The sequence below is a fragment of the Lemur catta genome, chromosome 1, assembly GCF_020740605.2.
Source record: "Lemur catta isolate mLemCat1 chromosome 1, mLemCat1.pri, whole genome shotgun sequence".
In the NCBI taxonomy this organism is placed as follows: domain Eukaryota; kingdom Metazoa; phylum Chordata; class Mammalia; order Primates; family Lemuridae; genus Lemur; species Lemur catta.
In genome coordinates this window covers 223,974,664-224,107,097 of record NC_059128.1, presented here as the reverse complement: position 1 = coordinate 224,107,097, position 132,434 = coordinate 223,974,664, and the positions used below count along the sequence as shown (strand labels likewise).

Genomic DNA, 132,434 nt, shown 5'->3' with positions numbered 1-132,434 from the left:
ATAGAATGTCTTTTGTTCTTTTGGGTAGATGCCCAATAATGGGATTGCTGGATCAAATGGTAGGTCTACTTGTACCTATTTAAGGTCCATATTGCTTTCCACAGAGGTTGCACTAGTTTGCAATCCCACCAGCAGTGTATGAGTGTGCTCCCATCTCTCCGCATCCACGCCAACATTTATCGTTATGGGACTTTTTGATAAAGGCCATTCTCACTGGAGTTAATTCAAATCTCATTGTGGTTTTGATTTGCATTTCCCTAATGATTAGAGATGTTGAGCATTTTTTCATATGTTTGTTGGCCATTCTTCCGTCTTCTTTTGAAAAATTTCTGTTCATGTCCTTTGCCCACTTTTTGATAGGATTGATTTTTTCTTGCTGATTTTCCTGAGTTCTAAATAGATTCTAGTTATCAGTCCTTTATCAGATATGTAACATGCAAAAATTTTTTCCCATTCTGTAGGTTGTCTGTTTGCTCTTGTGACAGTTTCTTCGGCTGTGCAGAAGCTTTTTAATTTAATCAGGTCCCATTTATTTGTTGTTGCTGTGATTGCCCTTGGAGTCTTCTTCATAAATTCTTTGCCTAGGCCAACGTCTATAAGAGTCTTTCCCACATTTTCTTTTAGAATTCTAATAGTTTCACTCCTAAGGTTTAAGTCTGTTATCCACCGTGACTTGATTTTTGTGAGAGGTGAAAGCTGTGGGTCCTGTTTCAGTCTTCCACATGTGGCTATCCACTTTTCCCAGCACCATTTATTGAATAAGGATTCTTTTCCCCAGTGTATGTTTTTGTCTGCTTTGTCAAAGATTAGATGGCTATATGAGGATGGTTTTATATCTGGATTCTCGATTCTGTTCCACTGGTCTGTGTCCCTGTTCTTGTGCCAATACCAAGCTGTTTTAATAACCACAGTCTTGTAGTATAGTTTGAAGTCTGGTAAATTAATACCTCCCATTTTGTTATTGTTTAAAATAGCTTTTGCTAAACGGGATCTTCTCTGGTTCCATACAAAGTGTAAAATTATTTTTTCTATATCTGTGAAAAATGATGTTGGTAATTTAATAGGGATTGCATTGAATCTGTAGATCACTTTGGGTAGTATAGACATTTTAACAATGTTGATTCTTCCAATCCATGAGCATGGTATGGTTTTCCACCTGTTTATGTGCTCTGCGATTTCCTTCCTCAGTGTTTCATAGTTTTCCCTGTAGAGGTCTTTCACCTCCTTAGTTAGATGTATTCCTAGGTACTTTATTGTCTTTGTTGCGATTGTGAAGGTATTGAGTTTTTGATTTGGTTCTCAGTTTGACTGTTATTGGCATATATGAATGCCTCTGATTTATGTGTATTGATTTTGTATCCTGACACTCTACTGAATTCATTTATCAAACTTTTTTAAAAATGTGTTTTAATTGCTAAAATAATACTTGAATGCATATTTGTAATAGCCGTATAGTAAATTTAGACAAGAGAAAGTGAGTGTTTCCCTTGTTCACCTTCTACCCGTATCTAAATTAACCAGTTAATAGTTTATTGTTTTTCCTTCCAAACATTTTTTCTATGCTGCAACTTGCTTATACCTACTATGTCTTAGATATTCTTCCATGTCAGTACTTAAATTCATTCTTTTTAACTCACATTATTTCACAGAGCTAATAAATCAAAATTTGTTACCATTCCTCTACTAGTAAATGTTTAGATATTTTCCAGTCTCTTGATATTACAGATAAGAATGCAGTGAACATTTGCATGTTTTCATATGTGCAAGTGTTTCTCTAGGGAAGATGTTAAATGGAATTGCTGAATCAAAGGGCATGCTCATTTAAACCTTTTAAATATATGTTGCTAATTAAAGTATTTTTCCACCAGTATACAAGAATTAGTCTCTTCTCATCTTTGTCTATTCTCAAATATTAATCTTTCTTTTTTACAATATGAAAGATGGAAATGGCATCTTGTTTGGTTGAAATTTTTCTGAATAATAGTGGAACTGATACCCTTAGACACTCTTATATTTCTCTTCTATGACTTGTCTGTTTGTAATTTTTGACTATTTTTGTCTTCCTGAATAGTTGTATGTGGCCACAATACAGAAGCAGGCGGGAACCACCTTCTCCCTCAAAATTTGGTTTTGGATATTGAGACTGATGACATCACACACACCCCAACAGGATATGAAAAGGTTTATTATTATTCACATAATGAGTCTTTCTAGAGACAGCAGGGCAACTTGAGAGGACAAGGAAGTGAGACTGGCTTGGGATTTTTTTTTTTTTTATTTCAGCTTATTATGGGAGTACAAAAGCCTAGGTTATGTATATTTCCCATGCTCCCCCCCCCCCCCGCCAAGTCAGAGCTTCAAGCGTGTCCATTCCCCAGACAGTGCGCATCGCACTCATTATGTAGGTATACACCCATCCCCTCCCCCCACCCACCACATCTGTCTGACACCCAATTGGTGTTATTTCTAAATGTGCACTTAGGTGATGATCAGGGAAACTAATTTGCTGGTGAGTACATGTGGTGTTTATTTTTCCATTCTTGGGATACTTCACTTAGTAGAATGGGTTCCAGCTCTCAAGGAGAACAAAAGTGATTCTATATCACCGTTATTTCTTATAGCTGAGTAATACTCCATGGTATACATATACCACATTTTACTAATCCACTCATGTATTGCTGGGCATTTGGGTTGTTTCCACGTCTTTGCAATTGTGAACTGTGCTACTATAAACATTCGGGTGCAGATGTCTTTGTCATAGAATGACTTTTGTTCTTTTGGGTAGATGCCTAATAATGGGATTACTGGATCAAATGGTAGGTCTACTTGTATCTATTTAAGGTATCTCCATATTGCTTTCCACAGGGGCTGGCTTGGGGTTTTTATTGTGGCTGGTGGGGGCAGGGTTTGCAGAAGGGGCTTGAGTGATCTGAAAGTCCTGCTGGTACCAAAGAAGGAGTATCCAGGCTTTCTTCTCAGCCCACCCAGATGTGAGGCAGGAGAGGAATTGGGAAGAGTGAGGCTTAAAACTTGTCAGCAAACATCAAAAGATGGAGTCAGCCTCTTTACTACAGGTCATTTGTCTATTATTGATTTTTATTATAAGTCTGAAAATTAATGTAGCTTATTTTGTATGACTGATTTTCCCTTGCTTTTGAGTCTTCCTAATAGTTGTATAGATATTCTCCCCCTCTTCCTCCTTGCAAGATTGGCTTCTCGGTTTAGAGGAAGGCTTGTATGACCTCATGGAAGGGGAAGAGGTGGGTGCTGGCCTTGTCTTCCCTCTGAGTCCTCTGTGACTCCCTCTATAATAGTGACTCTGTTCTGATCCTTGAGCACCTTGCACTGATATGTGGTGAAGTATAGTTGGTGAATGTGTGGTTTGCTGTGTTTTGGGAAGGGCTTTGTGGCCCTCACTTGCTAACTCAGCCTTACCTAGGCTACAGATTCCTTTTGGATTTGCTATTGTGCTTTGGCCCCTATGTTAGACTGTTCAATGTCTTTCATGATTTAACTTTATTGATGTCAATTTTCCATACTGTGGATTTTTCTTTTTAATGTAATCAATTTTTTCTTAAAAAATCTTTTACACCTTTAAAATTTTTGACCTTTCTTTCAAAGAAGGCTTTTACTTCTGTAAAGTTATGTTCTCATATCTTCTTCTTTACTTTCATAGTTTTAAAAATATTTAGGCATTTAAATTCATCTGGAGTTTTTTGTAAACATTTGAGATAAGGATCTAACTTGATATTTTTACACATGGACCACCTATCACTATATCCCTATTTATGACACTTTAATCATTTCCCATGTGTCTAAGTCTGTTTTCTAAATTCTTCAGTCTGTTCTAGTACTCTGTTTGCCATTTCTGTGCCTTTATCAAACTGTTAAATTATTCTTTCTTTATAATATGTCTGAATATCTGATAAACATCTTTATGTTTCAAGTTTGATAGGTATTTTTTTCTATAGGTAAGAAAATTATCTAAAAATAGATTTGAGACTTTGATTGGAATTACTATAATTTATAGATTAAATTTTTTTACTGGCATCACTTCCTCTGGGACATCTTTATCCTTTTTGTTACAATTATTTTCCTCATGGATGTCAATAATTTTGCCTTCACTGTTTTTCAGGTTGCGTATCTAGAGTATCTCAAACAGCATCAGTGTCAGCATTCCCACAGTCAGCTAGTTCTTCCATAATTGCATCTACGTTCAATTTGAATTTCACTTCCAGTGTTGTCATTTTTCATTTCTCTCGTGCACATTCATCTTTATTAGCCAATTTCCATTTTTGTTTATCCATTTTTGCAAAATGTGGATTTACCACTGGAGATGAGGAGTTGGTACAACTGCACACCTTACCATCGTGTGTAAAGTGAGTAACAGATGTGCAGTGACCAATCATGGACAGACTGTGAAAGAAGTGATATAATCGGTCACTCATCATGATACATGTATTAATTTCCTATTATTGTTATAACCCATTACTGCAAACTTAGTGGCTGAAAATAACACAAATTATTGTCTTACAGTTCTGAAGGTCAGAAGTCCAAAATGGTCTTAACTGGGCTAAAATTGAGATATTGGGAGGGCTATAGCTCTTCTGGAGGCTCAAGGGGAGAATCCATTTCCCTGCCTTTCCTTTTTAGAGGCTTCCTGCATTTCATGGCTCACAGTCCCTTCTTCCACCTTTTTAAAGCCAGAAATGTAGTATCTTCAAGTCTCTCTGACTATGTTTCTGTTGTTACATCTCCTCTGACTCTGACCATCTGCTTCCCTCTTATAAAGACCCTGGTGATTACACTGGAATCACCCAGCTCATCCAGCATAATCTCCTATCACAAGATCACTAACTTAATCACATCAGCCATGTCACTTTTGCCATGTAATATAATAGTTCACAGATTTTAGGAATTGGGATGTGGACTTTAGACAGGGGGCATTATTCTGCCTAACACAATGCCCATCTGTTATTTACATAGTGATTTGTGGACTGAAGAGCCACCAGGGAAGTTTGAATTTTATGCAATTACTCACAGTTAATATGCTTTGGTAGCTTAAATTTCGATTGTGTTGTAGGAGAACTTTTGTGTTATTTTAAATAAACCATAGTGACTGGAATATATCCATATCTGAATCATGCAAAGCGGACTGCCTGTTTTAAGGCCAACTGATAGGTCAAAAAGGATGAGAAAATGCATGTGAGTACGCATACAGGGCCATAGCTCCAGAAAATGAGGAAGACGTGACTTATGTTTGCCCTCACATTTGAAGAACACTCACAGGTAAATAGAATAAGCTTTCTCTTATGCTGGATCTCAAACCCACCAGAATATGGACAGCACTAAAGCTTTTTCTTTGAGAAACATGGTATAGGTGAATATGGAAAAAACTCAAGATATAATGATATACGTTCCTTCTTACTCTGTGATCTCCTGCCCACTTCCCTTCCTCTGTAAAAACAACAACAAAACTATGTCTGAGTCTCTTGTGCATTAATACCCTAGAGTGAGCAAGCCAAGATGGCCAACTAGAGACACAGCTTGTTGAACCTTCCTGGCAGAAGAGTGTAGGGTTGAACTGAGGAGAGCAGAGAGAGATTGTTGCTCAGAAGTGGAGTCCGGGGACACCACCAGGAGAAATTGAGCAGTTGAGAGAGAGGAGGATAGATGGGAGAAATCGGCCATGAACAAAATCCAGAGAGTTCCAGAGCCCAGGGAAAGGGTAAGCGGCTTTTCCCACTCCCCATCTGGGTGCCTCAGGGCAGCAACAGGACACAGGGCTCTCCTCCCTCAGGGGAATACCATGAGGGACCAGAGAGCCGGCATCCCTGATTCTGGATGTCTCCTCCTCTGCACCACTTCCACTCCTGGCATCACAGAAAGTAATTTTGGCTCAAGCCACTCATAGCCACATGGTGGCATCCACCGCATAGCAACTGCCAAAGGGCTTTGCACTGAGTGACTGGGCTCCCTGCAACAGGGCACATTCCTTGGACAGGGTAGCCACTGGGGTGGCTCAAAAAGGAGGGTAGTCTGGGGTCAAGGCTGTAGCTTGGAAAGGAGGGCAGACCGGTGCCCCCTTAACACAACAATGGTTCAGATAGACCACAGCCCCTTCCCCACACCACAGCAGCCACTAGAGTTCTCTGTGCTGAGTGTGACCTGCTTTCAGTGCCTGGGGTGTGTTTGCACCCCAAGCCTGCAGGGCAGCCGCTGCAGTTTGCAATCTTCCTGCCCACAGGTGTCTGGCATGTTCACCTGCTGATGGCACAGACAGCAGGGTTGGGTGGCAAGAGAGAGCATGTGCCCACTGGGAGGGTGTGGAACAGCACAGGAGGGCAGGGGGGCTATAAGTGCACCCTCTCCATCCCTCCCCAGAAGAACTGCCATATTGGAGTAGGCTATAGGCACTGTGACTCAATTTGCATAAGTAAGTACTGGTACCCATGGCAACCGAATGCCTCCAGGGCAGGCTGAAATGGAGCAGCTGCCCCTATCACCACTTTATTAGGGAGTTCAGCTTGATCCAAGAGTTTCCTGAGCTGCCACTATTCCCCTGGTGGGAGTGTTCCCATAGTGGAGACTTCTGGTGATAGGCCCACCCAGCTTGCCTTGGGATCTAGTGTCAGAAAAGACGGCACAATTGGAGATCCCCCTATCCGCCAGCATCACATGGAGTCACAAGCCAGCAGGCCAGACACACGAACTGTGGGTAAGTTCGAGAATTCATCATCGGTGGAGAGGAAACACAAGTGGACCAATTGGAGGGAAAAGTGCCTAGGCTTATGGAGAGGGACAAAAAAAGCCTGGTTACAAGCCTCAGCAATCACACAAGTAGGAGCAGTCCTCCAAGCTTGGATAGCCCTAAACTCTGTATCAGTGGCTCCCCCTACTCACCAGATAAGCAACATCTGAGCCCCATAGAGGCTCACACAACCAGGCTCTTATATCCCAGCTACGATCTATTTTGCTCCTCCCACTATCCCAGCGGGGAGCAGGGTCCAAGGAATCCCTGGAAGCTGCATGGCCCCTCCCAAAGCTTAGGCATTCGTATACCTCACCTGGGGGACTAGAGCCTACCATGGGCACAATAGATTACCTTGATAACTGGCTCCTCCACACAAACTACAATAAACGACAGCAGGAATAAACACATAGCTAAACATAGTGTCTTCCATCTCAAGCTATTAGGGGGCAGTGTATTTGTACCCACAAGTACCATATACCAGCTTGGAGCTTCTTAATGGTGGTCCAAACTCACTACACTCTATTGGGATGAAGTGACCCAAGAGGTTCATCAAACCTGCTAAAATACCCAAAAGACAATTAAGGATCAGCACTCTTCTCCCCAGCATGGTCAGGGGATGAATTTGGGGACACAGAGACAGGACCCAAACCCGCCCCAGCTCTTGACCAAGAGGGCAGATGACAAAGAATCAACTAAAGTACTCTGGAAACATGAAAAATCACAGCAAAAGTCACCCCCAAAAGAAATCAAGAGCTCATTAGCAATGGATATCAACTTAAATGAAACAGTTAAATGACAGATGAAGAACTTTGAATATGGATTGTAAGAAAGTGCAAGAAAATTCAACAGAAAATAGAAACCCAATACAAAGAAACCACAAAAACAATACAAGAAATCAATGACAAATTCTCTAAAGAAAGTGAAGTATTAAAGAAAAAACAAACAGAAATTCTGGAAATGAAAAATGCATTCAAGGAATTACAAAACACAGTGGAAAGCCTTAAGAATAGGCTGGATCACGCAGAAGAAAGAATCTCAGACCTTTAAGATAACATCTATGAGCTAAACAAATCAGTGGAAAGGAACACAGAAACAAGAGACATGAACAAAGCATACAAGACATGGGATTATTTAAAGAGGCCAAACATAAGAATCATAGGCACCTCAGAGGGCAAAGAAGAAAATACACAAGGGTTGGATAATATACTTGAGGGAATAATTGAACAAAATTTCCCTGGTGAAGCTGTAAATCTAGATATCCAAGTACAAGAAGCACACAGGACTCCTGGGAGATGCAATGTGAAAAAAGGCAATCACTGGGTCACATATTTATTAGGCTGGCTAAAGTAAATATGAAAGAGGCACTCCTATGTGCAGTAAGGTGAAAACAGCAGGTAACCTACAATGGAAAACCCATCAGACTAAATGTAGACTTACCAACTGAAGCCTTACAGGTCAGAAGGGACTGGGGACCCATCCTCAGTCTTCTAAAACAGAATGATTGATAGCCACCCTAGAAGTCTATATCCTGCAAAACTAAGCTGCTTATATGAGGGAAAAATTAAAGATTTTCCCAGATAAGCAATCACTGAAGGAATTTGCAAAGACCAGACCTGCCCTGCAGGAAGTACTAGAACCTGCAGTAAGTACCGGCCAGTGCAATAGACACCAGTGTAAAATCACCAAAAAGCTAAACTCCAGAACCCAGATTCCAAAATGGCCTGAGAAGTAAAACAAAGCAATAAGGTTCTACCTAACAGGATGAACAGAAATCCATGCCAAATATCAATTCTCTCAATAAATGTAAATGGCTTAAACTGCTCACTGAAGAGACAGGCTGGCTGAATGGATAAAAAAAAAAAAAAAATACAAGCCAAATATCTGCAGTCTCCAGGAAACCTATCTAACCCACAAGGACTCATTCACACTCAAGGTGAAGGAATGGAAAACAATATTGCAGACAAATGAAAACCAAAAGAAAGCTGGAGTAGCCATTCTTATATCAGATAACAGAAACTGTAATAAATAAAAGTAAAGAAAGACAAAGACAGTCACTATATAGTGGTGAAGGGAAAAGTTCAACAAGAAGACTTAACAATCCTAAACATTTATGCACCCAACACAGGAGTACCCACATACATAAAGCAAATGCTTCTTGATCTAAACAAAATGATAAACAGCAATGCCATAATGGCCATGGACTTCAACACCCCACTGACAAAAATAGACAGGTCCTCCAAACAGAAAACAAGCAAACAAACAATGGACATAAACAGAACAGTAGAATAAATGTGACTAACAGACATCTACAGAACATTCTACCCAAATAACACTGAATATATGTTCTTCTCTTCAGCTCAGGGAACTTTCTCTAAAATTGAACACATCCTAGGACACAAAACAGTGCTCAACATATTTAAAAAAATAGAAATTATACCATGTATCTTCTCAGACCAAAGTGGAATAAAATTAGAAACCAATTCCAACAGAAACACTGATCTCTACACAAAGTCATGGAAATTAAACAACCTATTGCTGAATCATTATTGGGTCAAGGAGGACATATAGATGGAAATCAAAAGATTCTTTGAACTAAATGATAATGGAGACACAAGTTATCAAAATCTATAGGATACAGCAAAAGCAGTCCTGAGAGGAAAACTCATAGCCTTAAATGGCAAATCTAAAAGACAGAAAGATCACATGAATCAACAATCTAATGAATTATCTCAAGAAATGGGAAAAGGAAAAGCAAACCAATCCTAAACCCAGCAGAAGAAAAGAAATAAACAAGATCAGAGCAAAACTAAATGAAATCGAGAATAAAAGAATTATACAGAAGATTAATGAAACAAAAACTTGTTTCTTTGAAAAGATAAGCAAAATTGACAGGCCTCTTGCTAGATTGACCAGAAGCAGAAAGGAAAGGACTTTAATGAACTCAATTAGAAATGAAAAAGGAGCAGTCACAACTGATATCACGGAAATACAAAACATCATCTTTGAATACTATAAAAATCTCTAAGCCCCAAAACTTGAAAATGTGGAGGAAATGGACAAATTCTTAGAATCACAAAACCTCCCTAGGCTCAATTAGGAAGAAACAGAATTCCTGAACAGACAAATATCAAGCACCGAAACTGAAGCAGCAATAAAAAAATCTTCCAACAAAAAAAAGTCCCAGACTAGACAGGTTCACACCCAAATTTTATCAAAGCTATAAAAAAGAACTCGTACGTATACTGCAGAAATTATTCTACAACATTAAAAAGGATGGAATCCTCCCCCCTCATTTTATGAAGCCAATATTACCTTGATACCAAAGCCAGGAAAGCACAACAAAAAAAGAAAACTACAGACCAATATCCCTATGAATATAGACACCAAAATTCTCAGTAAAATCTTAGTAAACCAAATTCAACTGCACATCAATAAAATAATTCATCATGACCAGGTGGGCTTCATCCCAGAGATACAAGAATGGTTCAACATACACAAACCTATAAATGTAGTTCATATACATAAAAGCAAAAACTAAGACCATATAATCCTCTCAACAGATGCAGAAAATGCATTTCACAAAACCCAGCACCCTTTTATGATAAGAACTCTTAACAAAATAAACGTAGATGAGATGTTACCTCAACATTATTAAAGCCATGTATGACAAACCCACAGCCAACATCATACTGAACAGGAAAAAACTGAAACCATTCCCACTTAGAACTGGAACCAGACAAGGTTGCACACTATCTCCACTTCTATTGAACATAGTACTAGAAGTCCTTACCAGAGCAATCAGACAAGAGAAGGAAAATCAAGGGCATTGAAATGGGGGCAGAAGAGGTCAAACTATCGCTCTCTGCTAACAATATGATCTTATATCTAGAAAAGTCCAAACATTAAGCCAAGAAACTCCTGAAATTGATAAATGAATTCAGCAGAGTCTCAGGATACAAAATCAATGCACACAAATCAGTAGCTTTCATATACACCAATAACATTCAAGCTGAGAATCAAATCACAGATGCAATATCTTTCACAATAGCATTAAAGAGAATAAAATATTTAGGAATATATTTATCTAAGGAGGTGAGAGACCTATATAAGGAGAACTATAAAACACTGAGAATAGAAATTGCAAAGGATGTAAACAGATGGAAAAACCACACCATGCTCATGGATTGGCAGAATCAATATTTTAAAATGTCTATACTACCCAAAGTGATCTACAGATTCAATTCAATCCCTATTAAAATACCAACATCATTTTTTGCAGATCTAGAAAAAATAATTCTATGCTTTGTATAGAACCAGAGAAGATCCTGTATAGCCATAGCAACCTTAAGCAAAAAGACCAAATTGGGAGGCATCAATCTACCAGAGTTCAAATTATACTATAAGGCTATAGTAACAAAAACAGCATGGTCCTGGCACAAGAACAGAGACACAGACCAATGGAACAGGACTGAGAACCCAGATATAAAACCATCCTCATATTGTCACCTGCTCTTTAACAAAGCAGACAAGAATATACACTGGGGAAAAGAATCCCATTCAATACATGGTGCTGGGAAAATTGGATAGCCACATGTAGCAGACTGAAACAGGATCCACAACTCTCACCTCTCTCAAAAAATCAACTCACAATAGCTAACAGACTTAAACCTAAGGCATGAAACTATAAGAATTGTAGAAGAAAATGTTGGAAAAACTCTTATAGACTTCAGCCTAGACAAAGAATTTATGAAGAAACCCCAAAAGCAATCATAGCAACAACAAAAATAAATAAATGGGACCTGATCAAATTAAAAAGGCTTCTGCACAACTAAGGAAACTGTCATTACAGCGAAAAGACTACAGAATGGGTGAAAATATTTGCATACTATACATCCAATAAAGGGTTGATAACAAGTATCTATATAGAACTCAGGAAAATCAGCAAGAAAAAATCAAATAATCCCATTAAAAAGTGGGCCAAGGACATGAACAGAAACTTCTCAAAGGATAGACTAATGGCCAATAAACATATGAAAAATTGCTCAACATCTCTAATCATCAGGGAAATGCAAATCAAAACTACAATGAGATATTGTTTAATTCCAATGAGATTGTCTTGTTTCAAAAAGTCTCAAAACAGCAAATGTTGGTGTGGATGCAGAGAGATAGGAACACTCATACACTGCAGGTGGGAATACAAGTTAGAACAACCTCTACGGAAAGTAGTATGGAGACATCTCAAAGAACTAAAAGTAGAACTACCTTTTGATCCAGCAATCCCACTACTGGGTATTTATCCAAAGGAAAAAGACATTCTATAAAAAAAGACACCTGCACTCAAATGTTTATAGCAACACAATTCACAATTGCAAAGATGTGGAAACAACCCAAGTACCCATCAATATATGAGTGGATTAATAAAATATGGTATATGTATACCATGGAGTACTATTCAGCCATAAAAAAATGGTGAATACCTCATATCATCCTGAATGGAGCTGGAGCCCATTCTTTGAAGTGAAGTATCACAAGAATGGAAAAACAATTACCACATGTACTCACTATTAAATTGGTACTACTTAATCAACACTTATGTGCACACATGGAAATAACATTCATCGGTTGTCAGGCAGGAGGGAGAGGGGAGGAGGGATGAGTAAATTCACACCTACTAGTTGTAGGGCACACTGTCTGGGGGATGGGTACACTTGTAGCTTTGACTCATGCAGTGCAAAGGCAATACATGTAACCAAAGCGTTTGTACCTCCATAATATTCTGAAATAAAAAAAGAAAAAAAAGAATTATAGAGGAGAATCATACCACTGCTATAATATTAAAAGTTATTCCACCAAGGGGAAAAAAAGAATCTAATAAACACTTCCTATGTGCACAGACATTATGAACAAGCTATGGAATAAGTAAATAAGGCACATAGCTTTCTGATACTTAGACCAAATACAATTTTTTAAAAAACAGAACTGTTGCTATAAAGTTTCTCATAAATTCATTTTATTTTAACAGCAAAAATTCAGTTCCACACCACTGACTGGGATTACAAAGTACAATTTTTTCAACATGAGTATTTGCACCATGCCACAAACAGAAAGGGGCACTAAGGGACTGATAAGGGGGTATTTTCTTTTTCTGGCAGTATTATATTTAACTGCAATAAAAACATCTGATCTTACGGAACAAGATACCTCTTAAAGAGGTATAGCTTATTTTATAATACATAAGTATTCCAAATACATTCATTGTATGAATTGGGGAGGGAAAAGGAATAAGAAATAACATTTCCTAGACTCCATCCATACCAAGTCCTTCCACTTTATAGAATTTATAATTTATTAGCTCATGCTATTTTAAAATACTATTTCAGTAGTCTTAAATTAGACAAAAAAAATCACACATAATACCTAACCCTGGTGCTGTACGTGAAACCACATCCTTATCTGCCTCTGGCTCCTGCTGGAGTCTGTGTCCTGGGTGTCTGGATCCTGGACAGGCCTGCAAAAGCCCCTGGGGCAACAGCTCGGTTCTCTTCATGCTCATCCTAGACAGGTAAGGGCCCAAAGTGCTAAGTGCATATTTCAAGCATCTGTTCTGAACATGTTTAAAGCCACAGTAAATTATAAAAGCTACTCTCTGAGAGTGATTATAATCATCAAACTTGGTATTTCACTTCCCCCATCCACCAAAAAAGTTTTTTGACACTACAGAGAACAGACTCTGATGTACATTTTGAAACTCTCACTACAAAATTACTATCCTAAGTCTATCAAAACTTGAGAGTTTGTTTTCCTGAAGTAGGTGAAAGGGAATCTCCATTCTTTCCAGGTGATTTTATCTACACCAGGCCTCCCTGGGAGGACTTCATAAGGCACAGTTATACATCAAAGTCCTTCAGCTCCCCCCAGCTGGTACCTATTTTCACTTTCACTTTCAGTTTCACAGAAAGTTTTATAGCATTTTCCATCTCATTCTTGACAATTTGAGCTACCTACAAAAAAAAAAAAAAAAAAAAAAGAGGTTAACAAACTCTCTGCCCAATCAAAGAATGTTTCCCAACCCACCCACTGAGAAGGTGATAAGCCAGACTAGGGCTCTTCATCCAATGGTGCTTAAAATGCTAAATTAGAAAAAATCCAGGTATCTCAAAGTGCTCTTCACTGATGAGCAGGAGCTTCTGACAGTTGTGCTAGAGTGCTTGGAGCTTGGATACCTTCAGGCAAGACTCCAAATTCATGTCTAATTTCTCCCAGACAAAAACATCCCTGCATCAAGAATTTCCTTAAGAATAAGTATAAAACAGCACTCTTAGCTCCTGTTCTATCTGTAAGTACTCAACATTTCCGTAGCCATCCTGGGGCTAGGATAGGGTACCAAAATCCTCATGCATAGGGGAAAAAGAAGCTGTCAGCCTGACCTACAGTGTCTTAGCTTCCCAGAGAGTGAACACAAGCCCTGAAAAGATACCTGAACAACATCCTCTTCTGCCACTTCATATAAGAGTTCATCGTGGAGTTGAAGGATGAAGAAACCGCCTCTGATTGGGCAGAACATCCCTTGCAGTTTTCTCTTTGGTAACAATCCTACCCATGAAAAAGTAGCAAAACTGATCAGCATGTCACTGTGCCATAGGAGAATGTTTTTAGAGATTTTGAGAAACTGGGAAATTTTAATTAAGAGGTTAAAACACGTAAAACTTAGAACTATCAGGAAAATAACTCCTTGCCGGTTGCTACCTGGCCTACCTATTAGGTAAACTCAAATCCTTATCAACTTCCTCCCAGAAAGAAGGAGTCTAACAAAGAAGTCAGTAGATGGGGTATGAAGAACTCTGCTCCAAACTCTGGTCTAACTTATTTCTCATAACAACCAACATTTTCTCTGTCTATGGAGTCCCCTATTACCATCTGAGCAAGAGCACCAGAGTGGCATGGGGCCTGATTCCTGCCCCAGGAAAGTGAACTAGTATTGTTAGGCAGTGTTTTATAAGGGGACACTCCCTGATGTCTTTTTATGGCTAAAAGTGTCACTATGGTAGAACTGGTGCTTCCACAATTGGACCCGTACACTCTGGACAAGTAATTCTAAACCAAGGGTCCAAATGTGGACCTCAGAGAATGTAAGAGTCTATGTCTGTGTGTTTTTCTATGGAGAAGATCCATACCTTTTAGCAACTCTCAAAAGAACCCGTGACTCCAAAATGTACTAGATTTAGTTACCATTTCCTAACTAGCTGGCCTAATGGTACAGATTGTGTCCCTCTGATCACTAAGATAAGGCGCAGCATGACAGCTTTAGAGTAGTTGCCTTTACTTGTTTGTCCCTTCCTCACAGCAGTCTTTGCTTTCTGCCATTCAAATTCCCTACTTATCTTTCAGGGCCAGCACAGGTACCACCTCCCTCAACATCTGGTGCTTTCCTCAGAGAGAGTTCTTTAATTGTCACTATCTGCAGCCCACATTTGCGCAGAGGTGGCCCTCACAGGGTAAGGGAACAAAGGCAGTTGAGGCTATAGCAAACTGCTTCCGCACAGAGCTACAAAACTGTCCATCTGTTTGCCAGTTCAGCTGAAATCTGATCTGCCCCACTAAAGCCCCACCTTAGCTCACATCATCAACTGGATGCTTTAGTTTTTCTGCTTTCCGGTTACCATACTTTGTCCTCTTGATTTCCCCTGGTTGTCTAGCTTCTGACCCAGAATGCCGCAATCCTCTTGCTCCAGGTGGTCTGTATCCTTAGGCTCCCTTGGATCCCACTGACCTACTACCTTTAACCCAGCACAACACCATGAAGTCATGCTCAGTGACATCTCCATGCTGCCTTCCACTCACTCTTGAAGTTGTCATTGTCTATATCCTCATTTTGACACTTACCACTCTGCTTTGAGGAGCTAATGTAAATATTTCAGTCAGGAATATATTTCTCACCTTTCTTAAGTAGATTTTAAATTCAAACATAGGTTAATAACTTTTACTTCTAAATCCCCCAAAGCACACAGCACAGTGTTATTTCCCAAATACATTTGATTGTACATTCTCTCTATAAATATAAATGTGTGTGTTTATACACACACATATCCCCATATACAAAATGTTGAATGAACAGCCCCAGATATTTTGAAGGGGACTGAAGACAAAAAAATTAATAGTCCTCATTTAATGAGAAAATAAACTTTTGTATCTATGTATTTTTGCATGTAAGTGAACAACTTTGTGTAACTAGCTTTATTATTCTCTAAAATCTACATGTATGTCTCTCCTGGAAATAGCAACTCCCATCCTCAACAGCTGATCTCTACCTTTCTGCCCCCTCTCCAGAAGCTTGTTCTTCCTGTGTGTGCCCCAAGCTTTCTTAGCTTCTTCCCAGGGAAATTTAAAATATGGCTGTCGTCATAGTTTGACAATCTCAGTGACAGTGAAATGGTATTTAAAGCAGAAGTATGGACATGTGACAGAAGAGAAGAAGGGAAAGTTCTCTATACTCATTAGAACAAAAAATTGTTTATCCAAGCAATAAGGAGATAAGGAAAATATTTAAAAAATAAGAATAAGAAAAGATGGCAATATCAGCAAAGGAACATATGTGATAAGGTGAAATCAGAATATATTCCCAGACTTCAGAGAACACTGATAGTAATAAATAGGAAAATCAACATGTTCTTAAAGCACAGTCAGAGGATCAAATCTGCAAAGTTAAAATTACTTTCACAATAACAGTATGAGGTTATTTGCCTTTTCCAGCCTCATTCTCATAAGTGTACAGCAAGGCGGCCAACTGGTTTTAGAACTGAAATTCCCACATCCTGGGAAACCTATCAGTCTCCTACAAACTGGGACATGTATCATCCTAGACTGTACAAAGGGTTTTCCAGAGCTTATAGGACATGTGCTGTTGTAACAGATTGAATGCAGAAGCAGATAAGAGAATCCGGCTGTTTTTTCTTTAAGAGATTTGCAGAAATGTAAAATAAAGCCACCTATCACTAATTTTCTTTTGTCCTGAAAAGATGTAGATGTTTTCATAAAAATGTTTTCATGTTAAATATAGGTTTATTGTTATTTTAAATGTTAATAAATGTTGTAAAATTCCCTGTTTTAATTTCTAACATAGTAAATACAGTAGATATAACCCACACAAACAAAAGCTCTTTGGGATCCTTAATAATTTCTAAGAGTATAAAGACATCATGATACCAAAACATTTGAGAACAGCTGAGAAATAAAATATAAAATACTTTGCCTTTTCTTTTCTGAAACAATTATCCTCACCATGTTATAGTAGGGGCTTCATCTACGAACAAACCTGTTCTGTCACTTTGGAGCATGCCCTCTCGATGACCGTGGGACTTGAAGGTTGAGTGGAGGGCCTCTAATTGCTTCTGAATGTTAACTGTGGCTATTTTGACAATATCAGCCGCCGATCCCTGGACTGTTGTATTGATAGCCTGACGCTCGGCCTATAAAAAACAAGAACAGGCGCTCCATCAGATATAGGAATGTGGTTTCATACTTGCCTTTGGTGTCTACAGATCAGTGCTCACGTTTGCAGCCAGACTGGAAATCTGTCCTGAGATGTGACCCAGGACATCAACTATTAGGCTGCATCCTAAGAATAACAACTATAATGATCCAGGGCTCTAGATTCTAGGCTATTTACATGAGGATGACTAAATATAAGGTCACATTGCTTTAGTTTAGAAGTCTTCAATATTCATTAGGACACAAAAACTGCATTGCACTTAGAGTGTATTTGGTAGCTCAAAACTATTTTATTTTATAAACATATATTATCAGCGTTCTAGTTGTTCTAAATATCACTCTAAAGGATGTATTCCTCAAAATACCCTTAATCCTAAACTGATATAAGTAGAATATCATTCATTGTGATGTGGGTTGGAATGTCCTAAGCACATCCTCCATACCAATGGCCTCTTGTTCCTAAGTAGAGTTTGGCCCCAGCAGGTTTGGTACCCTCTGGATCAGAGCTTGTCATGAGCTGCTGAGGCTAATCATTAGCTGCTAGTGATAGTGCAGATCCGGGATCCCTGGGTATTAAGGTGGAAATTCCCTGAAACAACTGCTGCCAAGTGCTTCTTGGCCAACAACCATGCCTGCTAAAAATAATCAGCTTGGGAGGGTAGAAGAGGGGGTCTGGGTTAATATTGTGAGGTAAGCTATCCATGATATCACTCGTGGTACCTCAAAATGTCTCAGAAAGTGGGAAGGGTCTACTCAAGGGAGGGGAGTCGACATAACTTGAGGGCTCTTCTCTGAACTACACCCAAGTTCTTGTATATTAATATCTTTTAAAGAGATGGACATTTTTTAAAAAGTAACTTTTTTGTCAAATGCTGATGAGTCTATTATAAAGTCACTAAGTTGTCGCGACTTAAAGAGTGACTGAATTTCAGCATTATACTGACTCCTCTTCCTTCTTGACAGTGCACGTCTCTGTGTAGCAGATTGTATAATTGTTGCTATTACTTGCTGCTTTTTTCTGTAACATTACACAGCCCCACCGACTGCCATGTGATTTGAGGTGTTGCTCCATGTAAAAGGATAGCCTTGACTTGTTTTGGACAATGAAATGTGAGTAAGACTGACATATAGGACATCTAAGAAATTTTAAGAGCTATCCAACACTGCCACAAAAAAAGGGGCATATACCAGATAAGAACTTTTCTTTCATTATAAACTCCAGAATGAAGAAAATATGGCGCAGAGCCACAGTCAACCAGAGCCAAACTGTAATATTAATGAGAGATAGTTTCTTGTTATAAGCTACTGAAATTTGGGGGCTATTTTTACTGTAACATAAGCAAGCAAATATATGACTAATATATATTTCACTCTCAAGATTTTGTACTTCTCTGATGTTCTTCCAAATTAGGAAAACTTGGCAGTCTTGGTTTTGTGTTTCAAAAGCTCAGGTCCTTCTTCACCAGGCCTATTCATCTACATGAAAAATATAGGCTTCTGGTAATGGAAGATTAGGCCTTTAGGAGGAACCCTCCCACTGATAATATCTCAACTGGAAAAGCTGGATGGAAACTGCCTCTTTGAATAAATCAGACAGCTAAAAAGGAAATGAAGAATTATAGAAATTAGAGATCTAGGAAAGAAAGGAGACCAAGAGGAAGTGATCCTGGCATTAAAGGCCACCATTTCGCCCAAGGGAATCAACAGAGTCCAGAAGGGGCAGCTGAGAGACTAAAAAGCTGAGCAGATCTTCTGAAAGGCTTAAGGGGGTTGGGGAGTAAACATCTGGGTTCAGGGCCCAAAAAGTAGATGGGAGCCTGGCAAACCATCAAGTTGCAACCTAAAACTAACACCTTAGGAAAAAAGATAAACTCGAAATAGTCTGGCTCTAACAGTCTTGCTTCAAATCATCTCTACCTCTGAAGTAGGATCAAAGTAATCCCATGATGTTAGTCATTCTAGTTTTCTGCAAGAAGCGAAGGTAAATTCTCTCTGAATAAAATTAGTATCATCATATAAGCTTCAAATTACTTCCATAATCTTTCATATACAAAGTTTGACACTCAGAAAAAAAATAACCAGAACAAGGAAATGAGACAATATAACCATTTTTATAGAAAACTGAGAAAAACTAAAGGCAAAAAGAAGAACAGACTACAGGGATACAAGAAGGAAATTCCTCAGACTATAGACTATTATCAAACCTAGACTTGAATAATCATGCTTCATATAGTTAAGAAACTAGAAGACAAAATTGAATATATCAGCAGAGAACCAGATATCATAAAATAAAACAAAATAGAAACTCTAGAACTGAAAAATAAAAGTAACAGAACTTAAACACTCATGGGTTAAAACAGCAAATTTTGAAAGGCAGACCAATAAATTGGAAAATAAGTTGAAAGAAATATTCAGACTAAAGCACAATGAAACATGAGGGATTAAAGAAACACCCTTAAAGTTTACAATAGGAGTTCCAGAAAAAGAGGGAAGAATATGATGAAGCAATGACTGAAGAAGTAACAGGTAAGAATTTTCCAAAATCAACAAAAGATATCAAGCCACAGATTCAGGAAGTTCTAATATCTTCAAGAAGGATCGATTTAACACACCCTCACACACAGGCACATCAATTAGAAAAACACACACACTTAGACACATCACAGAAAATCTGCTAGAAACCAGACAGAAAGAAAAATACTGTATTAAAAACAACTAGAGAAAAGAGGCAGATTGCAATTAAAGGAGCAACAATTAGACCTGAGGTTGCAGACTGCAATTAAAGAGCAACAATTAGACCAGAGGTTGGCAAACTACAGCCTCCAGGCCAAATCTGGCCCACTTCCTGTTTCTGTAAAATAAAGCTTTATTGTTAAACAACCACATTCACTCATTCATGAATTGTCATGACTGCTTTTGCACTACAACTGTTGAGTGGAATAGTTGTAACAGAGACTCTGTGGCCTACAAGCACTTCCTTTATCTGATATAGACACTATTAAAAACCTAAAGGAAAATTCTACTTATTGATAAAATGTTTAAAATTTTCCTTCTGAGATCTGAAAAGAGGCAATGCTGCCTCTTTTCAACATTGTTCTACTTCTATTCAATGTTGTCCTAGCAAGTAAATCAAACAAAAGTAACGATAGAAATAGGTTTAGAAAGGCAGTTATAAAACTATACTTTCTTGTAGATAACTGTGTAGGTAGAATACTTAAAAGCATCTAGAGGCTGGGCATGGTGTCTCACACGTGTAATCCTAGCATTCGGGGAGGCCGAGGTGGGAGGATTGCTTGAAGTCAGGCATTTGAGACCAGCCTGAGCAAGAGTGAGACCCCATCTCTACAAAAATTAGGAAAAATTAGCTGGCCATGGTGGTGTGCATCTGTAGTCCCAGCTACTCAGGAGGCTGAGGCAGGAGGATCGCTTGAGCCTAGGAGTTAGATAGAGGTTGCAGTGAGGTATGATGACACCACTATGCTCTAGCCTAGGCCACAGAACAAGACTCTGTCTCAAAAAAAAAAAAAAAAAAAAAGCATCTGTAGATAAATTACTGCAATTAGTAAATATTACTTGCAAGGTTTCTAGACAAAAGAACAACAATGAAAACAATTGTATTTCCATGTAACAGCAGCATATGGTTAGAAAATGAAAAGAAAAATTTTTAAACACACCATTTACGATAGCATCAAAACTTTTCAAATACATAACTACAAATATATTTTAAAAAAGCATAAGATCATAGTTTCCCCAGAGCTATTCAAGGTTATTGAGAGAACTTAAGACCTAAAGACCTAACTAAATGGACAAATACATCATGTTCATGGATTAGAAAACTCAAATTTATAAATATGTCCACTAATCCTATCTTGATCTATAAACTCTAGGTAATTTGAATTAAAAATCCCATCAGAATTTTGTGTTTGTGTAGAAATTGACAGGCTGATTCTACATTTTATATGGAAATGCAAAGAACTAAGAATAGCCAAATATTCAAAAAAAAGAGAAAGAAAACAACAAAGTAGGAAAACTTACTCTACTATATCAAGACTTCTTACAAAGCTGCCTAACTAAGGGAGTATGGTACTATCACAGATCTAAATTTGAACAAAAAAGCCAGACCCAAGAGTACATATGGTATGACTGTATTTAAATAAAATTCAAGTTCATACAAAACTAACCTACAGTTTTGTGTATGTGCACACAGTGGGGACACTACTGATTTGGAGGGAGCAGAGAGAAGCCTGTGGGCTGCTGGAGAAGTTCTATATCATCTTAACTCGGTGGTTATATGGGTACATACACATGTAAAACTTCAAACTTTGTACTTAAGATTTGTGCCCTTTACTGCATGTATGTTACTTCTCAATAAAAATTTCAAGAATATACAAAATTAATACTCTTTCCTCAAAACCCAGACACAATGTGGGAGAGAATATTTTCCACACAAGTAACCAGTAACAGCCTTCTACAAATCAATATGAAAAAGGTAGACAACAGAAAAATGAACAACAAAACCTAAACAGCCATTTTCCAATGCAAAAATAACTAAATGGCTAATACACATTTATAAGGTTGCTCTACCTCACTAATATTCAAGGAAATGCAAATTAAAACTTCAGGATACTACTTTATACCCACCAACATAGCTAAAATATTAGCTTAATAGCAAGTATTGGCAAGAATACAGAGCAATGAGAACTCATACATCCTTCTAATGGGAGAACAAACTGCTACAACTACAACAAAAAACAATTTGGCTTTATCTACTAAAGTTGAAAATATGCAGCTATCCTACGACTTTGTCTTTACCAAACATAAATGCAAGCACATGTGCAAGAATGGACAAGAATGTTCAACTCAACAAGATGTACAACAGCTTCAAACTGGAAACCCAAATGTCCATCAATAGAAAAATAGATAAATTATGGCATATTCATATAATAGAGTACTATATAGCTTGAAGGACTTGCCTACATAATTTTGAATAAAAGAAGCTACATACAAAAGAATATCCATATATGATGTATATAGAGCTCAAATATATGCACAAGAAAACTATAAGGTTAGAAGTCATGATAGTGGTTATTTCTGGGAAGGCAGGGGGTGGTGGTTAGGAGGCTCTCGGGGCACTGACAATATTTCTATTTCTTAACCTGGGTGGTAATTATACAGGTGTAGCTCTATGATAATTTACTGAAATTTACATGTTTTCTGTGCTTTCTCTAGATGCATGTTTTTCAACACAACAAAAGTTTAAATGAAAACCAAAACCAAAAAACAATCTGGCTGCATTTACTCCCAATTCAGAGGAATGAAATATTTATTTCTCAGCAACATAATTAATCAGACAGAAATTTTATTCCTAAGCGTTTGGCATGAAAAAGCCTTACTTTCACACCTTTAGGTACAAAAATATTAGTTTTCATGAACTTACATGATTCATTTACATTAATAACGCTATACTCCATTTTTCAACATGTAAATCCCAAGAAACATAATCAATTCCTGTTAGATCGAGTCCAAATTTCTAAGCCTGCCATTAGAAACCTTCTAGCTTTTATCTGGCTCCATCTATCCAGTAGAAAATTATCTACCCCTCAGTGACAACTCAAACTCTCCATTCCTATCAGGTTGGCTTCTAGCACTCCTCACTCAGTTATCCTTCTGTGATTGTCTTTTTTCTCATTCCCAACAATCTAAATTTTAAATAGCCTTCAAGAATCTGTTCAAGTCCTACCTCATCCCTAAAGCTTAATAACTGAGTAAATAAATGATGTTTTTATATATTTTCTGTTTGTGTTATCTCTTCCAGGACTTAAAACTTCTGTTTCCTAGTGCATCAACTACAGTGCCTAGTTCACTTAGAGATATGGTAAAAGCCTGAGGAATATCTGATGCCTGCTTGTTGCTATGTCGGAGGCTAGAGAGTGAAGAAGCCAATTATTCCTCCATGGTCCCTAAAAGCACTAGTGCTCTGAAGGTTTAGAGCTTCAGACAGAAGTTTAGCTGCGTACTTTCACTGCATACAATGTGTAGTGAGCACCAACACAAAATTATGGGGGAAAGGCAAAATAAAACCAGTTAAAATAAGAATATTTGGACTATAATAGAAGCTTAAGTACTCAGATACACAAGAATACCTTTATGAATCCCAATGATTTTAGAAAGAAATTTTAATCATAAGTTGAGCAAATATCATCAATAAATCTTTAAAATGTTAAAAATAGCCTATTTCAATATTTTGGGTATACTAATAACCTCTGCTGAGACAGTACTTTTAAAATAATTCAGTAGAAGGAAGCAAAAATATCACAATTTAGTGACTAGCTAATTTCTGAGTAGCATTAGCAATCTGGTGTGATATGATGAATTAGTATATGGTATCTGAAACAAAGAACAATTAGCAAACATTAGAATTAAGTTTATTTACTTATTAGCAAAGCTAATAAATAATTGGCTTACTGAAAACAGAACATCCTTAATTGAAGCATTAAGTGAACCCACGTTTAGATTTGTCTCCCAAAGACTGTGTTTAGCAAATATTGGCATGTGCCATCACTTCTTCCTTAATGAAACTGATAGTTGACCTTGTACATACAGAAGATCCAATTAATATACTAGTGATCCTTAAAAGGGATATTAGTAGTGTTCAGTCTTTGTTGAAAAAGTACATGTCATTAAAATGTTAAGTTAAAAATCCAGAGAAACTTCAACATACATGAGCTTTGTGATAAGGGTTGTTGTCTTTGATTCCCGGCAAATATCTACGCCTTCCCAAAATGGTCTGAACAAACCCATCTCTTTTACAATTCTTCACTGTCTCTCTCATGAAATGATTAATCCCTATAAAGAAAATATAGAAATATTTAATTACAACCAAATTCTATCCTTCATTTCATTCACTGGTTTCAATACAGTGAAATATACCAAAACTCCACCATGATTCTTAACACTAATATATCATCAAAACTATGCATACAAACTTTCATTCACTTTTTCTAGATTCAAAAAGTTACAAAGGGGACTTCAGAAATGACATAATCTAACCCTATCTGTTTTTGAGCAACAACAATAACACCACAACCACAATATGAAATTAAATTCCAGAATAGAGCAGGTAACAAGGGGTTTTTAATCTAAGACATTAAGATTATTGCATACCACATTTATTTCTGTTCTTTGACTATGTAATTCCTCTTTTACTCCTTGATCTTAACATTTCCAGGCTTAAAATATCCGAATAGGTCCTTGTTACCAATTATGCTATGACCCAAAGCAGGACCTTAATGAAATCAGTGCATGAGTTATAATATAATAAACATTTTAGTAGGAACATATATGACCCACTTCTTAAAATTCAAGAAGACTACATACAGTACAGTATTCAAACACATTTCAATTTCCTAGACCAACAGTCCTTTGCAACCTAGGACAGACAGTTATTATGTCTTATGGATCTCCAGGATGAATTTCTTGCTGTTGGTGATATCTGACCACTAGCATAGGAATTTCAGAAAGCAATCAGGCTCTCATCTTTTTCCCTTTAAAAATTGCTATGATACTGTTGGGTAAAGAACAAAGAAAAGGATGAAATATAAGAGGCTGCACCTCTACAAATTCTTTTACCTAACTCCTATAGGAGGTCTCCAAATATTGAAATTGTAAGACCTTTAAAAAACAATCAGTTTGAAGGTATAATGTACATACAACAAAAGGCATCCACTTTTATAGTCTGATGTACTTTACCAAATGTACATACCTTTACAACTACTGCTGCAAGATGCGAAACACTTTCATCTCCGTTTATAGTAAGCCCCTATTATTAGACTCACTCACTGATCTGCTTTATGAAAATATATCTTAGTTTTTCATGTTCTTGAATTTCATACTAATTATACTGTGTATTCTCATTTGTGTCAGCCTTCTTTTACTAAGAAAAATATTTAAGAATCAATATAGTACTGAGTATCAATATTTAATTCCTTTTCCTTGATCTATATAGTATTCCATTGTAAAAATATACCAAAATTTGTTTATCTGTTTTCCTGATGATTTGACCTGTTTTCAATACTTGGCTGTTATGAATAAAGCTGCTATAACATTCATGTAAAAGTCTTTCTTTGGATATATGTTTTCATTTTTCTTGGGCAAATATCTCATAGTAGAATTGCAGGGTCAATGTTTAGCTTCATATGAAAGAGCCATATTGTTTTCCAAAGTGGTTTCACCATTCTACAATTCTACCAGCAAAGTAAAACAGATGTTTTTAATTTTACCCATTCTGGTGTTTTTGTAAAGGCAGCTCCTTGTAGTTTTAATTTGTGTTTCCTAACAGATAATAATGACAACATTTAATGTAGTCATTCATATATTTAGTAAAGTATCTGTTTAAGTCATTAGATTTTTATTTTATTGGACTGCTTGCCTTCTGGGCACTGAGTTATAAGAGTTCTTTATATATTCTGGATGCAAGTCCATTGTTAGATGATAACTAATGCAAATATTTTCTCCCAGTCTGTAGCTTGCTTTTATATTTTCTTAATGGAAGAAATCTTTGCTAACCTCAATGTCACAGAGATTTCTCTCTTTTTCTTCTGGAAGATTTATGGCTTTAGCTATATACTTTTTCAAAAAAAATTTCAGAACATTATGTAGGTACAAACACTTAGGTTACATAAATTGCCTTTGCACTGCCCAAGTCAGAGCTTCAAGTGTACCCATCCCCCAGACAGTGCAAACCTCATCCATTAGGTGTGAAATTACCCCTCACCTCCTCTTCCCCCACCTACCTGGTACGCTATATTATGTCCCATATGTGCACATAAGTGTTGATCAATTAGTACAAACTTAATGGTGAGTACATGTGCTGTTTGTTTTTCCATTCTTGTGGTATTTCACTTTGAAGAATGGTCTCCAGCTACATCCAGGATAATACAAGAGGCATTCACCATTTTTTTATGCCTGAGTACCATGGTATACATATACCACATTTCATTAATCTACTCATATATTGATAGGCACTTGAGTTGTTTCCACATTGTTGTAATTGTGAATTGTGCTGCTATAAACATTTGAGTGCAGATATCCTTTTTATGGAATGTCTTTTTTTCTTTTGGGTAGATGCCTAGTAATGGAATTGCTAGATCAAGTAATATAGTTTTAGCTTTTTTAGGTATCTCCATATTACTTTCCACAGAGGATGTACTAGTTTGCAGTCCCACAAGCAGTGTATGAGTGTTCCTATCTCTCTCACATCAACACCAACATTTATTATTTTGCGACTTTTTGAAACAAGCCATTCTCACTGAAGTTAAATGATATCTTATTATAGTTTTGATTTGCATTTCCCTGATGATTAGAGATGTTGAGCATTTTTTTCATAGGTTTATTGGCCATTAGTCTATCTTCTTTTCAAAAGTTTCTGTTCATGTCCTTTGCCCACTTTTTAATGGGGTGGTTTGATTTTTTTCTTGCTGATTTTCGTGAGTTCTGTATAGATTCTAGTTATCAACCCTGTATCGGATGTGTAGCATGCAAATATTATCTCCCATTCTGTAGGTTGCTTATTGACTCTAATGATAGTTTCCTTGGTTGTGCAGAATCTTTTTCATTTGATCAGGTCCCATTTATTTATTTTTATTGCGGCTGTGATTGCTTTGGGGATCTTCTTCATAAATTCCTTGCCTAGGCCAATGTCTGTAAGAGTCTTTCCAAGCCTTTCAGGACTTAATCCCCACCAATGCCTTTCTCCTCTCAGTTCTGCTCCGCAACCTCTTCCTGTGGAGTCTCCTGTTCAGGCACCCTTCCTTCAGATCCCCATCTGATCTATGTTTGTCTGTCTGCTTGGATTTTCTCTTTCATCTAAAACGTCTCCTTCTTACAGAGACACTCTGGCTGTCGGTGTCTTTGGTCCTCCATCTTGCTCCTCGCCCAGGTGTGGCAATTTTTCTACCTATATACTTTTAAAGTCTATGTTTCACATCATAGGTGTGAGATAAAAGTTGAGGTTCATTTTTTCCCATGCTGGTATCCATTTGTTCTAGCACCAATTTCTGAAAGACCATCCTTGCATCCACTGAATAAGCATGCCAACTTTGGTGAAAATCAACTAACCATAGATGCCTAGGCCTATTTCTGGACCTTCTATTTGTTCCACTGTTTTGTCTACCCTTAATCTTGATTATTGTTGCTTTATAATAAGTTTTGAAATCAGGGAGTATAAATCCTCAACATTGCACATTTCCCAAAAACATTATTCTCGTTATTCCAGGCCCTTTGGGTTTCCATGTAAATTTAATCAGCTCATCAAATTCTATGCAAAAGTATAATATAATTTTGATTGGAATCACATTGAATCTATAAAATAATTTATAGAGAACTGTCATCATAACAATGTTGTGGCTTCCCATAAATTAACATGGCATATGTCACATTTATTTAAGTATTCATCAATTTCTCTCAGACTGCTTTGGCATTTTCAATATATACAAGTCTTGCACATATTCTTAAATTTATGCCAAGTATTTCATGTTTTTTGATGTTATTATAAATGATATAAAAATATTTATTTTAGACTTCATTTACTAATTATTTGTTGCTAGTATGTAGAAATGCAATTGATTTTTACAGATAGCCATTGTATGGTGGAATCTTGCTAAATTTAGTTATTTTTCTAGTTGTTTTTGTAGAATTCACATGATTTTCTATGTACAAGATCATGCCATGTGTGAATAAAAAGTTTTCTTTTTCCTTTCAAATCTGTATACTTTTTTCCCCTTGCAGTATTGCATTGGTTGCTTTAGGACCAGTGGGCATAAGGGACAGGGTTGATTACAAAACGTCATGAGAGAACTGTTTCGGATATTGGAGTACTGGTTCCGTACCTTGGTTGTGGTGTAGACTATATGACCAGATGCATCTGTCAAAATTCATGGAACTATACACCTTTTGCAGGGTGAATTTTATTGTTTGTAAATATTACCTCAAAAAACTGCCAAAAGAGGAGATAATTTAAGATGATGATACTTAAACTGCTCTATAACAGCAATTCTTACAGTTGCTGCTGGCACATTTAATTAGTGGTTTACTGTTTCAAACTAAAGCTACCTAAACTCAAAGCACAAATCAATTGCCAGATTCTCTGGGATATTTACAATGACACGGTAGCATGTATTAATACATCAACTGCACTTTGTTATTCTGTTTCTACTTTTATGAAAAAAAGTTATTTTTTTCAAAAGATATCAAGTAAGATTATAGTCTAGTAAATAATCATAGGTAAGGTTAATATTATTTGCCATTAATAACGCCTGATGAAAACTTATGATTAACAGATATTTCAATGGAAAATTCCATAACACAAATTTTTGGAAATTAATGTAATATGGTAAGATGGTTGAAAAGAATAGTATCTGAAATAGAATTACCTGTGTATCGGGATTTGAAGGAGTCAATATAGCAAGCAGCATCATTTTCGTTAATGCCCATCTGCTCTCCCAAAGCCTTAGCTCCCATTCCATAAATGATTCCATAGCAAATCTGAAAGGGAGTCATCATACTCAGTAAATAAATTAAAGGTCATAACCACATAAAATGCAAATATAAAGACTTCTTCAGGGTTGAAATTTTAGCAAACTTTTTACTTCACAGTGAGTCAGAAATGATTAGATCTGATTTTGGTGGGTTAGATCCCCGGCAAACACCTTTTCTGCCTTTTAGTATTACTTTTTGAGAGAGACAGAGAGAGAGAAGAAGAAAGGGAGAGAGGGAGAGAATATTAATGAATATAAGGGTGCATGTGTGTGTTTTAAGAAAATAACCCCGTGATCTAAAAGGAAACGTTTATTTCTGACTATTGATCCTTTATCTAGCACTTGTTAGAGTAGCTTCTTATTTCTTGTAGTACTTCACTAATTTCCACTTAAAGAAGTACCAAGAGTCAGGCAAGAGAAGCATTATAAACATTCCTCTCCTCGCCCTTGTATACGACTAAAGAGTAGGAAGAGTAGGCTTTGTCATTGAATAATAGAAAAAAAGAGTTCACAGAAAATAAATATCTTCTTCACCACATGGCCACCTGAAGTCCCACATCTGCAGAATTCATTTCACTTAAATACAAACAAAAACTTTGAAGGAAATTCTGGGAACAGCAGAGGGAAATGGTATAAATAGGCTACTAACGAAACTGATTTAATTATAAGTATTCCCTGGGTTCAAAGCTTTGTTCTACCATTCCCAAGATGTTTGACATTGTATAAGATACCTAACCTCTTTGTATCTTAATTTCTTCATTCATAAAATGAGGATAGTAGTATCTATGTCATGGGATTATTAGGATTACATGAGTTATTAATTGTTTAGGAAACTTCCTGACATAATGCTTCCTGACATAATGTTGTTAAATAAAATATAAAAAGATATCTTGCATAAGATGATTATCAGAATTACAAAAAACCTTTAATGTGATAAACTAAGTAGAGAGGATCCCTCCCCTTTTTAATACATTAAGAGAGGGGGATTTCCTCCTTTTTTCTTTCCTTTTGGTTTTTTTATGTTTTACTTTGTTGTGGCTCCTACTGTTGTTTTTTAAACTCATATTACTTAGTGTTGTCTGAGATCTCAGCAAGACTCAGGGATTAGGTGCTTCCGTGCATGGTGTTACAAGGGACAAACTGGTATAGCATAAACATTATTAAATTATGCAAGAACTTATTAAATAGAGGCAGCTATCACCAGTGGATAAATGTGTAGGTTAGGGAGTCAAAGTGCCCAAGTTCTGGCATTCTGAACTTGTCCTAGCTCCACTACTTATAGGTGTACGTACAACTTTAAGGAAATTATTAACTTTCTGTGCCACAGTTTCCTCCTCTATAAAATGGGAATAGTAATAATCATACTTATCTCATGGTTTGTTTATGAGAATTAAACATGAGCATATTATCTATTTTACCTAGGGTCTGATTCTTGCTAAATGCAGGACCCTAGAGGAGATTAAATAAACAGAAAAGACAGAGCTGGCTTGCTTTCTACATACTAGGAGAAACAAGTGTTGGTGCTAAAGAGGCAGTGGTGAGAGGAAATGTTTCATGCTCAGTGAGCCCGTCAAGAATTACAGGCCGGGCGTGGTGGCTCACACCTGTAATTCTAGCCCTCTGGGAGGCCAAGGCGGGTGGATCGCTCGAGGTCAGGAGTTCGAGACCAGCCTGAGCAAGACCCCGTCTCTACTAAAAATAGAAATAAATTATCTGGACAACTAAAAGTATATATAAAAAAAATTAGACGGGCATGGTGGCGCATGCCTGTAGTCCCAGCTACTTGGGAGGCTGAGGCGGTAGGATCGCTTGAGCCCAGGAGTTTGAGGTTGCTGTGAGCTAGGCTGACGCCACAGAACTCACTCTAGCCTAGGCAACAAAGTGAGACTCTGTCTCAAAAAAAAAAAAAAAAAAAAGAATTACAGCTGTGAGTAACTAGAATGGCAGACTAATAAAGCAAGATCTCAGGGTGGGGTGGTGTGCCTTTACCTCAGCTAACAATCCTGCTCTCTTGCAAATGGCATAGATTTCCCACAGATCATGTGGTAAGGAAGTATCACTGTTAATCTAGGACAGGAAACGGTGTAAATGTGGCCTTTGGCCTTCTCTGTGCCTAATACTTATCCAGAAGTAGGAACTAATAACATGGATCCATTTCAAAGGTACAAGGGCAACATGAAGGTTTCACAGGTTGATTAACTAATCAATAGCCTCAAAAGCTAAAAAGCTATCAGTTATTAACCATAACCCACAGCTCTGCAATATTTTTTCAACAAACATTTAGAGCGCACTTTCTATACAAAGTACTGTGGCTTGATGCTGTGGGAAAATATAAAAAGGAAAATATGGAACTTTACCTCAGGACACTTAGAGACTAGAAAGAGATTAAAAAAAAAAAAATATATATATATATATATATGTATGTACACACAAACACACACAATGACCTCCACTACAACAATGACATCTACCATTCTTAAATAATTATCTACTGAGTACCAGGCACTGTGACTAGTCATACTATGGTTTTAAATGCATATGGCTTTCCTGGCACTAAGTGTCCTCAGATTTCAGTTTTCCTGGTTCTTTCTATTGCCTTTACAAAAGTAAGTATAATGAATACCATGAGGTAGGCTCAGATGAAATGTGGTTTGAAAGATCCAAAGACAAAGACATTGTTCCTTACCTACAAACAATTGAGATAATTTTTAACTTTTTCTAATCATTCAATTCTTCTCATTTATATTAATCATGTTTACTAAGATCACCTGCTTTGCTTGTCGCCTCAGATCATCCCCAACAGAATCTGGTTCAATCATCTTCCATTCTGCTGCTATACTCCTAAAAACATCAGCTCCAGTGTTTAATACTTGAATGAGACGACAATCACAGGATAAATGAGCCAAGATCCTCAGTTCAAGCTGAGAGTAATCAGCAGCCAATATTAAACCACCTGAAACAAAAATGATTTTAGAAAAGCTAGTACAAAGTTCTATATAATATAATCCAATTTCTACATAATTGAGCAGGATGACAGCAATTTAGTTCTAATTTAGAATTTTGAAATATGTTCAAATGTCAAAACCTTGCTCTTAATATGATGTAATTTAGTTCTGTATCTTAGATCACTTTTTTTTCCATTTAGTTTCTAAGTATGTGTAATATGGGTAAAGCCACCCCTGACCTCTTCCCCTAACACTGTGGAGTGCTTCCCCTCAGTGTACCCACAGCACCTGGCACATAATCTAAAATGGTTCTTTCAAGCCTCTCCAAAGTGGCACTGAGTCCTTCGGGATAGGAGGAGACCATTTTCCTTTTCTTTCCACAGAAAATCTTACACAATCCTGGTACAAAACAGGCCCTTAACAAATGGTTGTTGAATGAATAAACTAATTAAAGGAGAAACTGGTGTCTAATGTCTGCACATGTTAAATGGGCTGGAGAGAAACATGTGCTTTGCTTCAACAATAACAAAGACATTTAATGAAAAAATCAAGTGGTAAACAAGTGAGAGTTATTAAGAGAATTAAGATAATTTAGCTATAGATTAGAAATGAGTGGATTAGATATGCATGGCAAAAACAAAATATTTTAAAAATAAAAGTGGGGTCATAGAAAAAGTAAAGACAAATTTGCAAATGATCCAAAAGGACCAGCAATTAGACACTATAGAAGAAAAGATTAGTGCACATTAAAACAGTCAATAGAAATTATCCATTAAAACAGAAAGCAAAAAGTTTTAGGACTTTAACAGAACAATTCCTATAAGATTTCTCGATAAAATGCAATAACATATAAAAATACATTTTACTTATATATATATGTGTGTATATATATATATACACACACACACATACACACACATACACAAAACTCCTTCAAAAGGAAATACCTAGACACCAGAACAAAAGATGGACCTCAAAAACTCAAAATTAGACCAATATGTGTATGAGATGATATCAAAGACGACTATGGGGCACTGTATTCAAACATAGGTCCTAGTGGCCATAGACTGGTTTTCTTTTTTAATTATTATGGGTACATAATAGTTGTATATCTTCGAAATGTTAGACAAAAAGCCAATTTAGGCCGGGCGCGGTGGCTCACGCCTGTAATCCTAGCTCTGGGAGGCCGAGGCGGGTGGATCGCTCGAGGTCAGGAGTTCGAGACCAGCCTGAGCAAGAGTGAGACCCCGTCTCTACTAAAAATAGAAAGAAATTATCTGGCCAACTAAAAATATATATACAAAAAAATTAGCCGGGCATGGTGGCTCATGCCTGTAGTCCCAGCTACTCGGGAGGCTGAGGCAGGAGGATCGCTTAAGCCCAGGAGTCTGAGGTTGCTGTGAGCTAGGCTGATGCCACGGCACTCACTCTAGCCGGGGCAACAAAGTGAGACTCTGTCTCAAAAAAAAAAAAAAAAAAAAAAGCCAATTTAAGCGATTTTCTTATTTGAGTACAAAATGGGTCATAAAGCAGCAGAGACAACTGGCAACATCAACAACACATTTGGCCCGGGAACTGCTAACAAATGTACAGTGTGGGGATGGTTCAAGAAGTTTTACAAAGGAAAGGGAGAGCCTTGAAGATGAGCACAGTGGCTGGCCATCGGAAGTTGACAACAACCAATTGAGGCAATCATTGAAGCTGATCCTCTTACAACTACATGAGAAGTTGCCAAAGAACTCAACGTTGACCATTCTATGGCAATTGAAGCAAGTAGGAAAGGTGAAAAAGCTCGATAAGTGGGTGCCTCATGAGCTGACCAAAAATAAAAAAAATCATTTTGAAGTGTCATCTTCTCTTATTGTACACCACAAAAAACGATTGTGATGTGTGAAGAATAGTGGCTTGTATATGACAACTGGTGATGACCAGCTCAGTGGCTGCACCAAGAAGCTCCAAAGCACTTCCCAAAGCAAAACGTGCACCAAAAAAAGGTCATGGGCACTGTTGGGTGGTCTGCTGCCAGTCTGATCTACTATAGCTTTCTGAATCCCGGCGAAACCATGACATCTGAGAACTATGCTCAGCAAACTGATGGGATGCACCGAAAACTGCAATGCCTGGTCAACAGAAAGGGCCCAATTCTTATCCAGGACAACACCTGACCTTATGTCACACAACCAACACTTCAAAATTTGAATGAGTTGGGCTACAAAGTTTTGCCTCATCTGCCATATTCACCTGACCTCTCGCCAACTGACTACCACTTCTTAAAGCATCTTGACAACTTTTTCCAGGGAAAACATTTCCACAACCAGCAGGATGCAGAAAATGCTTTCCAACAGTTTGTTGAATCCTGAAGCACAGTTACATTACAGGAATGAACAAACTTACTTCTCATTGGCAAAAATGTGTTGATTGTAATGGTTCCTATATTTGAGCTTAGTTATAATGATTTAAAATTCACAGTCCAAAACCACAATTACTTTTGTACCAACCTTAATATTTAGCTCCAACATATGAGTGAGAACATGCAAGATTTATCTTTCTGTGCTTGGCTTATTTCACTTAACATAATGTCATCTAGTTCTCTCCATGTTGTTGCAAATGGCAGGATTTCATTCTTTTGTGTGGCCATATTATATTGCATTGTGTATATGTATCACAATTTCTTTATCCATTCATCTGTTCATAGACACTTACATTGCTTCCAAATCATGGCTACTGTGAATAGTGCTACAGTAAACATGGGAGTGCAGACATATTTTGCATATATTGATTTCCCCTCCTTTGCATATATGTTCCCAGCAGTCTCACTGGGTCATATGGTTGTTCTATTTTCAGTTTTTTTGAGGAACCTCCATACTGTTCTCCATAGTGGTTGCACTAATTTACATTCCCACCAACCGTGTATAAGAGTTCTCCTTTCTCCGCATTCTTACCAGTATTTGTTATTGCCTGTCTTTTTGATGAAAGCCATTTAACTAAGCCGAGATAGCTCATTGCAGTTTTGATTTGCATTTCTCTAATGACTGATGTGCATTTTTTCATATACCTGTTGGCCATTTGTATGTCTTCTTTCGAGAAATGTCTATTCAGATCCTTTGCCCATTTTTTAATCAAATTATTTTTTTCCTATAGAGTTTTGGAACTCTTTATATGTTCTAGTTATTAATCCCTTGTCAGGTAGTTTGCAAATATTTTCTCCCATCTCTCTCTTCCCTTTGTTGATTATTTCCTTTGCTGTGCAGAAGCTTTTTAGCTTGATATTACCCCATTTGTTCAATTTTGCTTTGGTTCCCTGTGCTTTGAGGTATTACTCAAAAATTCCTTGCCCAGACCAATGTACTGAAGAGACATTGTTTTCTTTTAGTAGTTTCAGATCTTAGATTTAAGCATTTAATCCATTGTGATTTGATTTTTATATATGGCAAGAGAGAAGGGTCTAGTTTCATTCTTCTGCATATGGATATCCAGTTTTCCCAGCATCATTTACTGAAGAGACTGTCCTTTCCCCACTGTATGGTCTTGGCACCTCTGTCAAAGTGAGTTTACTATAGATGTGTGGATTTATTTCTGGATACTCTATTTTGTTCCATTGCTCTATGTGTTTGTTTTTATGCCAGTACCACGCTGATTTTGTAACTACAGCTCTGTAGTATAATGTGAAGTCAGGTAACGTGATTCCTCCAGTTTTGTTCTCTTTGCTTCGGATGGCTTTGGCTCTTCTTGGTCTTTCGTGGTTCCATATAAATTTGGTGATTTTTTTTTTTCTGAAGAATGTCATTGTATTTTGATGGGAATTGCATTAAATCTGTAGATTGTTTTGGGTAATATGGACACTAACAATACTGAATCTTCCAATCTACAGGCATGGAATATATTTCCATTTTTTTGTGTCCTCTTCAATTTCTTTCATCAATGTTTTAAACTTTTCATTATAGAGATTTTTTACTTTTTCGGTAAAGTTTATCCCTAGGTATTTTATTTTATTTGTAGCTACTGTAAATTGGATTACTTCCTTGGTTCTTTTTCAGATTGTTTACTCTTGGCATATAGGAATGTTACTAGTTTTTGCATATTGATTTTGTATCTTGCAACTTTACTGAATTTGTTTATCATTTCTAACAGTTTTGTTGTTGCTTTTGTTTTTTGGTGAGGTCTTGAGGTTTCTCTAGATGTAAGATCGTATTGTCTGCAGATAATGATAATTTGACTTCTTCCTTTCCAATTTGGATGCCCTTTATTTGTTTCTCTTCTGTTCTTTCTAGAACTTCCAGTACTATGTTGATAACAGTAGTGAAAGTGGGCATCCTTGTCTTGTTCCAGATCTTAGAAGAAAGGCTTTCAGTCTTTCCCCATTTGGTATGATACTTGCTGTAAGTCTGTCATGTATGGCTTTTGTCAGGTTGAGGTAAGTTCCTTCTATACCTAGTTTTTAGAGAGTTTTTATCGTGAAGGGATGTTGAATTTTATCAAATACCTTTTCACCATTAATTGAAATGGTCATATGGTTTTTGTCCTTTGTTCTATTAATATGATGTATCACATTGATTTGCATGTGTTGAACCATCCTTGCATCCCTGGAGTGAATCCTGCTTGATCACGATGAATAATTTTTTTAACGTGTTGTTGAATTTGGTTTGCTAGCATTTTGTTGAGGATTTTCACATCTATATTTATCAGAGATATTGGTCTGTAGTTTTCTTATTTTGTTGTGTCTTTTCTGATTTGGGTATCATGGTGATACAGGCCTCATAAAATGGGTTTGGGAGTATTCCTTCCTCCTTGCTTTTTTGGAATAGTTTACGTAGGATTGGTATTAATTCTTCTCTGAATTATAGGTAGAATCCAGCAGTGAAGTCATTAGGTCCTGGGCTTTTATCTGATGGGAGACTTTTTATTACTGTTTCTGTCTCATTAGTTGTTATTGGTGTATTCAGGTTTTGGACTTCTTCCTGGTTCAATCTTGATAAGTTGTATGTGTCTGGAATTTATCCATTTCTTCTAGGTTTTACAATTTGCTGGCATATAGTTGTTCATAGCAGTATCTATCAATCCTTTGGATTTCTGCAGTATCAGTTGTAATGTCTTCTTTTTCATCTCTTATTTTATTTATTTGGGTCTTCTCTCTTATTTTCTTAGTCTGGCTAAAGGTGTGTCAATTTTAAAACAACTTTTTGTTTTGTTGATCTTTTGTATTTTTTTGTTTCGATTTATTTCTGCACTGATCTTTATTATTTCCTTTCTTCTAATTCTGGATTTGGTTTGCTCTTGTTTTTCTAATTCCTTGAGATGCATCATTAGGTTATTTATTTTGAAGGTTTTCTACTATTTTGATGTAGGTAGGCACTTATAGCTATAAACTTTTATTATTGCTTTTGCTATATCCCATGGGTTTTGATATATTGTGCTTTCATTCTTATTTGTTTCAAGAAATTTTTATTTTTATTTTAGCTTACTATGGGGGTACAAAAGTTCAGGTTACATATATTGCCCATGTCCCGCCCATCCCCCCGAGACAGAACATTCAAGCGTGTCCATTCCCCAGACAGTGCGCAATGCACTCATCATGTAGGTATACACCCATCCCATTCCCCCCCCCCACCTCAGTCTGAAACCAATTGGTATTATTCCCAAATGTGCACTTAGGTGATGATCAGGGAAACCAATTTGCTGGTGAGTACACGTGGTGCCTATTTTTCCATTCTTGAGATATTTCACTTAATGGAATGGGTTCCAACTCTCTCCAGGAGAACAAAAGGGATTCTATATCACCATTATTTCTTATAGATGAGTAATACTCCATCGTGTACATATACCACATTTTACTAGTCCACTCATGTATTGATGCGCATTTGGGTTGTTTCCACATCTTTGCAATTGTGAATTGTGCTACTATAAACATTCCGGTACAGGTGTCTTTTTCATAGAATGACTTTTGTTCCTTTGGGTAGATGCCCAATAATGGGATTGCAGGATCAAATAGTAGGTCTACCTGAATCTGTTTAAGGTATCCCCATAATGCTTTCCATAGGGGTTGCACTAGTTTGCAGTCCCACCAGCAGTGTATGAGTGTTCCTGTCTCTTCGCATCCACGCCAACATGTGTTGTTTTGGGACTTTTTGATAAAGGCCATTCTCACTGGAGTTAAGTGATATCTCATTGTGGTTTTGATTTGCATTTCCCTGATGATTAGAGATGTTGAGCATTTTTTCATATGTTTGTTAGCCATTCTTATATCTTCTTCTGAAAAATTTCTATTCATGTCCTTTGCCCACTTTTTGATAGGGTTGTTTGATTTTTTCTTGCTGATTTTCCTGAGTTCTAAATAGATTCTTGTTATCAGTCCTTTATCTGATGTGTAGTATGCAAAAATCTTTTTCCAATTTTGTAGGTTGTCTGTTTACTCTTGAAGCAATTTTAAGCAATAAAAACAAAATGGGAGGTATTAATTTGCCAGACTTCAAACTATACTACAAGGCTGTGGTTATTAAAACTGCTTGGTATTGGCACAAGTGCAGGGACACAGACCAGTGGAACAGAACAGAAAATCCAAATATAAAACCATCCTCATATAGCCATCTAATCTTTGACAAAGCAGACAAAAACAAACTCTGGGGAAAAGAATCCTTATTCAATAAATGGTGCTGGGAAAATTGGATAGCCACATGTAGAAGCCTGAAACAGGACCCACAGCTTTCACCTCTCACGAAAATCAAATTACAGTGGATAACAAACTTAAACCTTAGGTGCAAAACTATTAGAATTCTAGAAGAAAATGTAGGAAAGACTCTTATAGACATTGGCCTAGGCAAAGAATTTATGAAGAAGACCCCTAAGGCAATCACAGCAACAACAAAAATAAATGAATGGGACCTGACTAAATTAAAAAGCTTCTGCACAGCCAAGAAACTTTTTAATTTCTGTCTTAATCTTTTCATTGACCCACTGGCCATTCAGAAGCATATTGTTTAATTTCCATGTGTTTGTATATTTTTCCAATGCTCTTCTTGTTATTGATTTCTAGTTTTATTCCATTGTGATCAGAGAAAATACCTGGTATGATTTCAATGCTTTTGAATTTTTAAAGACTTGTTTTGTGTCGTAACATTGGAAATCTATCCTTGAGAATGATCCATGAGCTGAAGAGAAGGAGAAGAAAGTGTATTCTACAGCTATTGGATGAAACATTCTGTAAATATCTATTAGGTACATTTTGTTCTATATTACAGGTTAAGTCTAATGTTTGTTTCTTTGTTGATTTTCTATCTAGATGATCTGTCTAATGCTGAAAGTGGAGTGCTGAGGTCTCCAACCCTTATCGTATTGGGGTCAATTTCTCTCTTTTGCTCTGATGATCTTTACTTTATATATCTGTGTCTTCCAGTATTGGGAGCACATATACTTAGAATTATTATATCCTCTTGGTGATTTGACCCTTGTATCATTATATAATGACCTTCTTTGTCTCTTTTTACAGTTTTTGTCTTGAAATTTATTTTATCTGATATAAACATAGCTATTCTTGCTCTTTTTCAGTTTCTGTTGTGCATGGAATATTTTTTCCATCCCTTTATTTTCAGTCTAAGTGTGTCTTCATAGGTGAAGTGTGTTCTCTTGCAAACAACATATGGTGGGCTCATTTTCTTTTCTTGGTTTTGTTTTATTTTGTTTTTATCCATTCAGCCACTCTGTCTTTTGATTGGAGAGTTTAGTGCATTCACATTCAATATTATTACTGATAGGTAAGTACTTCCTACTGCCATAATATTATTTGATTTCTGGTTGTTTTGTGGTCTTCTCTTTTTTCTTTCCTCCTGTCACCCTTAGTTAAAAGTAATTTTCTCTGGTAGTGTGTTTTAATTTCTTGCTTTTTATTTTGTGTGTGTCTGTTGTAGGTTTTTTGACTTGAGGTAACCAAGAGGCTTGCTAAAAACATTTTATAAGCAATTATTTTAAGCATATGACACAACTCTGCTTACAAAGAGAAATCTAACAGAAATTCTATCCTTTAACTCCATCTATCCTCACTTTTTAACTTTTTGTTGTTTCCATCCATATTTTTTTAATAGTATCTATCTTTCAAAAAGTTATAGTTATTTTGATAGGTTTGTCTTTTAGACTTTCCACTGAAGACATAAGTGGTTTATACACTGCAATTATAGGAATGGAGTGTTCTATTTTTGTGCAGTTACTGTTACCTCTTAGTTGTATACCTTCAAATGATTTATTATTGTTCAGTAATGTCCTGTTCAGTAATGCCCTTTTCTTTCTGAAGAATTTCTTTTAGCATTTCTTGTAGGACAGGTCTGGTGTTGATGACATTCCACAGCTTTTGTTTGTCTGGGAAAGTCTTTATTCCTCCTTCATGTTTGCAGGGTATAATATTCTAGAGTTAAGGTTTTGTGCCTTTAGCACTTTGAATATGTCACGCTACTCTCTCCTGACCTGTACGGTTTCCACTGAGAAGTCTGCTGCCAGACGTATCAAAGCTCCTGTGTTTTTTTATTTTATCCTTTCTTTTTTTTTCTTGCTTCCTTTAAGATCTTTTCTTCATCAGTGATCTTTGGGAGCTTCATTATTAAATGCCTTGAGGTAGTCTTGTTTGGGTTAAATCTGCTTGGTATTCTATGATCTTCTTATACCTGAATATTGGTATCTTCTTCTAGGTTTGCAAAGTTCTCTGTATTCTTCTAATAAACTTTCTACCCCAATCTCTTTTGCTACTTCCTCTTTAAGGTCAATAACTCTTAGATCTGCCCTTTTGAGGTTATTTTCTAGATCTTGTAGGCATGATTTATTCTTTTTTTTCCTTTTTTTTCTTCTGACTTCACATTTTCAAACAGCCTGTCTTCAGCCTACTAATTCTTTGTTCTGCTTGGTCAGTTCTGCTGTTTAGAGACTCTGATACATTTCTCAGTGTGTCAATTGAATTCTTAAGCTGCAGAATTTCTGCTTGATTTTTTCTATTGTTTCAATCTCATTGTTAAATTTCTGTGAATGGCTTCTGAATTGCTTCTCTGTGTTTTCTTGAAGTTCACTGAACTTCTTCAGGACACCTACTTTGAATTTTTTTGTCTGGTCACATATCTCCATTGCTCCAGGATTAGTCACTGGTACCTTATTTAGTTCACTTGGGAAGGTCATGTTTTCCTGGGTGTTCTTGATGCTTGTGGATGCACATTTGATGTCTGAGCACTGAAGAGTTAAGAGTGACATTAGCACTCCCTCGTGGCCTCTAGCACCACATCACCCCTGAAGCCAGTCCAGTCGCACTCAAAGCCTGTGGAAACTGTTACCTGGATACCTCTGATGTTTATTCAAAGGGCTCCTTCGTCAGCAGATGGTGAATCCTGCCAGGAAGCTCCAAGAAAGGGAAACACTTATTTGTGACCTAGCCAGGCAGGTGTGAGAATTTATTTGGAAACGGAAACTTTTCATAAAACAAATCAATAATAATTATCTTACACATTTTTCAAACATGATCAATATGCAGTAGAGTTTAATCGTAATCAACAGTGTTACTTAAGCTACAAATGTAAAAAAATTATGAAGAATGATCTGATGTGGATAAATTTAAAGGTGCTTTTTGATTTAAGTAATAGTCATTTCAATTTGTTATAATACAGGTTGAGTATCCCTAATGTGAAAATTTGAAATTCAAAATGCTCCAAAATCTGAAACTTTTTGAGTGCCAACATGATGCCACAAGTGAAAATTTTCACATCTAACTTCATGTAACAGGTCAAAGTCAAAACTTTGCTTCATACACAAATTAAAAATATTATATGAAATTACCTTCAGGCTATGTGTATAAGGTATACATAAAACATAAATGAATTTCATGTTCAGACTTGGGTCCCATCCCCAAGATATCTCACTCATGATGTGTATGTAAATATTCCAAAATCTGAAGAAATACAAAATCCAAAATACTTTTGGTCCCAAGGATTTCAGATAAGGGTCACTCTGTAATGATGAATTAGCATGAGAGTTAGTGAATTTACTTAAACTGGATATAGTTTTGAAATGGATGTTTTTGCTTCTAAGTTAAATCAATATTTCTAAAAAAAATGAACTAGTCAGACAAGACCATAGGAGAAAAAATAAATAAATAAACCACCTTTGTCAATGTAGATGTGGATAATTTTCTTTTAATGAGTCTTTGGTACTCAATTTAGTTACTAGAAAATTTCAAAGTATGTTTGAAACAACTTTGGCATGTGAACCTACCTTTTCAGCTACAATTTTTTTTTTTTTTTTTGGAGACCTCTATCGCCCAGGCTAAAGTACTGTGGCATCTACCTAGCTCACAGCAACCTCAAACTCCTGGGCTTAAGCTATCCTCCTGCCTCAGCATTCTGAGTAGCTGGGACTATAGGCACGTACCACCATGCCTGGCTAATTTTTTCTGTTTTTAGCCACTTAGCTAATTTTTTTTTTTTCTATTTTCAGTAGAGATGGAGTCTCACTTTTGCTCAGATTAGTCTCAAACTCCTGACCTCAAGCAATCCTCCCTCCCCGGCCTCTCAGAGTGCTAGGATTACAGATGTCAGTCACCGTGCCCGGCCCTCAACTATAAATTTTATAAAATATGGGTATACCTCATTTTATTGTGTATCGCTTTAGTGTGCTTGGCAGATACTGTATGTGTGTTTTAACAAATTGAAGATTTGTGGCAACCGTACATTGAACAAGTCTGCTGGTGCCATTTTTCCAACAGCATGTGCTCACTTTGAGTCTCTGTGTCGCATTTTCGTAATTCTTGCATTATTTCAAACTTTTTCATTATTATTATACCCGTTATGGTCATCTGTAATCAGTGATCTTTGATATTACCATTGTCACTGTGTGTACCATGAACCACACCCATAGAAGATGGTGAACTCAACAGATAAATGTTTCAACTGTTCCACTGACCGAGCATTTCCCCATCTCCCTCCCTCTCCTCAGGCCTCCCTGTTTCCTGAGACATAATGATATTGAAATTAAGCCAATTAATAATCCTACAATGGCCACTAAGTGTTCGAGTGAAAGTAAGAGTAGCATGTCTCTCACATTAAATCAAAAATTAGAAATGACTAAGCTTAGTGAGGAAGGCATGTGGATAGATAGGCCAGAAGCTAGGCCTCTTGCAAGTTAGCCAAGTTGTGAATGTAAAGGAAAAGTTCTTGAACGAAATTAAAACTGCTGCTCCAGTGAACACATGAATGATAAGAAAGGGAAACAGCCTTATGCTTGATATGGAGAAAGTTTGAGTGGTCTAGATAGAAGATCAAACCAGCTACACATCATTCCTTTAGGCCAAAGACTAATCCAGACCAAGGCCCTAATTCTCTTCAATTCTATGAAGGCCAAGAGATGTGATGAAGTTGCAGAAAAAAGTTTGCAGGTAGCAGAGGTTGGCTTATTAGGTTTAAGGAAAGAAGCCATCTCCATAAAACAAAAGTATAAGGTGAAGCAGTAAGTGCCGATGGAGAAGCTGCAACAAGTTATCCAGAAGATCTAGCTAAGATCACCAATGAAGGTGGCTACACTAAACAACACATTTTCAGTGGAGATAAAATAGTCTTATATTGAAAGAATATGCCATCTAGGACTTTTATCATAGTTTGAGAGAACTCAATGCCTGGCTTGAAAGCTTCAAAGGATAGGCTGACTCTCATTAGGGGCTAATGTGACTGGTCACTCTAAGTGGAAGCCAATGCTTATTTACCATTCCTAAAATCCTAGGGCCCTTAAGAATTATGCTAAATTTACTCTGCCTGTGCTCTATAAATGGAACAGCAAATCCTGGATGAGAGCACATCTGTTTACAACATAGTTTACTGAATATTTAAGCCCACTATTCAGACCTACTGCTCAGAAAAAAGATTCTTTTCAAAATATTACTGCTCACTGACAATGCACCTGATCAGCCAAGAACTCTGATGGAGATGTCCAGGAAGATAAATGTTATATTCATGCCCGTCTGTGCAACATTCATTTTGTAACCTATGGATTAAGGAGTAATTTCAACTTTCAAGTCCTATTTAAGAAATACATTTTGTAAGGCTAGCTGCCATAGACAGTGATTCCTCTGATGGATCTGGGCAAAGTCAATTGAAAATCTTCTGGAAAAGGTTCACCATTCTAGATGCCATTAAGAACATTCGTGATTCATGGGAGATCAAAATATCAACATTAACAGGAATTTAGAAGAAGTTGATTCCTACCCTCTAGGATGACTTTGAGTGGTTCAAGATTTCAGTGAAGGAAGTAACTGCAGATGTGGTGGAAAAAGCAAGAGAACCAGAAGTGAAGCCTCAAGATGTGACTGAATTGCTGCAATCTCAAGCTCAAACTTGAGCAAATGAAGAGTCACTTCTTGTGAATGAGCAAAGAAACTGGTTTCTTGAGATGGAAACTACTTCTGATAAAGATGCTGTGAATATTGTTGAAATGACAAGAAAGGATTTAGGATATTACATAAACTTAGTTAATAAAGCAGCAACAGGGTTTGAGAAGATTGACTCCAATTTTGAAAGAAGTTCTACTGTGGGTGAAATGCTGTCAAATAGTAACACCTGCTACAGAGAAGTCTTTCTCGAAAGGAAGAGTCAATGCTGCAAACATCACGGTTGTCTTATTTTAAGAAATTGTCACAGCCACTCCAACCTTCAGCAATCACCACCACCCTGATCAGTCTGCAGCCATCAATACTGAGGCAAGATTTACCACCAACAAAAAGATTATGACTCACTGAAGGCTCAAATGATCGTTAGCACTTCTTAGCAATAAAGTATTTTTTAGTTAAGGTATATACATCTTTTTAGACATAATGCTATACACTTAACAGACTACAGTATAGTGTAAACATAACTTTTCTATGCACTGGGAAAACAAAAAATTTCTGTGACTCACTTGATTGAGATATGCACTTTATTGTGATGGTCTGGGACCAAGCCTGTACAATCTCTGAAGTATGCCTATATAAATACAGACCAAGTATTTCTAATAAAAATTTAGTGCCTAAACTGAGATAACTGTAAAATAGACACCAGATTTAGAAGACTTAAAATTAAAAAAAAGTTAAATGTCTCATGAATAATTCTTATACAAATTACATGGTGAAGTAGTAATATTTTGGATATTTATGGATTAAATAAAGTATTACAATTAATTTCAACCTTTCTCCCCCTATTTTAATGTATTTAGAAGATACAGAAGATAGAAGATAGGTGAACTAGAAAACTTCTATGTCCATCTCTAGGGACACCAGGACATCCAGTTTTTGACTCTTGGCCAAAATTAGGGCAGTGGGATTAATGATAAATTAAGATCTGAAATTACCCCTGCTAACCCACAGGTTTAGTTTCTTTACTGATAGTTTACCACTGGCCTAACCTATTAAGTCAGCCTGGCTTGATTATACAGCCAGAGAGGAATAAGAGTCCCACTGGGAACTTCTGCTTTGAGCTCTCTCTCCTTACGCCTAGATTTCTCTTACAGATCTTGGCAGTTCAAGCCAGAGATAAAGTGTGGTCCCTCTGTGTGAATAAAGACCTCTGGGAGCTTGTGCATGTAATGTCTCGTGGACCCCAATATTTATCTACACTCTCTTTCTTTTGCTGCACCATTTCCTTTGCTTCTAAATAAAAGCCCCAAGTGAGTATGCTCTGTGGAAACTGGTGAGACCTTTCAAATATTGAACTGAGGAAATCTTTACAATGTGGCTACTAGAAAATTTAAAATTACAAATGTGCCTCACATTAAATTCCTGTTGAATAACATGACTTTTAAATTCAGCCATGCTTCTTTCCTTATGACACAAAAGGAGAAACCCAGGATTGCATAACCTCCATTAAATTACCATATACCACACAGACCTTCTGGAGACTCCCTTGTATAACTCTGACTGAATTTTGTGTGCTGATAGTTCATACTTATAAAGCAAAACTGAAAATTGTCAAGCAGGTCACGTTATCATAGGCCTGAATTCACCCTTGGAATAGGTTTCTGATGGAACTTAAATCAATTCAGATGGTTAATTGCACTCACCTGGACTTAGCAGCTGGCCAAAGATAAAGGAGCAAATGTGTATACTAGTAGTAGGGATGATCTGGGATCACGACTTCCAAATGTTTTGATGACAAAAAGGTTTATGATTAGAGTACTGAGGAGAGGTCAGGCAGAAGGATAGACAGGATAGCAAAGGGAAGCAGCAGTGTGGAAAAAGGAAGAAGAAACACAAGAGCAAAGCAAGTCAGAAAGAGAGACAAATTGTGCCCTTAGTGGTCAAGGGAGGAAAGAGATTGAGGAAGGAGAAAGTTGATGAACAGTGACAAATACTGCAGAGAAGTCAAAGAGGATGAGGACTGACAAAATCCATAAGATTTTGCAGAGAGGTTTACAATGACCTCAGTAAACATGGTTTCAGCAAACTGCTGCTGATGAGCACACAGCACAGAAGTTTCACACAGAGAAGATCATGAAGACAATGATGACTGCTGTAGACCTGGCACAGCAAAGGGGAGAGACAGGCTCCACTGCAGAGAAGAAAGACAGAGGGACCACTGTATGTTTCTGGGTCTCACCATACTTCAGACTTTATCAGTGTTTTAAAAACATTCCCACAGCAATGAGAAATTTAAAAACTATCAGCCACCTTACCTGGGAAAGGCACAAAGGCATGTCGCATGCTAACCGAAAATGGCATTCCTCTATCTGCAGCTCTCTCTTCCATCTGTGCCCGGCACCCAGGGTTCAGGCTACAACCCTTCTTATTTTGTCCTCTGTGGTGCAAACATCATCAAATGGACATGAAGCAGTTTCAAACATATGAAAAAGATCTGATTTCTGGTAAAGTCAATATTTCCATCTAAGAAACTTAACAACCTCATCTGAAACTCACTTGGAAGCTTAACAAAGATACCAGATGACTTCTTATAGCAAACATTGAATTAAACATCAAGACGTTTCTGTAATAGCCCTTCCCACAAACTGCTCTTGAGATAATTCACAACATTTACCTTAAGTCAACAAATCCCTTTGACCATATCTAATATAAATATCTGTGCTTTTCCTTCCTTTTATGTGTATACAGGAGGGGAGGAGGGGGAATGTCACTGACATTGCTAAACTCTTCCCTTTAGTATTTCACTTAAATTAAGCATATATCCTGTTGATTTAATTAATGGCCCATGTTTTCAGCCTTTCACCATCAATTAGCTTCTTTATAGACAGACTACAGATTTGAAATGAATAATGCCTAGAACAGAAATGGGTATGTCTGGAACACAAAATTAAACTAATTTCATTATTTTGTCTAATAAACTATTTTTGAGCTATTCATACTCACAAAAGTATATTAATACAGATACAGAGAAACAGTCTACCTGGCCACGGGAAGCAGGCCTTTGCCTATGGCTTGGGAAGGTGGGCTTTCCCCTACCAGCATTGGCATTTTGATCTCAAAATCTCTTGGCACATTCTGAATATTTGGTTCTGTAAAGGTTATTCGTCCTAAAATCAAGCAAAATAAAATATAAAATTAGAAAACAAAGTCTCATATTTATCTTACAGTATTTGTATTTCTGAATATCTTAAAAATTCATGCTCTATCAATGCTAAAAATAAATTTATATAGAAATAAAATATTTTTCATCTTCATGTGTGTAACAATGACAAAATAAGTACAAGACCATACCAATGAATAAATATATGAATCAGATACAATGTTTTACATTCACCTAGTGCTCTAGCAAACAATCCCCTAGAAAGTATCCAGCCATGTAATATGAAAAGAATTTAAAAAAGAAAACAATCCCATGATGAGAACTAATTTGATAAACTGAACTTATTCCTATGCTAAAATGAGTACCAGATGTCAGCACTATAGCAGGTTAGCAGCCATATTAATGAATAAAGCCTAATCAAATGAATCTTAAAGAAATAACAGTGAAGCCTCTAAAAGCCCATCACTTTCAGATATCACCTGGCCAGTTTTCTTCATCATCATTATCATTCATCAAAATAATCAACAATAGTACTGAGAAGTACTAAATCAGATGGAGATTAGAATCACATGGTTAATAATAAATTTTCTAATAAACAGAAAGTTATTTTTAAAAAATGCTTATAAAGCTTTTATTTCCCCCAAACATTTCACATTTTGTTTTTGTAATTATTGAATTTCTCTGAATCATATAAACATTCTTCAAAAAAGGTTTGAGTAATTAATTTTGTTATTGTTCTTATAATATACACAGCAACACTAAAACCCTCTGTTTTATGACACGCTCTTCATTGTAACAGGCTGTCTACTAGCTACTATAAATAATTTCATCTTCTTCTGATATGCATCAGGCTATTTAAGTGCCTTGGACATTGTTTTCCTGAATAAAACTCTGATATTATGTCCCTGTTATTTAGCTTTTAGCACAAAGTAAGTGTTCAATTAATGATAAGTTTTAATATAATTGTTATCACTAAATGGCATGTTCAATGTTACAAAGCTAACAGTTAGCAGAGGAAAGCATCCAAGGCTCTTTCTACATCAGCACATTGTCTTCTTTTCTATGATAATACTTAATAGCACACTGCCCCGCTCTATTAGTAACACTGGCAGATAAAAAAATAAATCACAAAGCATGAATATAACTTAATAGAAATGAATTCTAATCATGAAATGGCTTTGCTATGTTTAGGTAAGTTTGTATTTCTAAAATATTAAAATTATAAAATATTAAAATTATACTTCTAAAATCAATCATAAAACAGAATCACTTTCAGCCTTATAAAGAACAAATGAATGTGCGATTCCTTTGAAAACTCTAGGTTGGTGTTATTTTTTCATCACCAAGGATTTTATTTTACATAAGTTTATAGCATTAGCATATGTTTCAAAGTGAAATTTAAGTTCTAACAGGGCAAGATATGGCTACGAAGGGCCAAGAGGTTAGCTAAATAGGGAAGAAGGAAAAGAGAAAGTTGCTTAGAACAAGGAATAAAGCAGGCAGAGAAAAGCACCTCCTCAGGCCTCCACCCTTAGTAACAGCAGCAGCTGAGACTGAGCACTTCCTAGGAGCCATGCACACACTATTTTAAACCCTCTACATATATTAACCTATTTAAGCCTCAGAATGACCAGATGAGGTAGGATTACTATTACCTTGTTTAATACATGAGAAAACTAGGCACTGAGAAATATCTTGTCTAAAGATTCACAGCACCAAGATACAAACCTTGATTTCTGATTTCAAAGCCCACATTCTATGAGAGGTGAAAGCTGTGGGTCCTACTTCAGTCTTTTATATGTGGCTATCCAATTTTCCCTGATTATCACCTAAGTGCACATTTGGGAATAACACCAATTGGGTATCGGACTGAGGTGGGGGGTGGGGAGAGGGGATGGGTGTATAACTATACGATGAGTGCAATGCGCACTGTCTGGGGAATGGACATGCTTGAAGTTCTGACTCGGGGGGATGGGCGGGACATGGGCAGTGTATGTGGCCTGAACTTTTGTACCCACATGATGATAAGCTGAAATAAAATAAAAAAAAAAGCCCACATTCTATACCACCAATCTGAACTTCTTGCTTCCTCTATGAATGAGTTAAAGGTGCCCTTTTCCCACTGCATATCATGGTTAGCCAATATTTAGAGTTTTGCACTGCCTAGACAAAGAATCCTTTCTTTCCTCACCAGATTACATGCTTACCTGTCCCAACAGGCCCATGAGACACCCAAAGGGCTCTATAGCTTTCTTTTCTGCTTGGGTAAAATAAGACACTCACTCATTATAGAGGCTGCCCCCAGAGGCCTACTTAGATACAACTTGGAGAAATCTTATGAGGCTCAGGAAAAGGCTGGGACTGAAATCAGTAAGATCACTGACTCAAATATCTAATTCCTCTGTATACTTTCATCCAATGTGCTGTCTCAGACATCTCAGTTACTCCATACAAGCACTTAAAAGCCGGAACTGTATCTTATTAAAACTCATCTCTGTAGCCAGATAGTACATATCTATGCTTTGGACGTAGTATGTGTTTTATAAATGTTGTGGAACTTCATTGAGTCCAATGATCAACATTTGAATTCTTCAGCCACCATAAGCAAATATTATATAGGCAGTCCCCAGGTTATGGACGAGATACATTTCTGATAATGTCTTTAGGTCAGATTTGTATGTAACTAGGATCCCTGGTGAACAGTGCATATATGGTAATAATAACAGTAATAATACTACAGTGGCTCACATGTGGTAATAATACAGTGTAATACTGTAATAATAATAACCCTGTACTGTAATAATAAGTTATGGAAATTATTTTGCTCTTTCTTTTAATTCAAACAAACAGAACATAAAAACAAACTCATACAAAAAGTTTAGATAGGAGATAAGAGAAATTTTAAAAAAGAATGTTAAAAGTTAACACCCAATGTCACATCAATACTAGGCTAATAGGAATGTTATGCTTATTTTGATCTTCTAATCAAATCAATAATAACCTTTCCATTTCAATAATTAATCCACTGTGCTGATTTCATTGGAGCATTGCCTTTCACATATTCCATTATTTTCACTTTATAATTGTTCAGACAGTCAAGCTACTGAAGCCTAACGCTTTCCCAGTGAATGATGGCTTCTAGCCTTTCTCTGAATGCTTAATTATTTCTACTTTCGTTCCCATCATAATCACCTTTCTCTTTGCTGCAGGCTCACCTAGACTTGCAGTGGATTTTAAGTTTGGAGGCATGGTCATAAGGGTAAACACAGACTCACAAAATCGAATAAAAAAGTTGAAAGTGATGCTGTGCATAAACAACCCTACAAATAATAAGTCTAGCTGCTAGCATAAAATGTTGTGCCAATGAACTGTTTACGCCATGTGGGTTTGTTTACAAGCATGAAAGAAACTAGTTCCCAAATTATTAACTTATTTAATTATAAATTATTCTTATGGGGAGCCTTGGGAGCCCATTTGTAAGTAAGGAATGCTGTAAGTCAGGTTGTCTGTAACCCAGGGACAGCCTGTATATGAAAAATTTTTTCTTTCAAAATTGGATATTATTCATATTTAAGATTTATCATCACCTGTAGCAGTGTGTGATTGTGATACAGGATAGATTCTTTCCATTCCAAGAAAAGGATTCAAACGCTTTTCCCGCTGCAGGGGAAAGACCACTTTGGTAATTGCATTAGTGATTCTTCTCCATTCTAGTATCAAGCCTGGTAAAGGATGTAATGCCTTTAATTTATTTAAAACATCCTGCCAAAGAAATACAATAAGGTAAGATCGGATTCTCGCCCAAATTTCATTGTAAACTAGAATCTCTTTTAGGTAAATGATACACTCTCAAAATTAAATTGATAACTCCTATATCTACAACTCAAAATCACTGAGTTTTCTTGGAAACCATCATATTGATAAAACTATAACTACACTTCAGAAAATGCAAATGTGATAATGCTGAGCACTATCAATTTACAGCTACCTTTTAAAAAAAATCAATTAAGTGTCAGTTTAGCAAAGTAACAACCTTCCCACACCCCACCAAGAGTTTCCATCATCTCTGTTCTTCATGCATTTTCCCCCTCCATTCCTCACATGACTGGAAGTATCCCAGCTGTTTCCCTTCTTTCCCTGATACTTTGGTTGATACTTTGGTTGATACTTTCCTTGATATGGAAACCATGTGGAAACTAAGACATTTATTTTTAAAACTTTGAATTTTCCATGCTATGGACTTTCAACGAACTATTAAGGAATAGGAACTTGTGGGATAAAAGGGCCAATGAGATCAAGTAAAAAGTTGTACTGCAGCCTGTAGCTGTGGAAACTTCCCAAGAGCAAGGAAGCCATAGCTAATGGTATAAGGATCAAAATTCTATAGAATGGCAACTTGGACAGTTCTGATGCTGTATTTTCTATCCTTATTTTTCCGGAACTTCAGTAAAAATGTAAAATTAAACCCTTTCTCTCTTCTTTCCTACTAATGCATACAGTTTTCATGATTGTGATTAGCAACTTTACTTTGAAATTAGTAGATTAAATTCTTAAAACTCATGGAAAACTTACTATTTTGTCCTGGAACAGAAAAAAATTGTTATATTTGTTCTGGCTGGGTTTGTCTTTTTAAAGGTTCTTCCACACCCTTCTCCATGTTCATATAACTCTATGAATTACATCATACTGGAAGTCCCAGGGTTGTGGATGGCAATAATTAAGTAACGTCTATAGGTCTGAGTTTATAAACCTTTATACTGTTTTAACAATAGAAAGAATACAACTGTTAACTTAGATTATGATCCAGATTTTCTTATTTTTTTAATTTTTTTTTTTAGAGACAGGGTCTTGGTATGTTGCCCAGGCTGGAGTGCAGTGGCTATTCCCAAGTGTGATCATAGCCCCCTGCAGCCTCAAACTCCTGGGCTCAAGCAATCCTCCCACCTCAGCCTCCTGATTAGCTGGACTACAGGCATGTGCCACTGTGCCTGGCTGTAATCCAGATTTTTCAAGCTAGAATGTCTCCACAGATTTTGTGGGCTACCGAACCACAAACCAGTTTGTTTATATCTGGATTAATTCATATGGTGGCCTATGTTGGATCTTGATTTTATCAGCATTCTTTCCAGGCACCAAAATGCTAAAAGTAGTTCAGATTCTGCCCTGTGACTGCCCCAAAAAGCACCTTACTAGTGCTGAACTGTCTTCCCAGCCTTAGCTTGTGTCCGTTGTCTTTCCCTCTTCTGGTAGAACCCAAAGTTTTCTTGCCGCCTGGATTTTTCATCTCTCCATTTGGTGGCAACTTCAATTCCAAAAATAAAACCTGCAAGAAATTAATCCTCCTTTACTCAAGCATCAAAATTCCAAGTACTATCATTAAGAAAATACTTTTCAAAGTCATTTTAGGAACAATCTCTACAGTTCGACATGGTTTGGAAGAATGTTTCTTTGGACAATTTGTAATTATCACATTTAAAAAATTATGGCAATGAAAATTTATATGTCAGGTAGGCTATCCATATCCTAATTTAGGCACTATCAAATTAATACTAACACAAGGCTTTTAAACAGTCAGGAACACAGGCATGTATACTCTGTGCTTAGCAACTAGCAAATAAGCTATTAACATTGAGACTTGAGGTTGCTCTGGGCATTGTGAGCTTTCCTAAATGTGGCTACTCAATAATTTAAACTCCATAGAAGGTTAATATGGAAGCCTACATGGGTATTGTGTGATCACAAAATCAGACAACATACAAAGGAAAGGGTCTGAAAAGCCATCCAGTCCCACTACCACAATGCTGGACCCTGAGAGTCCCTACATCCAAAACATTAGGAGAAGATGGGCAATCCAATGTGGCATTACATGAAGGCTAGAGAGTGGCCAGTAAGCGCTCATTGAAGAAATCAGGCCTACGGAGTGCAGGGATCCAGGCTCTGGGGCAGAGAAAAGATCTCATGTAAACCTAACACTCACTATCTCAAATTAGAGGAGTTAAAACTCAGGCAATTTTGAACCTTATCTACTATACCTACTCATTCACTTATATACCTTGAGTGGGTTTTAATGAACATTAGATTATTTTCCCAGTAATAATTCTAAAAATTGAAACCATTTGCATAAGAATTTTTTCCACAAGTTGGGCCAGGGGTAGAGGGGAAGATAATGCCTATACTTCCCTAGAACAGTAGTAATGACAAAAACAACAATCTGGTTCTAGTTTAAAATAGTGCAAATAACTGAAGTCTTGAGAATGAAAGGTACTGAGGCTTACAATGCATGTTAGTAACTATTTAGCCCAAGAATTATGTTATATAGATATGAACATATACAAGTATAGGGAGTAGGGTTGCCATATTTAGCAAATAAAATTATAGGATGAACAGTTAAATTTCAATTGCATGGAGCATACTTATACTAAAATGTTATCCATTGTTCATGTGGCATTCGAAAAAAATTTCATTGACAAATCATAGTTGTATGCATTTATGGAGTTCCAGGTGATATTTTGATATATGTATACAACGTTGCATGATTAAATTAAGCTAATTCACATATCCATCATCTTGCTTACCTATCATTTTTAATGGTGAGATATTTGAAATTTACCCTATTAATTTTGAAATATATATTAAATAATACATCATTATTGATTACAGTTACTGTTATGCAATAAACCTCAGAATGTATTCCTCCTATCTGAAGCTTTGTACCCTTTGATTAGCAACTCCCTCTTTCCCTCCCTCTCCACCCCACCAGACTCTGATAACTATCATTCCACACTCTCTACTTCCACGAGTTCTACTTTATTAGATTCCACATATAAGTGAGATCATGCAGTATTTGTCTTTCTGTGCCTAGCTTATTTCACTCAGCATCATGTCCTCCAGTTTCATCCATGTTGTCACAAATGATAATATGTAATTCAAATTTAAAACTAGATATCCTATATTTTATCATGTAAACTTAGTACAGATTTCAAAGAGTATATCAATGGCAGAATAGAAGAAAAAACTCAAATAACTGAATAGGAAAAACGAAACAGCATTAAAGGAACAATAAAGCCATGATCCCAGGAAGGAAGACCTATCAGGATTATGGCAACAAAAAGATTTCAAGTTACATATTTAGAATTTCCTTAAGATTCTTTTTTTGGTGAAGCCTTCAGAATTAACTGCGAAAACTTCACATATAAATCACCTCTCCAGGTGACTTCCACTTTAACGTGAAGACATAAGAACAAGCCAGTAACATCAAAAGCCTTGTACTCTAGCCCAGAGTCTGGTCTAGGCCTGTGGTTCACATGCTTTAGCTCCCATTTGGATCACAAGGGCACCAATTCCTGCCTTTGCCCCAACACTGCTTGAACTGAAACCCAGAGATTCTGTATTTTTGATAAGTTCCCTATGTAATTGTATGTGCACTCAGGCTTGGGGACTTTGGGCTAAGGAATTCAAAAGAAGACACACACACACACAAAAAAATCCAAAAGGCAGCACTGAATTCAATACAAGCATAGTACATGATTAAGAGAAACTAAGTTTTTCATTTTCTTTAAAATATGTAATATGTAATTCTGTGGCTTTAAAAAGGTATTTTTAAGGAGATATAACATTTATTAAGCAATTAACATGTGATGGCCTCTATTAATATAAGTGTTTTACACTTATCATTTATGCTTCACAACAACCCTATGAGGTATTTTTATCATAACCCCCTTTGTAGTGATGAAGAAATTGAAGCATAAAGAGTTGATGTACCAGCCCAAGGTCATGAAGCTAGTTAATAAATGGAGGAGGTAAGATTCAAACCCAAGAAGTCTGGCTCTAAAGTCTATGATCTTTACCAATATGCTATATTACTGAATGGCATCTAGAAGACACAGGAACTTCAGTGTTAGCAAGTATAAGCACCCACCCCGTGCTTGTAACCACTCTAAAACAACCCAGCCACCCTTTATAGGGACAGAGTGTGGTAAGAGAAGAGAGCAGAACACCAACCTGTGAAAATGCAACATGAGTAAACTTTGTCAAAATTTATGTAAGATGACAAAAAATCTTAATTAAATTTTTAAAAGCAAGCAGTCACAAAAATCCCTTTTTCATATATGTCTCAGAAAAATATTCAGTTTCCTGAATATTTATTGGGGCACAGAAGGGGTAAGGGATCATGAAATAACTAACTTCTTGGAGAAACAGCTACACTGTCATGCAACTACCACTACCAGTCGTTTGTTCAATAAATATTTAGTCAGTGCTTCCTCTGTTCCTGGCAATTCACTATCTTGTACAGCTTACATTCTAGGAGCCTTCTTTACTACCTACTACCTTCCCATTTCAAAAATACATAAATAAATTAGATGCTAGAATATTCTATTCCTAAAAGCTTTCTGATTAGCTGATTATTTTATTTTACTGAGCTTTGGTGTTTAGGTGAACACACTTAGAAAATAAACACACACACAAATCATTTTAACTCTAAAAATTACTTTTCTGAATTCCCTATTCCCATGATACAACCTGAGCAATGTCTTCTGAACTCGTGAAAGAAAAACTGTGGCCGGCTAGTTGATAGGCCTGGGTCTCAATTGCATCCAGCTTGGCTTGCATTATGTGTTTCTGACTTTCACATTCTGCAGTACTAAAGCCGATTCCATTTAGTTCTAGCAAGGCCAAGCAGTACTGAGAGGGCATTTCCACTTTATGGAAAATATCTGGAAGAAAAAAAGAAAACTAAAATGTTAATTCATCAGTTAAATGCCTAGATCAGCAGCATTACCTAAACTATATCAAATTTGTCTAGAAAAATCCAGAGATGCTACCCAAGCTATCCTTCAGGATCCAGTCTCCTGAGCAGTGTCCTCAAACCAATAATGAAAAGTGGAAAAGTACAGGCACTTAAGCACTAGACTCTTAACCTTGTCTGCGCAGAGAGTAGAGGAGTTGGCAACCTTGTGAACAGTTTGGATTACAAGAGACTACATTTCTCTCAAGATAATGTTTCTGCTTTTACTCTTAGGAGGAGCAAGGTAACCAACCTTATTTGCTGAGCTGACTACAAAAGGTTAATTCTCCAAAATTATTTCCAATATTCCTGGTCCCGTAGTATGCATGTATGCTTGCACAAAGAACTAAACAGAGGCTTTACATTTTCCAGTGCTCTTACAAAATAGTAAAGGAATAAGATTCTTGAAGTAAGAATCACTATCTGCTAACATTTCTTAAAAGAGTAGTCACACTAAATCAGTTTTTCCAGTATGTTCATTAGAATATTAGTCCCAAAGATGCTCTATAAAAAGGATGGAGTTGGCTGGGCATGGTGGCTCATGCCTATAATCCTAGCACTCTGGGAGGCCAAGGCAAGAGCTCAGGAGTTTGAGGCCAGCCTGAGCAAAAGTGAGACCCCGTCTCTACAAAAAATAGAAAAATTAGCTGAGCATGGTGGCGTGCGCCTGTAGCCCCAGCTACTTGGGAGGCTGAGGCAGGGGGATGGCTTGAGCCCAGGAGTTTAAGGTTGAGCTATGATGACACCACTCCAGGAAACCCAGGCTAGGGGCAGACTAGGCAGAGGGAAAGAGAGCTGTGTTCACCCAGCATTATTGCTCATGAGCATAGGAGCAGTCCGAAGCATGTGTGCCACATACCCCTACTCCTTGGCCTGCCTCCATTGGCTTAGAGTAGCCAAATTTGAAATACTGCAGTGCCTATACCAGAGCTGCTAATTAACACCACTTAAGCAGGAAAGCCTTCTCTGAACATACAAGTCAGTCTGATCCATGTGTCTGTTATTCCACCCTAGTGATGTTGGAAGGAACATTCCTACCAGCACAGAGGGTTTGTGGTAGCGGTAAAGATAATAATTATAATAATCAACTAATAATAATAAGCACCTACTCTGTGACAAACACTGCACTACATTCACTATTTTATTTAATCCTTGTAACAACTTTCTAAGAACCAGACTTAAAGAATGTCAATTGCTTACCCAAAGTCCCCCCGGGTCTGTGTGAACTCATCAGTCTGCTGTTTCTAGTACCTATTGATCAGTCAATAAATTCACAGTGTAATCTCCTCACCATGAAGCCAACTTTGTTCCACTTAGCCATCTCTACTATAAGCATTTGTTATGCTCTCCGAAGTCAAAGTACTCAATCTGGGCCAGCAGACTACACAATAAATTCATGTTATTTGTCATGAGTGAAAAATAGAATCTCATGAATATCCTTTGCTGAAAAAACAACTGTTAATAATTCTAAAAAGAAAACAGCTCACTTTTTCAAATCCATGAAGGATGTCTTCTAAGTGTGAATAAAAATCATTTGATAAAGTTCAAATATGAAATCAGTAACAACCGAATAAAATGCCACTAATTCTCTTCATTACAATAAGGTCAGAGGTGAGCAAGCTACGGCCAAACTAGAACTGGATGCATGTTTCTGTAAATAAAATGTTGCTGAAAAACAGCCACACCCATTTGTTTTGGTATTGTCTATGGCTGCTCTCATGTCACAGAGTGTTTAATATTTATAATAGACCATCTGGTCCACAAAGCCAAAAATATTTATTATCTGGACTTTTACAGAAAAAAGTTTGTTGACATCCTGCACTAGACAATCCAAAGGTAGATATGAAATGTATAATTTGCCAACCTGTGATAAAGAGTGGCTAAATATATACATCCCCAGTCTGTAACGTAAAAATACTAGAAACTTGGTTTTACCTTGAAGGTTTTCCTTCTGCAACAGTAAGTTGAGTTGATTCATAGAGTTGAAGACGAGAATGGACTCTACAGATGCTCTATATCGCCCAGAATGCTCAGCGCTGACATTCAGCCCCAGGCTTTGAATTCCTTGGCCAGTCTCCATCCCTTCTAGGAGTGGAAGCTCATGAGGAATAAAACTGGTAACTATGCTATGAAGAGTTGGCTCCTTAGAATCTGGATCTAGTAACCAGCATGCCACCTGAATGGGAGAGCAATCAGAACATTCTCTTGATTTTTTTCAAAGACATTTCTGCACCCTTAAATTAAAAGAAGAAAAAAAGAAAGTTCTTACCTAATCTCACTCATTTCCATTTAAAACTTATACAGTGGTCTTCCCAGGAAAAGAGACGGAAAGAATAATTGTACCAGGACTCATTATTGGTACTATTAAGAGCAGTGGCCTTTAAAGAAAGAAAAGTCATAACTTTTCTATTACCACAATGCTCCTGGCTGATCCACTTCTGAAGTAGGCTTGAAAACCAAGTGTCTCTTAGCAAACTGAAACTGTGCATCTGAAAATGAAGATGGACTCTTCTCCACTAAGGCTAATTTTGACTATGCTACTATAATAAAGATGAGACTATATGGTTTTAGGCTTATTTAGTTCTTTCAACATCAAAAGAATTGAGGCATAAATATTTTGCCATTAAAAGTTCATATCCGGCTGGGCACGGTGGCTCATGCCTGTAATCCTAGCACTTGGGAGGCTGAGGCGGGTGGATCGTTTGAGCTCAGGAGTTCGAGCAAGAGCGAGACTCCGTCTCTACTAAAAATAGAAAGAAATTATGTGGACAACTAAAAATATATAGAAAAAATTATCCAGGCATGGTGGCGCATGCCTGTAGTCCCAGCTACTCGGGAGGCTGAGGCAGAAGGATTGCTTGAGCCCAGGAGTTTGAGGTTGCTGTGAGCTAGGTGGATGCCATGGCACTCACTCTAGCCTGGGCAACAGAGCGAGACTCTGTCTCAAAAAAAAAAAAAAGTTCATATCCAGAGTTTCAGAAAGTCTCTAGACTTTCCCCCAAGGATGGAGGTCTATTGTCAGGACCCTCTGCCTGGTCATTTGATTGTTATTTTTGGCTTCCCCAAGAGACTAGGAAACCTGTAGTTTCTAATACTAGATCTAGTAGATCATGAAGTGGATTTGGAATAAGGAAATCTAAGCCCTGTTCATAATTCTGACAATTACTATGTGACTCAGTTACTTCTTTTGTACATTAAGAATGACATTTTAAAGGGGAGTATTTAATGAGACAGCCTGATATAAAATTTGACAAATGCTTCTTATAAAAGTAAGATTTTTTAAAATAATAGCCTATCCTTTTGCATTAAAAATATTGTGATTAACAAAACCAATCATGGAATATTTCAAGTCATTTAAGACAAAGGTGTTATATAAATCTGAGGTGCTACTATAGTTTTAATGAGAAGCTCATATTACCCAGATATTTTGGACTCTAGAAAAATCAAAATTATGTGACAATCTTTTATATCCAGTAAAGGTCAGTTTAGAAACTACATAGGGCTGGGCACCATGACTCGTGCCTGTAATCCTAGCACTTTGGGCGGCTGAGGTGAAAGGATTGTTTAAGACTAGGAGTTTGAGACCAGCCGGAGCAAGAGCAAGACTCCTTTCTACAAAAAAATAGAAAAATTAGCCAGGTGTGGTGGCATGAGCCTGTAGTCCCGGCTACTTGGGAGGCGGAGACAGGAGGATCGCTTCAGCCCGGGAATTTGAGGTCGCTGTGAGCTATGATGATGCCACTGCACTCTAGCCCGGGCAACCGAGCAAGACCCTGTCGGGAAAGGGAAAAGGAAAGAAGGAAAGGGAAAAGGAGAAGGAAAGGGAAAGGGAAAAGGAGGAAGAAACTATACATAATGTATAACATGTAAACCAAGCCTGGCTTGAAGTATAGAAAAGGGCAGTATCTTTAGTTTACCTGATGCTGCCTTTGAAAATCTTTGCCAAAAAAAAACCTAAGGAAACTGAGAAACTAAAAAGTATCCTATTATTATTAATTATATTGATAATAATTACCAAAAATTATCATTTCTCAACTCTAAATTGAAACTCTGTATGCCTCACGTAACATGTAGGAAAAATGTATCTCTTTGAAGGCTCTAATATTTAAATGTCTTCTTTAAGTGCATAATACTAAGTGTGTATTAAAATGACATAATTTGCACTTTCCTTGATAACTGAGAGTCATCATGACAATGAGTGTATCACACTTTGCTATTAAGCAGGAAAATTTTCAGGGGCTAGAAAGGTGATTTTCCTCTACACCAATTGGTCCCTATCTTACAATCCTTTTAACATCACGCACCTTTTGGATTTTCTACCTCCACCCTCAGGAATATTTGAAACATCCTGCTATCATATACCTAAATCTAACATTCTCATTTCATTTCTAATTTACTGTTCAACACAAAATTTAGACGTTATGACCAAAATTAAAATTTGTTTAAAATCTCTGAGGAAAGATAAACATCAGGGCTCAGAATTTGTGACACCTCTGTTTATATGTACACAAAGGCATTTGTGTGCCTGATATTCTATTCTGGGTGGATAAGGTTATTGAATAAAAAAGTGACTATCCTAAAAGACTAAGCTGCATTACTGAAGCTAAATAAATACCAAGTCATTTAAGAATTAATCCTAAACTCTGAAATTATTTTTAAGTATATAAAAATTAAATATGACACAGAACCTTAGGATCTTCATAGCCTTGCTTGAGGGAGATGCCACAGGACAGAAGAAGAATTTTATAGGTCTGGATGAAGTCATAGATGACAACAGAATGTTCCTTATCAGAGTCCTTTTGCAAGCAGGATTGAAGGTACCACATCCTGTCTTTCACAGTCAGGCTTGGATCCAGAGAAGGTGGAATCAAACTGGCACTAATTTCTTTTAAAAAAAAAAAAAAGGCTTAAGGCAAAAATTACATTCATTCATTTGAAGCAGCAATCTTTAGCACAAAGACTGAGAAAGACTCAGAAGCTAAGACTGCGGTCCCCAATCCCAGGGCCGCAGACCAGTACCGGTCCACAGTCTGTTAGGGACTGGGTTGCAGAGCTCCACACCCCCACCTCCCACTCCTCACACCTCCTCTCCTGTGGAAAAATTGTCTTCCATGAAACTTAGGAACCGGGGTGGTGGGGCACACAGGAGGAGGTGAGCAAGTGTATTTATAGCCATTCCCCATCACATCACTGCCTGAGCTATACCTCCCTCCCCCACCCCCCCATCCCCCGTCCCTGGAAAAATTGTCTTCCATGAAACCAGTCCCTGGTGCCAAAAAACTTGGGGACTGCTGGCCTAAGGGACTGGTTCCATGTTACCACTAATTCAGCATGACCTTATCCAGGTCATATCGGCTATTTAGATAAAGTGCTTCATAATCTAAAAATTATGATCTGGGCTAGAAGATTTATAATGCTTTATTTAATTATTTGGAAGAAATTTCTAAAAATCAAGACTTGTGAAAATAAAATTACATTTCTCAGAAGGAGTTAAAGACAGGAAAGGTATTTTGAAATGAATTTTAAAGGCAGATTTAGTATGAACATATAATGTTATATCAAAAATAAAAGAATTCTTAGAAGTTCAAGTAACTACTCAACCCAAAATATTTTCCTATAAAATAAATGAATATATTTCATGTTTTCTAAGGAACAGACTATATAGCATACTTTAAAATGTTTCCTTATTAATTTTGCTCCTGTTCAAAACCAACCAATCAGCTGGGTATCTAATAACCATAATCAGATCACAAAGTATTTCCAGATCATATCCTTTCAATTCCAAAGACTTCTCCAAAGGTTGTGTGATTCAACTACTATAGATTTCTCTCAACATGGCCTTTACATGAGTTTCAGACCCAGTCAATGGGAGGAAAAAAAGACTGAAAAGAAACTGCTATGATCCAGTCTTCAAAAGCAAACCCTGAAGGTGGCAAGGGAGTCCCTGAAGTTCCACTGCCCCCTTAGATTAACAAAAAAAAACATAGCATTAATGGCCTCACAAGACAAGGAGTGGGAAGGGAGGTGCTTCTTAAAACATTCATTCTATTTAATATATGTAATAGTGTACATATTAGCTGCTCTCTAAATAATTTTTTTAATTCTAAAATTAAATCTTAGGTAAATATATCAGAAAATAATTCTCAACAAGCAAGATCACTACTCTAATAGATTTTACAATAATTATATGGTAGCTTAGCCAAACACTGATTACTTACCAGAATGCTTTTGTTCTTTTTGCAATGAAAAATAATAGGCATCCCTTCCACCCCAGCATATTGCCAGTCCAACCACCAAGATGTCATCACAGCCTTTAATGGGAAATCCGTCATCTCTAATAGGAGTTTCCTGAGGTGAGCTAGCTAAATAAACCAAAAGTGAAAAAGTTAAAAATCTCTAAAAATAAAGACATTAAATTATGAAAACAATAATAAAAACTACATTTGATAGGCAAAATTTCCAGATCCTAAATTATGCATTATTTGGACAGTGATTTTTAGGTATAAGAGATTACTAGGCTTCTCATCAATTAAGATAACTATCACTATGATAAATCTACCCAGGGCCAGGTACAGTGGCTCAAGACTGTAATCTCAGTACATTGGGAGGCTGAGGCAGTAGGATCATTTGAGACCAGGAGTTTAAGATCAGCCTGGGCAACATAGTGGAGACCCCATCTCTATAAAAAAAAAAACAAACCTGAGGTGGCACACACCTGTAGTCCCAGCTACCGTGGAGGCTGAGGCATGAGGATTGCTCAAGCCTTGAATTCCTGGGCTCATATATGTATACTTAATTAATATACATAATTAAGTATAACTTTGTATCTGGAGTCAACTTTTTTCCTAAAATAATGCATCTCCAATTTTACAAAGGCCAAGAGCCAATGTGTCTTATTTACAGTTAAATCCCCAATGCCAGGAATATGACTGGCACATAGGAACTCAATGCATATTTATTAAATTTTAAATGAATGTTTCTATCCTTCTAGCCTCCAGCACAGAGCCTGATACAGAATATGTGCTCAATTTTATGTTTATTGGATAAAAAGTGGGATGTGCTTTTCAACACTGAAAGTACATAAATAAAGCTTGTCGTTAACACATCTGCTCCATGAATTGAAAATCAAACATTCAGGCTTTTATGAACAAATTCATTCATAAATACTGAGATTTAACAAATCTAATCAAACCTCATTACCACAACAGGTTGTCAAACTGACTATAGCTATTCCCCATGATCCAGAATCCAGGGTTCATGCAATATGATAGGAATACACATCGTATTACTTGACCTAAAGGTTCAACTCTCTCAAAACCTGGAAGCGGTCTACAAGGCTTCAGAATCAACATTTCAGCATAGAATTCATGACTATCACTGAAAGTGAAAGTTCTACATGACAAAAGTCTTAGAAAATATAGCTAATGCACATTGTGAAAATAGTTCCTATTTGCTATGTACTTTTTTTATTATATAAGCCTGCAAGTATATTACAATTTAATAGGAAATAATTCATGAGCACTGATGATTAATAAAAACCATTGTTACAACATTAAAATACCATAAAGGTCACATCCATATTCAAAATATATCTTTATTTTTATAAATTTATATTCTACTTAATATAGTATATATTGCATGCACCTCTTATAATAGAAGGGAACTACTAATACTCTAGTTGTGCTGAATAGATACAGCTGTTCTACACATAAGTACACACAGAAAATACTTACTAAATTTTGGGTAGATTACACTTAATATCCAACACTGACAAATCTAAATCTCATCTCAGTCTACTAACTATAAATAAATGTGAAAAAATTAAAATTAAAAAAAAATTCTTACCTTGCTTAAATCTACCACCAATAGTAGCAGTTTTAGAAGATGACAAACTTCTAATTTTTTCACAAGCCAGTGAGATGGAAAATCGCTTTTTGCACTGCCACTCCTTAATGAATGTTTGAAAAAGAGTTTGGTCACTTGCTACATCAATTATGACCAAACTTTCTGAACTGCATGAGGCTGGAGTTAACTGCAATTCATCCTGTGATGACTGCAGTGAAAAACTTGCATCTCTAATAGGGTTATCATCTTTGAAATCACTTTTACTCTCTGGATTTAAATTGTGGTCTTTAATATCTGAAGGTAAGCCAAATGAATAACTTTCACCAGGTTGTAAAACACTACTAGTTTTCCAAAGTTTCACAGGTGGTCCAAGAATCCCTGGACATGCCAGCTTAGAAGCAGATGTTGGAACGGGTGTGGGAGGAATGAGACCATTATCATCAACTATACAGTTTTCTTTACAAGGCAAGAGGGATGAGGTTTCACCATGATTGGCATTGTTCTCTAGTGCCTCAATCTTGTTTTTTACTTCATAATTAGGGGAAAATGAAAATCCCTGCACTTGATTTGTCTCCAAATTTGAAATCTCCTCCTGTTTCTCATTTAACTCTGTATTTTTTCTTTTCAAACCAGACAAGTTTACAGTCGTTAATTTTAGCTTTTCACTTCCTGGAGGACTGGACACTTTATCTAAAATCCTTTGTAGTCCTGGACTTAGATCAAATGAGGCCCCTGACCAGATGAATGAATGATTTTGCCCTGTCCCAGTTAATTTGGACTTTTGAGCCCTTTCATCTTGAGCTCCTCCAATTACCTCTTCTTGGGAGTGATCATTACCTACAATTACCAGATCACTTAGTTCTAACGCTTTAAGAGATACTACAGTATCATGTTTCTCTTGGATAGAAGATATACCTACATTGTCCAAAGCTTCAACCATCTGAACAGAATCCATTTCTGAAAACATAATAGATTCATCACTGAAACAAGTCAATTGCTGCTGGATATCTTCATTCTTATTCATATTTGATTTTTTAATTGGGCCTTCTTGTTGTAAACACAGAGAATCACTGAAATGGTTTGATGTTATTTCAGAAGGAAGGGGTTCTTTTGCTTGCACATCAGGTGGTTGTTCTTTTACTAGGTAGTCTTCACTAAAACTGTCAAATAGTAAACTATCACTCATATTCAAACTTGTTTCAGGAACTGGCAGACATTCTCCTTCTATACCAGTGGGAGTTCTCTTTTGTGGAACCAGAGGTATGACTGGTTTCACAGTTTCTTGTGTTTGATAATCTTGAAGAAAACTATTTAATTGGGAGTCAGTAACAGAAAGTTCATTCCCTTTAAAACAAAGAGCATTTTCCTCCAATAGTATTGGAGAATGAAAAATTGGGTTTTCTGGAGTCAGGATATCAACCCCATGAGAAGCAGTGCTTTGTTTCATAGTACCTATAGTCTTAAAGCTCAAATGATCTATATCAGTCCTTCCTGGAGAATGCTGTTCACCAGGAAAAGTAATATGAAACTCATTCTGAAAAGAGCTAATCGAGTTTTGTTTGTCTAAGCTCTTCTGCATTATCCCTGCTGTTAGGTTGATGTCTTTTGCTCCTTGTTTGGCATTTTCAGTTGACATCTGTTGTATTATTTTCTCTGACTGAGTATCCAAGTAGAAGCTATCTTCAAAATCACAGAGGACTAAACCTAAGTCAGAAACATGATTAGTTTTGTTTGTTGCATAAGTATCTGTTTTTTCTTGTATTCTAGAGGTACTTAGAAAATTCTCACGCTGGCCTCCTAATTTACCAAATGTTCCAGTTGAGAGAAGTATTCCACTGGGTATCTCAGTTTTGTTTACATTATCTCCTAATGCCTGAAAATGATTTAGTTTATTTTCCTCAGTATTAAACTTTATACTTTCACATTTAATAGTCGTAACATTTGAGTCTCTATTCATATAACTACTGACTGCCTCACAGGGCATTTGTCTCTCTACTATGTTTTTCTGTTTGGTATAAGTGTTTGTCTGTTTATTAGATTGCTTTTCTGGGCAGTGGTTAACTGCATAAGTGTCATGGTGTTTCACATGAACATTCTGGTTTTCTGAATCATTGTGTAGCAGCACTTCATTTATTTTTTCTGTCTCAACAACAGCTAATCCTCTTCCATTTTCACTAACCACCCCACTGGCTTGACAATCCATGTTTTTACTCTGGGATCCTGTGATACAATGTTCCATAAGAGTATCATTAGTTAATGTTCTGTTCCTTGAACAACTTCGTTTTATTTGCAATGGGAATGATGTTTTGTTACATTTTTCCTCAGCACAAAAAGATACATTTTTAACAAATGGCCCTGGATTTCTAAATTCCATATTCTCCCCATCTAAGGTAAATGGGTCTTCACAAAGAATAGGACTACTCTGTCCTTGTAAGTCAATTCTGTACATTCCAGAGTCTTTCAGAGGGCTACTGTCCCTAGTTTGCTTTGAATGCTTACTATGTTTCCAAGATAGAAAAGATGTGCTCATCTTTTCTGAGCTGAAATTCAAAGCTGCCATCTTTGTTTTCTCAAATGAGAAAGTCTGAACAACTTTCTTAGTGCTTGTTTTTCCACCATTCAGAGAGGTTCCTGTCTTTTCTTTATTTATGTCCAAGGAAGCCCGTTTTCTTGTTCTGAAGATGGAATGTCTCTGATGTTCTTGATTGCTGTCCTGGAACGTACAACAAAAAGAACTTGTATGCTCTCTACTTTTATCTAAATCTTGTACTATATTTGGTGAATGCTTAACATAAGAATCACTAACTATCATGTTACTTTTGCTCTTTCCTGTTAATCTTTTACAAAATCTCTTAGTTTGGGATATAAAAGTATGTTTCTTCACTTCTGACTCACTCCTGGCTGATGAATGTGTACCAGAATTTAAAAGGGAATATGGATTCCACTGCACTCCCATTTCAACTAAGTCCTGCTGCAGAATCATTTTGGCTTCTTCCACTACAAGGGCTGCTGCTTCCCTTTCAGTTAAACTTTTTTTGCCAGTCACCCAAATAGTTCGCATATTCCGACGTTCTTCAACAGCTTCCTCTTCCTCATCTACTGCCTTTCGGGCACTATAAAAAGGAGATAGGAAAAAAAAGAAATGAATGCATTGATTTGTTCATTCATACAACAAATATTTATTAAGGATTCAATCTGAGCTGTTCTAAGAATTGAAGAAACAGCACTGAAGCAGAGAGAGATGTATCTGCTCTCAAGGCACTTACATTCTAGTTGGAGAATTCAGAAAATAAACACATGTTTTAAATGCATTCTGTGTCAACTGGTGAAAACAGTTGTATAAAAAAATGAAGCACCAAAAAGGGGAGGGTGGCTCTGCAATTTTTAAACAGCATAATAAGGGAAGGCCTCACTAAGACAGATTCTTTAAGGAAAAGCCTAAAAAAAAAAGTGAGGCTCATAAAATTTTCACTGAAAACAAATCCTCCTAGATAATACAACTGGACAAAGTATTTGAAGATAACAGAGAATGACCAAAAGAAAGGAGAAATTGGGTGAGGTGGGGGAGGGGTAGTGAGATTTAGAAGAAAGAAATGGCAATGGGTGAATTTTCACACTTTTTACCTGAAGGCAGGCCCCAATCAGTACCATGTAGGTTGGCTAAAAACTTGGATAAAAACCTAAAGTTCATCAATTGACAGAATTCAGAACAGAGCTAAGGGTAAATACATTAGTTAGAAATTGAAGACAGAAAGTCAAGAAATCAAAGAGCTACAGAAAGAGAACTCCAAATTCTTTATATGAACTCCGCCCAAATATCTGGCTGACCTCTAAATTATGCAAGTGTGGGCAGATTCCAAGCAACCAGTTAAAAGTCTAAACAACTGAACAGAGATACTGTCCACCACAGAAAGACAAAGTTTGGACTTTGAATTCAGCCAAACTGACAAAATATCAATTTTCTTCAGAGTAGCATAACACAGTCTAGCTAGACCCTAAAAGGTCAAACATATATACAATTGAAGTAGTAGCAGAAAGAGAGAGATGGTCTGGGGCATACAAATTATGGAAGACATAATGGCTGAGAGACTTCTGCTTCCAACCAAGATGAAGTAATAGGAACCAATTTAGTCTCTCACCTAAAATAACTAAAAAACTGAAGGTAGGTCATAAAAGACATTGTAGCTTCCAGCAATGGAAGTTTGAATCACTCACTCTGGAAGAAGCCAACCAAGAAGTCTTATGGAGAAGTACATGTGGATGACAACTGAGGCATCAGGCATCAACTTGCCAATATGTGTGTGTAGCATCTTGGAAGCAGACCCAAGTCAAGCTTTCAGAGGACTACAGTCCCAGCCAACAACTTAACTACGATGTCATGAAGATACCCCAAACCAGAGCCACCAGCAAAAGTGTTCCCAAATCCATTACTCACAGAAACTTTAAGATAATATAAACTTACTGTTGTTCTTAAGCCACTAAATTTTTAAGTAATTTATTACACAGCAATAGATAACTATTATGCCTAGTAAAGCTATTAAACTTCAAAGATATGGGGAAAAAAATCTCAAGGCCTACAAATAAAAATATCAAATAACTTACAAGGGCAAAAGAATTAGACCCTCATCAGCCTTCTCAAAAACAACACACAAGACAAAGGAACAAGGGATGAGTATTTTAAAAAAACTCAATAAAAGAAAGTGTAAACCAAGGAATTTTATATCTAGCCAAGCTGTGTTTCAAACATTAAGTTTATAGGAAAATGGTTTTAAACATATAAGAAAGTGGGGAATTCTGTATTATAAGCCCTCCTCAAGGAATCTACTAAAGGATGAGCTTCATCCAATTGAAAGATGACTAGGAATACTTCAGCAATAAGACAGATGGTAAGAATTTTAATAAATAAAAATGTACACTATATTACTCTTCCATTCCCACCCTCTACAAAGCTGGGGAAAAGGTGGGAAATTAATGTATAAATAATGTTATATGTTTAGAGAAAGTAGCAAAAATGCACTTTAAAAATGGATGAAAAAGTGGGGACGGGAAGTAAAGTAAGCTCAATGATTGTTGTTCATGTAGGTAGGTGTAAACAGAATAGCATTAAAATCTTGACAACCCAAATAATGAAAAGTACAAACGTAACTACTAGAACAAAACTATACATCTTTTTAAATTTACAAATAAAACTGCAGGCCAGGCATGGTGGCTCATGTCTATAATCCTAGCACTTTGGGAGGTGGGGGGGCGGGGGGAGGGATCGCTTGAGGCCAGGAGTTCCAGATCAGCCTGAGCAAGAGTGAGACCCTGTCTCTACAAAAAAAAAAAAAAGAGAGAGAGAGAGAAAGAAAGAGAGAGAGAGAGAGAGAGAGAAAGAAAGAAAGAAAAATTAGCCAGGCATGGTGGTGTAAACCTGTAGTCCCAGCTAGGCAGGAGGCTGAGGCAGGAAAATCGCTTGAGCCCAGGAGTTAGAGGCTGCAGTGAGCTGATGATGCTACTGCACTCTAGCCTGGGCAACAAAGCAAAACCCTGTCTTAAAAAATAATAATAATACTAATGATAAAATTGCAAAATATACCCAACAGTTAGAGAAGGAAATATAGCAAATATCACATAATACACATCATTGTAAAATAATTTCAGAGAATTAAGCCCAAACATATTGGTGATATCAATAAATCTGAATATGATTAAATCATTAAAAGAAAAAGGTTTTCAATTTGCTTCCAAAAGGAATATTCAACTATAACTCAATGTGATGCCCAAAAAGCATATCAAAAAGAAAATGATTCCAAAAGGCTAAAAATGAAGGGATAGACAAAGAAGGAATCCCCAGGCAATGAGAAACAAGAAGAAAGCAGTGAGACATATTCCAACATCAAATAAAATACAATTAAAGACAAAAAGGATTAAAGGTGACAAAGAAGGGTATTATTAATGTTCAAAACCACAATCACAATAAAGAAAACAGCTATGCATAATTACATACCAAATAACCATTTTTCTTTTCTTTTAGAGACAGGGTCTGGCTCTGTTGCCCAGGCTGGAATAGCATGGCCTGATTCCAGCTCACCACAGCCTCGAATTCCTAGGCTCAAGTGATCCTCCTGCCTCAGTCTCTGGAGGAGCTAGGACTACAGGCGCACGCCACCGTGCCCGGCTAGTTTTTTTTATTTATTTATTTATTTTGTAGAGACAAGATTTCTCTATGTTGCCCAGGCTGGTCTTGAACTCCTGGCCTCAAGCTATCTTCCCGCCTTAGTCTCTCAAAGTGCTGGGATTACAGGTGTGAGCCACCACATCTAGCCAACAAGTAACCATTTTTATAAAGTAAACACTATAGGAGATAGGAGGAGACAGAGAGAGAAACACACTAACAATAGTAGACTTTAACAAACCACTCTCATTAAAAGACAAATGAAGAGTGTGTGTGTGTGTGTGTGTGTGTGTGTGTGTAGGATAGAGAATAAGGAAAAAAAACATAATGAAATAATAAATAAGGTAGAATTTATATTTCAAATGTTATATCTTTAGAATACATATCTAGTCTGTATTGATCACATAATAGGTCACAAAGAAAACACCAGTGAGTTCCATAAAATAGAAACATTACAAATAACATTTAGGTTGCAATGCAATAAACCAGAAATTATTAACCAAATTAAAAAAAGCCCTTCACCTGGATATTAACAAAACCTCTTATTGAATGACTCCTAGTGAAAGAGGGAAAACAAGCTAGAACATATGGGTTACATTATTAATGCAATGATCACAAAAAATTCATAGCACTAAATTCATAGTATTAAACTATAAACAAATAGTATATTATTTATCAATAAACATAAAAATGTGAAAGTGCATTAAATATCCATTTTGGGAAAAAAGACTAGAAAAAGCACAACAAAGTAAACAAAAGAAAGTACAGGAAGGAAATAATAAAAGGAATGAGTTAAATTATTTTCAAAAAATGTAGACCTAATTATAATAAAAAACCCCAAATCCTGGATTTATTTTTATTTACAAAATAAATCATTAGCTAACTTGATCAAGAAAATAGGGGAAAGCAGAAATTTACAAAATAAGAAATGACAAGGAGGAAATAGTCAATAAAATAGAAGAAATATGTAAAATTCCCAAAAAACTAACTTATAGATCTCTATGAAACATATTTGAAAACCTCAATGAATCATTTCCTAGGGAAACATAGAATACCAAAATTAAAGATAGAAAGCTTAAAGAGAGTAATTTCTGAAAAAATAAAATAGAAATTATAATCAAAGAACTAACCCCATAAGAAGATACCAGTTCACCATGGTTTCATGGGGAAATCATATCAAACCTTCAACCACATAGTCCCAAGATTCTATAAATTATTACAGACTTCCTAAGTCTTTTTTACGAAGGAAGTCTAATATCAAACACTGATACCAAAACCTGAATGAAAACAGTGCCAAAATAAGACAAGAAAACTATTGACTAATATTATTTATGAATAACCACGCAAAAGTATACTAAATTAAATATTAACAAACAGAATCTAGTATCATGTAAGAAATAATATCCCATAACCAAATGACAATGAAATTAATTCTGGGAATGCAAGATTGATTCAATATTAGGAAATCTATTAATATACCATGCTAATAAATGTAAAAGAAAAAAACCAATACAGTCATATATTGCTTAACTACAGGGATAAGGTCTAAGAAATGCATCATTAAGTGATTTTGTATTTGTGCAAACATCCTAGGATGTACTTACACAAACCTAGGTGGTATAGCCTACCACAAACCTGGACTATATGGTATATCCTATTGGTCCCAGGCTACAAACTTGTACAGCATGTTACGGTATTGAATATTGTAGGCAACTGTAACACCATTATAAGTTTTTGTGTATGTAAACACACATAAACATGAAAGGTAATGCATTGCACTATGGCTACAATGTCACTAGGTAATGGGAGTTTTTCAGCTCCATTATAATCTAATGGGACCACAGTGGTCTTTGTAGTACATCATTGAAACATCATTATGCTCTGAGCGACTATAATTATCTCCACAGATGTTAAAAAAAAAAAAGTCTTCGACAAAATTCAATACCCATTCTTGATTTTAAAAAATTCTAAAAACTTACAATTACTGTTCTAGACATTTTCATAAAATGATAAAAATATACACACAGAGTCCTAAAGCCAGAGACATTTCCACTAAAATCACAAACAAAAGAAAAAATGCCCTCTATCTTTATTACTGTTAGACATTGTATTATAAGCTAATTTAATTAGCTAATTCAATTAGACAAGAGAAATCAATTAGAAGCATAAGAATTGGTAAAGAAGAAGTAAAATATCCCTATTTACAGATGACATGGCAGCATACCTGGAAAACCCTAGAGAATCAATGATAAAAACAATAAATTCAAACAATAAGAGTTCAGGGGCTGGGCACAGTGGCTGACCTCTATAATCCCAGTGCTTCTGGAGGTTGAGGTGGGAGGACCGCTGGAGGCTAGGAGTTTGAGACCAGCCTAGGCAGCACAGTAAAAGGCCATGTTCCCTAAAACACCTGCAAAAATACCCCCTGAGAAAAAGAACCAGAATTTGCACATAGGCCAGCTCTCAATATCTAACAAAGATACAGATACAAATGCCACTAGTAAAGATTTTTTGCCCCTTTACCTCTCATCCCTCCTTCCCATCTGAAACCTTAAGATTACAAAAGAGAAAGAATAAATGAAGACTATACCCTTACCCCTTTCCACACATTACAGGTTTCAGAGCCTAAGTCAAGCCTAAAATGAGTAGGAGGGAAGAAACATTTTTAATACATGAAAATAAAACAGTATCTGAAAGTAACTAAATAGCTATAGGATCTGACTGAGATTTCATATTGGAATGAGTTTAAAGAATAGTGGTAGAAAAAATAATTAAGCTATTCCTTGATAATACGCTGAGTCCAGCCCATTCTATACATTAGTTATACATACACACACAAAAAAATCAAAGAATCTTCTTACAAATTGTTTTGAGGGACTAGTGTTCCAAAGAACATTTGAGAGGAGTGTATTTTAAAATGTTCTTGCCTGAAGAAAGTTTAAGATTAGCCCCAGATATATAATAAAATCAAATCAATATCAAAATTCATCAAAATTTATTAAATTTAACAAAAATTTATCAAAGTAGATCAAAGTCAAAGCAAATCAAAATTTATCAAAGCAAAAGCATTGGTACCACACTTTCAGTCTTTCTAGGAGAGAACTATGACAGTTTTAAAAGTGCCTTTTAAGTCATGTAATATTTTAAAAATATACAAAATAAAAAGTAATCCTCAAAGGGGAAAAAGTAGCCGCATTTTCTTCCAGTTACACCAAGTATGCAAGAGATTATCTCTGAGGGAAATACTGCAATACATTATCTATTATTTAAAAATTGACTTGATTTTTCACCTAATAACCCTATGTAGATAAAGGGACTTTCTTACCTTTTGAAAGGTACAGCGTTTTTGAGAACCACCTCCACCTCAGCAATATTTGCTCTAGCAAGATCTGCCACAGTAAGAAAGCCAGAAGCATAGAGAGCCCTGGCTCGCTGTGCATTAAGTAAGGATACCCGGACCAGGTCGCACAGCTCCCTCTGGATGCCGAATGTAAGACGCTTTTGAAATTGGGAAAGTAGCAGTTCCATGTTGTGCCAGCCCAGGCGGTTGGAAAATACTGTAATCATCCCTAGAAAATTCATAGAATATTTTTTAAATTAAAGTTCCTTATAGACCAATTCTCGATTTCTTTAGATGTACTTCGTTTATTTGTTTTGGTTTTTCCTGCAGAATTACAAAGTTTAACAAGGCCCAAGATAAAAATTAACAAGACACCAGACATATATCAAGTACCTAGCCTTAGTGGATAATAAATATGCTAAACACATTAAATGTCATCTCATTTATTCTTAATCCTCAACTTACCTGAAAACTAAGGCAGAGCACAGTTTAAACACAAAACAAACTGAAAGTCACCCTAGTTCATTCCTCTCTCTCCCTTATTTTTTTTTTTTTTTTGTAAAGAACAGAGAACTCTTAAAAACAGGTGAGGAAAACAAGAAAGCTTTTTAAATATTCAAGGGCTCAGAGGACTACAAAGAGTGGAGTTCCCTTGTTATTTTCTTCCAAAAAGACTGCCTAGCTCAATAGCTATACCCTCTTGAAATAAAGAGGTAGAGCAGCTAAGTGCCAAGTCATTAAGAAAGTCACTTCCCTGTGAGAGCATTAATCCTAGAGCCAATCACAGATCTTTGATACCATTAAGTTGAAGAGCAAGTTCCTTCGTTTTTACCATTCTCTCCCTCCATCTTCCCCTCAGTGTGACCTCATAAGCACACACCTTCACAATGAAACCTCTTACACATATAAATACACACATTCTCTAGTAGCCCAGAGTTTCCTTCCTAAGGGATTGTAAGGATTCCTTAGCAAATTCAGACCCAGAATTTCTCCATTTGCCCAGCTTAGGGTTTAATACATTAAGGCACACCAGTGGTTCCTTAGAAGAGATAATATTTAGAATAGTTAGACAAGAGTTCAGAAATCCCTTTCCATCTGCCATACTCCTTGTCACAAACATGTATTACTCAGTACCTTGATGAGAAAAGGGAGACCACTGAGAACTTTGTTTCTTCATGCAATAGGAAAAAAGAAAAAGAAAACAGAAAGGAGAGGGACAGTCTGCAGGTTGCTAAGGAATGGCAGGGGAATAAGGTCCAGACATTCAGCTAGTTGCCAGTCCTCTGTAAAATGGTACTAAGCACTGAGGAGCCATAGGTTTAGATTTCCTGATGGCAGAAGCTACACAAAATTATAGCACTTTTAGAGAGGCCTACAATAAAATGGAATTTGAAAAAAGTTAATCTTAACTTGACCTCAAACCACAGAGTCTTAAATAAATTTGAAACCTTTTGTTTAACTGACCTGCATAAACAGCAGCTGACTGTTGCAAAGATTGAATCTGTCCACGATTGCATCCATATTTCTGATTAATTTCCTTTAAGGGAACTTCACTGATTAAATCTAATAGCACAAGACTGGTGAAAAACCTAAGAATAAATCATCAAAAGTATGGTAAGAGATCACTTATGTCTACTACGAAAGTACAATGTGTATTAAAAAACTAAAAACCAAAAAGGCAACAGAGGGTTTACACACTCTGGGAAGATTCCCAACAGAAAATAGGGTTAGTGGACAAAGATCGAGATCAATATTTGCAAAGCAAGTTTTGACATGCATTTGCACTATAGCAAAGAACTAATGTCTGTATAACAAAAGAAGGCCACCCATATTTCAATACTGCTAACTAACTTCAAGAAATAACACTTGGTTCAAGAAATGTGCCGCACAAAAATTTAAAAGAAGACCTGATACACAGTTACATGACCATCTCATCATTATTTTAGTAAAATGACAGAATCTGATTGTAAAATTCAGTTTTGATTTGAAAGGAAATAGTGGCACAAATAATCCAAGTATATAAATCCTTATAAAATTTACACTTGACTATTTTGTAAATAGAGACTAATGCTTTAAGAAAAATAATTTCATTATATTTCAAAGAAGCTAAAATCTTGTACAATTTCCCCACCTTAACTTTTTATTTAGCCCTTCCCTATTGGTAATGAATCACTTCTAAGGATGACACAAAGCATAACACCAAATGAAGCCACAGTAAGCTGGCAGTTCTTCTGATTCACACCTTCTTTACTAAAGGGAAGTAATTAAATATTCTACTTTAAAAGATCTTTATATTTAATGGCTGCTAAACTATAAGCTGTAGGATGAAACTAAAATATTGATAAATTCAGTAAATACAGAAAATTGAAAACTTTTACCACAGTCAGCCAAAATTTTTATTTTATTGACAATGAAAATGACTACAATAAGCTGGACATCTAAAACTGTGTTAACACTATGTTAAATACTGGAGAGTCCAGGAACTAACTTAATGTTTACCTTTTATGGATGGCCATTTGTCGGTGCTGTCTCTCAGTTCTGGCAACTACTTTTCCTTTCACACAGCGAGCCAAGAACCCTTCTTCAACTCCCACTAGCTCTGCCACCCTTTTCATGGAAGTTGGCAACTTCTCCCATAAACAGAAAAATCTATACCAATCAATAGTAGTCCAATCCTCAAACATAGGTGTAACCTACAGGGAAAAAGCATCATTCATTAGCTAAAACTACTCCATTTCAAAAGAACAAAAGTATACATACAAACTACATATTAGCCAAAAGCCTCAGGATTTAGAAAAATTTCTAACTGTAATAATACCTCATTTATATGGAAACATCATTTATTCACAAACAACTCACCGCCAGGAAAAAGGAAAAAGAAACCATTAAGCATACCAACTGGATTTTATAGAACCCAAGTCTTTAATCATAGACATTTCAAATATCAACACTCTGACTTTAGATATACTCTAAGTACTTTATATAATTTACAAGAAAGAATCAGTAAAATAAAAAGAGGAGAGAGGGAAGAATCAATATTCAGAGTTGACATATTATCTAAAATATCCAGGATTCAACAAAAAATGAAACATATAAGAAATAGGAAAGTATATCCCAAACACAAGTGGAAAAGCAGGCAAAATAAACACCTTTGAGAGGGTCCAGATGTTGGAATAAGTGAACACTTGAAAGGATATAAATACGGTCAAAGAACAAAAGAAAACCATGCCTAAAGAAGCAAAAGAAGGCATAATGACAATATCTCCTCAAGTGGAGAATATGAATAAAGAGAAGATTACAAAAAAGAACCAACTGGAAACTCTCCAGTTAAAAAGTACAATAACTAGGCCGGGCACGGTGGCTCACGCCTATAATCCTAGCTCTCTGGGAGGCCAAGGCGGGTGGATCGCTCGAGGTCAGGAGTTCGAGACCAGCCTGAGCGACACCCCATCTCTACTAAAAATAGAAATAAAAATTATCTGGACAACTAAAAATATATATAGAAAAAATTAGCTGGGCATGGTGGCGCATGCCTGTAGTCCCAGCTACTCGGGAGGCTGAGGCAGTAGGATCGCTTAAGCCCAGGAGTTTGACGTTGCTGTGAGCTAAGCTGACGCCACGGCACTCACTCTAGCCTGGGCAACAAAGTGAGACTCTGTCTCAAAGAAAACAAAAAAAAAGTACAATAACTAAAATGAACAATTCCCTAGGGAACTCAACTGTATATCTAAACTGGCATAAGAAAGAATCAGCAAACATGCAGATAGATTGATAAAGACTATGTAATCTGAAAGAGAGGGGAGAAAAAGAAGGAGAAAGAACAAAGAACAAAGCCTCAAAGAAATGTGGGAAACATTAAGTATACCGACATATGCATATTGAGAGTATCAGAAGAAAGAAAGGAACAGAAAAAATATCTTAAGAAATTATGGCTAAAAATGTCCCAAATTTAATGGAAAATATTAATCTACATATCCAAGAAACTCAGCTTAGTAGGATAAATGCAAAGAGATCCACACCAAAAAAAAAAAAAGTTAAAAACTAAAGAAAAAAAGAAAATCTTGAAAGTAGGAAGGAAAAAAAAAAAGGCATCATATACAAGGAAAATCCCATAAGATTAAGAGCTAACTTCTCATCAGAAACAATGGAGACCAGAATGCACTGAGATGACATACTCAAACTGCTGAAAGAAAAAGAAAAAATAAAACAAACTATCAAATAAGAGTCTTATATAAAGGAAAACTATTTTTCTAAAGTAAAGATATAACAGAGACATTCCCAGATAAACAAAAGCTGAGAAAATTTTGCTTGCAAACTTGTCTTTTAAAAAATACTAAAGAAATCTCTTTAGGTTGAAAGAAAGTGACCCATCCCGTTCAAAGTGCTGTTGAAAAGGAAAGGAAGGGAAAAAGGGGGAAGGGGGAAGGAGGAAGAGAAGGAAAGGGAGAAGAGAAGAAAAGAGGTGACCCAAAACAGTATTTCAATTCTACACACAAAAAAACAAAGAGGGCCAATAAAGGTAATCATGTAGCATAATTGCACATTTCTCCTTTCTTCTCTTGACTGATTATAAACAGCAACTGTATAAAACAATTCTGCATATAATTGTAATGCTGGACCTATAACATATAAAAATTGCAATATATTTGACAATAACAGCCCAAACGAGGCAGGTGGGAGCAAAGCTGTATTGTACTAAGGACAAAAGATAGCATCCAATATCCATAGAAATAAATGGGGGGGAAAAACACAATGGTAATTAAGAATGTTAATATAACAAACTCTATAAATAGACATTTGCTCTCCTCTCAGCTTCTTTAAAAACATAAAATCACATGAAGTAATAATTATAACAATCTGTTAGAGGTTTGTAACAAGTATAACAATAATGGCACACAAAAAAGAAAAGCACTATACAGGAATAATGTTTCTATATCTCACTGGAAATAATTTTAAGTTGTACATGGTAATGTCCTTTGTAATAACTAAAATAATAACTCCAAAAAATATACAGAAAAATTAAATAAATTAAAATATCATATAGTCATATGCCACATAATGACATTTTGGTTAACGATGGGCTGCATTTATGATGGTGGTCACATAGATTATAACAGATCTGAAAAATTCCTATTGCCTAGTAACATCCTAATGCCATCGTACAAAGCATTCTCCTTTCTGTTTAGATATACAAATACTTACCATTGTGTTACAATTGCCTATATAGTATTCAATATAGTATCATGCTTAACAGAGTTGTAGCCTAGGAGCAATACACTATACCATATAGCCTAAGTGTGTAGTAGGGTATACCATCTATGTTTGTGTAAGTACAACCTATGATGTTTTCACAACAATGAAATCGCCAAATAATGCATTCCTTAGAACTTATCCCCATTGTTAAGTGATGTATGGCTATACTAGAAAATATTTCTTTGATTCAAAAGAAAGCAGTAAAAGAGGTACAGAACAAAATGACATGAGATATATAGAAAAAGACAAATAGAAAATTGAAGATATATTGCTACTTATGCTGTTCTTGAAAAAAAAAAAAAAGAAAATTGAAGATATAAATCCAACCATGTCAATGATAACATTAAATGTGAATGGATTAAGTAATCTAATGGTAGGGATTGACAGACTGCACTAAAAAAAAGGCAGAATCCCACCAAAAGACTCCTGGAATTGGTAAATAAATTTAGCAAAGTCTCAGGTTACAAAATCAATGCATACAAACCAGTAGCATTTCTATATACCAATAACACTCAAGAAGAGCATCAAATCAAGGATTCAATACCATTCACAATAACTACAAAGAAAATAAAATACCTAGGAATATACTTAACAGAAGAGGTTAAAGACCTCTACAAGGAGAACTACAAAACACTGATGAAAGAAAATAGCATTAACACAAAACTCAATGCAGGTAAAAAAGAAGAAAAGAAATCGCAGATGACACAAACAAATAGAAAAACATCCCCTGCTCAAGGATTGGTAGAATCAACATCATTAAAATGTCCATACTGCCCAAAGTGATTTTACAGATTCAATGCAATTCCCATGAAAATACTAGTGTCATATTTCACAGATCTAGAAAAAATAATCCTAACCTTCATCTGGAACCAAAAAAGAGACTGAATAGACAAAGGAATCTAAAATAAAAAGAACAAATTTAGAGACATTACATTACTGACTTCAAATTATACTACAAAGCTATAGTAACCAAAACAGCATGGTACTTGTATTAAAGTAGACACATAGACCAATGGAACAGAATAGAGAAACCAGAAGGAACAGAATAGAGAAACCAGAAATAAAACCATCTACCTACAATCAACTGATCTTCAACAAAGCAGACAACATACACTGGGGAAAGGAAGCCCTATTCAATAAATGGTGCTGGGAAAATTGGATAGCCACATGCACAAGAATGAAACAAGATCCCTATCTCTCGCCATATACAAAAATTAATTCAAGGTAGAGTGAAGACTTAAATATGAGTCATGAAACCATAAACATTCTAGAAGAAAATATAAGAACAACTCTTTTAGACATCGGCCTAGGCAAAGAATTTATGACTAAGACCTCAAAGGCAAATACAACAACAAAAATAAATAAATGGAACTTAATTAAATTAAAAAGCTCTGCACAGCCAAGGAAATAATCAACAGAGTAAACAGACAACCTACAGAATGGGAGAAAATATTCGCAAACTATATATCTGACAAAGGACTGATATCCAGAATCTACAAAGAACTCAAACAAATCAGGAAGAAAAAAACAAACAGCTCTATCAAAAAGTGTGCAAAAGACATAAAGAAGTTTTTCAAAAGATAGACAAATGGCCAGCAAACATGAAAAAATGTTCAACATCACTAATCATCAGGAAAATCCAAATTAAAACTACAATGAGATACCACCTTACCCGTATGTGAATGGCCGTTATTAAAAAGTAAAAAAAAAAAAAAAAAAGATGCTGACATGGATGCAGAGAGAAAGGAATGCTTATATACTGTTTGGGAGACTATCAATTAGTAAAAGCTCTAAAGAAAACAGTATGGAGATCCCTCAAAGAAATAAATGTAGACTTACCACTTGATCCAGCAATCCCACTACTGGGTATCTCAAAGGAAATGAAGTCATTTTATCAAAAAGACACCTGCACTTGAATGTTTATCACAGCACAATTAACAATTGCAAAGTTGCGGAATCAACCTAAGTACCCTTCAATTCATGAGTAGATAAAGAAAATGTGACACAAATACACACACATACACATACACACCATGAAGTACTACTTAGCCATAAAAAACAAATGAAATAATGTCATGTGCAGCAACGTGGACAGAAATGAAAACCATTATCCTAAGTGAAGTATCTCAAGAATGGAAAACCGAACACCATAGGTTCTCACTAATAAAGTGAGAGCTAATAGATGGGTACACACAGGCACAAAGCAATACAAAGGACATGATAAACCAAAGAAAGAGGGCAGGAGGGTGGGTATGGGATAAAAACTCAGCTGTTAGGTACAATGAACACTATTCTGGTGGTGGGCACACCAAAAGCCCTGAGTTAAGCATTATACAACATATCCATGTGATAAAAACATTTGTACCCCCTTAAATAACACTTCGAAATAAAAAATAATAAAATAAAATACAAAAGAATCCAACAATATACTGTCTATTAGAGATAAATTACAGATTTAAAAATACAACAGGTTGAAACTAAAGGAATGAAAAATATTATGCAAACCACAACCACATGAAAGCTGCTCTGGTTATACAAATATCGGACAAAATAGACTTTTAAAAAATGTCAATAAAGAGGAACATTTTACTACAAAAAAGAATCAATCCATCAGGAAGATATAACAATTAAAAATATATACAGAACCCCAAAATACATGAAGCAAAAGCTAACAGAAATGAAAATAGAAATAGACAAAATATTCAAATATTCAAAAATAATACAGTTGGGGTAGAAACAAAAGTCATTCTATAATAAAGACATCTGCACTCGAATGTTAATGGCAGCACAATTCACTATTGCAAGGAAGTGGAAACAACCCAAGTGCCCGTCAATCCATGAGTGGATTAATAAAATATGGTATATGTATACAATGGAATCTACTCAATTATAAAAAAGATGGTGATCTAGCACCTCTTATATTTTCCTGGATAGAGCCTGAGCCTATCCTCCGAAATGAGGTATAACAAGAATGGAAGAATAGGCAACACATGTACTCGCCATCAAATGGGCACTAACTGATCAACACTAGATGCTCACATAGTAGTAATATTCTTTGTGGGTTGGGGGGGTGGGAGTGGGTAACCCTACAACTAATGGACGTGGTTAGCATTGTAGGGGGGAAAGGGCACACTTCAAATCATGGTTTTGGTGTGGCAAAGTCATAACAAATAACTAAAATGTTTGTAACACCGTAATATCCTGAAATAAAAAAATAAAATAAAATAAAAATAAATAATAATACAGTCGACCCTAGAACAACACAGGTTTGAACTGCATAGGTCCACTTATACACAGATTTCTTTCAACTAAATTCAGATAAAAAATATAGTATTCATGGGACATGAAATCGCATATATGGAGGGCTGACTTTATGTATATGCAAGTTCTGCAGGGCTCACTTAGTGACTTGAGTATGTACAGATTTTGTATATTTAGGTATACTGGAATCAATCTGCTGCGAATCCCAAGGGACCACTGTAATTGAAAACTTCAATGCTCCACTTTCAACAATGAATAGAACAATAGAGCAAATGAGAAGGAAATAGAAGCCTAAAACAACACCCCAAATCAATTAGACCTAAGAGATATCTGTAGAACTACACCCAATGTATAAAATATGTAGTCGTCCCTCAGAATCCTTGGGGGATTGGTTTCAGGACCTTATGCAGATAACAAAATCCATGGATGCTCCAGTCCCTGATATAAAATGGCATAGTATTTGCATATAACTTGTGCACATCCTACCACATACAGGGTAATCATCCCTAGATTATTTATAATACCTAATACTACATAAATGCTATGTAAATAGTTACACTGTATTATTTATGGAATAATGACAAGAAAAAGAGTCTGTACATATGTTCAGTAAAGACCTTTTTTTCATATTTTCAATCTTTGGTAGGTTGAATCCACAGACACAGAACCCACGGATACAGAAGGCCAACTGTATCTTCTTCTCAAGCTCACATGATAGAACATTCTCCAGGATAGACCATATGCTAGGCAATAAAACAAGCCTCAATAAACATAAAAGGATTGAAGTCATACACAGTATGTTTTCTGAAAATAATGGAATTAGAAATAGCAAAAAGAAAAACTTTGAAAATTCACAATGACAAAATTAAACAACACATGACTAAATAACAATAGGTCAGAGAAGAAATCACAATGGAAATTACAAAGTACCTTGAAATGAATGAAAATGAAAACATATAACAAAACTTACAGGATACAGTGAAAGTAGTACTTTGAGGGAAATTTATAGCTGTAAATACCCATATTAAAAAAGAAAGAAAGAAAGAGCTCATCAATATCCTAATCTTCCACCTCAAGACATTGCCAATAGATGTACCAAGTAAACCCAAAACAAGAAGAAAATAAAGAACAGAAATTTAAGAAATAGAGAGTAAAAAATTGTAGAGAAAATCAACTAAACCAAAATAGACAAGATTGAATTGGAAATCCTTTAGCTAGACTGATCAAGAAATGAAGAGAGAAGACTCAAATTACTATACTAAAATCAGGAATGGAGGAGCGAACAGCACTACCAGACTTACAGAAGTAAAAAGTACTATAAGGGAATACTATGAGCAACTGAATGTCAATAAATTAGATAAAGTAGATGAAATGGGCAAATTCCTTAAAACACACAAACTACCAAAACTGATCCAAGAAAAAATAGATAATCTAAATAGACTTATAACAAGTAAAGAGATTGAATTAGTTCCAAACAAATTTTCTCCAAAGAAAAGCCCAGGCCCAGATGGCTTGACTGGTAAAATCTGCCAAACGTTTAAATAGGAATTAACAACTATATTTCACAAACTCTTCCCAAAAACCAGAAGAGGAGAAAACACATTCTAACTCAGTCTATGAAGTTAATACTACTCCAAAACCATACAAAGATATTATGAGAAAAGAGAACTACAGACCAATATATCTTATGAACATAGAAGCAACAATTCTCAACAAAATACTAGCAAACCAAATCCAGCAACACATAAAAGGATTATACAATATAACCAAATGAGAATTGTCTAGAATATTCAGGATTTTTATAATATCCAGTAATCAATTAATGTAATATACTATAGTAGTAGAACAAAAAACACATGATGGTCTCAACAGATGTAGAGAAAGCACTTGACAAAATCTAGCAAACACACAACAAACTAGAAGTAGAAGGAAACTCCCTCAATCTGATAAAGGCAATCTGCAAAAAAGCCAACATCTAACATCATATTTGTTGGTGAAAAACTAAGTGCTTTTTATGGGAGAATTTACTGGAAATAATAATCTTTATTAAATATTTACTAAGATATGAAACGCTCATCAAAGACTATCAGCCCTTAGGTGGGTATTGTTATCTCCATTTTACAAATGAGAAAATGGAATCTTAAGAAAAGTTAAGTATTTATTCAAAGTTGTACAGTTATTAAGTGATGAGCCCAAAAGTTGAACTAAGGTAGTCTGACCCTAGAGCCCATAATCTTAGTCACTATAAATAAATGAGACTTATTTTTAAGGCCAAGATAGATGACTGGTGAGACCTGCTTTGAAATTCCTCCTGGCCATACTCCAGGGCACAAAATTTTGAGCCCATTATCACCCATTTATTGCACACGTTGGTGAGAAAAAAAAAAATTGGCGTTGTTTAAACATTTCTCTTCTGCTCACTATATAGTGTTTTCTATTGAAACACATTTCCTGATAAACTTTCTTCATTCTAACAAGAATTTCGATTTTACCTACCTCCCTTACTTACTTATCAGAATGCATGCATCTGCTCTTAATGGACAAAATTATTATTTCTGGTCAGATTCTTGGCAGAGAATATGGCCTCAAACTCTACTTTATCTAATTCTTACCAACAACTTTGTTATAAAGAATAGTACTCATAGAGAATTTTCCAATTTAAAAAAATTTTAAAATTCCTTATCTCTTATTATAGAGATTTAATCAACCACATAAGTCCCAAAGTGTCTTTTTAGAACTAAATTTCTCTTAGTGAAATGCAGTGCTTTTCCTAAACTTGTTTTGCTATTTATCTTATGAATATTGAGACTAATCAAGCATCTCTCTTTGCTTTAGTTGCTAGAAAACTCAGAATCAAAGTTGGCAACAGCAACCATACATGACTTAATGACATGCATGTTCATATACCAACCTTTCCTTCAGTTTTACGTTATGATCTTATCTTTAATTTCCTATATCCCATTGTCCTTTGCTGTTCTTTTCTATATTGTTGAATCTATATATTTTTTTTATAAACCACCTGAAATCCTTTTTGAAAGGAGGCTGGAGAAAATAGATTAAAAGGTCATTAGAACATTTAGCTTATTACTTTGAAATAATTCTCTTCTTACCTCTTCTCTATTCCCAACATTACTAAGCTAGTCAAGGAAACCAGACAAGGTGTTCCTTTAGTATGGATATCATTGATGTTCAGGATTCTATATGTATTTTTTCTCCCCATTTTCACAAAAATAATTGTTAAGAAAACAGAACTTACCAGATAGACAATATGAAGGTCACTCTCTAAAACAAAGCCCTTCATTGCTCTTTGGAGGTCAGCAAAAATATCTAAAGTATCAGCTGGAGAAAGTGAAGATGAAAGAGTAGCAGAGCCAAGATGTGTTGGATGATACACCTTTCCTAATTTGAGGGTTGGGTGGGGGAAATAGGGGAACAAATGTTAAAAATAAAATAAAACAAAACATTGTCTTTCTATATTCCATAATTAGCCCTCTTGGCTGATAAATTTTATAAACAGTACCTTATCCAATGTATGGAAATTTACGAGCAGGCTCTATGCTAATCATATGAAGTTACTGAACACAATGCTGACTTACTAAAAACAAATTGATACACTGCTTGAAAAATAAATTTCCCTTTATGCTACTTGAAAAGTCAATTTCCTTTTACAGTCTTACACACTCTAAGTCACTAAAGATGAAAAAGGGAGTAAATTATAACTAGGAAACCACACTTACCTTCTGTGCCATCACTGGTTTCTGTAATCTGGATAAATTCATTTTCTAATAGCCACATCACACAGGCTTCAATTGCTCCAAGTTGAAGAGAATCTTGATTTCTATGAATACCTTTCTTCCCTTCTTTCATACTTGCAGCCAAAAATGTGCAAGAAGCATAAGTCTGCATATCTTCCGATGTACTTGCCACTCCACCAACTATTATCTGATACAAGATATTTGAAAATTTCTATAAATTTTTAATAAGACATACAGGCCCTCTTGATATAAAAGAAATGAAGTGATTCTATTCTCTTAAAATATTCTCAGAATCTTGATGTAGAGACTGACTCTTTGTGAACTCTCCCATCATCACTCAGTGTAATTACAGGTTAACACCTAATGACAACATGAAAAGTTCTCCTTAAAACTAGTTGTGCCATTTTTCTTAAAAGGAAAAATAAATGAGTCATTATCCATCTGGAATTTTGGAACTAACAAATATATAAAGGAGGTAGTGATGGCTCATGTCTATGAACCAAATCAGTTCTTTTCATCCTTCCTCCTGAAATACGTGGGCTAATGTAGGAATGCTAACATTGAATACTTCCTACCCTGAAGAGAGGTGGGAATAAGAGCAGAAAAAGATGAAGTCAGTTGTGCCTTGTAGATATCATTTTCCCATAACTCGCCTAGTATATATGCTAATTTGCCCCTTGCCTTCTTTCACTTTATATTGGACACATAAATCGTCATAAACAGAGCTATTTCATTCTTTTTAATGATCACAAAGCATAATTTTACTATAGCCTATTTAGTATTAATAGTATTATAGGTTTTTCCAATTTTTTTCTTATTACTAATAGTCCTATAACAAACATTCCTATACACTTAAATTGGTATAATTTCACAAATATATTCCCTAGGTATAATTTCTAGATGTGAAATTACTAGATAAATGGGTAGGTACAGTTTTTATTTTAGGAGGTTATGGCTCAGTTACCCTCCAGAAGAGTTTCAGAAGTGTATGAAAAATGCCTACTTTCTACATCCTTACCTATATTATCAAGTATTTTCTTTTTTATCCAACCAGTAGTTGAAAGGTCAAAAAGAGTATGGTTACAGGTACCAGTATCACTAGCACTAGCACCAAAACCAATACCAAGGCATTCTGGTATGTGCACTGAACCTTTTCTGAATGGACATACGAAACACTTAACAGGGGTTACCTTTGAGGGCTCTAAGCAGAAAAAAGGTTTTATTTTTCACTTTAGATTTTTCTGTATTGTTAGAAGCTTCTAATCATGTATATGTGTACCTTGGTTTTATTTTAATGTCAACAGGTATTATCTGGATGGAGGAACTAAGGTCCATTTTTGTCACCTTTTCTTTAAATTTAGAAAATGACAACAAATAAAAAAGAACCATCTGGCATTTGGTTTTTAATAGCTGTTTTGAAATGGATTGCTATAGCACTAGCTGTATTAAACTCAAGTTGTATATTCATATAAATATACAAGAGCTGTCTGGAAAGTATCCAGCCATGTAACTGTTCTCATTATATTAACAATGGCTGGGTACTTTCTGGACAGCCCTCGTATAGCTATACACAGTTGACCCTTGAACAACACAGGGGTTAGGGGCACCATTCCCCAGTACAGTTGAAAATCTGCTTATAACTTTTGACTCCCCAAAAACTTAACTGCTAGTAACTTATTATTGACAGAAGTCTTACTGATAACATAGTCAATTAAAACATATTTTGTATGATATATGTATTATATACTGTATTCTTACAATAAAGTAAGCTATAGAAAGGAATATATTATTTGGAAAATCATAAGGAAGAGAAAATATATTTACTATTCATTAAATGGAAGTAGATCATCATAAAGTTCTTCATGCTCATCATCTTCATGTTGAGTATGCAGAGAAGGAGAAGGAAAAGAAGTTGGTCTTGCTCTCTCAGGGGTGGCAGAGATGGAAGAAAATCCACATATAAGTGGACCTGTACAGTTCAAACCCGTGTTGTCCAAGGGTCAATTGTACATAAATTCACATATATAGAGAAAATAACTATAGATTCAGACTTGGGAAGGCTGTAAGTATAATAATCTTATAAAGAAACACAAAGCTGAGATTTTCACATACTTAAGTTTTACTTTAGGTATAAAAGAGCAAATTGTAATTTGGTGAACTCTCTCTTACCTCCAGAATAGCTCGTATCATGCTAGCAGTTACTTCTTCTCCTTCTCGTCTTTGCAGACAGCTGCGAACAGGTTTTAGAGATCCCTGAAGTAGAGCTATGCCTTTTGATTTCTCAGAATTTTTACAAACTAAGATACTCTCACCTAAAACCAAAAGACATGCATTTGCAAAATCCCAGCACATTTCCATAAGATACCTGGCTAGAGACAATTTAAGTTGTCTTACTTGTTTAAAAAGAGATAAGAGATGATAGTTGTTATTATGGTAATAAAATTAGGGCTAATGTCTTTATTTTTTGAACTTTGGACAGAAGGGGATCAGAATATGCTACCCTAAGTATCCCAAAATAGGCCACTTTAGTATAAGAATTATTCTTAAGCTGAAAGTCATTGGGAAGCAGCAAACACAGAACTCTTTGTCCTCTCCCTATCTGCCTAAAAGCAAGACTAAATTTCCCTTTATGAAGATGTTTCCCCTCCCCTTTCTCATAGTAGGAGAACAACCTTTATCACTGGAGACAAGATTGGTACTGGCTAATCCGATGATGGTAGTGGGTTAGCAGAACTCATTAACATTAGTGTCACTAAAGTTGGTATTCAACCCCCTACTGCTAAATTTGACTGGCTAAAGAAAAACAAATGAAAAAAATAAAAAGATCAGTACTGAGCTGGGTCTGCACAAACACACACTACTAAAATAACCCTTATATGCCATTAGTTGCCCTCATATATTGACCTTCTCATGATTTACTGCCCCTAGAAGCCCAAACACTTATTCCTTTGTCTTGTCACTTCTCCACAATTTATTGCGCATTGTTAAAATGTTATATAACACCCCCAGGTCAAACAGCTTTTTAGGTCTTCAATTCTTTTCTATGAAGGCTTCCATGTACATAAAAATTAAAATATTAACATCAAATAAAGTTTATAAGCCTTTTCTCCAGTTAATCTGTTTTTTTCTTCTGAGCATAGCAGCTGGTCCTGTCAATCTGGAGCACCAACTCCACCTAACCTCAGGGCCTAGCCTGCGACACTGTCCAAGTGCAGATCTCAAATAGGAGTACCACCTGGCCAAGGAATACACCCTGGAGCCCAGCCTGATCAGAGGTGATTGTAGTTAGTGCCCAGCCAGCAACTCTGCCTGATTGAAGAGCTCAGACTGTGGTCTCACCTGACAGGAGCCCAGTCAGTAGCCCCACCCAAACTCAGAGCAAAGGCAGCAGCTGAACTATCTAGAGAGCCCAAAAACAAGCTCTGCCTGCCCTGGGTTGTTACTATAGCCCATCCAGAATCATTGGCTAAACTAATTATTAATAGTGAAGGTCTATCCCTGTAAAAGCCAGTAGAAGTGGCTGTCTCCTCAAACACATAGATACCAACACAAGGACACGATGATTACAAAGAATCAGGAGATCATGACACCTCCAAAACTAACAAAGCTCCAACAATGGACCCTAAAGAAATGGAGATCTATGAAATGACAAAGAATTCAGAATAATTCTCTTAAAGAAGTTCAGTAAATTACAAGGATATATGGATAAAAAAATTAAATAAAATTTGGAAAACAACACACGGACAAAATGAGAAGTTGAGAAGTTTGACCAAAAAATAGAAACAATTAAAAAAAATAGAAATCCTAGAGATTAAGAATACGATGATCTAGAACCAAACCCACAATAGAAAAAAGAAATTAAAAAATACAATTATGAGCTGAAAAATGCAATAGAAAGCCTTTGACAGCAGGCTCAATCAAGCAGAAGAAAGAATCAGTGAGCTCAGTGACAGAACATTTGAAATTATTCACTCAGAGAAGAAAAAAGAAAAAAGAATAAAAAAGAATAAAGTCTACTAGAATTATGAGACACTATCGAGAGACCTAATAGAAATTTCTCAAAAGAAGGCATTTAAATGGCCGATAAATGCATGAAAAATGCTCAACATCTCTAAACATTAGGAAAATGCAAATTAACACCACAATGATATGTCACCTTACACCTGACACAATGATCATCAAAGAGATAGAAGAAAACAATTGTTGGCAAGGATGTGGAGAAAAAGGAACCTTTCTATATGGTTGGTAGGAATGTAAATTAATACAACCATTATGGAAAACACCATAGAGGTTCCTCAAAAATCTAAAAACAGAGTTACCATATGATCCAGCAATCTCACTACTGGGTATATATTCAAAGAATTTGAAGTCAGTATGTCAAAGAGATATCTCCCATGTTTATCACAGCCTTATTCACAATAACCAAGTTATGAAACCAACATATATGTATATCAGTGGATGAATGGATAAAGAAAATGTGGTATATGTACATGATGGAATCCTACTCAGCCTTAAAAAGAGGAGAATTACATCATCTACAACAACATGGATGAATCTGAAGGGCATTATGCTTATGTGAAATAAGCTAGGCACAGAAAGACAAATATCACATTTTCTCACTCATGTGGAATCTAAAAAAAATCATATATATAGAAGCAGAGAGTAAAATGATGGTTATGAGAGGCTAGAGGGTGGGGGAATGTGGAGATACTGGTCAACGAATACAATGTTTCAGTTAGACAGGAAGAATAAATATTTGAGGTGACAGATATGTTAATTAGCTTAATCCAATCATTCCACATTGTATATGTATAGCATCACTTTGTACTCCATAAATATATACAATTATAATTTGTCAATATCCAATTTTTAAAAACCACATGAATAAAATATATCAACTGGCTTTGCAATGGTTATAAAACAGTACAGCTTAAAAAAAAATTACCTAGAAAATGGATCAACTATATCAGCAGCAAAACAACAGGCCCCTTTGGGTTGCTTAAAGGTCTACCAGATTTTGATTCTTCAACAAAATGGACTAACAATTTTCAGGATAGGCAAGATTCATGAAAACGTCCAAATGAATATCAGTATGTATGTACAGGTTCCTGCTCCCACCTGTTTGGGGAGGTCTCATGCATACCACAAGAGGGAAATTGAAGTCATTTAGAATCAAACCATTTACTACTGACTGTTGAACTTGTAAATCACTATTTTGGCACAAAGCACCATCATCCTACACTAGAAGGTTCTAGATAATCTATATAAAGACTAAAATGTCATCTAAAAACACCATGTACTATCCAGGAAATATTAATATCATTTATAAAATGCACAGAAATTACAAAGATGCTACATAATACAAAAAGCATGACTAAGTATTTAAATCTCCACAGTGGATATAAAACACCATATTCTCAGATTCCCCAATAGCTTGAGGTTCTCAATAAGTCATATGCCACCCTGAAAAATGGAACAGTATGCAAGGCCAAAAGCTCAGAAGTCTTCAAAACCTCAGAAATGAAATTATAGTATATTTTGGTTCTGGTTGAATCTTGTCTGATTTAAGACTTGAAATTAACCCAGAGCACCAACCTTCTAATTTTTCTTCCCTATGATAAATACAAGCTAATATAACAAGGCAAATAAGATCTCCTTATCTTCTACATTAATGTAAAGACCCCGTGGCCCTGAGAGAAGAATATCTGTGTGAAATGAACTTATATTCCATTCTCCAGAGTTATGCATCTAATGAGAAATGAGAGTTCGGGGAAGGGCAGGGGAGGCAAATAGGAATGGGAAGGAGTGTCTTAGTCTCTTCCCCTCATTCTTTTTAAACATATCCATCTAATCTGCATATTTTGTAGGTAAAGTAAGAGAAACAGAATAAACTTCTCTGATGCCTATGGTAGGAAAAATCCAACAAATTGAAAGTTATTTTTTAATCATCAAAATTTTTAGGGCTTAAAAGAAAGGCCTAAGGTCCTAAAATAAAGGACCAATGGCCCTTCAGGGATTGTAAATGGTCATTTGTTACTGAGGCTGAGACTGACAGATATCCCCCAAATTCTCTCATTTTCCCTTTAATAAAACCCTTAAGTGTTAGTTGAGCACATAACCACTCAGCTAAAGATCATATTTCCTAGCCACCCTTGCAGTCAGGGAACGCAACCATCTGACCAAGTTCTGGCCAATCGTACGTGAGGAGAAATACTATGGGCAAATTCTAGGTGGTGGCCTTAAAGGGCAGGGAATGCCCTTTACTTCTCCATCTCCCCTTCCTGTTGGCTGAAATGCAGATATGATGACAGAGACTGTATTAGCTATCTTATACTACAGGGTAGAAACTATATTGCTAAACAAAGAAGAACAAAATAGAAAACTAGGTCCTTGATACACTGCAGCTACCATATCACAGCAAGATTACTCACAATTTTACTGTCATATGAGAAAGAAATTAACTTCTACCTTCTTTGAACACCTATTTGCTGGCTTTTATTCCAGCAGTGAATTTATATTCTAACTCACCAAAAAATTACAGTCAATTCTTATTATTTGTGGTAGTTACATTCCATAAAGTTGCCACAAACACTGAATACTAGTGAATATGGAATCATCACTCCTGGGGAAAACAGATGATTAGGTTCCTGCAAGCCTCTAGTAACATTTTCATCAATCAATACAAAACCGTGTTTTATATGTATTTCTGTTTAAAGACACTTTATTTAATATATATCATCGATTCATTAACATTGAGCTCATAGCCAACAGCACTATAATCATGCCAGAATAAAACTTATTTTATCGCATATTTTCTCTGTAAGACACATCACAGACTTAATGCACTAAGGAACATTAGATAGCACTTCAGCACTAATGCTCAGGGACCATCCTAAACAACAAAATCACCAAGAAAAAGTGCAAAATTGTGAAAAATACGGCACTAAGTAGACCATGAAAAGGAAGCTTTTTACAGTATGAGAGCTGAAACAAGAAGGCAAAGGGTTGCCTTGTACAGCTTCAGCAGAGAAAGTGCACTTGGAAAGACTCAAAATTTTTGCAGATCTGCACATGTCCGCAAAAGCCCCAGGGTGTTGATTTTGGGGGTTCTAAATAAATTCTATTAAGCGGGCTAACTTGCAAATATGGAATCTGCGTATAATGAGGATCAACTGTATTTGGGGGCTTCATATGACAAGTCAGGTTGTTCTAAAAGTCACTTGCTCAGTATACTGTCCAGCTTTTTGTGCACAAAATATCCCACCTATTTTCCCATTAACACTTTCCCTTTTCTCCCAGATTTCCTCAGTTCTCTTGGATAGCCACAGAACTGCTTGCCTGGTTTTTTAAAAAAAATATCTAATACAATATTGGAGTTAATTATGTCCTAGAAAAGAAAAATGAAGTTACCCAGAATGTTTCTTTGAAGGTTCTTTAATATTGGAAGGCTGATAACAACTTATTAAGTTACACACAGTATGGCACATTAGAAATAACCTTTGCTGCTGTTTTGACAGTTAATTCAAACAAGCCTCTTCCTCATTACTTAAGATAACAGTTTTGTTTGGATTGTTAGTAATATTACCATAACTTGCTGGCATAAGGTAAGAAAATAAAAAGGTGTTTTCAGAGCCAACACCTATTTTGAGAGAAAAAGATGTTATGTGAAGTTCCTACTGCCAAAGTGTGAGAGTACTTCCCAGCTCTCAGCATCCCTGTTTGATCCCTGAGACCAGTTACCCAAGCTGAACTAATCCATGAAAATTAATTAGCACAAAAAGTAGACTATACTTGGGAATTAAAATTCATCTTCCAGTTAATGTAAAGAAGTCATCTTGATTTACAGAATATTAAATATCATTGTACACAATACAAAAGAAAATCTTAATTCTATATTTGTAAATAACACTTGACGATATATAAAAATAATTTATACTCACTATAATTGAGTGAATTCAAAAGGATGACATTAGTGCATTGCATAATAAAGAAATATAGCATGCTGACACTGTCTTTCACCAATGCTATTACAATTAACTTCAAACATACTTACCTACTGTGTCTACTCCTTTCCTGCCAGCACGACCAACCATCTGCTTATAAGTAAGAATATCGAGAGGTTGGCCACCAAAAATTGGGGTTCGAATAATCACACGACGTGCAGGTAAGTTCACCCCAGAAGAAAGAGTAGAAGTTGCTGCCAAGGCCCGAATGAGACCTTGACGGAAGGCTCCTTCAATGATATCCCTCTCTTCAAAAGTAAGGCCTAAAAAAAAGAGGAGGTTCCTATGACATATATTAATACATAATGGAAATATTATACTTGATCACTTACAAATGGATTTGAGAGTCTGTTTACAAGCCCCTAAAGATTTTTTTAATTATTGTTATGACTGTAAACAAAACAAAAAAATCATCAAGGTCTATCTATTTAAGAATATAATCTGCTACCCCTAGTATCTTCTATCTCATTTTCTAGACCAAAGGTTGGCAAACTTTGCCTGTTTCTGTGGAACAAGATAGCCTCTGTTGTAACTCCTCAACCTTGTCACTGTGACATGAAGGCAGCCACAGAACAAATGGGAATGATTGTGTTGCAATAAAACTTTATTTATAAAAACAGCTAGTAGGCTAGATTTGACCAGTAAACCATAGTTTGCTGGCCCCTGTTCTAGACAATGACTTCTTTGAGAGTAGATATATGCTTCATTCATCACAGCACCTTCAGGGTCTATCACAGTGGTCAGGTATATTTCTGACAGACATAAATGTTTCATGAATAAATACATGAGTAAATGAAAATCAGCATATAGAACATATACTTACCTGACTTATTTTTATTTACAAATTAAAAGGACTGGGGCTCTAGTCTGTAAATTAAATTTAAATAAATTGGTACGTACACAGCTTTTCATTTTTTTAGTATACATCATAAATTATATACAATGTAAATATTTCTGTGTGGGTGTATACAGTAGTTCCCTCTTATCCTTATCTGTGGTTTCATTTTCCATAGTTTCAGTTACCCGCAGTCAACTGCTATCCAAAAATACTAAATGGAAAATTCTAGAAAAAAACAATTCATATGTTTTAAATTGCACATCATACTGTGCAGGACATGAATCATCCTTTTGTCCAGTATATCCACATTGTATACACTACCTGCCTTATATAACATGATTGTATAGGAAAAAATATAGAGTATATACAGGGTTCAGTACTGTGATTTCAGACATCCACTGTGGATCGTGGAACATAACCCCTGCAGATAAGGGAAAACTATTAAATATATATTTAATATGTATATATTACATCCATGCATATATTTTTAAATGGATTTAAAATTATATATAGCATGATAAAATATTTAAATAAATTGGGCCGGGTGCGATGGCTCACATCTGTAATCCTAGCACTCTGGGAGGCCGAGGCAGGCGGATCATTTGAGCTCAGGAGTTCAAGACCAGCCTGAGCAAGAGCGAGACCCCGTCTCTACTAAAAAATAGAAAGAAATTATCTGGCCAACTAAAAATATATAGAAAAAATTAGCCGGGCATGGTGGCACATGCCTGTAGTCCCAGCTGCTCGGGAGGCTGAGGCAGGAGGATCACTTGAGCCCAGGAGTTTGAGGTTGCTGTCAGCTGGGCTGACGCCACAGCACTCTAGCCCAGGCAACAGAGTGAGACTCCGTCTCTAAATAAATAAGTAAATAAATTGAAAGGGGTGAATTCCTAATCTTAGAAAGGATATTCTTCATCATATCTATCCTTAGCACATAGGACCACGGATAGACCATTTCCTGAAAATTCTTTAATTCAGTGACTGTCATAATCTTTGTAACTTGCATCACCTATTCATTTGATTTTTAAGTACTTCTGGCCCTCTCCAAATGTAGTATGATAATTTCTAAAATTAATTTGATTTTGATATATTTGTGAGACTATTTCAATATCCGTTGAGTTAAAGGAGACATTCAGAGTGGCATAAACTTAGTGTATAGCAAGTACCGCTCTAACCTAACCTAAATTTTAAGGAAACAAAGTATGAAAAGGTAAGAATTTTAGAATCCACTTCCCCAATGGTCCAAATAAGCCTTTACCTAGTATTTATATACTACACTTCCCCCCCATCTCATTTACAGTTTCACTTTCTTCAGTTTCAGTTACTCATGGTCAATCACAGTCCAAAAATATAAAATGGAAAATTCTAGAAATAATTCATAAATTTTAAATAGCACCCATTCTGAGTAGCATGATGAAATCTCATACCATCAAACTCTGTCCCACCCATGATGTGAATCATTCCTTGTCCAGTGTATCCACGCTGTATACACTACCTGCCTGTTAGTCACTTAGCAGCCATTTTGGTTATCAGATCTAGTTTCACAGTGCTTGTGTTCAAATAACCCTTATTTTACTTGATAATGGCCCCAAAATACAAGAGTAGTGATGCTGGTCTAGTGTTATAATTGTTCTTTTTATTATTAGTTATTGTTATTTCTTACTGTACCTAATTAATAAATTAATCTTTATCCTAGGTATGTATGTATAGGAAAAAACATGGTATATATAGGGGTTGTACTATCTGTGGTTTCAGGCATCCACTGGGGGTCCTGCAACATATCCCCTGAGGATAAGGGGAGACTACTGTATACAGAGAGGCAAACTTAAACAAGTTTGTTGTACTCTTGTTTAATCTTAATCACACCATTTCTTAAAATGAAATCTAAGAATATTAAGTATGGTTAACAAGAAATAAATTGTACACAAATATAAAAATGAAGCCAGTATGAAGATTTTTGTAGAGGGCTTCTTAATAACAGTCTATAGATGTAGAATACCTGCATGGTGAAATGCTACTCCCCATGGTACAGTCTTCTGTAATACAGAGTCTAGTCCTGAAGGCAAACGTCTTAACTGATCCATCACTTCCAAAAGGTCTTTCTGTTCCAGCACTACTGGTGGGAATTCGGATGGTTTTACCAATCCTGTCACAAAAAAATTACCAACACCGTTCACCTTTGGCTGGACCTTTTTAAGCACTATCTGCCTAAATCATGATCAAGCTAAATACCAGGGCAATTGTTCAGAAACCAATTTATGTTATAATCACCTAGAAATCTTTTAAAAATACTGATGCCTGGCACTTACCAATCATTAGTATCAACATCACCTAGGAGCCTAGTTCTCTGTGAAAATTATTCCAGCCTCTTTGGCACTAATCTGGTAATTAATCACACATCACCCACTCATTTTTGCCTTTATGTGTAACCTACTCCCCCAGTAAAACTTTAACTTTCTTACCTGAAAGAGCTATGTTTTCTTTTTTTTTTTTTTTGAGACAGAGTCTCACTTTGTTGCCTGGGCTAGAGTGAGTGCCGTGGCGTCAGCCTAGCTCACAGCAACCTCAAACTCCTGGGCTTAAGCGATCCTACTGCCTCAGCCTCCCGAGTAGCTGGGACTACAGGCATGTGCCACCATGCCCGGCTAATTTTTTCTATATATATTTTCAGTTGTCCAGATAATTTTTATTTCTATTTTTAGTAGAGACGGGGTCTCACTCAGGCTGGTCTTGAACTCCTGACCTCGAGCGATCCACCCACCTCGGCCTCCCAGAGGGCTAGGATTACAGGCGTGAGCCACCGCGCCCGGCAAGAACTATGTTTTCTTAAAGAATTTCCCAGACTTTTGGATTTTTGAACTTATAAAATTTTTCTTAAAAAATAAACATATTTTCTACAATTGTGTGTCAATTAAAAATAACAAAAACATACTTTTAATATATTATATTCTATATATTTTTAAACTTTTAAGTAAAGTTTTATTAAAATTTTGAAGCCCCTCAGAGAGTTGCCAATGTTTTATTTCATTAAGGACAATTACAAATTTTTTAAGACTTCCACCTATCAATATCTTTATTTCAAAATAAGTCATTTTAACATAAAAAAATTAGTAGGGATAATTTCAGATTTTAAACTTCAGCTTTACGAAAAATGTGCTGTTTTGTCTTTATTTTTCTGGTGAAAATTTCATCAGACACCAGGCTCCAATCCAAACACTAGCATTTGGGAAGCACTGCTACAAATTAAGATAGCAAAACTTTAAGAAAAGAAAATAATAATCATTCTGGTTATTAAAGAATATGTTGTTATGGTACAATGCAAGGAATATAAGTTAATATGGCACAGAAAGCACCAATTAAGGGGCAAGTGGAAGAGCTAATCCACTGTTGGACCAGAGCCTAGCCAATAAAACTTTAGGCAAAGTTTACTTATTGGAACTAGACTTGAGATATCCATCACCTGCCCTCATGATGCCACTGGCATAATGAATTAACAAATACCCCAATATTCTGTGACTAGAACTAGCCTCTGTCTTCCCTATATTTATCTAGTCAAAAGACCACAGGCTAGTAAAAATGGCGAGGCAACAGTGTTCATCCAAGAATCAGTAAAAAATGTATACTAATGGCTATAGCCATTAGTACATACTAGATCACTACTTTGCAATAAAAAAGGAACACATGGACAAATGTAACATCCTAGATGAACATCAAAAACACCATGGTGAGTGAAAGAAGCCAGATACAAAGACACACACATGCTGTATGACTTCATTTATTTGAAATTCTTAGAAAAGGCACAAGTAACCTAAAGTGACAAAAAGGAGATCAATGGTTACCAAAGGCTGGAGACAGAGGGAGGAGATGGAAAGCAAAAGAGAAATTTTAGGGCTCTATTGGACTTGACCTAACTTTTCTTAAATTTTTTTAATATTTCTAGGCTATGTAGTTCATCTGTGAGCTTTTCAAATTGTCACAAATCTCCAATTTTTAAATATATTTATTTTAAAAAATCCACACATAAGTGGACCCACACAATGCAATCCTGTGTTGTTCAAAGGTCAACCTATAGGCATATATTTATATGTATATGTGATTCTTTTTAGAGTCACATATTCCTTTAGAAGTATAAAGAAAGATATGGCCACTTTTTCCAGAAAAATGTGTATATGTGGAGTTTTATATACAATTTAGGGGCTCCAAAGATAAAACTGTTAAAGTCCATAGATCCCGGACAAAGAACCTTAGTATACACTTGTATAAACCCAGTATTCTACAAGTGTGAAGCTGATTAGCCTGAGTGCATGTGTGTATACATCGTCTATAATGACAGGATAAGATTAGATTCACAGTTTTATAAAAAGAGTGCCTAGTGGGCAGGCAGTGACAATGATGACAGAGAGATACATTTTGCTAATATAATCACTAACATTACTTTCAAGCCAATATACTAAGTATGGAGGCTTTCATTTCCATCTGTAACTCACCCTCAGCTTGATGGTGTAGATTATAAAACTCTCGGGCAATGGTATCTGCCAGTTTCTCACACCATTTCTTTGATGGACAAAAAAGTAATACTGAATGGTTATCACGAATGGTCTCATAACATAAACTAACAACATGGTCCTCATCTCCCTAAAAAAGAAAGGAAAAAAATCACTCCAATGGTACTCTTAAAACATTTTCACATTGTTTTAAAATCACTCATTTTGCTTTATGGGGAAGCTTTTTCTACTCAAAGACATAATGAAAATCAGTTACAAAGTCAGTAATGAAACAAAGAAAGAACAAAAGAAGAAAAAGAAACCTCCTTATGATGAAAGGTGAGAAAAATATTTTTTATTCATTCAACTAATATTTATTGAGCTCCAACCCTCAGGCAATGGGTTACAATGGTGAGCAAAAGAAAGTCAAGGTCCTAATAGTAAAGGGGTTAGACTCCTTAAAGTATAGATGATCCCTGATTTTCAATGATTATGCCTAAGATTTTTGAAGTTTACAGTGATGTGAAACCATTATGTATTCAGTAGAAACTGTATTTTGAGTACCCATACAACCATCCTGTTTTTCACTTTCAGTATTCAATAAATTACATGAGATATTCAACACTAAATTATAAAATAGGCTTTATGTTAGATGATTTTACCCAACTGTAGGCTAATGTAAGCATTCTGAGTACATTTAAGGTAGGCTAGGCTAAATTATGATGCTTGATTGGTTAGGTATATTAAATGCATTTTTTTTACTTACAATGTTTTCAACTTACAATGGGTTACTGGGATATAACACCATCATAAGTCAAGGAACATCTGTACTAAACAAATAAATGTAAAATGCAACCATAAGATGTACTATAAAAGAGAGTTTTACGATGTTTTGAGGCCTCATATTTGACAAAAATTTGACAGAAAGACCTGAAAGAAAGCTTACCCTGAGAAAATAATTTAGCAGAGATGTGAAGGAGGGGAGGCATTATCTCAATATCTGACAGAAATGTGAATGCCCTGCGGTAGCCCTGCAAGTTCTCCATACTGGAAGTATGTCAATGTGTGTAACTGGATTAATTGATTCCTCCCTCCATTCACTCATCAAACAAATATTTACTATGTGTCAGATACTGTTATAGGCGCTGGGGATGGAGCAATAAACAAAGCAGGGGAAAAAAAAAGCTCTACTCTCATAGTATTTCTACTCCAGTAGGAAGAGATAGATAAAAACAAGATAAATAAAACACATGGTATGTTCAATTTTGAAAAGGGCTAAGGAGAAAAATTAAACATAGAAAAGAAATAGAGACCACATGAGGGAGGATGCTACAATTTAGATAAGGTGACCAGGGAAGGTCTAAGAAAGTGACATTTGAGTAAAAATCCAAAGGTAAAAGAGTAAAACACACTGACACCTAAGGGAAAAGCATTCCAGACAAAGAGAACCTGAGACGGGAGACTGTCAGTATAGGAAAGAACAGCAAAGAGGCCAGTGTGAAGGAAGTGAGAGGGAAAGAAGTAGGTGGGACCAGAGCACTAAGGAGGTGGAGAGTGCAGATCATGTAGGGCCTTGTAGGCTACTATGAAGACATCAGTTTTTATTCCAAATGAAATAGAGAGCCATTGCAAGTCATGATCTGATGTTCATTTTAAATAAATAACTAGATCCTGATTTAAACATAGACTGAAGGGGACAAGGTCAGAAGCAGAAAGAACAATTAGGAAACTATTTCAATAATCCAGGTAAGAAGTGAAAGCAGTTTAAATAGGATAGAGGCATGGACGTGGAAATCGGAGAAAAAGATCAACAGGAAAGTAGATGAATGTGTTTACATATATATTTATTGAAGTAACCAAGGCATAGCCAGGTGAAATATGAGGTACAAAACAAAGCAACTGAATAAGATTCCATACCAAGCATGCAGAGGCTACATATATATACCTATGAAGATGCTGAGACACATAAATTTAGTCCTATTTCTAACTCTAAAATGACCCTTAGCTGTCTCAGTACTCAGAGACACAACTCCACACAAAAATAAAAGATGCCTCACTCCACAGATGTACACAAGGCAGATCCTTTAGCCTTAGGATTAAAGAATCAGACTTAGAAAATAAAATATTGTCAATTAACTTTTAAAGTGTATTTAGGGGTATGGGAGGGTACTTATTTATAGAGCACTTTTTGATTGCTAAACAATTTTTTAAAAATCATATTTCATTCTTACAGTACTAAAGATAAGTATTATATCCCATTTTATAGATGAAGATACTAGGTTCAGAGAGGTTTTGTAATTCAACTAGTATCAGTCATATCAAGTAACTCTATTAAGTATCAGAGGTAGGTCTGTTAAACTCCAAAAATGATGTTCTTTCCACTCCACTATATATTAATATTATACCTACCATTTAACAAAAGGTTAATTTTCCACAACAGTATTTAGTGTAAAATAAACCACAAGAAAATATTTCCCTAGTTAAAGAGAAAAATCTATAAAATTAGGGTTTTTCTTAAAAAAAAAAATGTTTACGTTATATATCAGGAAATGTATAATATTAGAAGTGTCCATGAAAAGAAAAAGAAAAAGAAAAAATATATATATATTTATATATATATCAGGAAATGATCATCTAAATCAAAGGTACAACTACATTTCCTCTCTCATCATCACCAATTCAAGAGGAAACCGGTGAGCTTAATATTAATGCTAATGAGTATGTAATGTATATTGAACTACTTTGTAACCCCTAATTATATAATTCAAAAATTAATAGCTTGCTTGAAAATGCAAACACAAAGATACTGATAGTAGTGATATAAAAATATTGTTTTACCTTCACTTGTAGAATGGGTTGAAATTCCCTCACAAGCTTCATTGAAGAGTCATATATGGAATTTCCAATTTTTACTGACTCCAAAAGCGGTACGGGACGAAAGTTGGTATGGTAGAGTTCAGCATTCAACCAAGACGCCACAAGATCCAAATTAGGAAGGGTAGCACTCATGCCAACAATCTGCACAGCATTAGACAGAGGACTGGCTAAATCTGCCTGGCTATGAAAAACAAATGAAAATGACATTAAAAGATACAGTATATTAACAGTAGTGCTGCTAACAATATTCTCAGTCATGTCCTTTGGTACACACATGGATATATTTCTTTAGGGTACATACCTAGGAATAAAATTACAAGGTCACAGCTTACTGAGTCACAGATTATCTTCAATTTTAATAGATTATGCCACACTGTTTTCCAACATAACACCTCCATAATCTATGTGTGTTCTATTGTTCCACAATCTTGTCACCACTTGGTATTGTCAATTTCTTTAATGTTAGCCATTATGGAAAGCGTGTGGTAATATCTCTTTGAAAAGGTAATATACATTTCCCTGATTACTAACGAGATTGAGCATCATTTCATGTTTATGGACCATGTGGATACCCTCTTGAAAAAGCCTGTCCACGTCTCTTGCCCATTGATATATTGGGTTGTGTTTTTCTTACTGATTTGTAGAATTTTTTAATGTTCTAGATAATAACTTTCCTCTTTCATTACTTTTTGCTCTGTTTTTACAATTTCTTTCCTTCTACTTTCTGTAGCATTACTTTACATTCTTTTTCTAAGTTCTTGGAGTGGGTCATTAAATAATTGATTTTCAGTCTCTCTCCCTTAGTAATATACACATTTTATACTATCAATTTCCCTTTAAAAACAACTTTAGCTGCATTTCACAAGTTTTGTTAAAAGGCATTTTTATTATAGTTTCAGTTCAAACTATTGAAGTATTTTCTAATTTCTATTATCATTACTTTTTGACCCAAAAATGTGTCAAAAATGTATTTAGTTTCCAAACATGTAGGCATTTTCTAGTTATGCTATTATACTTACTTCTAGCTTAATTACACTATTGTCATAGAATATAACTTAAGTCATTTTAATTCTTTAAAATACGTTAAGACTTGCTCTATAGCCCAGTACATGTTAATAAATGTTCTATGTGTAACCGAAAGAACATGTACTCCACTGTGTTTTGGTAACTGTTATACATACACCCATTAGGTTAAATTTGCTGATTGTATTAGTCATATCTTCTATATGCCTAATGATTTGGGTTATAGATGGTTATCTGCTTGTTCTATCACATACTGAGAGAGATGTATTCAAATCTCCATAGAATGGAATCAATCTATTGAATACCCAGCACAGTGAATGAAAACAGACCAACACCAAGACACATCAGTATGAAATTTCACAACACTAAGGTAAAAGAGGCACCTAAAAACTCTCAGAGAGAAAAAAAGAAAATCATAAAAAGGATGAAGGATCAGCATGGCATTGGGTCTCTCAATAGCAATGAGAAAATGAAGTAATGCCTCAACAACGATGAAGAAAAAGTATTTCCAATCTTGACATTTATCCTCGACAATCTACAAAATACTTATAAGGCATTTTCAGACATGCAAGTTCTCAAAAAATTTATACCCTTAGTAGTGTGTTCACTGAAATAAAGTGTAACTTCCTGGAAGATATTCCCCAAAAAACGAGGAAGTAAATCAAGAGAAAGACATGTGACCCAGAAAAAAAAGCAGCCTCTGACTCAAGCAAAAAGCAATAGAAATGAATGATAATGATAAAGGGAGAGGCCAAGATGGAAGGATCACTTGAGGCCAGGAGTTCAAGACTAGTCTGGGCCACATAGCAAGACCCTGTCTCTACCACAAATAAACAAAATGATCCCAAGATGGCTGCAGTGCAGTACATATATAGATTAACCTATTCAGATTGGAACAACTCAGAAGGCTTTAGGAGAAACTTCCTCAAAAAGATAACTCTGGTAGAAGAGCAAATGTGCTGGAAAACATTGGGTGGAGATTTATATAACTGAGGATGAGGCTAGAGATAAATTAGCATTAAGTACCTAGAAAACCAAGCCATCAAACAAAAAAGATATTTATTAATTTCAGAAAAAACAAAAAGTTATTTAGAAAAGTAAAAGTCATCATAGTATACTACAGCTCAGTTAACAATTGCATTTATATAGTCATAATATTGTAACACTGACTAATGATCTAAGCAAAATTATAACTAAATTTGGAGAATGGAAAGATGAGAGAATAAGGAGAGACAGTAGAAGATGGGGAGAAGATTGGGTAGTGGTGAGTAAAGACAATAAAAGAGAGCTAGATCTTCATCTTCCTTAGGAAGAAATAAATATATAATGTCTAAAATTAAAAACTCAAGTAGCCACATTTAGAGATACCACCATAAATATTTTTTAAAAAGCTAGAAGAACTGAAAGTGGTTACCTCTGAGAAGCAGGGGCTCAAGAAATGTTATTTTTCAAAAATTAGCTTTGAGTGAAATTATATGTATGTATAGTTGACAAATATAAAAACTATATTTTTTAAAACTTATAAAAATGTGTACACTGAAAATAAAGTGGTGAGCAGTCAGAAACTTAAGAATGTTTACAAAGTAATTTAAAATCAATTTCAGTCTGAAGTACTTCTTTTGGAACAAAAACAAACTACTGTACATTAGTTTTTCTCAGTAAAAAAAGTATTGACTCCTTCTCTAATTTATTTAACTCATACTTATTATGCACTTTTGCAGACACTGCCTCACCCTTGGAACCTCAGGAACTCAGTTATTTCAGGTACTCACCAAGACGCTGATTTCTTAGTAACATAGCAAATCTTGGTCAGCAAAAGTTCCAGCAGATATCCTCGGTGAGAGTCTCCCAACATATGTAATTCATCCACAACCACCATTCCTAAAAAGATTTTGCATATAATAGGTTTTATAGAATTTTACAATTCCAAGAAGAATTTTAAAAGACTCAATATCTTACATCATATAGTAAGTAGCTGTCATTACAGTATATTGAAACTAATGCAAATTTCAAATCCTAAAACAAAAATAAAATTCCACATAAGGGGCAATTCTTTTCTAAGATGTTTCAGGTATCATAAGTGGTCCTATTACAACGTATCCCAGATCTAAAAATCAATAATTACCTTCTTCCAGGCTAACCAACCCGTGGAAAACTACCTCTCAATACTCAGGCATTTCTAGATTGGCAACCTTATTGAAATAAACATACAAAAAAATATCTTAAGACATCTGTCAGTGGTGTATTGACTTTTCTATGAAAAACAACCATACTCATGTTAGAAAGTTGCTTAGAAAAAACAGAATCAGGTCAAGAAAGAGATGATTTTAAGGAATTTTTTTATATGGTAGGCTAGTGAGTCCCCCTACTGCAAAACATACATATGATCATAATGCCCTTCACTACTTGAAGAATTGAACCAATACACTAGGAATAATGCTCAAGAATTACTGAAAATTTAGTATCAACCAATACTTTCTTTAGTTAAACATTTTCATAACATAGTTTCCACATGCACTGGTGTCCCCCATGACAAACTTTCCCCACAAAACTCAACACCTGTCAGACAACTTACTAATGACACAATACTCTTTTTCCTTATCAGTAAGCCATCTCCAAATTGCACTGTTTGATGAATAATTTCAATATTTATTCATTCATCCAAAAAAATATTTATTCTACCTACAGTGTGCCAGGCACTGTGCTTGGTATAATACAATGGATATAACACTTACTAAGAGTCTACTGCAATCCTCAAGATATTTAAAGTAAGCTGGGCATGGTGGCTCACGCCTGTAATCCTAGCACTCGGGGGAGGCCGAGGTGGGAGGATGGCTTGAGCACAGGAGTTCAAGACCAGCCTGATTAAGAGTGAGATCCTGTCCCTACTAAAAATAGAAAAAATTAGCCGGGCATGGTGGCATGTGCCTGTAGTCCCAGCTACTTGGGGGGCTGAGGCAGGAGGATCCCTTGAGTCCAAGAGTTTGAGGTTGCTGTGAGCTAGGCTGACCCCATGGCACTCTAGCCCCAGCAACAGAGTGAGACTCTGTCTCAAAAAAATATTTAAAGTTCATTATAGTCCCAAGTAATAAGACAATTCTAATATAAATTGTGATTTCTCTCTTCAAGCTTTATAGAACAGAGCCCACGTCTTATTAATCTTTGATTCCCACCCTCCACCCCTACCCTACCACTTTACCATGATGTTTTTAAGTTCACCAAGTTCTCAATGAGTAGCTGATATTCCTGCTACTTCTGCTGCTGCTGCAACCATTCTACTCCTATTGCTACCTCTATGTAGCAGCCTTTCCTTAATGGTAAAAAAAATGCATTAAGGTAGAAAATCCTTCCAGACCCCAAGCTCAAATACAGTATCAGTTTCCACAGCTCCCCACAATTTCCATGTTAAATCATAGTCTCTGTGTCCAGGCCTAATCCAGACATATAGCAAAAGAATATGATAATGAATACACATATACACTAATTGCAGAGATGGCAGATCCAGCCCTAGCATGTTTTCTTCTGTTCCTGGTAAAGTTTAGACAGGAAATGACTGAGGGCTCAAGGATAGCCTCTATGTTTTTGTACAGTACCAAAAATGCAAGGTATTGGAGTCAATTACAGCAGCGGGACACAAAACTTATACTTTTTTACACACAGAGTTCCCAACATCATAGATGCCAATTCTCACCTCCAGAAGTAGATGACAAATGACAGAGAAACAACATTGGATATGTAGAAATCACAACAGCTCCACTTCACTCCATCAAAAATAGCAACAGAAAGTATTTGCTTATTTTTTCAGTTTCTTACCTAACAGATCCATCTTATTTTCCTCTATGAGGCGATTGATCAGACCATTGGCTCTCTCAATTGTGCAGACTGCAATATCCAAGGAAGAGAAATGCCCTGTTGGAGAGGTACTTCCCATATAGCCGCCTACTTTTATTCCTACTTCCTGAAACAGACTCTGAATTGAGTAAAAAGGAACAATGCAGATGAAAAAATTTGAAATTCATGAGTTATAGAATGGTTCTATCCCAGAACATAAACATAAGTATCAAAAGACATCAATCAGATTTGTCAGTTGCTCCTGGCCAGGACAACACCTAGTTCTTTTTGGAATCATATACTAAAAATATAAAGTTTAGAACTGACAAAACTCAGTACAGAGATTTCTGTTAAGACAGAGTCAAATAAATTATGCCATTTTAATGGCAGCATTTAATAATCTAAAAAGTTCTAAGAGTTATTTATAGAAATTAAAATTGGAGAATATCTAATAAATAGCAAGAAACTAGCTATTTTTTAATATTACTATAACACTTTAAGAAACAAATTTATATTACATGAGGAAAATAGTTTCATTATCCCACTAATGACCATTTTTTATGTAATGGAAGAAAAGTTTTTAAAAGTCAAATTCAGTGGGACTTTGAAATTAATTTTTTTGTGTGAGTTTAACTCTTAACTAACATACCTTCTCAATAAAAAGGATCCTTTCATCATTTTGTTACTTTGGGTCTAAGTTGAGAGATGTTACCGTGTAGGACCAGCTTTGTTGGCTATTTGGCCTCTGAAATAACTGTTAAAAAGATTTATAGAACCATAGAATTTTAGAGCTGTTCATTCAATAAAATTTCTCTGAGAGTTTATTAAGTTAACCCACAGTGCTAAGGGTTAACACCCTCATTTTACAAATAAAAAAACTGAAGCCCAGCAGGTCATGTGCCTGGCCTGAAGACACAATGGCAAAGCTGGGACTAGCATCTAGATTTTTTGAACTATCAGTACAATGATCTTTCCATTCCATCAGCACAATTTTTTCACTGCAAAAATCGTAATAGTAAATTTACTCTATTTAATGAAACACTGTATTTGTGAAAATGCCTTAAAAATTAGTGAGTATCTTATCAACATAAACCACTATTACTCGTTTTCACAGGAGAAGAGGAACAGACTACAAACCTGGAGCTTTACATCAGTATCAATGGATCTTGTCCTTCATCTCCTAAATATTCCCAAATGGCCCTCAACTAGCATGCGATATGCTTCCTTAAACACTCTTTCCTTTCTTTGCTTCAGTCCAGTCCTAGAATTTAGTTAAAATGCTGATTCTTAATTTGCATGTTTATATGCTAATTGAAGTATTCTGATTATTCCCTAAGGAAAAGCTTCCAAAATTTTACACAATTTTTACCAATTACTCTTTTAATTTGATGGCCCTTTCTCCTTTATATAATAATTTTTTTAGAAGTTTCCTTCTGTAAATTTTTAACAGTCAACTGGTAAAGCTATGTAGGATGCAATAAAAGAAACTGCATTCCACCTGCTTTCATAATTCTATTTTAAATGAATAAAGCCAGGACTGCCAATAATGGGCCCTTTACTATTTCAAACTTAGTACGAGAACATTACCTGGAGATAGTATTTCTTCTCTTTAGCCACAGAAACAAAGGGAAGAATAAACAAAACTTTCTTCCGCATTTCCAAAACCCGCTTCAAAGTAAGTAATTCCGCAACAAGGGTCTTCCCAGCACTGGTAGGAGCTAAAAAATGATTATTCCAAAACGTTGTAACAAAAATAAGTAATATTTGGTACACTGCATTAATAAACTTTTTAAGCCATATCTAGTACTACAGAGCCTAAGGCTAACCTATCATTAAGGCCCCAACCAGGGTTTGAAACCTTTATACCCTGAAATGCCCCTGACTTTAAACCACCTGTCTAAATAGTCTTGTACTAAAAATAAGAGTAAACAAATCTTTATAACAGCAGTAAATGATGAATATTGAGTACCTAGCTTGCACCTAAGATCATTTCCTTTAAGTACCAAATGGTTAAAAGTCCTACTTTGAGGAAGATGATGAACAACTTTCATATATTGTGATAGGAGCTACAGTGGAAGTTGAGGGAGAGTAGCTCTACAAGGAAGCTTATGGAAAAGAAATAGAACTTATGATAAGGGAAGGAAGAAAGGAAGAGGAAAGGAATGCTAAAAGCATAAGAAACAGCATGTGCAATGGCCAAGAGGAAAGCCTGGCTTGTGGAGATCACAGTATGTAATTTAGTAAGCCTGGAGCATAAAGTACTGCAGGAGAATGAAAGAAGAGATCTGAAAGTGCCACATGAAGAAGGGTTTATAATCTCTCCATGTAAGGAGTTTAGACTTTATCCTGAAAGAAATGCAGAGTGACAATAAGTTTTACGAAAGGGAGTGATGGGATCATATTTGTTCTTTATAAAGATCACTTTGGCTGCAGGAGCAGAACAAGACCAGAGAAAAAAGATAAACTAGCTACAAAGCTATCACATAATCTAGAATAAAGATGATAGTGAGCTGCACCAGGTAATGAACCTAACAACAGAAAGAAGTCAGAACCAAGAGATAATTGAGGTAACAGACACAGGACTTGGTAATTAAGTGTGTGAGTGGTGATCAGAGTTATGAATGACACCCAAGTTTTGGTTTTAAGCAATTAAAATGGTTAGGCCATTTCTACTACTACCACTAACTACCACTGTTAGCATTTACGAGTACTTCCTACGTACCAAAAAAAAACCAAAAAACTGTTCCAAGCTCTTATATGTATGAAATAATTTAGTCCTCCCTAAGCGCTACCAAGTCACACACTCTCACAAACACACACTAAGTAATTTGCAAGGTTGCACAGCCAGTAAGTGATAACAGTTTTCAAACCTAATCAGTCTAGCTCCACAGCATGAACTTGTATCTACTGGTTTCTTTAATTCTTCTTTGTGACCAAATGAAAAATCTAAGTGACTCATGATTTCAGAGACAACTGATACAAAGGAATTGCCTCTTACCAAATAATTAGATTCTAAAGTCAGTGTAGTAAGCACAGGTTAAACATAGTGTATGTCAAAGTTGCCCTTGAAATCCCATATAAATCTCCTATATTCAGAATTACGGGCAAAAAAAAATCTCCTATAAAGTATATTACATATGATTTTGTATATACAACCCTGTACAAGCAGGTCACTTTATAAACATATAATGTATAATGTTCATACCCTGAAAAGCAACTGAGATCAAACGGAGGAATAGCCAATTTACATCTCCCATCACACACTCACTCGGGGACATGTTAGTTGAGCAGAACAGCAGAATTGCTCACTCTTTATACTGTAATTTTTCTTGCTTTCCCCCTGCCAGCCATATAACTTTCACAATGGAAATACGCATATGCTGAAACTCCAAATTTTCATACATATTTCAAGACATTCTCTTGTTACAAAGCACTGCCTCACCCACCTTTTAAAAAAAATAACTACCTCAATAGATATCATTCATATCATTATTATATTCATAATATCTTAAAAATGGTTGATAAATTAGTTTGCATAAACTTGAATACCTGAATAAACTAAATTCTTTCCTTCCAGGACTTGTCCAAGCAAGAGACAATCTGCCTGCCATTCAAACATCTTTTTTACACCAAAACTGTGATATTTGTCCAGAACTGCTTTAGGAAGTCCCCAATTTGCCAATAGCAGCTTGTCTATTTGGTCGTCAGGAACTGTCTGCTTGCATTCCCCTTTCAGGAAAAAAAAAAGAATTAATAGTTTAATTTAGTTCTACTTCTAACATATGACTTTAATAGTCCTCCACTGTGTATTGGAATGAAGCTATTTAAAGCACACCTGACTTCAAGAAGCTTATGAGAAATTGGCCATGTATAGAAAAGTAATAGTAAATTGTTATTTATTGGATATAATTTTTTTTAAAGCCCCAAACAAAAACTTGTGCTATACACAATGGATAAGAAGTGCTGGAATTACGGGGGGGCGGGGGGTAGGGCAAAGGAGGGACGCAGGCGATGTGCGAGCATTCCAAAGCTAAGTCAGGGAAGTTTCTATTTAAATTTTAGTACTACCATGACTGCACAACAACCTTAAGTAAAGAATTGAGTCAATAGTCACTGGACACCCAACTAATCTAAGAAAATGTTACAAATTCTGTCTTGTCTTCCCCTGGACTTCCATATCCTGTGCCCATACTCAAGACCTGACAAGCAGTATAAGGATCTGTAAGGAATAGTGGGCACTATGAGGAGCGAGCCCCTCTACAGGTGATGGGGTTTGGCCAAATAGGAAGTTGTTTCCCTAACGGTTGAAAGACCCAGAGGCACCTGAACATTACTACCCGGCGGTCACTGAAACACGCCTATGTCTGAACAGAAAGTAACCTGCCCCACCAGGCCTGAGTCACAGAGAAAGAGCAGAAGCCCCGTGGGCTGTGCAAACAGGCAAGCTCCACGCGGTGAGGACACCTCCCGACACATGGCCCGGGGGAACTGCCCACCTCGCCTGCAGCCTCCAGGGTGCCTGGGAATACCTGCAGCTGCGGCCGACTGGCCGCCTCGGTCCTTCAGGCAGCGTCCCAGGCCTGGGGGCGGGCTCAGCACGGACCCAGAGAGGAACAGGGGACTGTCACTGCTGTCACCACCGCTTCCCAACAACGAGTCAGAGCTTGACGCTGAACGCCGCCGTTTGCCACTCCGACGCGGAAGATTCATTGCGAACCCTTCTCGGCTATTCAGCTCAAGCCACAGTCCCAGTGCCCTACCGCTCCAGAGAATCCTGGCCTGGTGACAGGTGTAATCACCATCTTCCCGCTGGTCTTCAAACTCAGGCCTCCAGGCCCGCCCCGGAACCATAGAGTTCTCAGTGGCGAGAGTAACCGGAAAAACCATAGAATCGTGAGGAAGGAGCGGCTCTCGCTGGCATTCAAAATTCCCGGCGTCCGACCTCCGTTGCTGGTTAAAGTGAGACGACCAGGGTTGGACCTAGATTAAAGGAGGAAAAATACGGAATCTTCATTTTTAATCTGCGTTTATAATCAGACTGACCTAAAAGTTTTCCTTCTCTTTTTGTCCATTTCTGGTTTGAATAGCCAAGTTATGCTAACTTCATAAAATGAGCTGTCCAATAAGTACATCAGGGAAGTAGCTTTTAACATTATTAGCATAATTTTTTTTAATTATTCCATATTTTGTGTGCAAAATGTCATACAAGATAACCCACGGTTTCTAATGGAGCTTAATTTGCCTCTCTCTCTTAGTGTATGATGGTAGGGCAGGGGCTATTTCTGTACACAATTTCTATTTTAGCCCTCATACACAGCGAGGAATGTGTAATAAGGAGTCAGGAGTTGCTGGCCGACAGACGTCTTAAATAGCCATATGAATGCTGCAAGAAAGGGGCTCTGAATGTACCTGAGGGATCATTCTGAGCCAAGAGCTTATTAACGAATCGGTGCTCTACCGTTTGGCAAAGTAAAAGCAAATGGGTTCTGGACGTAAAGCGGTGCCCGTCAATTACCTAGTTGCACAATTCATTTCGCCAACCAAACCTAATAGGTGACAGCCCTGCCCTGAAGAGGCTGTGCTATTCTAGAGCACTAAAAATCTCAAAAAGCCACTCCAATTAAAAAAAAAAAAGACTCCAATATAAGTCTGGGAAATAGCACTTGAACATCAATTCTCTTGTGAAAACCTAATTTTTTTTTTTAAGGAAGTGATTTAAATGACAGTATTACAATGTTCCACAAGATGGAGACATTACTCCATGAAGGAAACTTTTTCACCTATGCATTCATTCATTCAACTTCTGTTGAACATCTGCTGTATGCTAGGCACGGGGTATACGGCAGTGAAATGGCATAAAATTGTTCTGGCTCTCAAAGAGAAAGAGTCTAGAGAAGGAGACAGATATTAAACGAATAAATTAATTAATAATTTTAAAGTGTGACTTGTGCTCAGGCAGAAATAAATGGAGTGCTAGCAAAGAAATAAAAGGGATCCTAACGTAGATTGTAGTCATGGAAGAACCTTCTGAAATGCAGTATAACTTAGGAGTTAACAGTGCAACTCCGTAGTCAGCTAGTCTAGGTTTGAAGACTTAGTAGCTATGTGATCTTGGGCAACTTGCTTAACCCCTCTGTGCCTCCCTTTCGTTGTCTACATGATGGAAGTAATAATAGTAACAACTTATTTGGTTATTATGAGTACTGAATAAGCCAATATGTGTGAAGTGCTTAGAACAGTGCTGGCATATAATAAGTACTATTCAGAGAAAATGACATTTAGATGTTCAAATATAGCTCCCAATATAAATTCAGCATTTTAATGGGAAAAAGAATAAATTAAGGCCAGGCACGGTGGCTCACTCCTGTAATCCTAGCACTCTGGGAGGCCAAGGCGGACGGATTGTTTGAGCTCAGGAGTTCGAGACCAGCCTGAGCAAGAGCAAGACCCCCGTCTCTGCTAAAAATAGAAAGAAATTATATGGACAGCTAAAAAATAAATATATAGAAAAATTAGCCGGGCATGGTGGCGCATGCCTGTAGTCCCAGCTACTCGGGAGGCTGAGACAGTAGGATCGCTTGAGCCCAGGAGTCTGAGGTTGCTGTGAGCTAGGCTGACGCCACGGCACTCACTCTAGCCCAGGCAACAAAGGGAGACTCTGTCTCAAAACAAAAAGAATAAATTAGAAAAATCTCTTACAAAGTTATTAGATAAATTATAATCAAATGAGAAAAAATAATTGGAAAGGAATGATTTTGTCATCTTATTAAAAGACTGGAAAATATTTTAAAATTTATAATTTATTTCAAATGTTGAACATCTCTAATTTTAAAAAAAAAACTTTTTGAAAATAGAAAAGGCTACTTCTCAAAAATATTAAATAATTTTTTAGGCTAACAGTTATCATAATAATCAATGTTAAAACACCAGAAACATATCCCATCTGTATTTTAATTGTCTCTAAGCTTGTATTCTCTGGAATTTCATCCATGATAATTCTTCAAGGTCTGAGGAAAGTTCTCCAAATAAAATTTTCACATACCTCTGCCAGTTACCTGGGAGACATACCAACTCTGGATCAATTTAAACTTAATCTCTGGCTTAGAATTTTTTTTAAATACAGAAGTAGTAGAATGATGTTAGACACCCAGAGCTAAATTTGGACAGGCTTGCATCTTCACTATCTTAATCTGCAGAACAGATATGTCTCTGCTTTACTTACTGAGAGTGCTGCCTTTCTTGTGTTTTGCCTTTATGCAAAGGGTTTTAGATCTTACTTCTCACTTTGCTAGGAACCCCAGACTCCTATCCCTCAGAACCTATAATCCAGACCCTCAGAGGTCAGCAGACTTCACTATGGAAAACTCTGGGTCTAGTGCTTTTCCTACTCCTCTAGAGTGTGTTTAGGTGTCATTTATGTCCTACAAGGAATTCCCTGATTTTACCAGCTTAGTCAGGAATTTTTAAAGATTTTTTAAATATAACATTTAGAATTTTAAGGAAGGTGTGCCATGCTAGAAGTGGTTTCTTTTTCAGCCTAATATTGCTGAAAATAGAAGCAATGAAACTCAAATGACAATAATTGATCTACATTCAAACATCTGGTTATTTTAGAAAATTTGCATAAATAATCAAGTTATTTTTTCCATTGAAATTTCAGAGGTTATATGTAAAAATAAAATTTACACAAACTACATTTCTGAATTGACTAAAACAGAATCATCTAATCTACCCAGACTAAATACTCTGTGCTTCTCACATAGTACAAGTGATTTGCCAAAGGGCAAAAAAGAAAAAGCCGGAAAATACACAAAAAATATGAAATGAGAGTGGTGCTGGTTAGATGTAAAGTGCTCAGAGTAAAGGAGTTGCTAATTAAGGGGAATTTTGTGTTTGAAATTAGTGGTTTTCAACTGGAACAATAAGTTCAGTGACTACACATCAGAATACTCTGGGAAGCTTTTAAAATACTATCCTACTCCTAGGGATTCTGATTTAATTGGTCTGGAATGGAGTCCAGGCACTGATATGACTTAAAAGTTCCCCAGATATTCTAATATGCTGCTGTAACTGAGAATCACTGGTGTAACTCAAGGGAAGAAGCTCTTGAACTCAGGTGGCTTCAGTGATAAAGTTTTAATAAGAGGCTTAAATAAATACTTCATCTCCACAATGACCCAAAGAACTAGTAGAAATAACTTACTTGTAGATGGAGATGAAAGAAAAATTGAAATAACTTCAAAGGTTTAGGTTAAAACATATCAGAAAGCTCAGAGCTGTTGGTTAGAAAGTTTAAAAAGGCCAAAAAAAGAATCAGAAAACCACCTTGAAGGTGATAAAACTAAAAAGTGAATCCCTGAAAGAGACTAAATCAATTGATTATATGTGAACACAAACCTGTAACTTTCAAATGCATATATAGGCTTATCTTAGTTTGAGCTGCTGTAGGAAAATACTTTAGACTGCGTAATTTATAAACAAGAGCAATTTATTTTACACAGTTCTGTAGGCTGGGAAGTCCAAGATCAAGACTCCAGCTGATTCGATTTGGTATCTAGTTGAGGGCTCATTCTTCATAGATGGCCTTTATGGCTGCATCCTCACATGGTAGAAGGGACTCACAAGTCCCCTCAGGCCTCTTTTATAAAGGCATTCATGAGGGTGGAGTCCTCATGACATAATCCCCTCCCAATGCATTGGTAATTAGGTTTCAACATCTAAATTAGGGAAGTGGGGACACAAACATTCAGACCATAGTAAGGCTGTTCTCCCATTTCTCTCACATGGTAATACTGCTGACTACTTGTATAGTAAACACTGTAGCAGACACTTTGAGGAGGAAGGGCAAACAGTAAGGATGGAAATCCTAAGGGTGTGGTTTTTAGGATAAAAATAGCTTTTGATTAGATGGGGACAGGAGTGAGTACTTTGCCTTGCCTTTCCTGCCCATAGCAGCCCATATTGATAGGCCTCCCTGGCAGCAGAGAATTCAGACACATGCTGGATTATGCTCAACAACAACCCTGATGGACAAAGATATGCAGATTCTTCTCTTCTATGTAGTCTCACCTGCAAGAGCAAAGCAAGAGAGTTTCTGTTGGTTCAACAATGCCATCAGTATCTCATTATCTGCCAGACTCAGAACGGCAGGAAAATCTCTGGAAGGTATGACCAGGATTGGGCCATTTTCTAAGGCTAGAAGACATGTAGTATAGGTAAAATATCACATAGTCAACATGAAAATCATGTGATTCAGCTCAAACTAGCCCATGAGGCAGCTAAGCCACCCTGACCTCCAGTTCACCAAAATAGAGGCACTATACATAGCTCTGGGGTCAAAGGCAAAGAGTATACTCAGATGGCAGACTTAGATTTGAATCCCCGAGCCACCGTTTCCTAGCATTTTGACCTTAGGAAACATTACTTAACATTTTTTAACCCCAGTCTTTTTTTCTAAAATTGAATTGTTAAAAATGCCTATATCACAGCTTGTGGTAAGAATTAAAATATATTGCATATAAAGTACTCACCATCAAGATTGGCTTGTAGTAAGCACTCAGTAATTGGTAGATACCATTAATCTTCCTCTGGGGTATATTTAACATAGAAAACCTTAGAGTCAATGGGAAAGATATCTATTTAAGGCAAAGACAAGTTGCAATATTCAAATTCACTATTATTTTTGATGACAAAGTTTTCTCATATCTTAGATACCTGAATACAATTCCTTCTCGCTACAGTGCTCTTATCCATTTATTTACCTGGAGAGTTTCTGTTTATTCTTCAGAACTCAGCTTAAATGATGCTTCCTCAAAAGAAAACCTTTTCTGACTCCAACACATAGATTTCACACCATTTCTTTGTGTTTGCATAGGACCCTTAATTTCCTTATTACTCCACTTAGCCCTACTTGACCATCACTATTTAATTATGTCTTTCCCACTAGTAAAAACACCATAAAGTCAAAGAGTATGTCTACTATGGTTGACTTTGTAGTCACCAGTCATGTCCTGCTGATAACTATTAAAGGCTTCAGGCATTCATTCTCTGAGTCTTTACTATAATGCTTTAAGGTAGTTAATCTAAAAGAATGGCTACAGAAAGTTCTCTCAACAGAAAGGAAATAATAAAAGAAGAAATCTTAGAACATCAAGAAGAGAGAAGACTACAAAAAGGGAAAAATAGGGGCAGATACAGTAGACTTTCCTTCTCCTCTTGAGTTTTCTAAATTGTTTGATGTTTGAGGTAAAAAATTATACCTTCATTGTGGCTCTCCATAAATATAGAGAAAATATTTAAGACAATTATATTATAAATGGGGGAGGTAGTAGAGGGAGATAAGTTTTCTACAATTCACTCTAAATGCCAAGACCATTGGCATTTTATATACATATAAATGAATATGTATAATTGCTGATTATTAAATATATATACACAATCAGAAATCACTTTAAAAAGCTGTACAGTGATGTGCTCAAAAACACTGTTGATAAATCAAAATGGAATTTTAAAAATTTTCAAGCAATCCACAGGAAGATAAAGGAAAAAAAAAAACACATAAAACAAAAACTAAAATAACAGACCTAAGTCTCTTCAGCTCAATCTAGCCCGTGAGGCAGCTAAGCCACCCTGACCTCCCATTCACCAAAACAGAGGCACTAGAGGCACTATCAATAATAACATTACATGTAAATGATCTAAATATGTTAATTAAAAGACAGATATTGGCAGAGTGCGTGGGGGGACATGACTCAACTATATGCCATCTACAATAAACTAACTTCACACATAATTATGTAAGTAGGTTGACAAACTCTGTTAGTTTTCCTTTATTTGAGAATGTTTTGAATTCCCCTTCATTCTTGAAAGATATTTTTACTGAATATTTACTGATATTTTACTGAATTCTGGGTTGACAGTTCTTTCAGCACTTGGAAAATGTTTCCTCACTTCCTTCTGGCCTTCATGGTTTCTAATGAGTAATACACTATCATTTGAATTATTTTTCCATTATAGGTAATGTGTCATTTTTCTCTGTTTTCAAGACGTTTTTCTTTGTCTTTATTTTTCAGAAGTTTGACTATGATGTATCTTAACATGAATTTGTTTAGGTTTATTCCCACTTGAGACCTGCTCTACTTTTTCAGTCTGTAGGTTTAAGATGTTTGCCAAATTTTGGAAATTTTTAGTAATTTATTTCTTCAAATACTGTTAGCCCATCCTCTTTCTCTCTGCTTCTGGGAATCTGATAACAAATATGTTAGGTTTTTTTTATGGTCCCACAGATCCCTACTGTCTTGTTCATTATTATCCAGGCTAATTTTCCCCTGTTGTTGAGATTGGGTAGTTGCTATTGTTCCGTACCAAGTCTACTGATGCTTTCCTCTGTCCTCTCCATTTTGCTGTTGAGCCTATGTGTCAAATTTTAAAAGTTTGGTTATTGTATTTTTTAGTTCTAAAATTTTCATTTGGTTTTTTATCTTTATTTCTTTTTTGAGACTTCCTATTTCTTTGCTGACACTTTCTATTTTTTTCATTTGTTTCAAGAGTACTTGTAATAGCTTGTTGAAGAATTTTTATGATGGCTACTTTAAAATTCTTGTCAGAAAATTTGACATCTGTGTCATCTCCATGTTGGCATTTGTTTATTATCTCAGTTTGAGATCCTCCTGGTTCTTGGTATGACAAATGATTTTCAATTGATATTTTATATAAGACTTGGGATCTTATTTATTTATTTTTATTTCAGGATATTATGAAGGTACAAACATTTTGGTTACATTTTATGTCTTTGCCTCACCGAAGCAAGGATTAGAGGCATGCCCTTCCCCTCTACAATGCTCACGGCATCCATTAGTTGTGAGTTTACCCCCTCCAACCCCCTAATTCAAGGAGAATATTACTACCGTGTGAGCACCATACTGTTGATCAGTCAGTGCCAATTTAATGGCAAGTACATGGGGAGCCTATTCTTCCAATCTTGTGATACCTCACTTTAGATAATGGGCTCAGGCTCCATCCAGGAAAATATAAGAGGTGCTAGATCACTGTCATTTCTTATAATTGAGTAATATTCCATTGTATACATATACCAAATTTTAATAATCCACTCATGAATTGACAGGCACTTGGGTTGTTTCCACATCCTTGCAATAGTGAATTATGCTGCCATAAACATTTGGGTGCAGATGTCTTTACTATAGAATGTCTTTTGCTCTTTTGGGTAGATGCCTAATAGTGCTATTGCTGGATTGAATGGCATTTCTATTTTTAGCTCTTTGAGGTATCTCCAAATTCTTTTCCACAGAGTTGTACTAATTTACAGTCCCACCAGCAGTGTAAGAGTGTTCCTGTCTCTCCACATCCTCGCCAGCATTTGTTGTTTTAGGATTTTTTGATAGAGGCCAATCTCACTGGGGTTAGGTGATATCTCATTGTGGTTTTGACTTGCATTTCTCTGATGATTAGAGATGTTGAGCAAGTTTTTATATGTATGCTGGCCATTATTCTGTCTTCTTTTGAAAAGTTTCTGTTCATTTCCTTTGCCCATTTATTGATGGGTTTGTTTGGTTTTTTCTTGTTGATTTTTTTAAGTTCTAATAGAATCTTGTTATCAGCCCTTTATGGATGTGTAGAGAGCAAATATTTTCTCCCATTCTGTAGGCTGTCTATTCACTCTAATGATAGTTTCTTTGGCTGTGCAAGAGCTTTTTAATTTGATCAGATCCCATTTGTTTATTTTTGTTGCTGCTGTGATTGCTTTGGGGGTCTTCTTCATAAATTCTTTGCCTAGGCCAATGTCTATAAGAGTTTTTCCAACATTTTCTTATAGAATTCTTATAGTTTCACACCTTAGGTTTAAGTCTGTTATCCGCAGTCATTCGTTATTCCGCCCCTTCAAAGGTGAGGTTTGACCTGCCAGCTCAAAAAGGCCAGTGGCTGGGTTGGGAGAGAAAGCGGCTTCTCTTCTTACTCCCCTCCTCCAAGGGCCGGACCTGGTCTCCTGGGCAGGGGCAGGGGCGTTGCCTGAGTCCCTTGCCTGGGCAACACACCACAGTGTTTTTAGGCTATGGACACCCAAAATGGCAGCTGCCCACCCACAGAGAGTCAGCGCTAGAGGCGACTGCTCAGCAGGTAGCAGGTGCTGGGTCTGGCAGGCTGTCGTCTCTAAGAGCCGCCTGCTGAGCCCACTGCTTCCCTAACACACTGACTCAGGACTGTTCAGTAGGAAGGATCTGTACTCTGTCCCACCCTGCGCCAGCCAAATCTTCCACGGTTTCCAAGGGCAGAGCCTCCTTTTTGGTGTTCACTTCCCTTGTTCTGGTCCTGGCGGCCTCCAGAAGTGAGAAGCCTGTCTCCGAGCTCCCTCCTGCGGAACCGGGAAGTGTCCACTAGGACCAGTCCGTCCCCTGCCCAGGGCAGACCCAGCACTGCAGAGTTCGAAATGTTTTCCGCTCCTGTCTCTACACCACACAGCCTGTCGGCCCTTGCTACAACTTCACACTGACTTCAGGCACTTCCCTGCCCGCATGGATGTGGAGGTCGTCGGTGGAGGAAGAGTCCTCCTCCCCGGCCAGCCAACGGCGCGGCCATCCCATGCTCTATTCCCTATCATGTATCTCGCACTCTCCAGACTTTGTGGTCGATTCTCCGATTCACCTTTTTTTCCCCAGCGCTGCTCGTCCCGCGCTGCTTCTCTGCAGATTCACGATGCTGATCCTGTGGGAGAGCGATCCACTCGCGTGTACCTGTCGCCGTTCTTCACCTCCTACTCTGGTAGCAGAGAGCCAGGAGGTCACCCCTAGTCTGCCATTTTCGGGTTCTCTAGTGTCCAGTTTGGGATATATAAAGCAAAAAACAAAAAGAAAATCCAAGAAATTTGCAATAGTGTAGTTTTTTGGGTCCCCAAGTCCTTAGCGAGCCTGCTTTCCTTCTACCTTTCATAATCTTCTTATGTTTGTTTGCATATAACGTTCAGGGTTTTTAATTGTACTTAGCAAGAAGAATAGAAAAAAGCATATCTACATCTTCTCAGAAGCAAAAGTCTCACTTTTTACCCTTTTAACGATCTTTTTTTACAAGCAGACATTTATAGTATATAATGTTGCTCTTCCAAGATCCCTTTCACTGAGTGAGTGACCCAATTCCCAGCTGCTAGAAGTGTTGGCTAATAACTCACAGCTGCCCCATCCCAGGGGTGGGGCACCTGTGAACTTAAAATGAAATGTGGCCTTCTCAGTCCTTAAGTGTGGCCTTTTGACTGAATTCAAATTTTGCAGAATAAATCTTTTTATTAAAAGAGGTACAGCAGAGAAAAATGAAGCTTTTCTTGCCTCCTTTGGTGTTTAAAAAAGAAGAATCTTGAAATCAGAAGGCTGCAGTTTCCCCACACCTCTGGCCTATGTGCTGCCATCCACCCTTCCTGCATGGGGTCAGACTGCTATCAATGCTGCAAATTTGTGCTCTAGAGCTTCCCCCTGAAATATAATAAAATGGAAGCTAGTCTAAAGCTAAGACCAGTCTCTTGACATTTATGTTGCTGAATTTATTCATCTTTTCTTTTATGGTTAATGCTGTTTGTGCATTTGTTATCTCCTAACCATCCTCTTAATCTTCCCACTACCTTTTTCTCTTTGACCAGTTCTGATTCTCATCTTTTACTTCTTCTATTTTTCTAAATTTGTTTCTGTGATGTCAAGGTAGACAAAGCTAATCTCAACTCACTTCACCTCTCTGTTTCAATGATCTCATTAGCTAAGTGGGGGTAATTTACCTACTTCATACATTAGTAAGGGTTCCATAAGAACATGCATTTACAGGCACTGGGCCAGGGTTTGGAACATGATGAGAAATAATAGACAGGGGCCATTTTTATCTGTAATTCCTTTGTCCCTGGCTCTTCAATGTTATCTATTCTCTCTCTCTCTCTCTATTTTATGCTCTAATTTTTTAAATTATGTATTGTTTTCTTTGTGTAAAGACTACCCAGAGCACAGGCAGGCACTGTCTGCTCTCCTTTGGTACCTCAGCCCCTCCATCTTACCTTGCTCCTCTCCTCTTGTTCTATCTCAGGCCAGAATACAATTCACTGTCCTCTGTCTCTCATATTTCTCTGCCACACCGTGTGGTCCTTTTTGTCAGCAGCATCTTTGCCCCTGTCCTGGGCTCCTATGGAAAAATTCTCAAATCCTCTTGACTGGAGAACTCTCACAGACCAAATATGAATTAGAGAAAAACTGGAGAGAGAGTTGAGGGGGACGTGAAGAGAAACAATGCAAGCCCCTCTTAGGAAATATCTTGACCCATAAATGGACTGGGAGCTTTATGATTTTACCAAAGATTTACTCATAAATCTAAGAAGATTATATTTGTCCATTTTACAGATGAATAAACTGAGATTCAAGGAGGTGAATTGACTTACCCAAGGTCATACAGCCAGTAACTGGGGGAGCTAGCATTCACAACTCATTCTGCCTGGATCCAGAACTCAGGCACTTAACTTATGGGTAATATTAGTTTATATATTGAGAGTAAAGAAAGAGGGGAGAAAAAAATTCAGGGTAGAAGAGACAGTCTCCTCACATTTCCAAACCTTTTGAGAGCTTTTCTGTAAAAATTCTGGCTCAGTGGTGCCTATGGTGATTTCTGGATCTTCAGATGATTCATGGTATTCCAGAGTGATTTTGACCATGGTGCCATTTTCAGACTCATGATCTCAGCAATATGATACCATAGGGAAAAAAAAAAAGCACTGTGCCTGTTTTCCATAAGATAAACAATTTTCACGCTTAATTCTGTTTGTTCTGGATGTTCTGTGGTAGAGATGGCAATGATGTGTACAGAAATGTCTTTGCCTTAGAAGACTTAGAAGGTAAAGAGAAAGTTCGAGCTAAGCTGATAAGCAATTAATTTCAAAAAGCAAAGTTGTTCATATTGATATTTAAGCGAACAAAGTGGCTTGCAAAATTTAATGAGAAGCATGATACAAATTTCGTAGAAAAACACAAACACAGACATACTCCACAGAAATAAGTACATGAAAAAATGAGTCCAGGCACAGTTGTTCGCATCAGTAATCCAAGCACTCTAGGAGGCCAAGGCAGGAGGATTGCTTGAGGTCAGGAGTTCAAGACCAGCCTGAGTAAGAGCAAGACCCCATCTCTACCAAAAATAGAAAAATTAGCTGAGTGCGATGGCAAGCACCTGTAGTCCCAGCTACTTGGGAGGCTGAGGAAGGAGGATAGCTGGAGCCCAGGAGTTTTAGTTTGGAGTGAGCTATGATGATGCCACTGCACTCTAGCCAAAAAAAAAAAAAAAGAAAGAAAGAAAAGAAAACTATGTATTAGAAAAAAAGTATAAATCCATGGACACACATAAAACAATTGTCCATTGTGTACTAAGAAAGAAAAGTTTAGGGTCATGTATATGAGTGCATATAACTGAGGAACCTATCAATAAAGGCTTCTATGATGAAGTATTTAAACTGAAACCTGAAGGATTAGTATAAATTAATCAGAGGAGATTGGAGGAGAAAAAGCATTCCCAGCAGAGGCCCAGTGTGGGCAAAGGCCCTGAGTTTAGAAGGACCTTGGAGAATTCTAGAGACTTAAATGAGGCCAACATACTGGAGTACGGTGGGAGACATTGCCAAAAGATGACATAAGAGGAAGGAAAGACCCATCATGCACAGCATCACCAGCCATGGTGTTTGGCCTTTATTGGAAAAACTGAAGAGTGGGGGAAAAATATGTTTCAATCTATGTTTTTAAAATATGACCTTGATCTTATGTGGGAAAAAAAGGAATGCAAAAAAGCAGAAGGAAGAAAATGAGTTATGACACTATGGCCATCCTTACTTTAAAAAATATTGGTGGCTTTTTGGTAACAGTGGAAATGGTGATAATTATTCAGATTGTGCATCTATATCAAAAGTAGATTCTATAGGACTTGTTTATGGATTAGTTTACTTTTTAAAAATTAATTAATTTTTTTTGAGAGATGGAGTCTTCCTCCACACCCAGGCTAGAGTGCAGTGGCACAAGCATAGCTCACTGCAGGCTTAAACTCCTGCACTCAAGCAATCCTCCCTCCTAAGCCTCCCAAGAAGGTGGAACTACAGGTTCACATCACCACACCAGGTTAATTTTGTATTACTTTTTTAGAGATGGGGTCTTGCTATGTTACCCAGGCTGATCTCTCAAATTGCCGGCCTCAAGCAATCCTCCCACCTCAGTCTCTCAAGTAGCTGAGATTATAGGTGTGAGCCACCACGCCCAGCCTATTTATTGATTAGATACAGAATGCAAGAGAAAGAGTCAGGGATGACAAAAAAAAAAAAAAAAAGCTGGAAGACCCTTGCAATAATTCAGCTGACCATAGCATTTCAATCTTATTATTAATACATCTGCATAGCTATTATGTTTTACATTAATATGTTCATATTTTAAAATTCCTAGGCCTATAAGGACCAGAAAAGTAAGAAATGAATAAAGTGCAATAGGCGAGGACTAGGAAAATCTCTTTACACTTGTCTTCCTTAGAAACTTCACATGGCAAAGACCACTAATAGTTGACCCATAAGGCCTATTCACCTCTTCTTGTACAGTAACAAAACAATTTAGGAGCTCTGTACCGGGAAACAGGGAGGAAGACCAAATACATATATATATTAATACATATATTTATCTTATTCTATATCACAATATCACAGGTAGCCACTGTTCTATTTACTTTAGTGATATTAACTGCTTTAACCTTGTGAAAGTTGTCAGAATCAAAATGGAGTCACTAATGTTAGAAAAACAAAACAAAACAAAAACCTTACTGATAAATCCAGAATAGGTCATGAAGAGAGAGTTCTCCTGTTTGTATGCCTGGTAACATCTGCCTGGTGTTACTCTTGTTATTGATCTTGGTTGCCAAGGATAATTATTCCAAAACAATTATGTAATACTCCTCATTTTTCCTTTAACCGTCTTTGTCTTCCTTTACCTCCCTTAATACGCACATAGTTTACTATGGCATGTGTATTCCCATTGCAATGCTCTATTCCCAAATAAATATCTTTTGCTTTTAGAGAGCCTGTCTCTGTTTGTTATTTAGGTTGACATATGTGTTCTTAGAAACAGGACCTAAAAGAGATCACTATTGGAACCAGCAATTCTTAGAACCAGTGCACAACACTCACTTGAGCCCTTTGAGGCTCTGTTTCCCAGCTTGCCTTTTCTGCCCTGGTGAGTCTTCTCTTAGGCTTAGCCTCCCTCTTTCCAGTAGAGGCTTTTTGATATTATTTGGGATCTGGTTTGGATAAGGTCACCTTAATAAAGAACCATGTATTCTACCTGGGATCATAAAAGCCATTTTGTCCTTTCTGGTAAGTCCCTTCTGCTATGAAGACATGTCTTTTTGGGTTGAGTATTCTGATCTCTACAGAATTTACATTCTGTCTATAAGGCATATCTTTCCTAGTAAATTTACTTTCAGTGTGGTCTGAGCAGCCAGTGTAATATTTTTGTGAGCAGCATGCCTGAGAACACACTTACCTTGGTTTCTTTTGATGTGGTTTGACTCTTTTCCCTTGCTTGTTTCTGAAAATCTTCCAAGAGCAAAAATAAACATTCTAAATGCTAGGTGCAAGTAGCTAGTTAAAACCTACTAGGTTGGTCACAACCATCTACAACATCTAGACTCCCAATATTCCCTGACAGGATTTCTAGAATTTTCTTTGATCTTGAGAGATTAATAAGAAATGGAATGGGATCTCAAACATTAAGGCATAACAGGTTTTCTGGGACTGCTGCCAACTACATATTATGTCCTGTTCTTGTGCACATTTCTAAACTGATGGGCAAAATTATATCAAAGAAAATTCAGAGCTTACATAGTCATTATTTGAAAACCTGCAACTATAGAATTAATACGTGGAGTCTTCTAAGCTCTCTATCTCACCACGCTTTTCTGCCCACTTTGAATCTGCTGGCTTTTCTACTGGTGCTGAGATAAAACTCATTGACTGCTATGGCACTCCAACCAAGATTATAAAATTTAAAACACAAAAAGTTTTAAAAGGCTTTCAGATTAATGGCTTTACAAATTACAACACCTCCATAGTAACCAACAACCTATACATATTTTAGAAATATAAATTTAGCTTTGCCTAACCAATAATTGCATACAGGGATGGAACACTTAATTGAAAAATTAATCTAAAAGAAAAAAAACTAGAGAAATATTTATAACATTTAGGCTCTAAGATCAAACAGGTCAAAATCTTGAGCTCAGAGCAATAATATAAGGTATCAATGTCCAGCATAAAAAGTTGCTTTTTCTGCCATGCAAAAGCCAAAAAGAAAAAGCTAGGAAAGAAAAACCTGCTAAGTTCTTCCCTACCTCCATTTGCTAACCAAGCAAACCAGACCATCAAACAAAAGATAAATTTGTTACTAGTTCAAGGCTACTTGGAGATTTTGTTTTTCTTATATAATTCAGCCATTCCTAGCTAAAAGGTAAACATCAAAAATTTAACCCTAAACTCACTTGAAATTGAAAAAAAGGAAAAAAAAATGGGTGAAAAAGGTTTTGTTTTGTGTTTTTATATCAAACAGCCATGGAAACTGTTTCACCCAAAATTTCGATCCATTGCCTTCATTAGATTACCTAGGGGGATCACATAAGTTTTCAGAAGTAATCTAGGTAAACTGTTAATAAATAAACAAATTAGGAAAATGTAAATGAGATAAAGGTGAGCCACGTAAATAGATCACAATTTTGTCAGAAATATAATTTGGATCTAACTGTCCTTTATAAACCAATGAGTCTGTATTTCTATCTTATGATTAAAATTCTAAAATGAAAGCTATAAAATCTTTATTTGTGTATGTATATATGTGTTTATATTCAAATATGCATATATATGCATTGTACATGTACTATGTTGTTTGTTGTGTCTACATAGTAAAATCTGGTATACTTGACTAGAAATCCCTTAAGGAATTCTATTTAGAGAAATGGGCACTCATATAAAATGTAAACCATAAATTAATTAACCAAAATGCTTTTTAGTTCACATGACTTAAGTATATCTTTAATAAATAAGCTAGTTTTAAAATTATTGGTAAAATAAAAATAGAAGTATTTTCAAAATTGTTTGTATATATTTTTGCCTGAGTTTACTGGTCAGACATAATTATATTTGTTTCTGCTAGATGTTTTAAGGTGTCAGGGTTTGACACAAAAGCTATAAAACTGTAAACCAGCCTAAAACAGAATGATCTTTGTTTTTGTAATTTTTTGATAAGTAAGACTAATTTAATATTGTTAATTTAAAAAAACAGCTATATCTCTTGAGTTATCAGCAAAATACCCATATACTTAATTTTAAGGTTCTTATGGAGGCGAACACCTGACATTCACAAGCTATAAAAATGGTTAATAGGTAAATAATTTGAAATGATGACTACCTTTGTCTAATATCTCAGTTTTCATAAGTAATCTAGGTAAAGTGTTAATAAACAAATTAGGAAAATATAAATGGGATAAATGTCTATAAATAAAATTTTCATGTAATTTGACTTAAAGTTATGTTAAATTAAATAATAGATACTCATTAAATGTCTAGGTCATTTCAAAATAAGATTAAAAATCTGAAACAAATTACTGAACATAGATATGTTTGTTCTTGGCTTCTTAAATTTTATAGAAAGACTAAATATATTTGGGTCTATTAATATACATAAAAATTATGTTATGGGGAAACATGTTTCTAAAATTATAAAATTGTTCTAATCTATAAAATAAATACTCATATGTGACAGATAGTCAAAATTGCTTGCTAAAAATTCAAGTTACTAAGAGTTCAAATTTTAGTTAATATATATAATTCTGTATATAAAGTATGCTCCAAATAGGTAAGATGTATTTTTAATAAGAAAAAATTATTAAAAAGGCATAAAAATGTGTTATAAGAAAAGAGAATAGTTTTGTCTAATTTGGAGGTTATTTAAAGGGTGTTTCAAATATGGATTTAGGAAGGAAACAGCAACAAGATAGAAAGGTATGAGTAAGAGGGATATGTGAGGAGAATTATGGATATGAAAATATATTTTTGATAAGAAAGATTAAAAAGAAAAGAGAATAATTTTGTATGAGAAAGAATCTTTTATGGTAAATTTTTATCCTAAAGTAAAATTACTGGTTATTTAAGAAAGAGGAAGAACAGGACAAAGCAGAAAGTCCAAGCATGTTGTCAATAGTCTGAGTAAGTTGTGATAAGGTTCATGAAAGAGGATTTATGAGAGAAATTTTGTGTGTGATCAAGTTGGCTATAAGAGAAGTATTTATAAATCTTTCTAAAGATTGAGATTTTATATTAAAAATACACTAACAAAACAAAAAACTTTGGTGCCCTATGTTAGAACAACAAGGTTTTCTTAAAATATTTATTTGCTCTTAGTAAAACTGCAAGAGGTTTTGATTTTTAATTCTGAAATCTTTCTTTAGCAGCCATCTCCTACACTATAGTTTTTATACATGCCACGTTTCTTCCTGAGATCTACTTAATTTCCCTAGTTGCAGGTTGGAAATTTTGTCTGTTTCATTCAGAGTGGTACTTTCATTCTTGAGGTAAAATTTTTCTTTTTGAAGCTTCTCAGATTTATATCTCAGAAGTTCAACTTTTGGAGAGATGCTTGGCGGCTGGAGCGTGGCGCCTTTTCCTGAGCTCTCCAGGGAAGCTCTCCAGGGCTGCTTAGCTCTCCAAGGGAAGGGAAGACGAGAGGAAGGAAACAATCCACGGCGTTGCGTTCTGGGTACTCCCTTTAGTCCAGGGGCTGAAGAGATTGAGGAGAGAACACCATGTGTCGCAACAATCGTGGTGGGGTCGGGTGACTAGGTGACGCCATCACATGGCAGAAGCTCGTGAGAATTTCCTCCTTACGTGAAGCAGAGCCCCGTGTGGGAATTTTCTGGGCCTTTCTTCTCATGAAGCGTGAAGCCGTGTGCACAATCTCTTCCAAACTCTGACACGCAACTGCATTCTACACATAAAACCGAGACCTGGAAGACCCCCTAGTGCGCCAACGAGAAGCTTCCGGACCTTCTCACTCTAAAGGAACAGCGAATCTTCACTTTCAACTTCGTATGAGACGATGTGGAGGGAGAGCCCCAGTGCAAAATTATCTAGGCTTGTGAAGTATCCTTGCTTTATAAAAATGGGCCCAATAGAAAGGCAGCGGTGCAAGATCTGCTTTTCCTGTGGGGATGGGTGATTAGTCAAGATCAGAGAGCTCCAAATGAGATCATTCTTGCGGCTTTCATAGCTGCTTCTTGGCTACTCGTTTGGTGGCCTGAAAGGCCCTGGGGTTGTCTATTTCTTAGCAGTGGGACACTACCCGCAGTAGTAGTTTTGAGTAGGCTGGTAAGTAGGAGAGCCCAAGTTTCAGGCAGGGTGCAGAATGGTTATTTTGGGTGGGATCAAGAGTTTACAGTTTTTTTTCCTTTGAGCCGAGTCAGTACTTGGGCTATCTCAGATGGTCCAGGAGCAACCTTTGTCAGTAATTTCATTTTTAGTCACTGTTAATTTTACTTCTGTATCATATGCCATAAAATGTGATTCCATGAATTGGACCCACCCATTTTTGGTTACCATGTCTAGATTCATGGTGTAATTTTAACTGTTCCCTTCTTAAGGGGATGATAATGAAGACAGATTTAGGCATTATCTCTGATCTCCTACAAGTTTATCATTCCAGTGTTAGTCAAAGTACATTAGAAATCCAGTGTGTTTTATTGGATTCCCAGTTATAAGTAATTGATTCTTGTAAATCCTGTGTGATAAACTTCAAATCCTATGAAAGGAGACTCATCAAAATGAGTAGTAATCTGTTGAAAGTATCAATCTACTCTTTTTAAGTGAACTTTTTATTTTAGAAAAGTTTTAGATTTATAGAAAAATCCTGGCCAGGTGCAGTGGCTCATACCTGTAATCCTAGCACTGCGGGAAGATCGCTTGAGGTCAGGGAAGACCAGCCTGAGCAAGAGCGAGACCCCGTCTCTACTAAACAAAATAGAAAGAAATTATCTGGACAACTAAAAATATACAGAAAAAATTAGCTAGGCATGGGGGCACATGCCAGTAGTCCCAGCTACTCGGAAGGCTGAGGCAGGAGGATTGCTTAAGCCCAGGAGTTTGAGGTTGCTGTGAGCAAGGCTGATGCCACGGCACTCTAGCCAGGACAACAGAGCACGACTCTGTTTCAAAAAAACAAGGAAAAATCCCAAACATCATACAGAGAATTCTCATTTACCACCCCCACCCAGATTTCCCTATTATTGTCATCTTACATTGGGATGGTACACCTCTTGCAATTAATGAATCAGTATTGATACATTACTATTAACGAAAGTGTATATTTTGTTCAGATTTCCTTAGTTTTTATGTAATGTCCTTTTTCTGCTCCAGGATCCCATCTGGGATCCCACATTATATTCACTTGTCATGTCTCCTTAGAGTACTTTTGGTTGTATCAGTTTTTCAGGCTTTTCTTGTTTTTGATGACCTTGAGCTGGCATTAATGGGTCAGGTATTTTGTAGAATGACTCTCTACTGGAATTTGTTGTGTTTTCTCATTATTTGACTATGGTTAAGGGTTTTTGAGAGAACGACCACAGAGGTAAAGTGGCATTCTCATCACATTGTATCAAGGGTACATACTATCAACGTGCTTTATCACCGTTGACAATAACCTTGGTCATCTGGCTGAGGTAATGTGTTTGCCAGGTTTCTCCGCTGTAAACTTACTCAACCCCTCCTTCATACTGTACTCTTTGGAAGTCACTATGTGCAGCCCACACTTAAAGAGTGAAGATTTATGCTCCACCTCCTTGAGGGTAGAGTAGCTACATAAATTATTTTACCCATCTACTTTTTATCTATCCCTTTAGTTGTTGCTCTCTGGAGTCTGCAATACTCAGTATTGAACTATATACAAACTAGCAACATGTTCCACTGTTAAGCATAAAGAACACTGTAATAGAAGATAATAAATGTTCTTCGCAACTTTTTAATAACCAAAAAAAAAAAATAGAAGTTCAACTTCTGCTGCCCCTTGTTGCACATGATTTTCAGGTCACACATTGTTGCCTTCTGTTCTTTCTTCTCTTAAAAAGATATATCTTTTTGCTTGGCTAACTCTCAACCTTTTTGTCAACTCCTATAACATTTTTTAATTTTTATTTTTGGCCACCAACACCACCTATATCTGTAACTTTTTTCCCTCTGGTTCTAACTCTGTTTTTATGGCCTGACACTAAAATATCCAGTATAACTTAATTGTGTACTCTTGGCTTTTCTTGATGTGTCTTCATGTTTGAACAAGGACCCTAACAGGTAGGTGTTAGGGAGGAGTCTTAGACCCCTGCCAAGCCCAGGAGGGAGAGCTGGATGAGAGGCAAACTGAGAGTAAGCAAGAATGAGCCAATCAGACTTTCAGACACAGAACTAGCTCCTGGGATAGGGGTTCTTTCTTTGGAGCACCAGCCTTCTAGAACGAACAAGTAGATTAGCTAGAATGAAGGCACAATATACCCAACAACCATAATCTGTGCCATGTAACTTGCATAGGATCTTCTCTTGGTGAAAGTGGAGATCAACACAGCCCCTACACCCCTTATTGCTCCTTCGAGACAATTTCCCTCCCTCTCAACAGAAGCCATGGGCTTATACTCCTGCTGACAGTTTTCTCCTTGCTCATTTCTGAAGCTGGGAATCTTTGCTATCATCCACCAGGAAGCCCTCGCCCAGTACATTTTCTTCCCCTCGATGCTACAGGGCAATCCTATGGCCCTGCCTCTTCATAAACTGGCCACTATATACAAGGGAGGATTCTGCATTTCCTGCCCAGTTAAGAAAGCAGGTAGGCAGAGAAAAAGAAGATGGAGCTGCCTGAGGGGAAAGCTGGGATGACCTTTGCTCTGGGTCCACTCAAAGTAAAACTCAACACACAACCAGGCAGACTGAAAATGGAGGAGACATGGAGAAAGGATTCAACAAATCTGATTTTTTTGGCTAGGCACAGTGGTTCACGCCTGTAATCCTAGCACTTTCGGAGGCTGAGGTAGGAGGATCCCTTGAGGCCAGGAGTTCGAGGCCAGCCTGAGCATGACCAAGACCTTGTCTCTACTGCAATTAGAAAAATTAGCTGGGTATGGTGGCACATGCCTATAGTCCCAGCTACTCAGGAGGCTGTGGTAGGAGAATCGCTTGCGCCCAAGAGTTTGAGGTTGCTGTGAGCTGTGATGATGCCACAGTACTCTAGCCCAGGTGACAGAGTAAGACTCTGTCTCAAAAAAAAAAAAAAAAAAAAAAAAAAACTGATTTTTTTTTCATTTTTTTCCTTAGTCTTATAAAAACTAAAAGTAATGGACAAAGTCAATGTTCAAAGGCATCCCAATCCCTGTTAATAGCTTGCATCATCTCTTTAAATTTTTTCCTTTACTGGCCTTTTTGCTTACAAGTATAATACATTTTCTTGTTAAAAAAAAAATAATCTTCCCATGTTAGTACCTGTTAACTCATCCATCTATCATCCATCCATGTATCCATCCATGAAACAACTGTTTTTTAACTTTGTTCTAAACCGATTGCTTGGCTCTAGGGATATAGCAGTAAACAATTACTACATACAAGGTTCCTGACCTCAAGGAATTTGCATTCACTTGAAGGAGATAAGGAAACATAAATATATTAATTTATTATATTTTAAA

At 36.4% G+C, this 132,434-nt stretch overlaps 1 protein-coding gene across 1 annotated transcript; it reads right to left on the bottom strand.

Moving 5' to 3' along the window:
- Positions 1-13,216: 13,216 nt before the first annotated feature.
- Positions 13,217-111,488, bottom strand: POLQ (DNA polymerase theta). Its single transcript, XM_045540178.1, has 30 exons — positions 111,203-111,488; positions 110,223-110,402; positions 108,261-108,391; positions 106,656-106,812; positions 104,615-104,723; positions 101,781-102,000; positions 98,942-99,093; positions 96,458-96,606; positions 93,667-93,883; positions 87,787-87,922; positions 85,600-85,804; positions 85,119-85,261; positions 75,848-76,041; positions 74,813-74,937; positions 73,334-73,577; positions 63,852-66,964; positions 62,225-62,368; positions 60,695-60,891; positions 57,942-58,182; positions 55,742-55,935; positions 52,407-52,544; positions 50,809-50,983; positions 47,102-47,228; positions 46,377-46,498; positions 31,545-31,729; positions 28,672-28,783; positions 23,964-24,088; positions 17,067-17,220; positions 14,232-14,347; positions 13,217-13,755 (listed from the first exon to the last, which is right to left on the bottom strand). The coding sequence occupies exons 1-30, from the start codon at positions 111,381-111,383 to the stop codon at positions 13,642-13,644; spliced, it is 7,800 nt and encodes a 2,599-aa protein (XP_045396134.1). The 5' UTR covers positions 111,384-111,488; the 3' UTR covers positions 13,217-13,641.
- Between the last annotated feature and the right edge of the window lie 20,946 nt (positions 111,489-132,434).

What these genes read in the sequence shown, in the direction of transcription:
- POLQ (XM_045540178.1), bottom strand. Translation starts at nt 111,383, where the DNA reads ATGAATCTTCCGCGTCGGAGTGGCAAACGGCGGCGTTCAGCGTCAAGC. An exon ending in GCAGAAGGAAAACCTTCAAG is followed by an intron (nt 55,936 to 57,941) that starts GTAAAACCAAGT and finishes TTTTTCTTCCAG; the next exon opens with ATATTTTCCATAAAGTGGAA. An exon ending in GCTCCAAAGTGACAGAACAG is followed by an intron (nt 14,348 to 17,066) that starts GTTTGTTCGTAG and finishes TTTCATGGGTAG; the next exon opens with GATTGTTACCAAAGAGAAAA.